Genomic DNA, 137,323 nt, shown 5'->3' with positions numbered 1-137,323 from the left:
CCCACAGTCCAAAGACAGGCTGTTCAGGTTCGTGTGTGTGTGTGTGTGTGTGTGTGTGTGTGTGTGTGTGTGTTCCCCTGATGTATAGATGAGTGACCCAGTGTAAGTAGTGTATCTAGCAGTGTAAGTCACCTTGGTGAATAAGGTGTGTGGGCTGATAACACTACATAGAGTTCATTGGCAGTTGCTTTGGAGAAAAGTCTGATAAATAAATGTAAAATGTATTGGGGAGGCATATGAGTGCAAACTGTTAATGTATGCAGATCTGGTGGCAGAGCCAAGAGACCGCGGATGGCGGGCTAAGGTGAGACCGGTAGAGGTAGGTGTGAGGGGGTTTGTGGCTAAATGAGCTACGTCATTGTTGGGAGAGTTTGATATTAGAGGCCATTCGTTGAAGGCGGCGGTGAAGGAGATGTGTGAAACAGCTGAGAAGGTAGGTCAGTGGTTATGGTTGAGGGTAGTTGGGGTTGCAGGGTGGAGGGAGGTGTGTAGTGGTGGAAAATTAGAGGCAGCTGGTGGTAGTTGCGAAGGTGTGGGATGCCAGACTGCGCCGTTAGACCTTCCGGAGGTGTCGTAGGACTAAGTCAACAAAACACAGATGAAGGGAGGTGCCCACCCGACAACCTCGATGAAATACCCATGTTGGTAGCCTGTGGTTGTGTTGGGAAGGGAGGGAACTTGAGCTCCTTGATCTCGAGTCATGGAGATGTATGTTGGCAACGATGGGTGATGTTCTCTCAGGCTTCATGGTGAGGTTGGTTGGACCGGGTCCTCGTGTAGAGCCGGTGTAGAATACGCATGGGCTGTAACATCTTGTCCCGTGTATCTTGAATGGATGAAATGGTGGCTGAATATTTATACTAGGAAAATGTTGATCTGAAACAAACACACTTTGATAATTGTGTGTTTATATGTAAGCCCCTGTTGTGACATACACTGATTTACCCTGGGTTGTACATCATTTTGGAGAGCAGTGTGTGCTAAATGAATGTGAATTGAGGAAGTCGAGTTGCATGTGGGTTGGTAGCTGGTTGTGACTCTGCAAAGTTGCACGTGTGTGATAGTAAATGTACATTTTGTTTGGTTTTCTGTGTTCACTGAAGTTCTTTAAGATTTTTTTTGGATCTTTTGTACAGCAAGTAGGATATAGTTAAAAAGATGCCCTTGTGAGGAAAAGGCTACACATGTATTGTAGCATATTTCACGTAGTTTATTTCGATGTCTCACTGTTGAAGTCTAAAGTGGTAGGTTTTGTAGGATGTTTTTGGAAAAGATTCTGCTGAATACAAACATACTTTTCCTTTAATGCATCTTTAGCTAAAGTACTGTAGTGGTGGGGCCCTTGTCATCATCCCTTGCAGCATATTGCACATGTATTGGTTTAATTTAAGGTTTTTTTTTTTTCCTTTTTATGTTACTGACTGAATTAAACTAGCATAGACTTTTAAAATAAAAATCCCAGATGAAATAATATTAAAGAAGGCTGCTAGTGGCAAAAGAAGGAAAATGAACAAATTCAGTCTCCGTGTGTTTTAAGCACGGTGACAAACACTTGACAATGCCTGCCGTCACTGGAAGTTTCACCATTTTGCATGACTAAAAAAACACTGTATAATACAATTTTAATGTGTATAAAATCTAAATCTCACACTTAAAATGAATAAATGATTGATTTGCACACCTGATTCTATGTACCTGCTTAGTTTAACTAATGCAACTTGAGGTTTATTTTTGCACTGGTTCCATTTTCCTGCAGCACGTGATTTTCTCTAAAGTAACATGGAATCGGTCTTTACACACCTATGGTGTCACATGAGAAACACTGATTCCCTTCAACGATTTCGTGGTAAAACTGATGGGACATGAGCTTCACATTCTTTGAAGCAGCACCCTGTGTGTGTGTCTTAGAGCATAATCTAATCACTGAAAAAACGAAGCAGTCGCTGCCCTTGTTCACGTTCTGTCACCAGTCCCCCCCCCCCCCTTTGTTTCTGCAGCAGTTAGAAGTGGCAGAGCATAAATCGGTAGTTTATATTTTTAGAAGCATCAAAGCACGGAGCACTTTCTATTTTTCCACAGTTTTATTCTGAAATCGATGGAAGCGGCAACATGACGTGGTCTCCACACTGCCTTCTGTCGCATCACTTATCGATGGAAGAAACCTTGTGGTTCATTACCGCTCCGCGGCCCCCGCCCACGGGACGTCGCCGAAGATCAAGTGATGCTGCAGAGAAATGCACACCGTCTAGGTGAACCCTCTGCAAGGGGGCCCTGGGAGGAATGGGGGTTGAACAGAGTTATGGGTCTATGAGAGGCAGCAACACCGGAACCCTACTGATGACAGTGTGAAATACAGGCTGGTCAGGGAAGTGGGGGGGGAGCTTTGCAAGCCGTACAGTCGCATAGCCCGCTCCTGAGGAGGAGGGGGCAGAGCAGGTATCTGGGGAATGGAGCATGCTGGGATGAAAGCCACAGACCCTTAGCCAAGCGACGCCTTCAGGGCAGCTGAGCTTTAATTACACTCCTCCACCGATTCCCCGTAGACTCCAGCGAGAGCCTCTCTATCAGTCTCTGTTCGTACATTAATACATTTGTGTTTTTACGAACACTCGACCAAAAGGATGCAAATATTTCATGCTCATGGCATCGTGAGTGGCGTGTATTTTTATCACAAAAGATATTTCTGTTGAATCTAGTGCTGCTCATTTGAATAGGAAACTTCTCCCTCTCCAGCATCTACTGTCTCTCTCCCTGTGTGTGTGTGTGTGAGAGATATCTGTATTTTTTTGCATGTCATTGTGTTGTAACACTCAGGCTCTGCTCATTCATGCAATGATTTCTGGGGTGCAGCCATGCACAGGAAGCCTTTTTCATATTTTATATAACCCATTACTTATTACTTATGTAACCGAGAAGGAATTGTGTATGTGAGAGAGGCACGTGGACACCAAGGGCAATGTGGAAGACGGTGGTCTTTGGTGCTTGACTCGCACGCTCGCTCACACTCACGCGCACACACACGCGGGCGCGCGCATGCGAGGACTCGCTGTGTGATGGCGTGGCATCGTAGCGATGCAATTCTGCAGAGCTTATTTCTGCCAGCCCTGTAGCGCCGCCGTCACCAGTCCGGAGGAAGACATGGAATACAGGATGGGGAACTGCATCCAAGTCGAACGCAACCAGGTGAGAGATGTTGCCGGCAGCACCACGGAGAGCGGCATCTACACACACGCACACACGCACGCACGCCCACACACTCCAGTAGAGCAATGCAGGCAGAGGGGAGGAAGGACATGGCGTAGGGTTGCTGCGCTCTTGTTGCCGTGGGAATGTAGTCGTCAGGCAGGCAGTGTGGGTGTAACTCCGTCGAAGGGTTGTGACGTGGGAGAGCGGGACTGTATGTGGACTGGAGCTGCTTCAGCCAGCTTGAGTGTTCAAGGGGGGGTGGCAGAGGCACACAGAGGACATGCTGGTGCTGGAGGATGGAGATGGAGCTGGGGAAGATTGGGGGGGGGGGAGGTGTAGAGGAGAGGCATACTGGGGATGTTTTGCAGATCTATAAGCTGCATTTCTTCACTCCTCAGTCTGTTGCTGTTCCCATGATTCATACCTGTACAGGCAGACTTGTGTGACACTGTTTCAAGGTTACATCGCATGGAATATCAATATTTATGCTTCTCAAATTCTGCTCAGGAGGAACATTTCACATGGGCCGACAGCAATTTTACCAAGGAATGTGAGGATTTGGAGCAGCAGTGTTAATTATTCTAAGAATGAACCTTTGTGATCCCCCCCCAAAAGCTTCGTTTCATAAAGCTTGGATTCGTGTCGCTGGAGATGGACCATCTGTTATGGTTGAAGGCGGCTGAAGTTTCGCTGCGGTTTGAAGGCAGCTGGATTTAACTCCTGTGTGTGTGACAGCGGCAAAAGCAGCTTCACGTGCATCACGAGATCTGAACGGTAGCGGTCGCCCAATGCGAGCTTTTATTTTAGCAGTTTGTGAATAAAGTGTGTTTTGTCTTTCGCTTAATTTTCACCCTGTTGTGCACAGAATGTTAGGGGTTCGGGTTAGTAGTTTGTGTTTGTGTGTGTAGGGATACTTATTGTTGTATAAAATAGCAAAATAAAATTTACGTTTACCAGTATTCATTTAGCTGATACTTCATAGAAAATACTATTGCTATTATACTCAAGAGAGACATGGTTGCAGACATGTGATTCTAAAGTACAGCTAGTTTTTCTTTCCACCATATAAACCAATGTTCATCACACCAGTAGCTGCATAAAACTTTATCCGAATATCAACGATTCTTGATCACCTACCTAGTAATTTTATTTTTTTTTTTAAAGATGCATATAAACATTTACATTACGTTACAGGAGTAGCTGTGTAAAGGGTTACCTGGGCATGATCTTAAAGTTATAGTGCATGAACATTTACACCTTGCAAGAACTTAAGAGATGATGGGCGAAGTGAGTCTAGAAGAGGTGAGTTTTAAAACCCTTTTTATATGTGGACGGGGAGGATTCAGCAGTTCTGAGTGAGGGGGGAGGTCGTTCCGCCACAACGGAGCCAGAACCGAGAACCTCCGTGCTTTACCTTTCGTTGTAGGACCACCAAGCGGGCAGATGTGGAAGAGCACTGGGGTACAGTGGATGATCTCACACACACACCAGCCGAACCGCTCGTCCCATACAGGGTCGCGGGGAGCCGGAGCCTAACCCGGCAACACAGGGCATAAGGCCAGAGGGGGAGGGGACGCACCTAGGACGGGACGCCAGTCCGTCACAAGGCACCCCAAGCAGGATTCGAACCCCATACCCACCGGAGAGCAGGACCTGGCCCAACCCCCTGCGCCACCGCACCCCCATGTGGATGATCAAGACAAATAAATTTTTATTTTTAATTTAAAATTTTAACCTTAAAATAATCTTAAATGAATAAATGACTGATTTACACACGTGATTCTATTTACCTACTTGGCTGAACTAATGCAACTTGGGGTTCGCTTATTTTACCACCTGCCCTTCTGTGTTTGTACCGCACACACAATTTCCTCTACACACTTATATCAGATGCGAGACTGATTCTCATTAAATAACCATTTTGTGGTAAAAGTACTGGACACAAGGGCCTCGCATAGTTTACGTACACAAAACGGACGCAGTGTCCTCAGTGCGCGTTGACTCTCGGCACAGCATCGCTGAGAGCCAACGGTTTCACCACTGAGCTCCCGACTTTACTTCAACGGCGCCGTTGGTGAGTGCGTGCCCTCGATTTCCGACATTGTTGGATTCGATGAACATCGAACAATTAACAGGTAACAGAATTTCTTTAAACCACCTCGCCAGAACTCGGAGGTACCTCCTTGAGAAGGGCTGTACTGGGTATCCGCTCCTTACATTTCCCCCGAAATACCCGATTTCACTTAGGCTTTCGGCGTGACCTGCATGTCCACATGTCCATCCTTGCCTTTGAAGCCCAGAACATTATTCCTCCTCCTTTCCCCTCCTATAGCCTCTTCAGGTTTACCATCTTTCACCCTCCAGTAAGACTCAAAGAAGAGGGAAGGTGGTGATCTGTGTCACCCAGCTGGCAAAGGCAGAGCGGGGGTTGATGGCTTTGGGGGTTAAGAGTTCTAGGGACTCAATGGGAGAAGATGCTGAGTGCTGCATCACCCTGGGGGGGGAGAGAAAGGGAGAGCGGGACATTGCACCGTCCTCCTGATCTGATCCGTGTTTGTTTACCATGTCACCGCAGGCCCCGTCTGTCCAGCTCTCGTTCCCCACAGATGATCTCACACACCGGGGCCAAGATTCCTGGCCCCGTTCTCTGCGGCACCGCCAAGCACGTTGTCTGCATCTCCAGCACCCCCCCTCAGTGACCCCCCTCCCTCCATGTTTCACTCTGTTTGAATATAGAAACCCCGCAGGCGGTCGTCGCAGTGCACAAGCGACCTGCCGCGCAGGAGTAAATCACAGTAACGGTAACCCTAATCCCAGTGTTTCACAGTCCGTACGGCAGCTGGCCGAAGAGAACCGCTGAAGCTCATTCTTGTGGTGAGTTTATGCCACTTTTCCTCTGTAGGATCACTTCGGCAGAGCAGTTGATTCGGTGCAAACTCGGCGATCGGAGTGGGATGGGGTCTCAAACGCCGTTCGGGCCCACCGTGTATCTGTGATGCTGCAAAAAAAGTGAATCTCTCGTAAACCCAATGTTTTAAATGCTGCGGCCGTCAGTAATCGCAGCTGGCAGCACCCAGAATACGAGAGGACGTCTGGAACTACTCGGTTGCTCCATCTTGTAGAGCGTGGTGGTCGTTGGCACTGCCATTCATGTTGCCTTCAGTTAGGCGAGTGAGAGTCCACTTTACTGGACGCAGTCAATTTTGTTGAAAGATGGATGTAAAGGACAAAAAAAAACAGAAAGGGGGACATGGCACAGTTAATTATAGCTAAGGTGTTGGTGGTCTTCTGGGAAGAGTAAAACCCCAGTATGAGCTCAGTGGGGGTTTCGTCATTATCTGGACAACGGGGAACTCTTGTCTCGGGTGCCGGAAAGCTTTGGCCGTCCACCGCATTGGAGCTGCGCTCCTAGACCAAGAAACTGGCAGTATTTTCAGTTTAACGTGGCCTTCTTTACATTGGGAGGGTGTGTTGTAAAGAGCAGATGAAAAAAATATCGTTGTGTGGGGTCGTCAGGGTGGAGAACGAGGGGGCTGCGTTTGCCAACGCGGACAAACCGACCGGGAGGGTCAGCGCTTTGTCTTTGTGCCTTGTCATATGATTTCTTTCTAGTTCCTGCTGTGTCCCTGAAAAACAAAGCATCAGAAACACCCAGCGTGTGCGTGCGTGTGCGTGTTCACCCACTTCAGCAGAAAAACCCTGCCAGCAATATTAATGTGGTTTAGGGAAAACGTTAAGTTTCTTTCTGCTTATAGATTTCCAGTCTTTGTGCTTTTATACATGTCCAGGAGAAAGCTTTGTTACAATAAGCAAATACCCATTAAGTAAAATTTTGCACCAAAAGTTTCCTTATGCAAAGTTGCTATGTGCTATTAATATATATTTATATTACTTTTTACTTTGTTTACTCTCCTAATGTAACAAATGTTATATATAAATTATTACTACGAAGGGATGGTGGATATTCTGTATATATTAGTAGTACATAATATATTTTTGAATAAATATATTTGGCTGTTTCAATACAGTTGAAGTATCTGTGAAAGTGACAGAATCATAAACACATTTGCTGAGGGTTGCTGAGGTTGGTGGTTCGAAGTTTTAAAGTTTGTTTCGTGTTCAGTGCGGACACACGGCAGGCAGAGGACAACCGAAATAAAGTCTGACTGCAAGCGCTGCTGAAATGACACAGCAGGGATGTCTATTTATAAACGGTTTCATATTTAGCCAAATGCTTTCTGTACGCTGTGAGAGAGTAAACACGGTACGTCTTGATCATCACTCCGGTAAATATGTCCCTTTACCCTGAACTGGACCTCTAGTAGTTCATCTATGTAACAATGACATTCATATTCCATCCTCTGACCTTGTCCTTTTTTCAGCTAGAGTTTCCCGTTTCTTAATATAGCACAATAAGAGAATATTTTTCACACTTCTTCTGATGTCTGCTGCCTCTCAGCACCTGGGTGGTGCGAGAGGATGTGGGTTCGATCCCCCGCTCAGTCGGTGTGGAGTTTGCATGTTCTCCCTGTGTCTGCGTGGGTTTCCTCCAGGTGCTCTGGTTTCCTCCCACATTCCGAAAACATGCTGTTCAGGTTCACCCATAGCGCGTGAGTGAGTTACACAGAGAGTGTGTTCCACTGATGTGTAGATGAGTGACCCAATGTAAGTCACCGCGGTTAATAAGGTGTGTGGGCTGGTAACACTACACAGAGTTCACTGGAAGTCACTTTGGACCAAAGTGTCTGATAAATAAATAAATGTCAAAAGTCTGAATGATTTAACCTACAACATTGCAGTTGAAATTGGGAAATCAGTTGCTATTCAGAAGTGAATTCTCCAGAACACAACAGTGAGTTCCCCAAAGTTGCGCCAGGGGGAGAAAATGAGCAGCTGGGGTCTTTTCAGCACCTCCATAATCTGCCTCCCTCGCTGAACCGTGGAGCCGACGGCACTCAGGTCTCCAACAGATGAGACCATCTGTCTCCTGCTTCGAGAGGATTATCCCGGAGGCTGAGGATCTGAGGGTGTGTCGGCCACCATCTCGGTTTCCGTATCACACGCGTCTACGTACAGCGTAACCCACACAAATAGAATCGGGTGCACTGGCGAAGAGCCTCTAAGTAATTCAGTAATCCCTACTCAGCACGTGATCTCTTCTTCAGATTCAAATCCATGTCCAAACCTGCCTTTTGATTTCGGCAACAGCTGTTTGCTGTTGATGAAGCATTTGGCTTAATATGACATGAGTTTTCTTTTTCCCTCCTTGAAACAACCTCATAGAGCCCTGGAGGGCCTCGTCCCCTACAGCTCAGGTTCACGTTTGCACTCAATAAGTTGCTCTGAACTAGCAAACTGCTGGGATCAGGGCCTCCCTTTTGCCGGTTAGAACCGCATTCTTGTATAGTTCTATGGCACCGTGTGAATGGGTTGTGAATGTCACACCTTCCAGAAGGCCGTAGCCCGTAGTGACCCTAGAGGTACAACCAGAACATCTAAATTGGGCATGAAATTGACCATCACAATCTAACAGACACTTTTCCTCAAAGCACCTTCCAATGAACTCTATGTAGTGTTACCAGCCCACGCACCTTATTCACCGCGGTGACTTATACTGCTAAATACACTACTTACAATGGGTCACTCATCAGTGGAACACACACTCTCTCTCCGTCACTCACACACTATGGGTGAAACTGATCAGCAAGTCTTCGGAGTGTGGGAGGAAACCAGAGCAGCCCAAGAACATGCAAACTCCACATAGACTGAGCAGAGATCAAACCCACATCCTCTCGCACCACCCAGGTGGTTTGAGATAGCAACGCTACTCGCTGTGCTACTGTGCCGCCCCACGTTGTTCTTTTCCAGGAGATTGGTACACTTTCCATTATTTCCTGCCAAGCCATCACATGAAGCAATGACAGCTTGTACCCTGGCATTGTCCTCTCAGCGGGAGGACATTCAGCAGCAGTTTAGTGTTGTTTGTTCCCTTTCATGAAGCTTTCGTCCAACAACGGAAAACTCGCTGTCCGTACTTATGTTTGAACATTTTCATGGATCAGTGTAGGTTTAGAACCTTGTTTAGTACCTCGGTAAGGCAAGAATGAGGGCTGGAACAACGGGAAGAGCACATCTGTTTTTGCTTCTTCCAACTCATAGTCACGGGATGAGCTGTTTTTTGCCAAACAGGCAGTGTTTCTAGAGCGTATTTCAACAGTACGCAGTCGTCCTTAGGTGCGTTGGTCGTGCATGAGTTGCAGTGACTGGCGTGAGTGTGGGCACAGATCACCCATGAGGAGGCGTGAGAGGAGCTCTGGAAAATGATGTACTCTTTCCCCTCTGCCTTTTTGGACATGGGCTGAAGCCAGAGGGGGGGTCAGACTGGATTCTGGGAAAAAGAACAAACATGCCCATACACATACTTGCCTTCGTTGTGGGCACTGTATATTGGTGAGTGAGAGTGCATGTGTCATTTTTTTTGTACATCTCTTTACATTTTAAATGACAGAGCCAAGGAACCACACTCCTTATTTCTCTTTCTCTCTAATGTTAAATCAGATGGATTACTTGAGCTGACTGCCTGCGAATGTCTGCACGGTGCTTGACTCGCCATTATCCTCTTACGTTAGTATGAGGGACTTTTAACTTGTGCCCATGCATGGCCAGCAGGGACAAACCACCTTTATGCACAGTCCGCAGAAGCACACAACTGTTCTTTATGTAGGAAGTCATAGCGGCACTGAAACATGCTGCTGTACCTTGTGACCTGAGGGTGCAGCAACGATACAGAGGGTTGTGGAATCCAAATGTAATCGGTGAGTCACTGCAAAGAGTGCGTAGGCCCAACATATCACTTCCAAGAAACAGCAATGGGCAAGAAAATGTCAAAAACACGTTTCATTTAGCAGACGCTTTTGTCCAAAACGACTTCCACTGAACTCTGTGTAGTGTTATCAGCCCACACACCTTATTCACTGCAGTGACTTACACTGCTAGATAAACTACTTACACTGGGTCACTCATCCATACATCAGTGGAACACACACTCTCTCTCTGTCACTCACACACTATGGGGGAACCTGAACAGCATCTCTTTGGAGTGTGGGAGGAAACTAGAGCACCCAGAGGAACCCTACAAACTCCACACAGACTGAGCAGGGATCGAACCCACGTCCTCCCGCACCACCCAGGTGCTGTGAGACAGCAGCGCTACTCATTGCACCACTATGCCACCCTGTTTTGTATTACTTTAATAATTTATATTTAAATGCTTGTGTAGCTCAAGCTTAGTAGGGTTAACAGCTTATAGGTAAAATGTTGGCGCAAACCAAACACAACAAGTTCCTTTGGAGAAAAGGAGTAAATTAAAATAATTTTGAAAAAAAAAACTGACCTCTTTTTTTTTTTTTTTTTTCCCCTTTCCTGAAAATGTCTAGGAAATTCTTATATTGCAAGTTCCTAATCCCAACACATGACACGCACATGTTGACTAAAAGCCCTTTCCCTCCTTCTTAGAAGTCAGAGAAATGTTGAAGTATCCAAGGTGGGAGATGCATTCATTGGGGGGCTTTTTTTTTTTTTTTTTTTAATTATAATGGTCTCAAATGAGTGACCATGGAACTGTGCTGGTTTCTTTCAGCTGTCTGACATGAGTGGGGGCAGTTTTGTGTACATGTGACTTCCCTGTGAAATCGGTGCGTGATGGGGAATGAGAACAGCTCCACGGCAGCTCCGGTAAGCGGGGTGTGTTTCAATGTGCCTCGGTGTCGCATGGTTATGGCATGAAGAGGCGGGTGACTGTTTACTCCAAACTGAAACTAACACCTCCCTCTAAACTGGTTCAACAGGGATATTGTCAACTTTCCTTGTGCGTTGATCAGTTTAATCTATTTATGTCAATACATTGTTTAATTACATGCACACATTTTTAGGACACACACACACACACGCACGCCAGTCTGACGCAAGGCACCCCAAGCGGGATTTGAACCCCAGACCCACCAGAGAGCAGGCACAGGCCAAGCCTGCTGCACCGCTGCACCCCCACTTTTAGTGTACTGTAATAGAAATAACTATGACAGTTCTGGGCAGATATTTACATTCATTTATCAGACACTCTTCTCCAAAGCAACTTCCAATGAACTCTATGTAGTGTTACTATCAGCCCACACACCTTATTCACTGCAGTGACTTACACTGCTAGATACACATCTTACACTGGGTCACCCATCCATACATCAATGGAAGACACTTTCTCTCACTCACATGGTGGGTAAACCTGTACAGCATGTCTTTAGACTGCAGGAGGAAACTAATACAGACAGAACACACAAACTCCACACAGACTGAGTGGGGATCAAACCCATATCCTCTCACATCACCCAAGCGCTGCGCAACAGCAGCACTACTCACTGCGCCACCGTGCCGCCCTAGATATAGTTCAGAACGAACCGGCCATCAGTACCGCATGGCACACATGTTCTAGTGAGGCTCTATGTTTTCTAAGACTATTGACCATGTGCGCAATTTTGTGAAAATACTTTCTTTTAAGGCTGGTTCACATAGGTCTTGTGTGTGTAGACAAAAGGAGGCCAGTCCTTGACCGAAATTAACCTTCTTCTAAACCAAATTCCATTACCAACCCGAGCTGAGCAAATCAAGCAGAAATAAAGATACGACGAGACAGGACATCGTAGTCACGCTGCTCTGCATATTACTCCCTAAAACAAGCAGACGCAAATGGAGAGAAACATGTTAGAAAAGCTATAAGTGCTGCCGAAGAAGCGGAATTTGGAGATTAATATAATCGGCTTAGCAAGACATTTGATTCTTTTCTGAGTCTGTCGGTAATTTCAGCAAATTTCTTTCATGGAGCGTATAAATTTTATCCTTATGAAAGCAGCAGAAATAACCGCCTGCGATGCAAGCGAATGGTAGTTCATAGTCATGACTCAGTCATCGTTCGAACCTCGGACACTTTTGCCCACTTTACCGGCGTGTGTTCTTCTTCAGCCAGCAGGGGGCACCTCTGGCGAGGTGGTGCTGCTGCTGCCACCTCAACAATGTGCAGAGCAAACGGTACCGGTGAGCAAGGTTTGCTCTGGGTGTTGTGTGTCGCATGTTCAGCACCAAAGTCACGTGTAGTGTGTGTTCCTGTGTGTGTGCAGTTAACAGCGTGCATCTTTCAGTGAGCAAGTGCGGAGAAGCGGGGAACAGCACGCGGGGCACAGGGACTGCTAGTAGCATTTGGGTAGAGCTGCTACATTTAGACCCAAAGATTGTAGGTTTGAATCCCACCTCCAGCTGTAGTACCCTTGAGCAAAGTACTTACCTGAAAAATTGTTCTAGTAAAAATTGCCCAGCTGTACGAATGGGTAAATAATTCTAATATAGTGACAGCTGCTAGCATAGTGCTTGGAAGTACTGCCTCTGGATCCAAAGGTTGCAGGTTTGCTCTCCAGCTCTAGTAGCCGTGAGCAAGGTACTTACCCTAAATTGCTCCAGTAAAAGTTACTGAGCTGTATAAATGAGTAAATAGCTTGACAGTGTAAGTCGCTTTGGAGGAAAGTGTCAGATAAATAAGTAAATGTTTGTCTCAGTGAGCTGCCATGCATTGTCAGGGGAGCAAACCTTGGAGGTCCTCTGCTGCACGTGTGTGTAATGGGGGGGGGGGGGGGGGGTTCATATGTGTATGCCATCATTTAAGCGCAGCGCATCAGAGGGACGGTCTGCCTCCGATAAGCAAATTAAGTTTATTAACTTAGCCGATGCTTTTCTCCAAAGACATTTATTTATAAGTCTAAGTGTCTTTAGAAAAAAAGCATCGGCTAAATTAATAAATTCATTAGGCCTGAAGGCTGCTGGTTCAAATCTCACCTGCGGTACCTTTGAGCAAGGTACTTACCCTAAAATATGCAGGGTGTTTTAGGGAAAATACCTCATTCAAGGGGACTACAGCTGGAGATGAGATTTGAACCAACAGCCTTCAGGCGCAAAGGCAGCACTTGTAACCACTGCGCAGCTCGCTATCCTTTCTTGTAGAGCACAGGAAAGAGCGGTGGAAAAATGTGCTTCGGGGGAGCACGTCATCTCCGAGCGACGTCCCATCGCCGTAAGCGTGTGAACAGACGGCCTGGTGGAGCCGTCGCCGTGGTCAATTAAGGCGCAAGTGGCTTAGTCACATCGGTCAAGCAGAAGAGGCTGGGATTTGGAGATTCTCCGCTTGCTTTAGGGAATTACAGCAGAAAAGCGCGTGTGCGCGTTTAGGTCAGGGCAGCAGCCGAAACCTCCCGCCGCGTAACCCGATCCCCTCCGCAGACAGTGCGAAGCTGACCTTTGACCCGATTCCCAGAATTCACCTGCAGCGGACGAGGTGGCACAGCCCTGTCTGCGGGAGCAGGAAGTGAGAGAGAGAAACATTGTGTGTGTGAGTGAGAGAAGAGTGTGGAAGGAGTTTTGCTGGAGGGAAAATCTCAACTTCCCCGTCTCTCTCTGTCCCACTCAGAGTGACTGTAGGCACTAGATTCCTACTTCCTCCCGTGATTTTTACTCTGTTGCTGGACTGAGAATCTCTCTCTCTCACTCACACACACACACACACACACACACACACACACAGAGCGCACGAACTGTTCCTTCACTGACCGCACAGCTGCTCTGCCTCAGACTGGAGCTTAGATTTGTCCCCTGTCACCGCTCCGCTGTCCCGCGACCGGCTGTCTCTCTCTCCGGACTGTAACCCGACTCCTCCTGTGCCGCACACCTCGCCTCCAACACTTGTCCCGGGGGGGGGGGGGAGTGTAATGGAAATGTAGCGGGAGGAGGGGGGAAAGGACTGGAGGGAGCCGAAGGGCGGGAGAAGGAAGGGCGCTGAGTCAGGAGCGGGAGGAGCGCCGGCCGACCGGGTCCCTGCCGAGCTGCGCTGCGCCGTTGCGTGTTTTCGCCGGTCGTGGAGATGAAAAAAACAGCAGCAGCCGCGTCGTCGCGTCGGGCCGCGCGCACTCACTGACTCTGTGTGAGGTGAGGCCCCGGAGCACCGTAACCGGCGTCCCGCCGCCCGGTAAGTCCAAACAAGTGCTGGTAGTGACTAACGTGTAGGAAGAACATCATCATCGTGATCATCATGTCCCGCGCTCTCGTGCTGTGGCGGCGGCGACAACATCCAGGGTGATCCACGTGCCGACGGCGCGAATCCGTCGTCGTCGTCAGGACTGCTGCTGCTGGACGCGCTCGGCGTGTCACTCACGGCTCCGGGTGCCGAGGCCCTGCTGGACGAGCACCTACTGGGAGTGTGCTAGAATAAACCTTCCCCGAGCTTAAGCTTTCTCCGGAGGTGCTCTCTCTGTGTGCGCGCGCTTTTCCGCTTGAGTGACCCTTGGGTCAGAAGACAGACCGGTCGGTCGGTCGGTCAGTCAGTCGCCGACGACCGGGGCCGATTGACTGTTGACGCGGAGTGATTTTTTTATAAAGCGGACGCGCTCACGTGCGCCCAAGTTCACCCCGGGGATCGCGCGCTCCTCACATTAGTTCCTCCGCCTTTGGACGCCGGTATGGAGTTTGACGGAAAAATGCGAGCAGCCGAGTTCGGGACGTCGGTGCGCTGAACCGAGACGTGGGAAGGACGTTGTGGGTCCGCGGCCCGCTGCCTTATAAACTAATAATAGAGCACAGGGCTTCGAACAACCGTTCAGTCGAACAGTTCTACTTGCGCGCGCGCGCGCGCACCCGCTGACTGTTCAGTCGCAGTTTGTGTAATTACTAATTGTACACGCACAAGTAGTGTATTTTAGCACCAATTTCTCTTGTTCCCCTAAAACAAACGGACACGCGTGTCAGGTGCTGTGGAGCTTCTCCACAACCTCTGACTGGAAAACGGGACGGTTGTGTGTGCAACACAGTAAAGTACCACCATGATTTAGGTTCAGCTGCAGCTCTGGCTGGGACAGATTCAGAAGAAGGTGCTGCGACTCAACGGTTGCCCTTTTTTTGACACTAATATTTTCTGTGTTTATAGCCTGGCAAGAGCGTCGCAAAGAAAGAGTGTTGGAGGGACGACCGAACACTAAAGGGCAGAGTGAAAAGGAAGAGTAAGGAGAGCAGTTTTACTGGGGTAGTGCGACGAGTAGCGCTGCAGTGAGTAGCGCTGCTGTCTTACGGCACCTGGGTGGTGCGGGAGGACGTGGGTTCGATCCCCGCTCAGTCCGTGTGGAGTCTGTAGGGTTCCTCCGGGTGCTCTGGTTTCCTCCCACACTCCAAAGACATGCTGTTCAGGTTCACCCATAGTGTGTGTGTTCCACTGATGTATGGATGAGTGAGCCGGTGTAAGATGTGTATCTAGCAGTGTAAGTCACCGCGGTGAATAAGGTGTGTGGCCTGATAGTAACACTACATAGAGTTCATTGGAAGTCACTTTGGACAAAAGTCTCTGATTAATAAATAAATGTAACGGCAGAGCTGTGTTTGAACTTTCGAACCTTTTTGGAGCACAAAGCAGGCCGCGCAACCTATCGACATTTATACATAATACTGTACACATAATGACGGGGAGGTTCGTACTGCCCCTAAATACATGGATATTCCTGCTAAACTACAGCCCTCCTCCTAAACTTTACAGAAGGTGTTTTTTATTCCCAAACCTTTTAAAACATTTACAAGTCAGATATCGCATTACGCTGTACTAACAATGTAATCAATGATAAAACACCAACAATAGAGGTTTACCAGTACAAGGCTGAACATTTTCTTTTTTCACTTATTTCACGTGAAATATTTTGTCCATGAAAGGGAATGATTTTAATAACACAAGTGTGTTAGGATTGGCTTTTTTGTGTGAAAGCGCTGTGTCTTCTGTTGTGTACTTGGGACGGCTGGTACCCTAGTGATTAGAGCTGTTGTCTTTGGACCCAAAGACCGGAGGTTCCGTTCCGTTCTGAACAAGGTACTGACCCTAAATTGCTCCGGTAAAATTACCCAGCTGTATAAATGGGTAAATAATTGTAACCTTAACACTGTAAGTTGCTTTGGAGAAAAGTATGTAATGTAATGCGCTTTAAACGGATCAACTGATTTGCTTCTGCGAGTTGCCTTTTGGCCAAGATTTTGGCTCTGTGTGTGTGTGTTTGTGTCTAAGTCTACATCCATTTTCTTCTAATGGGTGCACAGATAGCCAGGGTCACTTTGGTGCGGTGTGTGTGTGGAGTGTGCTGGGTGGTGTGTCTGCAACATGACCCTCAGCAGGTCAGACACCTGTGTGTTTCGGCGGATACGCAGTTTGTACCGTTTGTCAACTATCTGATGAGCGCGGGGTTATCCGAAGAGTGCCCGACATCGCTGTATCACTCGGCAACACGTGTCAACAAAGTGTTATTGTCACACCCTCTCTGATATTTACCGTAGAGTAAGGTTCGCTCAGAACAGCAACTCGTTCCTAGAATCTGTTATTTTCACCAACAGGAAGCTTATTGCATGTGAAATGTGATCAAGCAACACCCCTGCGGTGTATAAGATTTGGTAAAATTGTAAAGGTACGCAAGACATTTTACACTTTAACTCTTGCGATGAGAAGCCGCATAGCTGTTAAACAGCAGCGATATTACCTGGTGCCTGACTAAAGTGTATATATTGTACTAATCAAATAACTCATGCAGTGCGGTCAATTCTTTTCTGACAAAGTTGTCACCAAGCCAGGATAGAGGATTTTCCAAAGGAAATTAAAAAGAAAACCTTAGTAGCTCCTTGTAATAGACTTCTTATCAGCTCAAAAAAACCCAGGAGCTGCACAGAGCAAACTATTTGCAGAATTATTTCCCATAATTCTACGCCTGTTACTGACCCTTTAATTTCCATTTATTTATTTACAATTATTCATTTAGCTAACGTTTTTGTCCAAAGCGACTTACAGTGTTAAGGTTACAATTATTTACCCATTTATGCAGCTGGGTAAGTTTACTGGAGTGATTTGTGGGTATCACGGTGGTACAGTGAGTAGCACTGCTGTCTCACTGTGCCTGGGTGGTGTGAGAGGACATGGGTTCGATCCCTGCTCAGTGTGTGTGGAGTTTGCATGTTCTCCCTGTGTCTGCGTGGGTTTCCTGCAGGTGCTCTGGTTTCCTCCCACACTCCAAAGACATGCCGTTCAGGTTCACCCCATAGTGTGTGAGTGACAGAGAGAGAGTGTGTGTTCCACTGATGTATGGATGAGTGACTCAGTGTAAGTAGTGTATCTAGCAGTGTAAGTCACCGCAGTGAATAAGGTGTGTGGGCTAGTAACATTACATAGAGTTCAGTGGAAGTTGCTTTGGAGAAAACTGTCTGCTAAATAAATAAATGTAAATCAATTTTAAGTTTAGACTAAGTACCTTGCTCAGGGGTACTACAACTGCAGGTGGGGATTGAACCTGTGACCTTTGGATCCACTAGCAGTAGCTCTAACCACTATGCTACTAGTACAATTTGAGGTTTTGCACATTGTCATAATATCTTTACATAATATCTTATTGTCTTTATTGCCTAAATTAGTCTGTCTTGGCTGTGGATTAAAATTTTTTTAACCACGTTTGCTGCCTTCTTAGAAGCAAAAATTGTTTCAGGTTTATCCCAGAATATGAATTTCATATAGAAGTCGGACATTTTCATTCCACATATTGAACCAGATTCCCCTGGTAATGAGTTCATTTACAGCCATTCAGCTGTAACGTTTGTAATGAAAATGACCTAATGTGGACCGTAATCTAAACGAAAAATAATTCTAATGTACATTTCCTCCACTAGAATGTCTTTTCATGGATTAATTTTAGCCTGTGACCAGCAGGATGAATTAATTGCACTATGAATATGATGAATTACAAACTAATGTGTCTGCTGTACGAAATCTAAGGCTGTGTGCGTATCTGTACAGAAAGTGATGTATTATTTTTTCGGCCAGGTTGCAGCCCCCGCCGAGGCTGGAAGTGAGACCTCGAAGCTTGGGAGTGGGTACATCGAGGCTGGTCAAGCAGTCGTAGAGCCACGGGCAGAGCTTCCAGTGGACCACGCTGAGGCCGCTGACGAAGAGGAGAGGAGTGTGAGGCAGGAGGAAGAGAGCGACAGGGACGAGCTGCTTTTCCCCCATGATCTGCTGCCCAGCACTGACCTGAGCTCCGAGTTTCACATCTGGGAGACCTCCCTCGGGTAGGGGATCACTTCCGCCACACACATGCAGATTCGTAACGTTGCAGATGATACTTGACATTTACAATGTCACAACTCATGCATTAATGCAGTTTAATGCAATTCCTAACCAACCAAGCCCAAAATATAATTTCTCATGATAACCATAAAGTTTTGCTTTAATGTATGGATGAGTGACCCAGTGTAAGTAGTGTATCTGGCAGTGTAAGTCACCTTGGTGAATAAGGTGTGTGGACTCATAACACTACATAAAGTTCGTTGGAAGTTTCCTTGAACAAAAGTGTCTGCTAAATAAATTAATGTAAATCAATAAATGTGTTTTTTTTTGTTTTTTCTAAAATGCTGACACTTTTAAAATGAGGTCCTAATGGTTCAACCCATCTTCGCAATTATAAACGTTCGGGGTTTGTATTCTTGGGGACATTTTCGCCAAACGCGTTTCAGCATGGTTGCAGAGGTCCGCCGGAAAACGCACGCACGCACGCGCGTACGGCTACATGAACTCGTGCGTGTTGCCACTTGCTCCAGACGCAGACTGTTCTGCCCACCATCCCTGCTGACCGAGATATTGAAGAGGAAGCGTCAAGCACCTCTCCTGACATATTCAGTCAGAGTTACATACACAATTACTAGCATGTTGATACCTGCAGATGGAGGATTTCACGTTTGCCTGGGCGGGTTATTCTCACTTTATGCAAATGCTGTGCATTTACATGCTCTTCCAGCAAAACAACTCTGTTAAAAGAGGGCCTCTTTTTGCAGCATTACGCAGCAGAAGGGTTGAACGTTTATAGCGCGGTGAGGGACGTGTCGAAACAGATGTGTGCGTCAGATGGTCTGAGGCTTTTAAAGCTGAAACACAATGTTGCATAAATGCATTTAGACATTGATCTGCTTACCACAGACACACCTTAATAACATGTCCCATGAAACAGTGAAGTCCGTCTCAGATCTTGCAGGCCCCCAGTTTCCCCTTTAATACTATTACACAATCTTTGTTCTTTTTACAGTTCCTTTCAAACAAGCTTATGGTATATAAAAATGTTATACACTGGATAAAATACACTGAACATGGAGTAAAGATTGTTCTCGTATGCAGCCAATGCTGGTTGTCCTCATTTGACATGAAGATGTGGGAATGTGTGTTGTTTCTCTTCACATTTCTTCGGAATGTACATTCTGTTGTGTTGTTTGAACCAGCATCAAACCCAAATTAGATTTAACAGCGCAAAGAGATATCAACCACTGCATTCAGAACAAGCTTGTCTTTTCTGCTAAAGATAACATGGAACTCGGTTTTTGTGCGTTCGCTTTTGGACGGAAAGAAAGACATAGGCAGTTCCACTTGCTGCAACGACTGCAGAGAATGGGCTCCATTCATGTGGCCTCTTCTGAACTCCTCCATCTGTAAGGAGAGAAAGAGAACATCTGTGATACTCAGCGATCAGTGTTGGTAGAGAAAACCAGCCGTGTAACAAGTACGGCGGAGAAAATAATTGGTGGAGAGAAACGAAGGGAGGGGGATCCGGGCTGTAGATGTTAGAGTTCCTTCAAGGTTTAATGAAGACCTACAAATGAAGGCTGAACATGGGACAAGGCGATGAGGGCTAGGGCACTAAAACAAGGGTTACACCCGAACTGAATATTACCTGTTTCACCTGACTCAACAGATGAGAAAAGAGCTTCTGCTACACAAACTTGAGCTGAGTTCTTAGATGAGGGAAACAAGGAAACTCAGAAATAACATGATCAGAAAAAGAAACTGGGTTGTGATTTACAACGAAATAGAGGGGGGACGCCCATTCCAGTAAACTTGTTTCCTATCACATTCCCAGAATAAATTAACCAAAGTGCCCAGAATGGCCTTATATTTGAAACATAGCTGAAACGTTCCAGGAAACACCCCGTGAAGAAGTTCTCTTAAAGCAGCTGCTGTTGGTTGCAGAGGGGAAGAGAACCAACTGAATTTTCCTCCAGCAGAAGACAATGCACAATGTTTCATGTGTTTGTGTGTCCCTGTGTGTGACAGGGCTCAGGTGAGCTCAGGTGTGATGAAGAGTGAGCAGGTGCCCAAAGGGAACCCCCTGCTCGCTGGGCTGCAGGAGTACACGGAAATGAGCCGCACACTAGCAGACCTTGTGAAAAGGTATTGGAGACGAGGAGAGGAGGCCGCGAGAGTGTGGGGGTAAAGATGGTTAAAGACAAGATGCAGGTGCTTCCTCTCTGAACTTCTAAAAGGCGCTTTCCTTTTGGTAGCTGCAGAGAGAGAACGTGGGTCTATCTGTGGAAACCAACTCACGTAGTGTGAGCAGCACATTGTGCAGGGGTTAAGAAGATGCACTTGTAACCAGAAGGTTAGAGGTTCAAAGTCCTCGGTGCAGCCTGCTGAGCAGCCAGGTAATAATGATAGCGGAGGTTAGGTGGAGTTAAGTATTAGTCAATATGTACAATTTGAGCCCGAGTAGTCAAGTGCTGCACTGAGGGACCTCGGGGGGTTGTCTGTGAGACGTGGAGTCAGTGCTCATGTAGAGAGTCCCATCCTGTCGTGAACCATCTTTGGTGAGACGAATGGAGTCGGCCCCACTTCTCTCCCTGTTTACTGTGTGGTTTGGTGCCTGCGCTGCCCTGCCTTCCACTTTTATTACAACAAACGCTTTCTGCCTGTGGTGTTTTTGAGCGAATTCTCTTGTGGTTTTGGAATTAACCTGGACTGGTTTGTCACCCAGAAGGTGGCTTTGGTCTCTGTTGTGAAAACCTGTTTGCTGTGTCGCATGTCTTGGGATGTGTGTCGGGCCGACCTCACGGAGCACAGAACAAAGCCAGCGTGACCCGGTGGAACAGTGTTGCGGACACCCTGGTCTATATGCTGTACTCCGGTCAAACTCTTTACAGTACTTAATGTGGTTTGAGTGTCCGCAGAGCTGTGCCATTGACACGGTAAAGATTACGTTGTAATTGGAGCTTTCAACTGCATGCTCATTTTAAATATGGCAAACGGCAGCTTATTTGTTACGCTCCAGTCTGTAATCTCTTAGGGTTTTATTACAGAGGACTCTAGAACTCATAGGGACATTTTAGTCATAGCGAAATATTACGCCGCTTCGTTTTATGTTGATAGAAATGGTTCCTCTGTCGGGCAGAGGTCAGAAAAATATTTAGAGTCTGCAGTGAAATGAAAGTTTAGGTGCATCTCGAGCTGCCTGAATGTGGATTGAAGGTCGACGCATTCCTTGGATAAGTCAATTTTCATTGTATATTTCAGTCTCTCGGTGACTGTAGAAATATTTACTCAAGCGAAGTCCTTCACAGGATTGCGTAATAGGTGTGAGCAGAGTAAGGGGTGTGTAGAAGCAGGGTAGAAATGAAAGGACGCTGGAAGAAATCCGTGTGAGCTATATGCTCGTGTTAAATAAGTCGTGTGCATTTCTACCATTTAGGAACACAGAATCCCTCCCACTCAGACTCCTACTTTGTCAGACTGCACTTCATTCCAGAATTAGTGTGGACATCTGGAGTGTGGTACTGCTGAAACGTGGGCCCTTAAAACCTTTGTGGGTAAGAATATAAGCGTACTGGGATATGTTCAAAGCCAGCAGGTGAGTGTGTTTGCAGTCTGATGGACACACCTTGTTTATGAATAGGTGGCAGCAGCTGGTGCTTAGCCCCCCGCCCCCCCCCCAAAAAACACTGCACCGCTGCAGCACAGTCTCAGAGGCTCCACTAATTCCTGCAGCCTGTCCCAAAAAGCTGCTGTGGCTCTAGGCCCTTTGGCTGGTGCAACACGACATTGCATTACACACCCTCTCTTAAAACTGCTGTATTTATTTTTAAGTATTTTTGTTGCCTTCTTTATAAGGGAGTGCCACCCAAAGAGGTATGCGGGGAGTGTGAGTGAGCAAAGCCAAAGCAGTGCAGTGCTGTGATGAGCGCAGGCAGCCAATTACAGACTCCGTTGAAATGATTTTTGGTTTCCCTTCATTGTGGTTAAAGTGATTGATGGCTTTAAAACGAAAAAGACGGGCAAAAATGTGTTGTGTAAAAAGGCTTTCTTCGTTCGCGGATAATAGTCTAAATGAAAGTCAGTCCCTCTGAATAATGCCAGACTAATGGACAGACCTGATGGACGAGGCTGGTTATAACCGGTTTGAGGAACTGCTCCTGGAGCTCTGCATGCAGCTACCGTTTTGCACTTAGAGCATGAGCTAATGTCTCTTTACAGAGTCAGCGGGGGGTGTGTTTCCCAGGCCTCAGTGGCCATGTCATGTTTCCAGTACATTCCAAAATATTAAAACTACAGGAGCGTTACCTCTCGGCCCCTGAACGGTCTGTAATTGCTTGCGCGGTATGGAATGTGTGGGGGGAGAAAAAAGCTCTGTGTGGGTTTGTGCCCGCATGCGTGTGCACTTGAAGCAAGAGCGCCTGCCTGTGTGTGTGTGTGTGTGTGTGTGTGTGTGTGTGTGTGTGTGTGTGTGTGTGTGTGTGGATGTGTGTGGGTGTGTGTTGTAAAGCGTGCCGCACTCGTGCCTGAGGTGGAACGGAGGAGGACTCACTGCCCTGCCTTGCCATGTGTGGGCTGCAGTGTGGCTGGTCGTGCATGGGCTTGCCTGGAGTTTTTCTTTGCCCCCCCGGACTGTATTATATCGAATGCCATCTACTGATTTGTCAGCAGAGGTTCTAACTCTGTTTCAACACTCCTGTGTGGCAGCCCCGCTCCAGATGTTGGTGGATTTGATGGGAACCCAGCTCCTCCTTCATGTACAGACACTACTCCTAGAACTCCCCCACCACAGTCAACTCCCATGCTCCTCGGTAGGGGGCTTTCGGGAGCTTTCCTTGAATGCGAGCAGCAGATGGTCCACCTCTTGGAGCATCACCAAGTTCCTATGGCAACCGGAGACATGGACAGGTGTCTGACTATGCCATTGCCTGAAGACTCTGACAGGGAGTCGGGGGAGACTACCCGTGAAACCGCCATTCGCGAGGGCCACGGACAGTCAGAGCAACCTCTCCCTTCATTCACGGTCAAGGGGAACAGGGTAAAATCGAATGAGAGTTCAACAAAGCCAAGTGAAACAATGAGCAGCGGAGGAGTGATAGAGACCTACAGCTTCAGCTTCAGAGATTATATAATGGGAACCACTTGCGGTGAAGTGGACAAAGCGGATGAAAAGGCAAATAACAGCAGAGGAGCATCATGGGATTTCAAACCATTTTGTGAGGAGCCACTGAAAGACTCAAATGAAACACCAGCAGGAAGTCAGATGGCGGTGGCAGAAAAGGCACCGCTGGATTTATTGGATGTGACACAAAAAGATACAATACATACTACTCTGCCATCAGAGTCAATTATTGATTTGTCAGGTGAGATACAGAAATGCACAATCAACTGTAAGCAAACAAACTCTGTGGCAAAAGCAGACTTGCCGACACGAGAACAGACAGAATCTCAGTCAGAAGCAAATACAAAAGAAAATATTGTCTATCATAAGATCCCTTCTAATAAAACACAGGAGCAGAGACAGACTAAGGAAGATAAACTCTTAGAGACAAAAAACTCACAAATAAACACAGAGTCAGACACTGAACTGAGAGAAACAAACCTGGAAACAGATTGTGTGAAAGAGACACAGACAGACTTGACAAATGATGCAAAAATGGAGACTGGTGTGTTTAAAGAGGCAGCGAATGGCACTCGCACCGTTGCACAGACAGAGCTGGAAAGAGGGACCAAGGCAGACACCTTAACGTGGAGTGAAATGCAGACGATGGCAGAGCCACCGAAGGAGATACAAGCAAAGAGAGAGCTAACGAGAGGCTCACCAGAAGAGGAAGGTCTTGAATTCTGGATAGAGGGACCGACAGAAATAGACTCCACCATAGAGGCAAAGCAAGAGCCAGAGGCGGACCTTGGAAAGGAGAAAAATAAAGAGTTGCTGGAAGACGTACAACTTTCTTACGGAAGCACAGAAGCAGTCTTACCCATGGAATCAAAGCCAAACTCTGTAAAAGAAGCACAACCAGAAATTAAACCTAACTCCTTCGAAGGGATCCAGAGGGGACAGTTAAAAATACCGTTGATCTCATGCGCAGAAGAAAAGTCAATGACGTATGAGACTGTAGTTATACATACAGGCGCCGTGAGTGACGGTGACCAAGCAAGGAACAAAACAGTGAAGATGCAACTAGAGTTTGATGGCGACACAAGAGTTGGAGCAGAACTGCAGCTACAGGCTGCTGCAGATTCAGAGGTGAAAGCACAGAGAGCCTCTGACTCGATAGTGTTGAACCCAGAGTTAAGCACAGAGCCTGAGTTAGGGCTTCGCTCTGGACAAAGCACAGAGACAGACATAAAAACAAAGACAAACTCATGGGCAGGTGTAAGTGCTCCAGAGATGTCAGAGACAGATGCAAAGACACAGAGAGATGCACAGAAAGGGTTAAGTACACAGGACAACGTGGAGACAGCGTTAAACAGTCAAACAGATCAGCAGACAGAAGTAAGTTTTCAGAAAAGCGCAGAGACACACATGATCTCACAGACAACACTAAGCACACAGGAAGATACAGAGACAGGCATGGAGATGCAGGCCAACACAGCAAGAGATGCAGAATCGGGGCTAAATGCACAGACTAACCAAGAGGCAGGACTACATACACAAGGCAGCACAGAGAAGCATGATTCTCAAGAATGGTTAAGTACAATGAGAAGCATGGTGACAGACGTGCAGCAATTTCAGGAAGGGTTAGGCGCAGAAACAAATGCAGAGGCAAAGCCAAAAACAAAGTTGGACCAGCAGACAAAATTAGAAACACAAAAAAAGACACAAACAGACACACCGGAGGCGTTAAGTACGAAGAAATGCGCAGGGACTGTTCTAAAGGAAGTCGCCTTAGGAATAGGGGTAAGCACAAACGAAAGTATAGAGACACCTGTAAAGGAACAGGAAGGGTTAAATGCAAAAGAAGAAGATCCACCCAGGGACTGGTTATATTACCAGGAACAGCTGAGCCACCAAAGGCAGTCAAACATCTGTTCACCATCTTCACTCCCTGAGAACGGGCAGGATAATCTTACTGCCTCTGTGATTTCACCTGCCCCCGGTCCACCCCCTCCCCAGAGGCACAAGCAGCCGTCCACTCCCAGTGGGACAGATGGTCCCCGCAATCTGATATCTGGAGTTGCAACTCCATACCACAGTCACCCTTTTACGGGGGCTGGTAAAAATGACAAAAATGAATCAACGACATCTGTTGTGGTGATGGATCGAAGTGTGTCCGAGACCAACCTCCATCCCGACAGTTGCGGGGGAATAAATGCAGGCGTTCACATGGGACAGGAGAAAGTGCTCCCTCTGGGCTCTGGAAACGCAGGGGTGGATAGTGTCCTTGAAGTGGCTTCAGCGGCCGCTGCTGCGTTGCCACTGACAACACCCACGGAGCCTGAAACGATAAAAGGGAAGGGAGAGAAGGAGGGATGCGATTCGTCCGAGGGAACGGCCAAGGCAGCCAATTCACAAACGGTAGCAGGTACACGGGAATTAATTGTGCCTCGGAGCTCAGCGGCAGCAGAACCGACAGAAATCATTCTAGCTGTACACCAAGACCCTTTGTTAATCTCTGCAAAGAGCGACTGTTCATCTGCTTTGGCGGAGTCCGACAGCTACCCATCGGCAGGCAGCTACATCGAAATGCCACACAGCTCGGCGGAGAGGGAGGGGGCGAAGGGAGAGGGCGGGCTGCCGAAGAGCTCCCCAGAGAGCAACGTTCACTCGCTGGCTGAGGGGAGGGGGGTGGAGAGGGACTCGCTCTGTATAGAGGACCAGAGTGACGTCTCTCCTACCAAGCCACCAGGATGTAACAGTGAGGAAGAGAGCGGCAAAAGACTGGAAGCAGGAGGGAGTGAGAGAGAAGGGAGAGAGGGGAATGAGAAGAGAGGAGGGAGCACTGGTTTCGGAGTGCCAGCCCGGCCTGCCAGCAGGACACCGGCAACAGAGACCGCAACAGCGACAGAGTGGCTGCCAGAACACCTCGCCGGAGGACGTCACAACGCCAGACCACCCCCTGACGTCAACCAGTTGCTGCCAACATCGCAGCACAGACATGAGCTCATTGCCTCAGCTGAGGGTGATTCGGCTGAAAGGGACTTACAGGCTCACCCTCAGAACAAAGTGAACGAGTGCAATACAGCTTCTTTCCCACCGCCTTCCCCCCAGGCTGACTGGGGATACTGCACCGCTGACCTTGCGAAAGGGACACAAAGAGGGCAGTCTGTGCATCCTGAAACGAACGGAGAGCTAAAGAAATCTCTGGTTGCTGCTCTCCAGCTTCCGGAAGCAGCTGTCACCGGGGAGAAGGCTGTGGGGGTGCAGACAAGGAAGGACTGTAAGGATCTGGGAAAGGCCTCTCCGGACCCAGCCTCAAGACCCCCCGCTCCCGACCAGCCTTCAGGCACCCCTGTTGAGAGAGACAGCGTACAGGCTCAGCACTGCTGCAGCTCAGACGCTGAAAACAGACTGAAAATCAGCAGAAGTTCTCAGCAATCTACAGCTGCTGGTGAGGTCAAGCTGCCAGAGCTAAGAGAATTTTGCATGGAACCAGTGGTCAACCAACCTTGGGTAAAGCAGCAAACCATGAAGGACAATGCTGGGGGCTCCAGGGAGCCGAAAATAGAGGAAGAAATTCAACGAGGACGGAACTTGCCCAAGAGAGAGACTTCCTCAACAGCGCTGGGCACCTGTGCCTCCCTGCCTCCCCTGATGGTGCAGGAGAGCCTGTACCACCCAGTGGTGGAGAGCAGCTTCACCTTCCAGGAGTTCTTTAGCCTTAAGAACCCAGAGTTACCACCAGTGCCACCAACAGAAGCAGCTCCACCAGCTGCTGCCAGAGATCCTGAATTGAAGGACATGAAAGATGCAGTACAGGAGAGCAGCCAGGCAAATGCAGCAGTGATGGAACCAGTACTGCCATCGATAACAGGAGAGCCGTTAGTTGCACCTAAACTGACAGACCCTAAGCAGCAGGACAACAAAGCAGATGCAGCAGTGACTGATGATACTGTACCTGTGACGCTAACAGCATTTGATCAACCCATTGATGCCTGTGAACTCACACTGAAGGACCCTGTTCAACCCTGCAACGACGTACTTACAGTTTTTGCTGAAACTCTACCTCTGTCACTTAGAGTATCTGATGAGCCCATTGGTGCTAGCAAATCCAAAATAAAGGACCCAGAGGATATAAAGGACCATGTTCAGAAGAGCAACGATTTAGATGCAATGCAGACTGAGTCTCTACCTCTATCAGTAGCAGTATCTAGTCATCTTGTTGATGCCAATGAAGTCAATCTGAAGGGCACAAAAGATTCTGACCAGCAGAGTAACAAAGCCAATGCAGTGGTGGCTGAAACTGCACCTGTCTCAGTAGCAGTGTCTGATCAACCTGCTAATGCCAGTGCATCTAATTTGAGGGACCTTAAAGACCCTGTCCAAGAGAGCAAGAATCCAGATGCAGCCGTATCTCTGTCCCTAATAGCGGATGCCGGTGAACCTGAACCGAAGGATTTGAAGGACCCTTTTCAGCAATGTAATCAAGAGGATTTAGTCATAGAAACTCTTCCACTATCAGTTCCTGATCAGCTATGTGATACCAATGAATCTGAACTGAAGGGCTTGAAACGTTCTGTTGAGCAGACCAATACCAATGCTGTACTGGTTGAACTATCAATACTACCACCCTTGGTGCCTGATCCAGCATCTGTTTCCAGCAAACCTGAACTGAATGACTTCAAGCACAACATCCAACAGAGCAGCCAGGAAGAAGCAGTGGTGGCAGAACCTATCCAAGAGTTAAAAAGAGTGGTTGATCCAGCAGCCAGTTGCAGCATTCTTGGACTGGAGGACCATGAGCACTTTGTCCAGCAGAGAAGCCAAGCAGAAGGAGTTGAGCCTGAAGTTGATGAGGTGAGGGATGAAACTGAAAGGGATTCAGCTGTCATGGAGCACATAGATGCCAAGGAAGTAACACTGTTGTCTGATGAAAGAGCCACATTTGACCCTAAAAACAAAGTTGCCTCAGACACTTTGTCTAACGAAAAATGGAAGAAAAATAGTGACATTGGCCTCATGCCAACAGCTGACCAAATAGAGTCTGAGAAAGAGGCTATTCAGAGGCCAGAGGTCAAGGATACTGGAGATTCTAAGGAGGCAACAAAAACAGGTGGCTGGGATTTGAATAGAGAGACTGTGTCAGCTGCTAAAGAGGAGCACACCAGAATAATCAAAGGGGATTCACCAGGATTAGTGGACAAAGACCAGTCCGAGAAAATGAGCACGTCCATCTTACTGGCGCTGTGTGATGCTTCACCTAAGTCAGACTTGATTGAGCTAGAAAAAAATAAATCTTTTACAACATCGCCTGCCAGTCCTCAGATCGCTGATGATGATTTACACAGAGAAACTTCAACAGGAGCCAGCACTGAGCTGACCTCTCCGACCTTCAGAGATGAAAGTGCAGGTGCAAAACATTCTGGGGAACATGGAGTAATTATTTCTGAAAACCCACCAATCAAACTACACAACCTCGTTGATAACGTCAGGACTGCTTGTGATGTGACCACTGCTGATGTCCCTACTGATTCAAAGATGGAGGTTTCTGTTTTAATGCAGAGTGAATTCTGTATCGCATCCCCTGTTACGGCTAAAAGCGAAACCCCAGCTTCATCAAGTCTTACCACTCTAGGTCCGCTACTCTGTCCTCAGGACCTTCTGAGTGACTGTGAGCTAACATCATTACACATGGACACAGTGCACCAGGAGAAGACACATGAAGCTGTGGCTTGTTCTTCGAATGTGGAAAATGGAAAAGAGGAAATACCTCCTACATCTCCCCAGGAGGCCTCTAGTCTTCACCACACCAATCTATCTGCCTTTCTCTCTCCCTCGCATAATGGAACATCAAATGATGGTAGAAACAAAGGTGAGCATGCTGATTCATTCTCTACAGAGTCATACTTAGTCACTCCGCCTCTCGCAGACCAACCTGACAGAGCTACTGTCAGACGAGATCAGGTTAGACAGGAAGTCACCATCTCTGCTGCAGTATTGAGTGGCTCAGAGAGGGATGAATTGGGGAAGGAGAAGCAGGCAGAGCAGATTAACAGCACAAAGGCCTCAGTCCCACAAACATCTCAGGGTGGGATTTCTTCTAAAACTGAACCTGAACTTCCTGTGCCAAAGAAAGAGAAAGGGGGGGTTGAAGTAAAACTTTTCAGCACTAGTGTTGTTGAAAGCAAATCTGTGAGCAAACCTGTCTGTGAAGATGTGGGACTGGAAGTCACTGGGGTATTAGACAAGCGGTCAGACCCTAATCTTATACATTCATCTAAGAGCAACGCACTCACTATAAACCCTCTTTCCAGTGTGCTCACCACTGAACCTTTGAGTGTGGAGCCCATCACTGAACCAGATTTAACAACTGATTCCATCAGAACTGCACTGGATAAAAACACTGGTTCTCCTCAAACTAAACCTGAGCTGGAACCTAAAACCCCTGCAGCTACTATACCTCTGTCCTCTGGACCTGAAATTTTACCTCTTAACCCTATAACTCTCTCCAAAGCAGGACTTTTCTCTGCTCGGCTGGACCACATTCCTGACCCTCCTGTGTTGAAACCCTCTGAGACTAGCCAAGATGTAGAGGCTGATGTCCTCTCCACTCATCCTGAGTCCCTCAGTGCTGAAAAAGACTTGCTGATTGAAACCCATGGTGCTGGAGATGTTATGTGCAAACCCCTTTCAGCTCAGGCACAGAGTGCTGAGCTTCTTAATGCTCCTGACCTTAACGTAGGACATATCAGTACCAAAGGTGAGCCAGGTGGAGATGAGCCCCCTAAATCAGCCATTGATATTAAGCCAGAAGTCCCCTACAGCTCAGCTCCCAGTATACTTTTAGAGAAGAAAACAGAAAAAGACAGCCAGCTTGAAATTCAGGAGACGCAAAGAGAATTATGTGCTGAGGAGGAAAAAGAAGCAGCAGCAGCAGCACACACTCACAGAGAATTTGGAGAAATACACACACAGGAAAAATATGAAGACAGGTCTGATCCCAGATTAGCCCCTGCTGGTGTGGGGCTGTCTGACAGCATAGCAAGTCAAAATGAAGGATTAAGTGGGGACTTGCATATGTCTTTGGATCAGGACTGTTCCTCTGGAACGATTTGCATGGATTATTCTCAGAGTCAAAGCACAACTCTACCTCCATGTCTGCTGCAGCAGCTGGGATCTAGCAAACAGAGAGAGGGGACGTTCAACAATGACCCAGGGAAATGCAACCAAGGTGAAGAGCCAGGTGCTTCAACTTTACAAGAACGTGTGGACCCAAGACAGGACATAACAGTGGTGATCTCCAATTATAAACTCCAAGAGGGGAGTTCACAAGACAAAGCTGAACCTCTGCCAGATGTTAATACAATACCTGTAACAGTCTCTGGTCTGGTTCTAGGTGAAGTTGTTGGCAATGCTGAAGGGGCATGCAACAGGTACCCATCAGATATGCTCTCCTTCAGCTCTGGTGTTAGGGCACAGACACTGAATGGGGTAAGAGAAAGTATGGGGTCAGGTACCATTCCATCTGTTTCAGCCACAGACAAGTTAGCAGTGAATGAGATTGAGGAAAAGGGTCAAGGAACAGTAACAGAAGACTCTGAGGAAATAACTTTGACACTTGAAGGAAACGCAGCTCCCACTGTCCATATGTCTCCTCTGAGTTGCATCAAAGGTCAAGAATGCAGTATTTTTGAGTCCCAGGAAGAAGCCTGCACCTTGGAGGAGGCAATGGAGACTCCACTCGAAGATTTCATGGTCCCTTCTGGACAAGCTAGAGATTCACTGACCTTATCTGATCATTTAATTCTGAAAAATGCAAGTGTCACCCCATATGCTGATATTGATGGTGGAGATCAGGAATGCCTGAAACCCCACACAGACCTGAAGAAACAACCTGGGGCTACAGCTGCTGCCTTGCAGTTACCAGAGTGCTCCACATGGCCTCTGACCATGAGTGAGTTCTCTGTTGACTGTGGTCATCCTAGCAAAGATGAAGAGGTTATCTCCTCGCCTGTAGGAGTCAGCGGGCTGTATGTGGAAGGCGACCATGCAGACAATACCACCGAACCAGGGCAGAGCGCAGTGCAACCCCTATTCATGGAGGGACAGTTGCACACTCATAATGACAGTCTTGCAGAGAATAATGAAACAGTTCTGAACTCAACCAGGCAAGGGGTTCAAGAAGTAGAGATAAGTGATCCTGGTCCTTGGTCGTGTCACAGGGATCTTGGCAGCCCCACAAAGCTCCACAGCAAGGAAGGTGACAGCATGAAGAAAGAAGCAAAGCTTGTGTTGCCAGCCGAAGCTGGAAAGACCTTTTCCCTTGACAGCCATGAGCTCCAAGAATGCCCTGTCAGCAGTGAGGCACAGCAAGAGACATGCCATGCTTCTGGAGGAAAAGAGGTCCTGTCCTCAGCTCCTTGGGCAGAAGGAGGAAAGGGAGAACAGCTAGAGAACAGGTCACCTGATGGGACTTGGGAAGAGAGGGACTCCCCCGAGGCTCCATCTGGGCTGTCGGTTGGGGCTCCGCCCCCAGCTGAAACACTGACATCATCGAGGGAACAAGGTCCACCACCCACAAATGTCTCCCAGAAAGAGCCTGTCCCAGGGAGTCCTGGGTTTCCTGTCCACTGGCAGGGCTCTGGCTCTCTCACTGCAGACTGCAGCAGCGCTTGTCTCGCCCTACACTCCAAGGCAGGGTTAGTCCATGGAAGTGGGAGCTTTGAACGGGTCTTAGAGGCCAGCTCACTCCCTGAAACTGAAGGATCCAAAGGGAACCTAGAGGCAGCACCAGAGCAGGGAAGAGATGCATCTGGATACTCAGTCACTGAAGTGACCGATAATAGCAGACACGCGGACAGAATCCAGCAAACGGAAGTGACCTCTGAGGACACAGGCTGTCTGGTAGAGTCCCTGAGACATGCAGCAGCTTTAGCCCAAAATGAACTACCACATGAACACATTAAGGAATTCTCCCATCTCAGGTACTGTGAATGAGTGTGTGTGTGAGCGTGTAAGAAACTTTACAAGCTACTTTGTACTGCATATTTCAGAAGAACTGAAAATTTTCTTTTTTTGTTTTGTCTCAAGTACTGGAATATTAAATGGCCTGTCATAGTAATTGATAACTAGTTAAATATTCATGCACACCCTTTTAAATCTTTGAGTCAATTGAAAGAATGATTTGTTGTTGTTTTTTTTTTTTAAATATATTTTTGTTGTAAAATGAATTTCTCTAACTGCAGTTAGTATTTCAAAGAAACTGTCAGGAAATTGCATTTATAAACTTGAAGACAATAATAACGGGAAACACCGGGGGGAAAAAAGTATGTGTGTGTGTGTATATATATTATATATATTATATATATCTAATATATACATACATACACACACACACACTTATATATGGATACAAAACAGATTTCAACCTGTACGTTCTGAAATTAGAATAAATAGTCCAGGTCTTTTGTAACAGCAACAAAAATGTGAACAAGTACAAAGTTTAATTATCTTATTAATTCACAATGAGTAATACACAAATTTGAAAAGGGTTTTTTTATGTAATGAAATACTATGTAAGTGAAGTAATACTACACAGGAACAATGAAAGGAATGTAATGGTTAAGATTTAGAAGTAAACAAAGAAACTGATAAGAATAATGCAGCCTCTTATCACAAGGGACTGACATCAGCGCTGACATCAACTCATGTTCCACCAGCAAGAATGGACCTATTCACCAGCTCACAGCAGGGGGATGAGCGGGGACTGGTATCCCACATACAGTAGAAACACACACACACACACACACACACACACACAGACAGACAGACTCAGTGGACAGAGATCACAGCACTCACAAGCTTACACATGTAAATACACCCTTGCACACACATGGCTTTGGGTTGGTGTTGGACGTTTGTCTCTTGCTAATAAATTGAGTTCAGTCCAGTTTTGTTCATCGTCACTTAGTATTTTCTGCAGAATTTCCTCTGATATGAGCATGTCGGTGAAGACTGACGATATGGAGAATGTTGATGTAGAACAGCATGTGAGAGTATTGATTTGTTGGGCTGAGCATAATGCTGTCGCTCATGATAGTAGCAGATGTCACCCAAGTGCAGTATGTCTACCTGCCCTTTGGCTGGGGGGGGGGGGGGGGGTCATGCAGTCTGCTTGTCTGTCTGGGATGCTAGAAAGCTCCTGTTTTTCTCACGTTACAGCCCCATCCAGCTAGCGGCTTCACCCACAGCTGATCTAGAATTCAGTACACCCAGTGAAGAGAAAGCAACCCCCCTTGGAAAGGAGGAGGAACGACCAGTTTCCAGGTAACATTTAAATGTGTCTGTGTCCTAGTCCTGCTATGGCACTGATACAGTTTGATTTGTTTGGGTTTTCCTGTTTTTGATGTGCAAAACTGAGAAATTAACTTCCATTTCTTTCTTAAAAACCTATTGCTTACAAATAAAGCACATCTATTCTGCCCCATACAGTTTCAATTAGGGGAAGAAATGGTTTTAATTTCAAGAAGGAAATATTTGAAAGTATATCTGGTTGTTTCTGGTTGTAGAACATCTGTCAGAGCTTCTGTGCATATTCCAATACAAAAGAGTTGTTTTTATAGAGAGCAATTTGCACTGAGGTGTGAAAAATTACAGGTCAAGGCTTCATGGACATAGAAGAGCACTGCTGATGAAGGCTTTCCGGCTCCATTCCTGTCTTGGGCCTTCATATGTTACTCAGTGTCTATAAAATCTAAGTTGTAATACTGTACTGACTTCTTTCTCATATTTTATATGTATATATTTCATATAATATTTCATATTTGTGGGCAGTTGTAATGAATACAGTTGGTATGGAGCACACTGGAATGATAAATCTTTTTTTTTTTTTTTTTTTTTTAAGATTGCATTGCAAGGGTCATGGTTTGGTTGTTTGGAATGAATAAATGAATTAACAAAACTTAATTAAACCCAGATGGAAATTCCTCTGGGTTTCAGCAGCATGCAGTACATACACACATGCAGTATACACACACACAGTATGTGCAGTTGAGCTTGTAGTGTAGTGGATACAGCTGCTGCCTTTGGATCTGAAGGTTGCGGGTTTGATCTCTGGCTGTAGTGCCCTTGAGCAAGGTACTTACCCTTAAAGTTGCCTGGTTTTTATAATAAAAAAAAAAAAAAATACCCAGCTATTTAAATGGGCAAATAATTCTAAGGTTGTAACTCTAACATAAGTTGCTTTGGACAAAAGTGTCAGCTAAATACATGTAATGAATGTAAATGTATACATGGAGTGACAAAACTGAGACCAATAAATAATATTAATTCTTATATTACTTAAGCATATTTTCTATATGAGAGAGCAGGATGAAGTGAGATTGCGCGAGGTGCTCATTACCACCTAGTCTCTATCGTTGAGTTCACCACCCTGGTATCATGGAAGCCCTGCTTTTGTTTGTTTTTTTTTTTCCCCTTTCCTCTAAAATGTTCCCTTTCTATCCTCCTGGCTGTTACTTTCTCTTGTGTATAACTATCCATTCCTAGTTCCAGTTATTATCTCATTATTTTGTTACCTTCCACTGTAACTCACTCTTCTCTTAATCTTTCTCACTGTCTGGAGACACAGCACGTGCTTTCTAAGCGCTTGCTGTCTGCCAGTCATCCTAGCAGCCGCATCAACCCTCCGGGGGTGACAGAGTGGGGTTGGGTGACAGTGAAAGAGAAACAAGGAGAAAGCGGGATGGAATAACAGAGCGAGGAAGGCAGCATGGTGGAATAGCAAGTAGCACTGCTCTCTTACAGTCCCTGGGTGGTGCAAGAGAACGTGGGTTCGATCCCCACTCAGTCGTGTGGAGTTTTGCGTGTTCTTCCTGTGTCTGGATGGGTTTTAGTCTGGGTGCTCTGGTTTCCTCCCACAGTCCAAAGGCATGCTGTTCAGATTCCCCCATAGTGTGTGAGTGACAGAGAGAGTGTGTTCCACTAATGCATGGATGAGTTACCCATTCTAAGTAGTGTATCTAGCAGCGTAAGTCACTGCGGTGAATAAGATGTGTGAGCCGATAACAGTAATTAGAGTTCGTTGGAAATCGCTTTGGAGAAAAGCGTCTGCTAAATAAATAAATTTAAGTCCACCCAAGATCCAGTTTAACCTCTTGGAAAATGAGTGTTTTTATGTGACTCTGCAATCAGTTCTCCGCAGGCCACTTCCCTTTTACCTCCTCTCTGACGCCCCCATATGGCAGGTTGGATCGCTGAACCCTAAAGCTGGAGGAATGTTTCGTTCACATGGGATCAGAGGGGTGGGATGGGCCAGGGAAAGGGGTGGGGAAGTGTGTTTTCCAGCAAGTGCCTCTCATGGAGTTGTTGCGAACGGCCGGCCGGCTTGGCACAAAAAATGTAGCGCAGACACATGTAGAACACGTTGTGGTGTGTTGTGTTACATTAGAAAGTGCGCGCGGAGAGTGCGGCGAGTGGAGAGAGAGACAGGGGGAAGGGAGAAGTGTGTTTTGTCCCCGGTATTTTAAGTGCAGCGCGACGAGAGCGAGGGAGGACTCCTATCATCCCAGTCTCCAGAATTCTCCCTAGGCTCTTCGGGGGGAGGGGCGGGAGGGAGACGGCACAGCCACTGGGTGAGTGTCACCGCTTACCTCTGCTCTCCGCCATGTTCCATGTGCTTCCCAGCATTCATCGTTCATTCAGGCGCTGCATCCCCTCCTTCCTCGCGGCGGAACGGGGTTCCTTACGCTGCTGTGATGACCTGAGACGGAAAGAGGGACGAGAGGAGGGCAGGCGCATGAAAAAGGACAGAGATTTGTTGTTGCCACTTGTTTCTGTCGAAGTAGTGCCGGTCCTGACTGTCTGTGCCAGGTGTATTTCGGAACCCTGCCATCCGTATCCCCATTGGCTCCTCCTGTGCAGCCCGCCCCCTGCATCTGCGCACCGGTGAAAGTAAACAGGCAGGGCAGCTGCGCAAAGACAGCGAGACCAACAGCCCATTAACCTACATGAGAAAGTAGGCAAGAGCTTCTCTTCTGACATTTTTCTCTAAAGTGACTTACAATGTTAAGGTTACAGTTATTTACCCATTTATACAGCTGGGTAATTTTATGGTAAGTACCTTGCTCAAGGGTACTACAGCTAGAGGTGGGAATCAAACCTGCGACCTTCAGGTCCAAAGACAGCAGGTCTAACCACTACACTCCCAGCTGTCCCTTTTTTTGGTTGAATTCAGTTCACTTTTGACTGCCGTTCTGTGACTTGTCTGGGGAATGAAATCATGGCAGTCGGTTGTTGGGTTGCTGCAACGATGGTGTCAGTTTGAGCTTGGATTGAAGTTTTGGTGCCCGATGTGTTGAGAATCTGAATTGGAAGATGTCCTACACAATGTATAAGGTTACTTTCTTGCAAAAAGCCAATATAAGTTCTTCTCTTTCAGTTTGCAGGACATAAGTTATTACCAGTTACAGTAATTTATCTTGGGTTGAGAAGTGGACATGTTTCCGGAAACCTGTGCCTGTTCATCGGTGTCCATAAAATAAGAATTGATTCTCTTGGGCAGAATTTTTTCAGTAATTTTATACTATTTCTTTGGAATTATAAGCAACTGCGTGGCTCAGGCTTTTTTCGGTCGTTCCTTAGCAACACACCGGAAGTCTGCAGAAGTGCAGATAAAGGCCTAATCTTGCTCACTTGCTGCTCTTGTGGAACTCATCCAGTAGAGAACTTCGGTGGAAAAAGTCACGCCCTTAATGCACCCACGGCTATTTGTTTCTCAGTTTTCAGTTATGAGTGTCCATGAAGTGAACCAGGATTGTGAGCCAGTTATTCCGCAGTAAGTGGATTCTCATGGCAGGCTGAAAGAAGCTGTATTTTATTGCTTTTAGAGATGGTGTGAATGAAGGAGATAACCCATCATATTATACCATGTTTTAACACAAATTTTCACACCTTTTTTCTAAGCAGTTACTGAGTTGAAACATATGTATATATGTTTAACACAAAAGTGACACATACATATATACACATATATATATAAAGTGTGTGTGTGTGTCTGTCATTTTTATGTCCGCCATATATTTTTTAGTGTGTATTTCTCTTTACACTTTACTGGCTCAAAACATATATGGTGTATTTTATATATGGAATATAGGAAAGTATTTTTGCATTATTTTCAGGTTGAGATCTTGTACCATGACAGGAAAAAAAAAAAAAAGGTTAGCAGGACTGCATTGGTTTTGTAAGGTCTTGTCTAATTTGTGCTTGAATTGAAAATGATTTTCCTTTTTAATCTGTACTATATTGTTTAATAAGAGGATGAAGTCAGCATTGTTTGATGGTGAGCAGCAATCCCTGCAGCTTGGTGATCAAGAGCACTGGGAATGTAATTTGCAGTTTTTCCTGGGAGACTTCTGAGCTTTGAGCAGTTATTCCTCAGCAGTTATGTTGCCATGGTGAATGACGAAGGTGATGCATGATTACGGTATTTTCACGCTGAGTAGTTTGGGGGAAGGGACAATGGAAATCAGTCTTGTTTTCTTAATATTGCGGCTTCTTGTAACACCAGAGGATGTTTTGTTTTCTTAATCTGTTCAACATAACTTGCACAGATTAAATGCGTTGTGAACACATTAATGGTACATGGCAACAATGATTCGCTGTACGATATTTGCCAAACTGGAAGTAGAACCAAAAACAGCGATTTGATATGCAAATACACATTTTTATAAAGCCATACACACACACACACACATGCACAGAAGTAGAAGATGTTTATGAGTGTTTCATGTGTGCATGTGTGTGTGTGTGTGTGTGTGTGTGTGTGTGTGTGTGTGTGGTGTGTGCACGTATTTGAAAACCCATATGCCACACAAATACATACATTTAGAAACCTGATAATGTCCACATCCAACACTTGTGTTACCTGCTGTTATTAATCATGCACTGAGTGACCCGTGCATGTGATTCATTTGATGTGTAAGAGAAAAGGACGAGTGGTAGGTCCTTGTATGTGCCCATATGTGTCTTTGCATTAAAAATGGTGTGACTTGAGCTTCTGGTGGCCCATGTAAAGAGCACAATGATAGGCCAAGAGCCAAAGTCCTCTACCCCAGTCAGTTGCCTCGAGGGAGAAGTAGTGGAGTGACCCTAACATCATTGCCTTTCTGCTCTGCTCTGTATACAGTAAATAACCACATTGGGGCGGGGCGGCACAGCGAGTAGTGCTGCTGTCTCACAGCACCTGGGTGGTGCGAGAGGATGTGGGTTCGATCCCCACTCAGTCTGTGTGGAGTCTGCATGTTAACCCCGTGTCTGTGTGTGGGTTTCCTCCCGGTGCTCTGGTTTCCTCCCACACTCAACAGACATGCTGTTCAGCTTCGCCCGTAGTGTGTGAGTGTCAGAGAGAGTGTGTGTGTGTTCCACTGATGTATGGATGGTGACCCATTGTAAGTAGTGTATCTAGCAGTGTAAGTCACCTTGGTGAGTAAGGTGTGTGGGCTGATAACACCACATAGAGTCCGTTGGAAGTCGCTTTGGAGAAAAGTGTCTGCTAAATAAATAAGTGTAAGTGGTGGAGAAAGCAGACGGTGAACTTGTTGGGCTGTGTTTCTGTGTGTAACGGGACTTTGAGACTGGAAGAAGACAGGTTCAGGTTCCACCTTCCTCTGCATCCACAATCTCTTCGAGATGGTGTTTGTGTTATAGTTGTTATGTGGAAATAAGGCTTCTGGTTGCCCCTCCTTCTCCTCCTTTCCTCCCTGCATGTGTGAACCATGTGACACCAAGAGACTTCTTTGTACTCATGTTTTCCAAAGGAACAACAAGCTACTGGGAGAACGTCTCCATGGACGTGGAGCCTGCAGAACAACATACTGTTTAAAGGGTCTGTTTTTTTGGGTGCATTCTGGCAGTTTTCTGGATTTCTTGGTTTTCACAAAACTCTAAAATTGTTTTGTGACATCACATCAGAAAGAATTAACTTTTTCTTATTTGGCAGTTTTGGTACAGTAGAGTACGACTGTCTTTCTAATAATACTTTGATCATCTTGCTTTTCACTGAACCCTCAGGCTTTTTTAACATTTAATTTATTAGAAAGAAAACCATCTTTCGCAGTGAAAATGAGCTGCTCTGCGGCTTTGTTTGAGCTGCATGCCTTTTTGGGCGCTACCAGAGAGCCGATATCTGTGTTACACTATGTGCACTGTACAGCTGCTGAGGGTGTGTGAGGCACGGTGCTGAAGAGCAGGGTATTTTTAGAGTCAGAAGCAGCCTTAGGCTTGCAACAAGTTCCCAGCCCCCCCTGTTATGCCTGCTGGAATAAAAACAGGCCTGGTTAACAGTCAGCTGGGCCTGCACTGTACACACATTCTCTGCGTCTCACACACACACACACACACACACACACACACGCGCGCGCGCCCGCGCCCAAACGAAGACCCCTTGCAGTAGCTTGCTGCTGCTAGAAATTACCAGAGTAAATTACTATAATATAATGCTGAAATATGATAAAATATTGAATATATATACACACACACACACACACACACACACACACACACACACGATTACATACAAAAATTACTCGTTTTTCAAGTGCTCATAAAGCATGTAGTAGTCTTTGTAAACTTAATACATTACACACACACACACACACACACACACACACATTTTCAGAACCGCTTGTCCCTTACGGGGTCACGGAGCCTACCCGGCAACACAGGGCGTAAGGCCGGAGGGGGAAGGGGACGCACCCAGGACGGGACGCCAGTCCGTCACAAGGCACCCCAAGCGGGACTCGAACCCCAGACCCACCGGAGAGTAGGACTGCGGTCCAACCCACTGCGCCACCGCACCCCCACTTAATACATTATTTCAAGCAAAATATATTACATAAAAGAATTTTAAGTCAGTTACACAAGGCAACAGAATTTTTCAAAGTTTTTATTTTTGTTGAGTTTTGATGTTATTATGATTATTGTTTACTGATTACAAAAACACCACTATTTCTTCTAGAGTGTCAGTTTTAGCCACAGAATCTTGCTTTCACTATTATTATAGAGAATTTTCGCTCACGCATATAAGAAGCGCTACACTGAGAGATGTTAAACACCATTTATTAACAAATTACATACTGTAGATATTCGTAGATATTATACATTGGAATGTTCTAGAAAAGCATGGAAATATAGCAGCCATTGTAAGATACCAGAAGGCACCTGAACGCTCTAGAAATTACCGAAACATTCTAGAAAGCAACCTGTTACACTCCTGTATAATTAATAAATGTCAGTGTAAATGTAAAGGGCGGATCCAGAAAGATTATTTTGCACAAAATAACCCCGGTACCACGGCGTGCAAACCTGGTGTAACAACTAGATTAAATGAATTGAGAACTTTGAAATCAGCCACATTTGGCAGATATGCCCAGATTAGATTTTATTGCATTTAATTGTGGGCTCTGAGGAGAGGCTGAAGGAAATAATCACATTAGCAATATTATCTTAGAATTGAATTCTTATTCACAACAGTCAGCAATCGCATTGCGATCTAGAAAGCTTAGTGCTACACGAGAATAATATGTAACACACACACCCAATGAGCAAGAGAGCTTCTTTTCACATCAGTTTTCGGAACACATTGTCAGGATCATTGTCTGAGCGGAATATGACGCAGAGCCTTTTCGTCAGACATGCTTTGTGTGTTCTCTTAATTTACATTTATTCATTTAGCTGACACTTTTCTCCAAAGCAACTTACAATGTTAGTCTACCTACAATTATTTATCCATTTATACAGCTGGGCAATTTTTACTACAGCAATTTTAGGGTAAGTACCTTGCTCAAGGGTACTACAGCCAGAGCGGGATTCAAACCTGCAACCGCTGGGTGAAAAGGCAACAGTGCTAACCACTACACTACCAGCTAGAGAAATGTGAGACACACTTTGTGTATTGTGAGCTCATGGAGAAAGAAATGAATGAATGAATGAATGTCTGCCTGCTCCAGGTGTTTTCCTACATCTAAATTGAAATGTATTCATTTATCAGACACTTTTCTCCAAAGCGACGAACATCTCATAGAAAATGCAACGTGTTCATTACATTAGCAGGAAGAGACACTTAGATGCAGATATGTGATTCTTAAGTGCAGTTAGTTTCTGGAAACCTGGAAGGAGAAGGAGAAGGTGCGGTGTATAAAAGGCAAACTCCTTGCATCGGTGACATGTTTATGATCCTCCATGCAGGTGCTCTCTGATTGGCCAGTCTGAAGCGGGAGATCCCACCCCTGACTTGCCAGACCCCCTTGAGAAGCAGTCCCTTCAGCCACCCCTGCCTGCCTACCTTCTTCAGGACGGCGTCGATTTCCCCACCCCTCCTCCCACCCCCCCGGAGAGGTGCTCCAGCTCCCCTCCATCTAGCGGACCCCCGGAGCCACGGACCCCTTCGCCTGCTTTCCCCGCTCCTGATCTACCCCCTACTCTTTGTGTAGACGTCCCAGAAGCTCATCCCTCGCTACCCCCAACCAGGTACAGTCACATCCTCTACCCCTTCTGTTCAGATGTCCTTCCCTGTTTGCTCATTTTGCATTTTACAAACACTCATTGCTTTATACAAATAGATAATGAGGTAGTAAGAAGTACATTCTAATGTTGTGCTGTTCAGTTTGCACCGGTATAGGGGCATTCCTTTGAAGAAGTGAAAAAGGCCACCCAGAAGCTATGCGGGGTGACCTTACCATTTACATTTATTCATTTCACTTTTCTCTAAAGTAATTTACAATATTAAGGTTAAAATTATTTACGCATTTATACAGCTGGATAGTTTTACTGGAGCAATTTAGGGTAAGCACCTTGCTCAAGGGTACTACAGCTGGAGGTGGGATTTGAAACTCTGACCTTTTGGGTCCAAAGGCAGCAGTGCTAACCAGTACACTACCAGCTAAGCATGAGAGCAGGGAATCACCACAGCCATCCTTTGAACCCCGTGACTTTAAGGTCAGCTGGTCTGCTCTGCAGCAGTGATTTTAGACATTTGAGGGCACTGAAATGGAAAAGGACAGTTTGCTGCCCTTGCCAGAAGGTTTTTCTGAATGAAAGAGAGGTTAGAGTAGCTGCCTTCCACTGGATGGATGCGTGTTCAACTTCCTGCGCTCACTGTAGACCCCCTGTTTAGGTTGCCTACACTGAATACACACATACCTGCTGTCTGAAACCACTTGTCCTGAGCAGGGTTGTGGCAAGCCACAGGGTGCAAGGCTGGAGGGGGAGGGGACACACCCAGGACGGGATGCCAGTCTGCAACAAGGCACTCCAAGCAGGCCTTGAACCCCAGATCCACCAGAAAGCAGGACCCTGCCAAACCCGCTACACCACCGCACCCTCCTCTCTACACTGAATAGCCCCAGTAAATATTACTTGGCTGTAAAAAGGGATAGATGGGGGGTGGGTGACACAGCAGGTAAACCTAGTGCCTCCCAGCTCTTGAGCATCGCAGGGGGGTTGGGTTTGACTCCAGTTCAGGATTTGCAGCCTTTTCATGTTTATCCCTCTTTCCAAACTACCCAAGAGCCGTTGAAGGGATGTCAGCACTTTTAATCAGGCGGGGAAGGAAATATGCTTTCAAAGCGCAAATAAGAGCACAGTTATAATTCCTGCCCTCTGTGCTGTGTCAGTGTTTCACAGCGCCGTCTCTCTTGCAACCGTTTTGGCCGCAGGCAGCTGTGCAATCGCAGCGCGCAATGACGGCTATTAAGATTTGGGAACACTCAGCAGAGCCTCCCTGTCACCACAGAGCCATTGTGTGTGTTGTGAGGAGGAGATTTTAGCCTTTCTTATGTGGACCATCTGGTTTTTCGTCCATAATCTTGCTGTGGCAGCCCAGAGAGCTGGGGGTAGGAACGGCAGTGTCACATTTGAGGAGCAGACCTCTGCGCCCTGTCCATCTACAGTGTGTCTCCAGACACAGATCGCTAGGGTTTGGCTCCGGAATATTATATTTAGTTCCACAAAGGGCAGCAGAGTGTCAAGGTTTCTGCGTCAAGGGTGTGGAAATCCCTATTTGTGTGGGTGACACAGCGAGTGGCTGTGCTGTCTCACAGCATCTGGGTGGCGCGAGAGGACGTGGGTTCGAACCTTGCTCAGTCTGTGTAGAGTCTGCATGGCCTTCCTCTGGGTGCTCTGGTTTCCTCCCACAGTCCAAAGACATGCTGTTGATGTTCACCTGTAGTGTGAATGACAGAGTGTGTGTGTGTGTGTGTGTGTTCTACTGATGTATGGATGAGTGAACCATTGTAAGTAGTATATCGAGCAGTGTAAGTCACCACGGTGAATAAGGTGTGTCGGCTGGTAACACTACATAGAGTTCATTGGAAGTCGCTTTGAAGGCAATAAATAAAAATAAACAAAAAAGGCAGCTTAATCCAGGTGATTTAGATGACTGGCTCCACTGAAACATTTGGCAGCATAAATAGGTGAGATTATGTAATACTTCTTTAAATTCACACCCAGCAGCTCAACATGACAAATAACAGGAAACATGACACAACAAAGGGTAAAACTGATAGTTGTATTAAACATAAGAACTGATTGGGTAGCAGAATAACAATTCTTTACTGGTTCTATTAACTGAGTGAATGTATACTCTGTGCACTGTAAGTGCTCTTGGATAGAAGTGACAGGTATACCCAGATGATGGTGTGTATGGGTTAGTGCTGCTGCCTTTGGATCCTACAGTTGGGGGCCCGCAGGTTCGATCCCCACCTCCAGCTGTAGTACCCTTGAGCAAAGTACTTACCCTACAATTGTTCCGGTACAATTACCCAGCTCTCTATAATGGGTAAAATGGATAACCTTAACATTGTAAGTTGATTTGGAGAAAAGTGTCAGCTAAGTGGATAAATGTACGGATAACTGATAAAAAATTAGCTGGTATAGTTTTGAGAAATTCTCCAAAATACACAGAACCTTTTGAAGAGTGTGGTACTGGTTCGGGGAATCACTCGCTCTCGTTTCACGTGTGAATGTTTAGAATTTGTTTGGATGTCCCATAGAGGAATCTCAAATAAAATTCATACATGGCAACAGAGTCATTAGGTCTTAATGAGGTGGACGAGGTCATGTGTCCTGTTGGCAGTGTGAAGCGGCCGTGCTCACACTGGGATTTCTGCAGGGTGCATTTTCAGAATGAGACAGCAGATGGTGTTTGCGATCGTGTCAAAATCACAGCATTGTGTCTGCCTTCTATTGGAAGTGAAGCTTTGAAACGCAGAGTCCAGACGCGTTGTTTGTACCACATCGGCAACGACTCCTCCGCTGCCAGAAGGAATAGGAGCGTTTCCTGAGCATTTGACTTATATGAACAAGTCTAATTTATTTATAAGTCTTATTATACAGTATATTCTTGTACATAATAAGAACCCCTGCACTTCAACCTGCATCTCTCCAGCTTCCCGAACGAGTAAAAAGTATATGTCGCTTTGTGTAGGCTAAGGAATAAAATAGTAAAATAAAATAATTTTTAGTACTAAAGTATAAGCAGCAGGTTACATGTATTGTTTTGTAACTCCTGCTCGTACTGTGTACAGTTTGCAATGATATTAAAATTTTGCTCTATATGTCCTGTTGGCAGTAGAGCCTGGTCCGATATAGGGAGGAATACTGGAATTTGAAAGCATGTACTCTGTTTTACTGTGTCCCCTATTGCAGACTGATCCTTCTTTAACTCTCCATCTCCCAGCTGTGTACAGGATCTGGGTGGGTGCGTGCGCGCGTGTGTGTGCTAGTTTCCCTTTACTATGAACTGCATACAAGGAGTAACAGATGGAAAGAAATGAGGGGCAGGATCTTCAGAGTTTGGCGTGGCGGCTGACACTGCCTCACAAGACTTGCCAGCTGTGTGTGTCGATACGCCAGGAGCACAGAAGTCACCCCAAACACTGCCACGAGACTCTGTGCGTCTTCAGCTGGGATGGCTTATCATGTAGACACAGCATTAAACAAAGTGGCAGTTTAGTTCCCAGGTGTCACCGGGAAAGAAACGTGACATAATTAAAAGGGTGGAAATTTTAAACACACATTTTCTGTTTTAATATTACCATAACATGCTGTCATACTATACATGGAAATGTTTCCCAGCACATTTATTACATATTATTATCATTATTATTGTTGTTGTTGTTTTAACAACAACCTTTTTTTAAATTTTTGTGTAAGAACGGGTTAAGTTGCGGTTTTGCCGATCTTACGAATGCTGCTGTTAAATGTTTAAACAAGGAGGTTCGCATGAACTGCCTACTCTGGTTTTGAATACTTAGTGTTCTTTTTTGTTACTGAAATATACTTTTTGTTAATGCGGGACCAGTGAGTCACTGTAACAGAACAGTACAACTCTGCCAGGGAAAAGCGACATCGTTTTTGTGTGTGTGTGTGTGTGTGTGTGTGTGTGTGTCCGTCCCACTGCTACAGTGGCTGTGTACACCAGTGTTCATGGTTAGGATCAGGGGTGGAGTCTGTGATCCTTGGTGGATTGAACCCTACAGTTGGGGCCCACATTGGATTTACATATTAATGCATGTTCAGCTCCTCCACGTTAAGGGGGGGGGCACTCCACCCAAAAGATGTTCTGATTTGGTGTGGACCCACCTTGGACCTATTTAGTCCTATTTATTAAAAATGTCCTGAAATGTCTGCAGTGATTGTGGCCATTGCTGTTTAGTACAGGGGCAGCTGGGAGTGTAGTAGTTAGAGCTGCTGTCTTTGGACCCAAAGGTTGCAGGTTTGAATCCCATTTCAAGCTGTAGTACCCTTGAGCAAGGTACTTACCCTGAAAATTGCTCCAGTAAAATTACCCAGCTGTATAAATGGGTGAATAATTGTAGGTAGACTAACATCGTAACGTTGCTTTGGAGAAAAGCATCATATAAATGTAAGTGTAAACATTTTCTGTAAATCCCTTCCCAAGTTACTTCAGTGCCATAAATGACCTATATTTTGGCCCCAACACTATTAATTTTTTAAGAAATCTTTCCCCTCACCAGCTGTAGTTTTTTTTTTTTCCTGGTCCCTGCAGGTCTTAAAAATTTAATGTAACCTATGAGTCCTATCCAAAGTGGCAGGCGTGAGCTGTTGCGAGGGTCTGGTATGTGAAAGAACATTTTTTTTATGAAAACCGAGGCTTCCGCTGCAGATGGAGGGATGGTGCAGGTCGAGGCAGACCTGCTGCACGTGTTGGATGTTCTGAGAAAACAGCGATTGTCCCCCTCCCTGTGCCAGGTACCCACGCTTTCCGTTTTCACCCAGGCCCTAGTTTCGACAAGGACGCATCAGTGTATCTGAAAAGGACCAAGAAGAGTTAGTAGCAAACCTGTGTTGAATATATTTCGTACGGTCAGCATCTGCTCAGTATGCGTTGACTGTATTCTTTGTGTGGTGAAAACATTGTTTTTGTGTATGAGGACTGAATTTTACGTACATGGTGGGGGTGTGTGGTGGACATGAGTCAAAAAATAGAGGGTCAGTGTGTGGAAGGGAGGAAGTCGTCCTGCTGAACGTGCAGCTGTCCCACATTTGGGGTGGGGAGACGAGGGGACTGGGGGATGGTGGTTGGAGACAAAGACACAAAGACCAGGTCTGTATGCTCTAATCTCTGGCCCATTGTCACCCCCCACCCCTCCAATCCATATGCGCTCCCAGTCAACAAGAAGACATCGCCGCAACTGGTACTACTTTAGCAGTTTTCTCCCAAAGAGGCATAAACTGTTAAGCGCTGTCTAATTTTTGACTCCCTTCCTCCATTGCTCTGGCACACTCGGTATGACTCCCACCCAAGCTCTTTTCACTGCGTTTCGCAGGTGGGTCGATGAGGTTCGGGAGCGACCGCCGGTGGGCTCACATTGAGCTCCTTGGGATGTCAAAGGTTGAGGAGACGTTGTGTTCAGATGACCTTGTGCTACATATCACAAACCCAGTCACAGGGGGCTTCATTACTCTACTTCCTGCGGCTCTGGATACGTGTGTGTGCGTGTGTGTTTGTGTGTGCCTGTCCCCTTTTTCCCTTTGCAGTTCAGAGCTCATGATTCCTCTAGTCCCAGCTAAACAGGGAAGGCGCTCCAGCTCACTTTGCTAGTAAAATTTGTTTTTAAATAAAATACTGTGAGACGCCTGGTCCCCCGGACACTTTTTACAGTGTTGTACCGTGTGAACGTCCTCCTTTGCGCTCTCACACAACCTGATACTGAGAAACACAAAGGAGATGCAGCCCAAGAACGAAACCTGCTGCTGCTCTGCCCCGAAGTCCAGGAGGTTTTGGCAAAGCAGGGAGGGTGAGATATCGGCACTCTTTGTCTGGCTGTCTCACGTGGGAACAATAGGTTTATAATCCGCATATCTGAGCCCCCCTCCCCCACCCTATCTCCTTTGTGTCCCAGTTATGAGTAGAGAATACAATAAATGGACAACAGCTGAACCTGCCTTAAACCTCGCACTTTGTCTCCAAAGCTCCGAAGACACCTCGTCCATCTATTCTCTCGCACACACGCAAGCAATTCATGCTCTTCAAAATGCGTCAAAATTTCGGTGGGAACGTGTGTAAATTGGATCTCCAGAGCAGACTCCTCTGGGATTTGGGAGCCTGACACAATTAATTCGGAAATAGCTGCAAGGCAAGTCAAGTTAAAACACACGCGTCTTTGTTCTGTGAAGAGACCACACACTTGCAATGCGGTGACTGTGATCTTCTTGTAGAGTACAGGAAACGATGAATGAAGGTGTCAGAAAGAGAGGGAAAAGGTTGAGGACTCTGCTGTCCCAGCTCTTTATAGCATGTTTAGTTCTATTTATTTTATATCATTGTCCTATAGATTATTTTCCTCTTAATCGATGTCCTTCATAAAATTCTTTATAAAGTTTTATGTCTTTTAAAAATAGTTTTTATACTGAATGAATGAATGATTGATGAATGAATGAATGAATGAAATATTGTTTATGTGTTTCTATTTGTCTATGAACTGCGTATTTGTGCTTTTGTGTGTGTGTGTGTGTGACAGTGAGAGAGAGATTGAGGGAGAGGGGGCGGGGGGAGTGAGAGAGGTTGCACTCAGTAAGGAAGCTCACTTTCTCCTGGTCCATTGTTTACCTCGGCTTGCATCACGCCATCTGAGCGCTTGCTCTGCCTGCTGGAAGCTTCCATTGTGCGGGGAAGCGACACGCTGGCAGGATGTGCTCTGGAATGGAAGGGGCCGTCTTGGCGACAGGCTGCTGAGACGCCGGCGGAAGAGGTGCGCTGGAGAGCGAGAGGAGGGTGCGAAAAGCCCCGTGCGCCGCTTCACTATTGTTCCGGTGACCGATGCTGAAGGAGCAGAGGGAGGAAAAAGAGGAGCTCGTCTTTTTTAAACCTGACTGGTCCCTCGGGAGGAGAGCACCACCGCTACGTGGGGGAGCGTTGAGCAGGGAGGCGCCTGCGAGAGAGCTTCGTCCGCTTCCCCATCCTCTCCCTGTTCCGCACCGCTCCGCATCCCCCCCCCCCACATCACAGCATCTCGTCATCCCGTGTCTCAGCTGCGACCCCATTGCCTGTGCTGTCGCTTCGCCGCGGACGGGTGCCGCTCCAATCTCTTCTGAGCCTCCGATGTAGAGACCGACTGGGAAGACGATGCTCGTGGCCGCTGGGCGGAGGGAGATGGGCCGCTGCCGCTCCGGCCCGTGATGCGAGCGACTCCCCACCACTGCAGTGCAGCACGGCGGTGCGTCCGACCCACCCACCCAGCGCCCTGACACGGCGAGCGGAGCCTGCAGGAAGGGAGGGTCGGCAGAGGAGGAAGAGGAGGAGGAGGAGGAGGGGGAGGCCGACAAGGGCACGGACCGGGACCGGGGGGTGGGCGGCCAATTTAGCTGACGATGGGAGCCACGGAGTCTATGGAACAAGGACAGGCCCCCTGCCTGAGACAAGAGCACACTGAGACCATGTGAGTCCAGTGAGGGTCGTGCTGGGTCACGGGGAGCTGCGCGGGTTCGGCTTGGTCTGGTCTGGCGTTTTCCTGTGGCTCTGCGCACTTTCCGAGCCATCTTTGTCCATGTGTTTGTGTGAGTGCTTGCTCGGCGGCAGTACGCTCTGCCCCAGCTGTCTTCCCACAACGGGTCCCATCATGTAAGCATGGCTCATGTTGTTGTTGTTGTTGTTTTTCACCATGGTACGGAGCTTGGTAACACACTAGCCACTTCGCAATTGTGCCGATGCACTGGGTGCATGTGCGTGTATGTGCGTGCGTGTGTGTGCGTGTGTGTGTGTGTGTGTGTGTGTGTGTGTGTGTGTGTGTGTGTGTGTGAATTTGTTCACATACTCCGGGGGCTTTCTCAGCAGCCTTTCGGAAACGGCAACACGTGAATAATGTAGTTGGCACAGCCATGTGCCGGAATCCGTGTGTCCAAGAAGGGGCCATTAGTGGCGGCTTAGGGAATTGGGGGTTCTGCTTCTCGGAGTGTTTATTTATAGCTCGGTGGAGAGCAAGGCGATGTGAGTGACAGGGAAGGCACACTGAGGGGGCGGGGTTCAGTGTGTCGCTCGTGTGAGATCATCCTGGTGCCTCTGTGTGAGCGCTACAGCCAGGAACGTGTATGACTCTGTGTGTCCAGCGGAGACACAAGGAGACCCATGGCGATCATGTCCATGTGTGTTTGCACTCTGTTTATGCTGATCGCAGGGTTACTTAGTGTGCCGAAAGCTGGGATGTTAATTTGCAGGGTTGAAATGAGCTTCGCTCTGCATAAGAAGGCTGGACGCTGAACTAAGAGACCAGTCTGTCCTCCCTGTCACATTAACGTCCCTGCTGTCACTGTTAGTACCTGTTCTGTTCTAGATGGCACTCATTACAGCACATTGTTGCATCGAAGGAACGATGCTGTGCTGATTGTGTGGAGTTTGTATGTTCTCCCTGTGTCTGCATGGGTTTCCTCCGGGCGCTCTGGTTTCCTCCCACACTTCAAAGACATGCTGTTCAGGTTCCCCCATAGTGTGTGTTCCACTGATGTATGGATGAGTGACCCGGTGTAAGTAGTGTATCTAGCAGTGTAAGTCACTGCAGTGAATAAGGGGTGTGGACTGGTAACACTACATAGAGTTCATTGGAAGTCGCTTTGGACAAAAGTGTCTGATAAATAAATAAATGTACATGTAAATGTAACTGTTGTTAGCCATGCCCAGTTAACAGAATGCATGTACATTTACATTTATATTCATTTACTGGATACCTCTCCAAAGCGATGTAGAATCAGGGTAAATAAGTGTATTTTGACAAAGAGCTTTCGAGACAGAATAAAGACGTGATGATGATGCCACGATGTAAGTGGTTTTATGTACAAGGAGTAGCAGAGCAGCGCCGTGCAGATTTTCAGTCCTCTTTGTACATCTCTGTCCATTTCTGATGACACCAGCGATGGGAAAAGGTCACCGAGGTCAGGTGCTGTCTGAGAGACAGGCTGTCTCCGGCCTCTCCGTCCCTCGGATCACTTACGATAATTTGCCTAATGAAGTCGTCAGCATTGTCATGGAAAGCCGAAATGATCTGAGAAACAGGGTGTGAGCAAAAACACTTCAACGGTCATTACATTCAAATATTCAAATATTCAAACCGCCGGCATGTGTGTTTCTCACCATGTGCCAGCACACAGCTGTGCAAAAAAAGGCATAATTTTTAATACTTACACGTTTTTTCTTAAAGGTTTTTTCCGTAAAAAATTTTTAAAAACAGAGATTTTTTTAAAAAAAAGAAATTAAAACACATTAGTGAAATGTACTGCAAGCATTGTCTGTTTAATAAGAATATATTTAAGAAGAATAAATCAAACATTGTTTGGGCCTTAAATGCAGGAAAAAACAACCCTCAGTGTACACACAGTAACACTGAAAATATTAAATATTTAACACTCACTATTTTTGTTAACTTTTCCTTTAGAGGTTCTTTATTGACACCCTGTGAATTATTTATTGTGAATATTTAATCTTCATCCCTCTTCACTCAACCTCAGAATTTCACTGCAAGATTTTCTCACATTAAATTTGTGTTGGGCAACGTTTGACGGAGATTCTGGGATCGCTTAATGGAGTCATGATTTACAAACTGAGCGCTGAGCCGCGATTTACTCTGTGCGATGAAGCCAAAGTCTCAGTTTAAACAGGTAAAACACTGAATGCTGCGCTCATCACGCCACTCTGATAGTGTAAGAGATTAGTGGAAATCAAACAGACTTTGGTGGGGGGTTTCAAGGCTTCGGGCAGAGTTTGGGTCCCGTCCACACTTTGGACTGGAGTCACTTGGCGGGGTTGCAGAGGGGCAATGATCAACCCCCCCACCTCCCATTGGCCTTCTCCTTCTGTGGAAGAGGACACGGTCCCACAGCAAGACCACCCCCCCCGATCTGATGCAGTGGTCTGCTTTGAGGCTGGGGGACTTACGTGGGCATGAAAAGGCAGGGTGGGGAAACTCAAGGCGGAAACCTGTTCCAAACCTTCATTCTTGGAACAAGGAGAATATCGACTCACGCTTAGCACGGCACGCTCTCACACACACACACACACGCAGACATGCTGCTTGTTGCCTGTGACTTTTGAACATACAGCATGAGCATTAGAGGCATCGTGGCATTCGGTCTTGGGCAGCCACGGTACACAGTACATGCTACATGGTACACGGCACGGTACACAGTGAAGTGTAGCTCCTCACCTCGCCCTCCTCCTCCTCCTCCTCCTCCTCCCCCTTGCCTCTTAGCGGCTTGAGTGGCCACTAAGAAATGCTCTTGTGTCCCGTCACGGTGTGGATGTGTGTGTCGGTCTGCTAATGTTTTAGTCATTATCTTCCTTTGCAGAACAGACAAAAGCGCCACTGTGTGTCTGTCCCAGGCCACCCATGTCACCAGATCCCCAGAGCAGAGAGTCACAGAGCTGCTCCACTCACTGACGCTGACGAAGGTGTGTGTAACGTGGGCGTGCCCTCACCAACACACCGCTCACATTCAGGAGATTGTGCTCCCTTCACACCTTACTGTTTCCCATGAGCCGGTGTTTGCAGTCATGGATTTTAGTCGTGCGCGCACGTGTGTGTGTGTGTGTGTGTGTGTGTGTGTGTGTGTGTGTGTGTGTGTGTTTTAGTCTGCAGTGCAAGGATTTCAAGGTGAAACAGCTTTGCGAGACTTGGGGCTTGAAACTTGCTCAGCACAGGGACGTCAGATGGAGGTTCAAACCATCTGCTACCTGTTACTGGTCCTTCCATCCCCACTGAGGGACGGCAGTCATGTTTCGGGGACCGACAGAGCTCTCATTGTCTATAACTGACCTGAGTAGTGACCATCACACTCATTCAATTTCTGACTTTTTAACAGTTCCTTTGCTGGAAATATTAACTTGTATTTAGCTCACCTTTTTGTGTGGGGTGCATCACACTGTTGAATCATCAGCTTTACGGTGATTTACCCATTTATACAGGGTATTCTCGTTGTATCAGTTCAGAATAATTACCTTGATCAAGGGTATTACAGCAGGAGAGGGATTCATATAGAAAACCTATAAAGCACAATTCTAACTCTAAATAGTTCTACTTAAAATAGTTTCACACTATTTCATTTTCTACCTTGATTACGATAATGCATTTAGAACATCGAGGGCTTAAATCCAGTACCATGTAAACAATGATGTGTCTCACAGCTGTGGGTGAGAGTCTAAGATTTTATTTACCATAAAATACTTCTGCACAGGAGCTTTACCTGAAAACCATGTTACAGTATTTAACTAGTGCCAATATTTTACTGCATCCTATCGACCCATAAACCAAATTCACACACACACACACACACTCTCCTTTATCCTTTTATAACACTGCCTTCTCAGTCATTTAGCTCTGTGTGACGCTCGCTTTTGAGACTAGAAACCCTCTGAACGCTGATCACTTTTGAATGAGGGCACACCCTTCCAGCAGATGTGTTCAGAAAGGGTTCCACATGCAAAACTCAGACATCCAAGCAGATTAAACAATCTCCATTTGCTTGTTTGTCTATATTTACCATAGTAGAGAGGTCGTTTCTGCTTTTAGGCTTGACGATGGCTTAGATGCTTTCCCTCTAAGGCAGTCTGCCTGTGTGGGTTTCCACACTGTATCTCCAGGGCTTTATGGGCATGGAAGCCGGGAGGGAAAAGTCAGCTTTAGCTCGTTGAAACACTGGACAGCTCCAGATTCCTTCACTCCAACAATGCGCTCACACAACAAAGTGTCACTGATAGACAGACAGAGACAGACACACACACACACACACACACACACACACACACACACAGAACTGCTACTTGCCTTCCGTACGAGAGCGTCTCGTTACAATTTAATCCTTCCCAGAGGATTTACTTTCCATATCTATACAAATTGTGTTTATGGCAAACAGCTGATTCATGATTGACGGCATGGTTGAGTCCGATCTTTTCCAAGGCAGGCGGATGCCTGGTGCTGGGATTTGTGAATTTTTCGCATCTCCTCAACTCCCCAGACCCTTTGTGCTGTAAAGGAAGGGAAGGAGAGCGAGCGACTCGTACACAAACTGGGGCAGCAGGCAGGAAGGATGACGACAGGAATGTTGGTGGCTCAGAGGTTCCGGTGATCTGATGATTGTGTCTTACCTGCAAATCTCTTTGTTCTCCTTGCTTTTTCTCTTAGCAGACACTTTTCTCCAAGGCAGCTTCCAATGAACTCTATGTAGTGTTATGAGCCCACACACCTTATTCACCATGGTGACTTACACTGCTAGATACACTACTTACAATGGATCACTCATCCATACATAAGTGGAACACACACACTCTCTGTCACTTACTTACTATGGGTGAACTGAACAGCATGTCTTTGGAGTGTGGGAGGCAACCCACACAGACACGGGGAGAACACACACACGCCACGCAGACTGAGCAGGGATCGAACCCATGTCCTCTCACACCGCCCAAGCGCTGTGAGACAGAAGCTGCGATGTTGTAACACAAAAAAGGATCAGCTTTAGCCCTGGCACTCTCAAATCCTGAGCTGTGTTCAGGGTTTGGATGTTGCTCAGTCTGAGCCGAGTTTGCACGTTCTCTCCCTGTTTGTGTGCGTTTCCTCCTGGTGCTTCATTTTTCAGTTTAAAGACTTACACTTAAGGTAAATTGCTGACTCTCACTTGCCCATAGTGTGTGTGTGCGCCTGTATGTGTGGTACACTGATCTGCTGTATCTAGCGTTTGAAGTTACTTTCGCTAAAGGTGAGCTGAATACTAGTTATCAGATAGAGGACGTTGCTTCGAAGAGGAGTCCCTGTAGCAGAAAAATCTCAGAAATGGAACTCAAAAGAGTTTCATGTAAATATTTTGGAAACACAGGCTTCTTGGAAAACTGGGTGGACATGTCCCTTTGTCCACCTCCCTGGATTAAACCAGTCCTCTCTGCACCAAAATGTTTGCAAAGTGCACACATACCATAGAAATAAAGTAATTAAAAACGTAATACAACACAAGCCTTCATGCACGCTTATATATAATGCACAGACGTGCAAAAACGAGAAAAATCCACGTTTTTCTCTTGCCCATTATCTGCGTCTTCTTGTATTGTCTCTTTGTCTGTGGCTGCTCTCCCTTTGTCCACAGCTCTTCCCAGTCACTTCCTTTATGCCTGCTTATCTTTTTCGTTTCTCTCCGACCGCCTCTTTGCCACTTTTATTCCCCCTCTTTTGTGTCTCACTCCATCCTTTGTCCCTCTAATGCTTTTTCTCCTGCTGCCTCTGCATCATTCAGTTCCTTCTAAACGCCTTGTGGCACCATGGTTGATGTCTGTAATGTTGTCAACACGGTAACACAGGCCATTAAGTGTTATTAGCAATTGCTGCCTGCGCTCGCACACACACGGGCTCAGTCAGAAATACGACTCTTTACGAGGACAGTAAAATATCTGATGACAGTGACAATTTCTTGACTCTGTACCGACAAGTTGCCCACAGTCATCGCCTGTCAAATGTGATATGTGGACCGAAACGATGCATTTGTTCAATCCGTGCAAGAGCCATCTCTTTGCAAAGTGTCTGATTTGGTAAAATGTCTGTGTATTTGATCATGTGCCAGCTGCTACAGTGGGCAATTTCACTGCTATTGGGCATATGGTTGGAGTCATTTACAGTTGCCATGGAAACTATTTATTTTAAGTACCAGTTAAAAAAATCTCCTCTTAAGGTCAATGGATGTGCTTGACAATTTATAATTATCTTATTAATGTTGTAAATCATATAGAAAGCAAGAAGGTTACATATAATATAGAATCAAGCCTTCTCATACAGTATAAATATAAGTAGGTGTTTGTGCGCGTGTGTCTTTGTGTGTCTTTGTGTGTGTGTGTGTGTGTGTGTGTGCGTGTGTGTGCGTGTGTGCGCGTGTGTGCGCGTGCGTGTGTGCGCGTGTAGGACACAGCAGCAGGTGTCATTTTTGAGAATCTTACCCTGAAGTATAACCAGGTGACACTGTGTGTGGATGAACTGATGCTTTATGTGACAAACTGTTCCTGTCTGTTGTCTCCGTTTGCCGTTCTATGGTTCTGCCAACACAGGCAGTCTGTACTGCTTCATCAGCAAGAGCCCCTTTTCACTGTTTTTACTGGTCCGCTATCCCCAAATCTGTGTTCTGGCATCTTGACCGAAATGACAGCAGCAGCAGCAGCATTGAGCCACCGAATCTAATTATGCGGAATGTGCCGCCTTAATTAAAAAGCGGAAGGAGGTTGCGTCGGGGCATTTACTCGGCTTTTCCGTGCTGTCCGTCAGTGTCGTTTGTAATCCCCCGAGCCCTGCATTGCGGAGATACAGTAAGAAGTTTGAAAACACAATGTCTCTAGCACCTGCGATGTAGCGTTCTGTTATTCTCCCGAACATTTTTTTCGCAGCTGTAAATTGCAACAAAAAATTCAGATATTAAATTCGCACTCATGCACCCAGTGACGGGGTAATCTGGTAAAACACCATGTACCCCCCTGCTGCGGTAGCGGTGTTCCTACAAATGTTCAGGATGGTATCCTTAAACATTTGCCCCTTTTCAACTGCTGGCTACCCCGTGAGCTGCAAATGTTTATTGACGGGGGCAAATGAAAGGCTCAGCAGCATCACTCCGCATCACATGTGAGTGTAACAGCTCGCCAACGGCTCCACAGGAATCTCCACTCAGCAACCATTACTTCGGCACCACGATTCAATTTGGGTACCAGCCTGTCAGGGTGAGACGGTGGGATAGGGGCTGATCTTTCTCACCCCGGAGCTGATAACTAGTCCGTATGCTACCTAGGAAGCCCTGCTCCTCGTAGTTGCACACCGCATCGTAACCACACGCTTTTTTTTTCCCCTTTTTCGGCCTTGTGTCACCGACGAACTTGCCATGAAAGCCAATCAATTCACACCGAGTGCAGGAAATGGAGTTCGGTTCAACCAAGTTATCAAATATGCTTTTTCAGCAACATCCTCCTTAATTTACATTTATTTGACACTTTTCTCTGTGAACTCTGTGTAGTATTATGAGCCCACATACCTTATTCACCATGGTGACTTACACTGCTAGATACACCACTTACACTGGGTCACTCAACCATACATCAGTGGAACACACACTCTCTCTCTGTCACTCACACACTATGGGTGAACCTGAACAGCATGTCTGTGGAGTGTGAGAGGAAACCAGAGCACCCGGAGGAAACCCACGTAGACATGGGGAGAACAGGCAAACTCCACACAGCTTGAGTGGGGATCGAACACATGTCCTCTCGCGTCACCCACACGCTGTGAGACAGCAGCGCTACTCGCTGTGCCACCGTGCCACCCATCTTACGTGATCCTCCCTCTTTCCTCGGCCCACCCTTTTCTCTTTCTTTCTCTGCTTCCCTCCTACCATCCCCTGCTACCTCCGTCTCCATCTGTAAATCGTATTCCCCTCTCAAATTGGCACCTGACCTCACAGCACTCCCTGCTGTGAGTTTCGCCCCCAGCGCTTCAGGATCGTAAACAGACCTCATTATTTGCTTTGATTCCTTTTTCTCGCCTTCTCCATCTTCCACCCCCCACTTTATCTCTTCCTTGTTCCCATTGGAAGCTGTTTTATTTCTTATTGATTCCTGGCTGCAATGATTCTTGTTTGACCTTCAGTACCCCTTCCATCTTCTGTAGGTCAGTGGCTGCAAACGGAGGCTCATGCTACCGAATCCCTCATCATTTTGCCCCTGTGCCCACAGGCTGCATGTGAGAACGGCCACACGCCGCAGTCATCCTGGTGACACCGGCCGCCCTCCTTGGACACCTCCGACTGATAGGCGTGTTTCTCAGAATCACCCCACTGTTTCTCGGAAGGGGGGTCTCCCACCCCAGGTGCTGTGCAAATAGCTATCATCCCAGTCACGGGAGAAGGCGCTAAAGCCGCCTTCATCTTCACCTGTCTCCCGTGGGGCGTTTTGTTGTGTGGATGCCCCCCGCTCTGCCTCACCTAGGGATGTCGACATTAAAGGGATAAAATGTCACTGACGTGTCACCTGTCCTGGAACACGGTGGGGTTCAGCAGTGCTCTTTGCAGACTGTGGTTACTGCAAATTGCCTTGTATGTTAACCTGCAGGTGACATCATGGGTGGCGCTGTTTGGGGCAGCTGGTCGCTGGTTCGATCCCCACCTCCAGCTGTAGTACTCTTGAGCAAGGCACTTACCATAAATTGCTCTGGGAAAATTACCCAGCTGCATACACGGGTGAATAATTGTAACCTTAACACTCTAAGTTGCTTCGGAGAAAAGCTTCAACTAAATGAATAAATGTAACTTTTTGCAGACACTCACTGACACCGATCTGTGGCGTTATGATAGGTTCAGCACGCAGGGCTTGAATCCAGAGGCTGTTGCTGGGCAGCACCTTTAATGTGTGTGCTTGTGTGTATTTGTGGGTAAAATTGTTGGCATGTATGTCTGGTGTGTTTGTTGCGTGTGTGTTGTACGCCTTTGAGAAAGCAGGCGGTCGCGCCACACGCATGTCCAACCGTTGCTGGGGAACGGCGGTGCAAAGTGAGTTTGTGGAACAGGATTGGCTGGGCATGTTTCCTGCGATGTGACCGAGGTGCCGCTCGCCGATTCGCTCATTAAAATTCGGCTGCACAGAGGCGGAGGGAGGGAGAGAGTGGAGGACGAGCGAGGAATGGAGAGAGAGTGGGAGAAAGAGATGGTGAGGGACTCAATCGCTGTAGCTCCAACCACCAGACTGCCGTCCACCATCCTCCAGGCTGATCGTCGGTAACGCGCCGCCAACGTAGTCCTCGTACCGCAGGCCACAGGCCACATGCCGAGAGTCTGCATGGCCTTCTCTCCAGAGCCGTGAGGGAGAGCAAGCGAGAGACAGAAGGGAGAGAGACAGAGCCGCAGCTGGAGGGAAGAAGGCTGGGGGGGCTGACGACATGGCTGCGAGCGCGTGGCAGGCGCTGTCCCCCTTGCAGTGGGCCCGCTGGGGGTGGGACACACTACTCGGAACGGCTGGGGTCGGTGACGGCCGGGACCCTAGGCTGGGGCTCCTCCAGCGCCTCACCTGGGGGGCGAGGCATGACAACATGCTGCAGGCGGGGAGGGGCCATGCCCGAGAAAGGTGAGCAGTTCACGTGGACCGTCCAGCTCAGGGGTGTGTATGTGAGTGAAGGGTGTGTCTCTACTAGTGTAGCATGTGTATGTGAATCTGTGTGTGAGTGTGTGTGTGTGTGTGTGTGTGTGTGTGACTGTGGAGGCGCGGCGCCTACGCTGCTGCAGTGTTCTTGATGGCGTACGTGGTCGACAGTGACGGAAGATGCGGCCGCGTGGCTGCGGTACGACCGCTGGACCGTTCCACTGACCGCTCCACTGGGGACGCTGGGTTGCCAAGAGCAGAGGGCTCTTTTGTCTTCTATATTTAACAGCAGAATGTGGATTTTGCACTCCTGTTCAGCTCAGAATTCAGCAGCAGTGCCTGTTCAGTGACAGAGAATAAAACACAGACACACACTCACATGTACACATTCACAGCGCTTAAGTCTGAGGCCTTTCTTGGGGGCAATTCTTTATGCAACATTGCTGAAATGTTGTGAATGCTGCCAGGCTGTTTATATTCATAAATATATTTCTTTATTTACAGTGTAAATATATTGGTGGCACATCAAAGCATGGATAACATGTTGTTGTGATGGTGAAATCTTTTAGTATATCAGCTATTTGTCGCTGCAGTTGATGTGCAGTTTCCTGTCTTTTCTCCTTTTCTCTTTTTTTTTTCCCTCCTTTCACACATTATCTTTACCCCTCGCTGCAGCATCAGCACGTTCTTCCTGCCTCCACCAATCCACCTGGGACAGCCGCATCGGCCTTTCCTTATCTACTTTACTATATCTCCTCTAAGTGTTGCCATCAAGCACTGCTTCTTAGAGGGATTGGCTGAGTGTCACAGTATGAGGAATCAAAAAGGGGCACAAAGAAGAGATAGGACATGATGTGTCACACAGCAAAGTGTTTATCTACGCCCTTCCATGGGTTGTTATACAGGAGGGTTCACTGGATCATGTGACGTCCTCCTCGACCATTCCTACCGTGTCAGCACCAGCCATCGGCGTGAAAATCTTCCCCCGAATTGCGCTTCATTGCCATCGGTCTTGCTGCGTCTTTGTCCGTAGGGCGGCAGAGCTCTGATGTGCGTCCCAAGGGTTTGACTTCTTGGATGTGCTCGATGCTGAGTTTCTTTCCATTTTCTCCCTCTGTTCATCAGGAGCTCAGACTCAGATGGTGCGTTCGAGACCCCTGAATCGACCACACCGGTGAAGGCTGCGCCCCCTCCGCTGCCTCCCCCAGAGCCGGACGCACAGTCACTGCAGCTACCGTCCGAAGACACGGGTGAGACCTTGAAGCTGGGTAACAAATGCTGGAATGACAGCATGGTAACCCACAGCGAGCCTTCCTATTCCAGAGCAGGTTGCAGGACTCCTTACAATTTGCAGTCCTCGTATTAATGTGGAGCTCCTTTCCTGAGCCCCAGTATGGTGAAGAAGGCGCAAAGCCTGCATCAGAACCAGACTTTCCAACCCACAAGCAGAGCTTCATTCTTGGGAACTGGGAGAGAAGCAAGTAAAACTGTGCGTTTCACCTTGGATTGAGAATTGGTGACATCCAGTCTTCATTGCTGATATTGGTGTCCTTACTCTACCAGCCATTGTTTACTTCCTCCAATTGGCCTAAGCATCAGCAAGATTAAAATTCACTCCATCCAAAACTCTCCCAGAACTCAAGGCTGTATGAGGTTATCGTGCCTGCTGCTGCCCCAGTACCCACGATGACGCACTTTGGCGAAGGCGGCCTAGCTCCTCTCTAGCCCTCATCCCGGGTCTCATAAATTATGCTCTGTTTTCAGCCAGAGAAAGCATGCTTAAGCGTGGTAACAATTTCAGCGTTGTGTGTAGATGAGAAATAAGTCAGTTCAACAGATACAAGCAGGTTTTACTGAGGGACAGTCAGTGACTCTATAGCCCCCTCTGTAGGAGAGAAATACTACCGTTCCTGGGACTGCGAACATGATCTCTAGATAATACATTGGCATTTATTCGTTTATCAAATACTTTTCTCCAAAGTGACGTACATCTCATAGAAAATACAGTGTGTTCATTACAGTAGCAGAAAGAGACACTTAGATGCAGACCTGTCATTCTTAAGTACAGTTAGTTTCTTTTTACCATATGAACCAATGTTCATCACACGAGTAGCTGCATAAAAGTTTATCCGAATATCAACGATTCCTGATCACCTTCCTAGTAATAATTTTTTTTACGATACATATAAACATTTACGTTACATTATAGGAGTAGCTGAGTAAAGGTTTATCCAGCCATCATCTTAAAGTTATAGTGCATGAACATTTACACCTTACATGAGATGATGGGCGAAATGAGTCTGGGAGAGGTGAGTTTTAAGACCCTTTTTAAATGTGGACAGAGATTCAGCAGCACACAACGGAGCCAGAGCCGAGAACCTTTGTGCTTTTGCTTTTGGACCTTTTGTGCCTTTTTGGTGGGACCAGCGTCAGGACCGGGAAGAGGTGGAGGAGCGTAGCAGTCTGCTAGGGGTGTAGCAGATAATCACGTCTCAGTCTTTTTCCAGCTTTCTCTTCTGAAACCGACACGCCTTTCTTTGCAGCAGCCTATTTCTTTTCAAATCTTTGCTTATACCCCATTGTCTGTGTTCTCCTCTTTTTAGGTTTCTGTTCGGACTCTGCCTCAGTAACAGATGTTCCGCTGACCGAACCAGTCCCAGAATCACCATCCTTCTCTCCTCCCTGCCGCTCCAACTCTACCGTTTTTGACGAAGACAAGCCCATTGCCAGCAGCGGTACCTACAACCTTGACTTACTCGCCGCGGAGCCCTTCCCTGACACAGCATTAAGCCCCGGCTCCAAAGCAGACGACAGCGGTTGCAGACGCCGCTCTACTGACTCCCTGCCCCAGGGCCGCTGCCCCCTGACACGATCCCTCAGCCTCCAGGCAGGGGAGTTAGACGGGCCAGACGAGGGCTCCGTTGAGGGGGTCCCTGGAAAGCTGCCGGCTGAGGTATTCAGCATTGGCACAGAGAGCGCGCCGGGGACACTACGCAAGACGAGGAAGCCCCGGCCAGCATCGCTGAAAAAGAAGCCCCTCTCCAGGCAGAGCTCCAGCACTGAGGCTGAAAAGAAAGCTAAGCCCAGGCCAGAGAGCCCACCTCAAGCCAGGGAGGAAGAGGAGGAGCAGGAGGGTGCCTCTACTGTGACCAGCCCAGGGGGAACCTTGAGGAAGGACAAAACCAAGACTAAATTCGGAAGCCCAGCTTCTAGTCCCAAGGAAGCAGAGCAGCCAACCCCAGCATCCCCTGTTCACCCTCCTGCTCCTGTCTCACCCCCTGTCCCTGATGAGGAGTCCCCCATACCCCCGAAGGCGTCCTATAACTGGGACCCAGACAATTTTGAGGGAATAGACCCGTTCCGTACAGGAGGCAGCAAAGTGCCCAACTCCCCAGTGCTGTGTAGAAAAGGGACATCCTTCACATCAGCTGCAGATCCCCCTGACCCCCCTGAGGAACCAGCACCCCCTGCTCTCCCTTCACCCCCTGTGCCAGCTGCCGTGATCCCGCACGAGGAGCAGCCCCTCAACAAGCGTCAGTCTGTTCGGCTGGAGTTTGACTACTCTGAGGAAGGCGGAGAGGGGGGCCGAGAGACCACACCGCCACCCAAACGGCTGGGTAAGAAGCCTGGAGCAAAGATGCCCCTCCGCAAGCCCAAGCCGGGGGTCCGAAAACCCCCACCTCCAGACGAGCCGCTCGACAACGCCTCCACCGCAGTCCAGCCTTCCGAAAATAATGATGATATCCTGATTCCCAAAGCCACCTACGGCTTTGACCCCAGCAAGTGGGAGGACCCCAACTTCAACCCATTTTCCTCCAAAAGTGGGATCCCCAACTCACCACGGCTCCCACGGACGGGTTACAACTTTGATCCGGACTCATTTGATGACTCTATCGATCCCTTCAAGACCTCTAACAAGATGGGGAACTCGCCTCCAAAGTCATCCACCACCTCATTTGAGGTGTCTGCTGATGACAATGACAATGACAGCATCAGGGACCTAGAAGATCTAAACCAGAACAAACCAGCCAAAAAGAAGAAGACGCCGTTGAAGTCGTAAGTCTTAGCCTCTGTTGGTACATCCGTATGATATGTTCCTTTCGTATTTATCGCCCTCTTCTTCTCTTGTTCTCTGCAGTTCTATTATCCGTCATCCATATAGGCTATTGACCCTGAACCCCATCTCCATTCAACTTCAGAAATCCCGAGATTTACCGGAAATTGTTTCAAGCTCATCATCAAAAGCAGCCTAAAACTATTTCTTTCCCCTTTAGCTGACACTTTTCTCCAAAGCAACTTACAGTGTTGACGTTATAATTATTTACCCACTTGTACAGTTGGGTAATATTACTGGAGCAATGTAGGGTAAGTACTTTGCTCAAGGGTATTATAGCTGGAGGTGGGGAGCAAACCTACAACCTTTGGGTCCAAAGGCAGTAGCTCTAACCACTACACTACCAGCTGTCTTATTTCCCACGCTTATAAGGTCACTTGTAGAGCAGTGTCGCCGATTTGAGCAGCAACAGTGCACTGTATTGTGTCAATAATTCCAGCACTAGTACCTCATGATTTATGGGATATATTATTAATTATACACACGGTTGCCTACTTTTTGGACAACTGATGGAATAATATTTTACACACTGAATTTGCTGAATCGCTGGCTTTGATGTACATTGTGTGTTGGTGAGTACAATCTGTGAGTGTATGTTTGATTGCTCTTTTACCGGACAGTGTGCAGCTTACACCTGCTGATTTAGCGTGGATCTTTGTTTTTAATCTATATGTTTTTAAGAGAAAGTGTGTGGGTGGGTGTGTGTGTGTGGGTGTGTGTGTCTGTGTGGACTCATGTCCCTACTGCGGTGTGCCCTGTCTGTCTCTCTGTCACTTCTCTCTCTGTCTGTATGTTCTCATGTATCACAGGATGTTCGGCGATTCAACGTCTCTTTGTTGTCTGTTGTAAGTACAATGGCGGACCAACCGCTCAACTGGAGATCTAGCTTTTAAAAAAAAAATCATCTCAGCTTAACTTCAGACTTTTTTCCCCTCCACCACCAGATGGTTCCACTAAGCATGATCATGTAACTGTAAGGTTGCCTTGTGTTGCTGGTCCTCATCACAAGCTTTCCTCTAACCTCAAACTGACAAACAGACCACCCACCCCAACCCAGACCCATGCAACGGTTCTGTCCTACTATGGGGTGCGTGGGGTGTGTGGGGGGGGCATCCGCAGCTGTTAGCGTTGAACCCGTTCCCAAACTTGGCGAAGTGTCCTCTCAGTAGTGCAAACGGAGGACGAGATAGACGCTCAGCAAAGCAGGAGCAGATAAACATGAACCGTGCAGAATAGACTAAATAAGCCAATGCAATCAAACACCTTGCAGCTGCTATTCATAAACTTTCTGAAGAACGCTGCAGATGTCAGGGTCTCTCAGAGAAAAATAATTAAAAATCAAGCTCTGTGTAGATGCAAACTGAAAGGATAAAGATTAAAAGGAAATAAAAGAATTAAAGAACATAATGTGTTTTAATGAAGAATATATTCAGTAATATGACCAAAAATAACTTGATGTTCAGTGGATGAAATTTTAATTATACTGTAAATTAATGACTGACAATATTAAACATTTAGAGAGATTACATTATGTTAAATTACATTTGATGAACACTCACCTTTAAATGTGTTTTAGGAAGAGCAGTGGAGGAGGGGCTTCATCTCCCACTTGGGCAATAATTAGGGCTTTAAAGGGGTTTAAGATGATGCAGCCAGGCACGTATAAGCCTCTGTGGCTTTACTGCGATTAGTGTGTGATGTGCAGTGTTTTGGCAGTGCGTGGAGATCTGTTCAGTACATGGAACAGACATCTTATCTTGACCTGGCCAGGGTACTGAGGGTGGGCCAAACTGGCTGGGACCAGGGTGGGACCAGAGCTAGAACACAGTGGTAGTGAGTGGAGCTAAAATTGGGGGACAAATGTTAAGGTGGAGTTCATTTTGGGCGCAGCTGAGGTGTACAGGCAGTCCCCGGATCACAAACGAGTTCCGTTCATAAGTCTGTCTTTGTCGTATTTGTACGTAAGTTGGAGCAGTTTGGTACAGTGGGTATCTAACGTCAGTTTGTCAAATGTTTGTCTTAGTCTATAGTATATCATGTACCTTTCTATGCATTAAAACATTAAAGAAACACTTCCAGACACAGTAAGATATCTTTAACGATACAGTAGTAATAATAATAATAATAATACGATGTAATGATAACAATAATAGTAATAATAAAATTAATAAATGTTACTACAGTGTTTATAATAGAGAGAGAGAGAATGCGTGTGTACGTGGGCATAAAAAAACATTAAAGAAACTTTAATGTTCGCTTTTCCAATATTTGTTGGTGTTTGCTTTATTATTTCTACTTTTGCTTCAGTCGTGATCCTTTCCCTTTTCTTTGGTGCATGACATTTATGCTTTGGTGTGATGGTCATGAGGGTAAAAACAAAAGAATTAAAGCTAAATGCAGTAACACACACGAGACACTGTGAACAGCGACGTGGTCCTGCTGTAAAGAACGCAGTCTTTATCCTACCTTGGGCTCACGAGCCGACGAACCACTGTAGACACGTAATGTTTTGATGCTCGTTGCAAAGTAGTGCTGTTTGTTATTACAAACCATTGTACACAACTCTAATTTTAATATAATAGGTTTCATGGGAGGGTGGTTCATAACTACGGGTTGTACATAAGTGAGACGTTCATAACCCAGGGACTGCCTGTATTATAGGGGGTTTGAGCAGGGGAAAAGCAAGGCGGACCCCGAATTCACTTCATATATTCACAAAAATGGACTCCATTACTAATGGAAATAATATTCAACACTATCTGTTGACATGCCGTAAAAATTCTCACTCTTTCTGTATGAACATGTGCCTGTGACATATACCAACCCACCAGAGCCATTCCCCTCCCCCAGTAACTCATCGTAATTCATTGAGCCTTAGCACCACAGAGTAAGTCCTAATCCTTTTTCATGAAAAATGTGTGATACAACCTAAAGGTAAGTATCACGTTTAAATCGAGTAATCCAGTGAGTGCAGATGAATGATAGATGTACAGCACTTCCCTCCCCAAGAACTCTTCAGAAGAGTTATTAACCTTATGTGCCAGAACATGTGACATGTCCTTCGTAATAAAAAGGGAAATATGGCATCACGCTGTAACACATAAATAATCTTGGAGGCACTGCAGATACAAAGAATGTGAAACTGGATTGAACGCTTCTGTTAGTCAGCAGTCGAAAGTTCCCCGTAAAGTTCAAATAGCTGCCGCCAAGCTCTGCCTGGAGACCTCACATTATCACCGTGTCCAGCTATTGAACACTCCTCTGACTTCTCAGAAGACGGGTGCCAGGTAGTACAGCTCATTGTGGTACAGACATGCAGTAGCAACTGATCATCTGCTGCTTTGGTTAATGCCGAATTCCTTTTAATGGTAGAAGCACCCAATGCATATGCATCTCTTCCATGTTGGGATCGACGCTGGCGCTGACCTTACACACAGGCTCACGTCATGCTCAGTGCGGAGGCAACAGGGCGTATGTGCCGATTCACATTTCAACGAGACGCTGTGGTACTGACTGAGGGGGGTGAAAAGCTGTGAAAAACACTGCATCTCCTCAGCTTCCTTTGTTGCTATAGCGACAGTCTCCATCCTCATTTGAAGTTGCCGAGAGAAACCGCCTCAAAGCATCAGTGTAGGTTCAAGTTTATTGTGCTGACTATTTTGGATAATTAGGGTATGGTTTGGTATTCTGGACCAGCATTTATGGAAACTGCTGTTCAGAGCTCCTGCAAGGACTCTGTACACTAAGGAGGATTTGGATGGAAATTGATGGTCAGCATGGGGTGCTTTTTTAGCGACCCTTCATTGTCTCTGATTTGCCAAAATGAATAACTTAGTAATGCACTGCATCTGCTTGACCCCCAGAATATCCGCTGTGGCCTAAGATCAACTCCCACATGACTGATCAAACCAAGTCTAACACGGTAGCAGCAACAGGCCCATAACTAACTGCCTGCCGTCCCGACTCTATTGTAACTCCAACCAGACGAGCCGAGTTTGCGCTACACAATTCTTGCATGTCATTAATATTCTATATTTAAGAGTGTAAAATAAAGGCGTTTTCGGATACGCCGCTTCCAGGTTGCTGCTGTTGGCAACGAATGGGAGTGGAGGATTAACATATTGACAATGATGTCCTTTGGGGTTAGGCTACAGCGATCCTTCCTGACTTCATTTTTATGTTAGGGAGCAACATGTTTCCCGAGTTTTGGATCCAACTATTAAAGGAAGCTGAACACCACAGAGAAGCACTGAGAAGAAACAAAATGAAGTTCAGCATTACAAGACTGATAACACAAGTTGCTTTCAGAATATTTTTTCTGGTGTTAGTAGTAGATATATGAAATAAATACTGTGTAATGAAGTATCTTAAACCTTATACCATTTATTTCCTGGTATTGGTACTCTGCTAACCGTAGGAGTTTAAAAGACCTTATTTCATTACAATGTTATTGCACTAAATAACAGTGCAGTTACTCTCAATATCAGTTTGCTTCTTAGTAAATACCTTAGCAAACACCACTGAAAACTGAACCAGACCAACTTATATCAACCATATGAACCATATCAAAACCCAAACAGTATTTCTGGAAAGGTGCGCTTTTGTCTTATACTAGATTTTTTTTTTTTTAATTTAATTTAATGTGAGAAAAACGATGCAACACTTGTGTAGCACTTTGCCTCCCATGAGAAACTGCTAATTTTTTTTTAAGCTAAGCTGTCCATATATTAGCTGTACTCTGCCGGGTTTATAGTCCAGGTGTGGCTGATTCATGTTTGCGTGTTGCTGCCCCACGTCTGCTCAGTTCCTGTCTCCCTTCCATCTTTCTCAGTAATACATTCAGGGTGAAGAAGTCCCCAAAGAGGTCTTCAATGTCCGAGACGTCATCGCAGGTAAGCATCGTCTAGCCCTTCCTGCACCCCCCCCTTCCCCAGCTGTCAATATATCTCCCATGAGACCCCTATTACTGGCTTTCTGCTCAACTGTCATTCAGCTTCTTGACTTGTTCATCTACCCAAAGAATTTGTATATTACCTGTCTATCTGGTTACCTGTTGACCAGTTTACCTTCCGATGGGATCCCTAAGACCATGAGTTCAGCCGTCAACTGTCGTTAGCTGTCAGTCTTTCTTTCCCCCTGTCTATTATCTTATGGTGCTACTTCTGTGTCTGCTCTACCTGTTGAGCTTCCCACCTCTAAAATGTAGCATTTACTGTACATCCTTTCTGGTCTTCTATACTCCTGTTTCCACATGTTCTATGTGTTCTGCCAGGATCTGTAAAGAAAGATTACCACACTCCTCTTTCGGTGGAATTTATTTGCTGCTCGAATAGATATCCAGCTGTGTGTCTCTTCTGACGTGACCAAATGTTCTGTATTTCCACCCCGTATCACAGCAGTCGTGTCCTGTGTGTCACTTTTCACTGCCCTCCCACCCTCCTGTCCTCCAACTCATACTCAGGAGCAAACCCCCCTTTCCACTCCTGATACGCCCCCCGTTATGCCACAGGACGAACACGCCACCGACGAGGAGAAGCTTGCCTCCTCCAGCAATCAGAAGTGGGCTGCTCTGCAAGGTGTGGAGACAGAGCTGACCTCTCACCCCCAGGACTACCCCCAGCCCTCCGACCTTACGGCCTTTGTCAATGAGAACAGCCTGGGCTCACAGATGCACGGTGAGAGGTCCTGTGTGTGTGTGGGTGAGAATGTCGTATGCGTACATATCTCCTGTGGAGTAATGTAGGCTATTAGCCATCTTATTCTTTCTAAATTGTCATTAACCAGTATTTAGCTCACAGCTTTGCATGAGGTAATTTAAATTGTTACCTTCATTCAGCACTTTTCTCCAAAGCAACTTACACTATTAAGCTGCTTACAATTATTTACTCATTTATACAGCTGAGCATTTTTTAATGGAGTTATTTAGGGTAAGTACCTTGCTCAAGGGGACTACAGCTGGGAATCGAACCTGTGACCTACCTTTGGGTTCAAAGGTAACAGCTGTAACCACTAAGCTACCAGCTGTCCATGATGAACCTTTGCAAAGATGTACCTATTAATACAGTAGGGTATATATACAGAAGTAATTTTGGCGTTAAAAAAAAGGTTAGAGGACTGCAGCAGGATTGGGATTTGAACTGGAACCTTCTGGTTACAAGGGAAGAGCCATAATTTTTTTAAATAGATTTCTATCCAATTATTAAGTAAACATTGTGCAACTAATTCCCTGTTCAGCATCTAGTGTTTACTGATATTTAAGAAGCTTATTGACACTATAATGAAAGACATCCTAATATGCAAGTTTAAACCCACATAAGTTGAACTGGTACAAATGAATAAATTGTCATGACAGCAAGTGTCCTTCATATTTATCGTGGTTTTTAGATAATGTATGCGCCTAAATAAAGTAAATAACGTACAGTACGGAGAGGTACAACAGTACTTTAACGGTTCTTTAACCACTGATTTTAGAGCCCATTGAAGTTTTGTTCCCACAATGCATTGCTTCCCCACTCAATAGCCAAGAGGCCCAGTGCATCGTAATGACACTCTACTCACAGCCATCCTGTCGCCTTTTACTTTCGCCATATTTCCATTAGTCACGAGGCAGCCTGCTAATGAAGCAGCGGCTGAGCGGGAGGCTGAATGAAGGGAAAAGCATTGCGTGGATCACACGTACACTCATTACCGAACGTGTGTGTGCATCCGTTCCTGCACGTGTGTGTGACACTGACAAGGAGACACGAGGGAATATGCCCATTCGCTTTCTGTGTGTTCCATTAAACTCGTGCGCCGATTGAGGGGAAACGAGGCCAAGATGTGACAGAGTCGTCACGCACGCCAGCAGGTATGCGTTCACGTTGCGGTGGCTTCAGAGTAGGCTGGTAGGGGCCCTCTCATCTGGTCTCAAGTTTCCTGCCATTGATCAGCCTTTGACAACATCCCAGGAAGATCCACTCAATGATGCCAAAAATATCCTCACTGACATGAAGAGACTGTTTACTTTTTGTTGCCCTTTTCCAAACGATTCAAATAACCTTTGGTCTGTGTTTAGTGTGCAGTCAGTCCATCTTGTCACTTAAGAAGGAGTAAAGCAAAAGAAAAGTGTATATTGTATATGCAAGCATGCAATAGATAGGACAGTATAGTACAGTCATGCGCCGCTTAACAACATTTCTCTTAACAACTGATCGCATATTCAACACTGGTCCCATAACATTACTGTATAACGGAGCTGAAAAATTCTGATCAACTAGCGATGTCATAGCGCAACGAGTTACTCACGTGTTTGTGGTGGTGCTGCTGTAAACAAACCTACTGCACTGCCAGTCGTATAAAAGTACAGCACCTACAAAAAATACATAATACTTGATAATAAACACCTGTGTTACTAGTTTATGTATTTACTATATTGTATTTTTTATCGTTATTTTTACAGTGTACTCTTTCTACTTACACAGAGTGTAAGAGTACACTCTATGATCGAGGCTATACCATCTAGGTGTGTATAAGTACACTCGATGATGTTCGCACAACGACGAAATCGCCTAATGACGCATTTCTCAGATCGTATCCCTGTCGTAAGCGACGCATGTCTGTGTAGTATAGTACAGTATAGTCCGTCCGTACCGCTCACCCCATACAGGGCATGGGGAACCGGAGCCTAACCCAGCACACAGGGCGCAAGGCCGGAGGGGGAGGGGACACACCCAGGACGGGACGCCAGTCCATCGCAAGGCACCCCAAGTGGGACTCGAACCCCCAGACCCACCGAAAAGCAGGACCCGGACCAACCCACCGCACCCCCATTAGTACAGTATAGTACAGCCATTTATATCCTACATACTCTGCGTTACAGAAGTAGATAAAACAAAGTTTTCATCTCAGAGATGGAAGTTAACACACGGAGAAGGTGCATCTCACACCCATCCACGTCTGAGTGCTGTTTCACGAATACGAATGGAGGCCTGGGCAGAAACGTAACCTTTGTGCCCTACTGTGCTGTCTCTGTCACAGCTACACGTGGAGCCTTAGCGATTATCTCAAGTGCTTGGTGAAGGGAATGTGTCAAGGTTACAGCGATGCTCTTCTGAAGGGCACATTGCAGCTGGACAAGAAGCTCGTCTTTCCCGCGATGTGTGCCGGATGTTTGCGCGAACCGAAAACGCGTGCTGGATGCGTCATGTGTGCATAATGTCGTAATGTCATTTGTGGAACCATCGACCATGTGGCTGGGATTCCAGCTCATCTGATCGAGACGGTCTGTCAGCTGGACCCCCTGGGGCCACGTCTGGATGAACTAGGTCATGATGGGTGGGAGAAGTGACCACAACATGTAATCCTGTTCAAGTGTTCGGTACCCGCGCAGCCAACATAGGGCTTTCTCCTGGTACGGGTTCCGTACAGCCCGGTTACTTTTTCTTGAATGACTGAAGGCAAAGTTGAGTTTTCTAAAGACAGCAGACTTTAATCGATTTATCTCCTACCTTTCTAGTTCCTCTCCCAAACCTTGACGTTCGTTGTTCCTCTGCTTCTACCCACAGTGCAAGACTATGAGATTGAGTACATGGAGAAGATTGGATCTTCTTCCCCTGTGAGTATTTAAGAAGTTAACAGAACAACAGATATGCAGAACGGCTGAACCTGTGTAGAGGAAACCAGACAAAACATGAAATTGAAGAAAAACAGAATAAGTGGTAGAGTTTTCGTGCGCATGCAGTCCAGTTCTCCACTGGACCTAGTGTAATACTATATCTGATTGTGGTTGCACATCTGTGTGTGTTACTGGCAGCTGCTGCATGTTTGAAACGTCCGTCCAAGTGTCCAGTCCAGTGTGTTCCTGTGTAACCCAGATCTCTGTCCTCCAGCCGCTGTCTGTAAAGAAACCGTCTCTTTACCTCAAGTTGGACTCTGTGACAGACAGCCCTGCCAAGAGCTCCTGCACGCGGGATTCTGAGCCCAGCTCCCCCTGCACTGGGTACCGGCACATTCTTAGCTCACACGCAAGCACACACTTTACATTTGTAAGTAAGAACAGGAGTTGGTTTCAGACACACTCATTGAGTCGTGCTCAGTAGCAGCACACCCTGATTTCACACCCTTACACAACCTTACCCTGAGTAGCAGTACTGAGTCCTTGTTGCTGAGCAACAGGAGTGGTATGTTTTTAATTTATATTCTTAAGCACCCTCACAGACAGCTGCAGGACACTCCTATGCAGAAATAAACCAAAACCAGCATTTTTTTTATGTTTGTATAGTATGTCTGTTTTCACTGTATTCACATAAAGCAAGTAATCTCTGGAGTTTACTGAGTGGGGGATCAGTCCCTTTTCCATCATCTCGCTAGAGAAAGACATCAGATCATTGGCCTAAGCCACACATACAAGGGTTATTAAGAAAAACAGTAAATGCTCTTCTGCTAGCGCTCCTTCTGTGAGTATTACAAAAATTCCACAGTTCTTTCCCCACTAACCATCTCTCCTCCTCGGCCTTGTTTCTCTTTAGCAGTTTCGAGGAGATGGAGGCCCAGATCTCCGCTGGTGGGAAGTCACCGGTGCTGTCCTCCTCCCGTGGGGCCCCGGAGCTGGCAGGAACAGAGAAAAGCCGGAAACGGGAGAACGAGTCGCTGGGCCATGCCCCTGGCGCTGAGCGAGATGGAGTGGTGAGTCTCAGCCAGATGATATACATGCTCACAGCATCAGGAGCACACACCTACCAGTATACAAATGCACATGCTCTGCTACATAAATACATGCCCACTGATGCAGTGGATCACTCTCAGTGTTACAAGCTTGTCCCCCCCCATTAAGGTTTAAAAAGCCGCTTATTCATGATTAATTCTGAAGTTTTGTGGTGTATTGTAACAGTGTAGAACCCCTATTGGACATCGCTCTCACGTATTCAGTTTCATCATTACCTTACTCATGTCCGTACAAAGCATACATCTCCATAAATCACATCCATGCTTTACTGTTTTCCCCTAAATACAGTGTTGACATACACAGTATGCTGAAATACAGTCTGTCGGTAAGCGCAACGTGTGGGTCAAAGTGTGCCTTCAGCAGTCCGTCTGGAGCACGTCCATCCATCCCATTTCTTAGTCTTTGGATGTGACCATTAGAGGGCAGCAGTGTTTGTATTTTCGTTGCAGAACTTTCATCTTTATTTTTAATATTTGAGAGTTATGCTTATAGTTCACTTGCGAATTGTTACCCGTCACATGCTGTACAGTGTGCAGCAGTAAAGCAGAGCCCGTACTTGGCGGACTGGCCCCTCTGTGTTGTTCTGTAGTTTGCTTTGCTTGGCTAATCATGGCCCATTACCCTCCCTGCCCTGCTGTAGACCCCCTCCCAGGACCCCGAGGACCCCAACAACAGCCTGCTGTTAGACAGACTGGCGGAATCTGGGGGGCCACTTCACTACATGGAGCCTGACTTAGCTGAGACCAACCCCACCGCCTTTGCTCAGAAATTGCAGGTGTGTTGAGAGAAGCCCCACACGGCCACTTTGGTGGACACCTGGCCTTTGAACCCTGACCTCTGAACTCTGGGTCATTCTTCCCACTGTGTGGTTCACCGTTTGTAAAATAACTCGTCCATCATCGTTCCAGTCTTGTTCCAGTCCTTTGTGTCCACGTTTTAATCCCCATCTTTCTCCGTTTCTTCTTCATTTGTGTTCCTGTATATTTTCTCTGCCATCGTCACTTTCTCCCTGCAGACCGTCTGTCCTTTCTGTTTGTTTTTTTTCTGAAGTTGTGCAGCGTGCCTGCGTGTGTAGGTGCGATGGGTTGGATTTCGGGGCGCTGTCTGCGGAGAGTACAGCACTGAGAGATACCCGTAGTGAAATGAATTCCGAGCTGCGACTGTGACGAGTTACGGAAGTAGGGTGGCTTTCCAGTGGTGGCGTACCTTCTCTAATCCAGTCTCTTCCACCCCTCGCCATCGATGGGCAATACGCCCTCCACCAACCCTGCCTCACACCCCAGGAGGAGCTGGTGCTCGCTGCTCTGAGGATAGAGGCTCTGCAAGTAGCCCAAAAAATCTCCCAGAGTCCCTCTCTGCCCACTGTAGACCTGGAGGTACTGCGCTGAGCCAGCCTGCTCCTGCAGTGTGTGTGTGGCTCCAGCAGTGCTAGTGTGCACTTGCATGTGTGTGGCCGACGTACGCGTGAGCACCTGGGCCATGGCCAGCCTTGCCTTTCTTACTAAACCTTTGTTACCACACCATTGGCCTGAGTGTGCTCTCACAGACTTAGCGAGCATCATAGGTGCATTGGGACATTCGCCTCCAACCCGTGACTCTCCATGTGGCATTTCTAACCTGCCTTGTTCCCCACTAGCCTCAGCACGCCTGCGTATGACAAAGACTAGTGAGAGCAAACATTTCCGCCTTCAGGTCATTGTAGAAGCCCACATGTAGCTCCTGAGAGGGAGATAAACCTCAGGGTTTTTGGCGTGTTCATATCTGGCTGATTGTTTTAATCGACAATTAAGTGAGTGTGACACAGTCACTTTTTTGGTGGGTAAGCTGTTGCACCGAAGCTTGTTATTACATATTTACATTTATTTATTTAGCAGACACTTTTCTCCAGAGCGACTTCCAATGAACTCTGTGTGGTGTTATCAACCCACACACCTTACTTACCGAGGTGACTTACACTGCTAGATACACTACTTATACTGGGTCACTCATCCATACGTCAGTGGAACACACACTCTCTCTGTCACTCACACACTATGGGTGAACCTGAAAAGCATGTCTGTGGAGTGTGGGAGGAAACCAGAGCACCCCGAGAACAAGCAAACTCCACACAGACTGAGCGGAGATCGAACCCACGTCCTTTCGCACCACCTAGGCGCTGTGAGACAGCACTGCTACTCGCTGTGCCGCCGCTCTGTCCACTTCTCCACATTTGTTGTCTTCACTCATGTGGCATTTTGATGTCAGTCTTACGCTTTTATACTTTTGTTATTCTCTCTTCCGGAATGCTCCGCAGTCACGTCTAAAGAAGCCGAGCCACCGGAGACGGAACGGTTCACCAAAGGCCAGAGTAAGAGAGTAGAAAGTCCCTTAGTCCAGGCCTTTCCCATCCCTACTGTAGCACCGAGGGTCCAGTTTCACTCCCGAGGGAGAACATCCTGGAAATCTGTTAACACACATTCCTTCCTACATAACTTCTTTCCCTCGCTATTATCCATCCTGGCCCAGTAAAGTACAGTGTGTAAACTGTGTACTTACCATCAGCCGAGACACACACGAGAGAGGCAGCTTGTACTATATAGCCACCAGTGCTCAGATTGTGGCCTTTCCCTCTACGTCGTGTTCCTTTTTAAGTTCCCACATCCATTGGGAACCAGTGGAGTTGTGTGTTTCCTCAGTTACATTACAACATCACACTGTTCTGCTACACCAATGGCTGTGCCATCATCGCATGAAATTGTGAGGGCAGGACCAGAAGATCCAGCATGTTCTTCTTTGAACCCCAACACCCTCCCCCACCACCCCAGACAGTAAGCGGCGCACAGTGAGGATCAGTAGAGTCGACTAAGTACCAAGTCAACCAAGTATTGCTAATGTTAGTCCAGTAGCCCATTTGGGACAGATGGGAGTTGTCCAGTTCAGAGAGCTGTGTAAACATCCCAAAAGAAAAACAGCCGCTGACAGAGAGAATGACACAAATGCACCCAGGCAGACACCCATTTATTTATTTAGCAGATGCTTTTCTCCAGAGCGACCTCTAATGAACTCTGTGTAGTGTGATGAGCCCACACACCTTATTCACCGCGGTGACTTACACTGCTAGATACACTACTTACACTAGGTCACTCATTCATACATCAGTAACACCATGGGGGAACCTGAACAACATGTCTTTGGAGTGTGGGAGGAAACCAGAGCACCCTGAGGAAACCCACGCAGACACAGGGAGAACATGCAAACTCCACACAGACTGAGCGGGGATCGAACCCACGTCCTCTGGCACCATCCAGGTGCTGTGAGACAGCAGCGCTATTCGTTCTGCATGTGGAACCCCACCGCTTCCAGTTCCAGGGGCTGGGTGGGGGCGCGGTTTCAGGAATTTCATCTGTCACCCAGCCTACTTTGACCTTGTCTGACTTTGTTTGCGATGCAGCCCTTAATTTCTTACTAACCAAGAGTATGGATTTGGCACCACCACAAGCCTCATTCCCCTCCCCACTGCCTTCAGATGCAGCTCCTCTCTAACCGTAGAGCCTAGTCATGGATGATCCTCAGCCCCGTTCTGGCCTGGACCCAATCACAACCACACCACACCCTGACAATCAGCTGCTCCTGACACCCCAAATATGTTGTTGATGGCTTTTTTCAGCCAGTTGCAGCATCAATGCCAAGTGACTGCAGAGCCACAATAATGGCGTGAAGCCTGTTGGTAACAAATGGAAATTTGCTCGCTTGTGAAACCGAGTAACAGGCGAGCTGTTGATGTCTGTCAGGTTTGAAGTCGGCGCCTCCTGAAGCTGTGTTGCTTTGTGGTTTGGTTCAGGTTTCTTCGCACGTGTGATGGAGTATTGCAAACTGCTGCCAGAGAGGCGGGTGTCTAACAGCTGTGTACCTGTATCTCAGCATCAGAGGGAAGTGATGTCTCCTGCCGAAAGCACTGTGTCCAAGGGCTCCCTGTACTCGCGCACTGGCTACAGCGAAGGGGATGCCAGTCCTTACCTGCCCCGTGATCTGGACCACTCCCTGGGCATTGCACGTGAGGAGGTACCCGCCCGTCACAGCCAATCAGGCTTCTCTAAGCTTGTATAGTAATTGATACTAAAAGACTCATCGCCCAAAGGTGTCTTGAGTCTTAGAAAGTGGAATATTTTCAAAAGATTCCTTAAATTCTTTTCCTCTCTGTAACATAAGATCTCTGCATTCTGCATTTTGTTTCACATTATAATAAAAAAAAAATATTGTGGAAAGGTGATCAGGATTAGTCTATTCTGAGTTTTATGCAGCTACTCGTGTAATGAACATTGGTTCATATGGAGGAAAGAAACTAACTGCACTTTAGAATCATGGATCTGCATCCAAGTGTCTCTTTCTGCCAATGTAATGAACACATTGTCTTTTCTATGAGATGTTCATCACTTTGGAGAAGCGTCTGATAAATGAATACATGTCAATGTAATAAGTCTGACTCCTCTCAGATTGTTACCAAGGAGAAAGAAGTAGCAGAGTGGCAACGAAAGTACGAGGACAGCAGACAAGAAGTTGTTGAAATGCGGTGAGTTAATGTTATAAATTTTCTGAGTACTGCTTAGTCTCATAGTTTTATAAAGTTTTATATAAACAAAACAGCTGTACTGAATGTAGTCATTTGTGCAGTTGCTGAAGTTTAATAGTAATTTTAGTGCAGTCAAAACTTCTGTCACTAATGCTAATGTAATGAACACATGTATTTTCTATGAGATGTACGTTGCTTTGGGGAAAAGTGTCTGATAAATGAATATGTGTAAATGTAAGTAAGAAGCAAGGCTTCCTGCTGAGTTGTTATATGGCATTACATGTAACACGTATCTTCCAGAGCTTGACACAGCAGCATCACATAGTGGCCAGTTTTAGAACTTACTGACTATACTACTTACGTCAGTCATGTGCTTTTAAATTAGGGTCATCAAACAGTGTTAAAAATTCAGTTGAAAGTGGGTGTTATTGGGGAAATGTAAATTCTGCCTTTTTTAAGGAATGGGTTTTTACTTTTAATTTGGTGAATTAATTGAATTAATGCGTTTACTATGACAGCCCTGTTTTAAACGCTTTACTTTCAGAAGCTGTGGCTCAAGTATTGAGCCAGCCAGTCAGACAGCTGTTTTGAGTGCGAGCTGCTAAAGGTGGAGGAGATTTTGTGAGCCGAGGCTCGAACCCTTTGGGGGAAATCTCCTGGGAAACATGAGATTACAGAGCATGACAGGGGCTTGGCTCTATATATACAAGATGAGTGGCTCCATTCTAGCCAGCGTATAACATTATCTGTATTTTTCTGTAATGCTCTAACAAAGTAATCTTTTTTCATAGCTTATGTTTGTCAGAAGGTAAGGCTGTAATGGTGTAGGGCTGGCAGTGTTCTTTGTCCCATTAAGATATATGTTTGGAGAGGAATGGAAAGAGTTGCTACTCATCTCAGTTACGTCCCTTCTGACATGCAACTAAGAATATGTCTTTGACGTTGTGTTTTTTGATGGGGATCTGAACCACCACCCCACCGTGGTTTTGAAGAGCCAGGGCAATAGGCGTTGGTTCATGCCAGCTGGACACGGCTCTGTTAGTGTGGATAAGACAGGGCTTATTTCATTAGGCTGATTGGGTTCAGGATAAGGCAGGGATAAGAAACTCTTTAAAGCATTATTAGTTCATCCGCTTACGCCCGAGGCAACCTGCTTTCTGAACAGGGGCTCCTAGACTGGTGGAGTGAGGGATGATGCATTTTACTGATTGCTGTGGTGAGGAGTGATGATGAGCTGACCAGTGAGAAGGGGTTAATACCAGTAGATCCTCTCGGGATGACAAACAAAAAAGATAACAATTACAATTGCCTTTATAGAAATTATGTCCTAGAGTTTCCCCTTTTGTCTACCTTTTTTTCTCTGTGTTTCGGAATTTTTAAAACTGAAAACCGGAAATAACCTTAATTTATTAATCTTTTTATCGTAATCTTTTTTCTTTTTAAAATAGCTTAATAGCATTTAAGTGCAATAAGTCATGCAAAAGAGGTTTTCAAGCACAAAGCTCTCTGGTAGAGCATGGTAATCTAAGGGAAACTTGGAAGAAGCTCTACAGGAATCGGAAATGTCAAATCAAGTTGTTATAAAGGGCAATATAACTTCTCAGGTTAACCCGATCAAGAAAACACCGATTCGTACACAAGTGCTCAGGATACTTACACAACTCTTGAAAGTTTTAAGTGTTTCAAGGTAAAGTGTAGCCTCACAAAATGTGATTTTACTGTTTTGTTGAAGAGTGGTATCGACTGTGTGTTCCATCCTGAAGATCATTCAAGCCCTTTTGTCCAGCTGTTACTAAGCAGTTGTTAGAACTCGACTGTTATTTGATTTAGTTTTACCCAAAGCGATACAGTGGTCTTCATTGTTCCTCAAAAAGTGTGTGTCCTACCAAACTTGCCTGTCTGCGATTTTTTCGTTCCGCAGGAGGATCGTAGCAGAGTATGAAAAGACGATCGCTCAGATGATCGGTGAGTATTTCTTCTATTTGTTGCTCTGTTAGAAACACGACAGTTTTTTTTCCCCCCCAGATGCACTTTTTAGGCCGGATTTTTTTATTTATTTTTTTAAACAAAGGATTTCTCTTGAAATGAGCCTCTTCCCCATCTCCCTGTTTTCCCACTTCTGTCTCTCACTCTTTACTTTCTTCCCGTTTCTCCTGCAAGGTTTTCAGTCACCATAGTTTTGGTACTGAGCTGCTTACTGCTGAATTTTCTCATGGGGGAGAAAATAACTTTTTTCTCCCCCCTTGTTCCACGTGAGAATTCAGTATGTATAGACAGGAGAAATGAACATATAAAAATTTTAACTGCCGTTTTGACACAATTACAACCAGCTACAAAAGGAAAAAGCATCAGAGACACAGAATTATTCTTTTTGAAAAGGTTTTCACTTTTTGTGCATCACTGCATCATACGATTAGGAATAATGACCCACACACAGTCAATTCGCATCTTAGCTTAAACAACGTAGCTTTAGGCGACAAGAGGACGCCCACTTACGAGTGACGGCCAACATAAAAAACTTTGCTCCCTCTCACCTCACAGGAGTCAAGTAAACCTGCTTTTCTCGTACCGCTCTGCTGTATCGAAAGAATAAAATTCTTGCACACCTTCTTTTCCACCCATGACATTTTACTCCTCCTGTGTCTCACTTCCTTCCTCCACTTTCTCTGTCCTGCCCAACATCCGCTGTCTTGGGCTCCTCCGGATTATTTTGCAGCCATTGAGAAGTTTCCTTCCCCCTTTTGCCGCTTCTCCTCGTTCCTCACATGTTCCTGCGACACCCTCCTCGCTGCCCCCACTCAGCTTGACTTAACACAATCCCTTCTTTTCTGTTCTGCTCCCATCCTTGCTCCTAACACTTTGATATCCCCGTAAGGCATGCCTGGTAAGTAAAAAGGATTTTTTTTTGGGGGGTTTCTGTTGTATCCACACACTTCATCGAGAGAGAAAGACCTCTGTGTCGAGTCATGTGCCTTTTTTTTTTTTTTTTTTTTTAAGTCTCATAGTTTCTTTTTTGTCTGTGGTTGCACCTTTTGTTACATTTAGCTGATGCTTTTCTCCAAAGCAACTTACAGCATTAAGGTTACAATTATTTACCCATTTACACAGCTGGATAGTTTTACTGGAGCAATGTAGGGTAAGTACCTTGCTCAAGGGTACTAAAGCTGGAGGTGGGGATTAAACCTGCAACATTTGGGTCCAAAGGCAGCAACTCTAACCACTATGCTACCAGCTGGCTTTTGTTGTACTCAAAATGATGACATCATATGTACGTTTCCACCTTGAGCTCGAATTTTATTTAACCTCTGTACTGCCACAGGGAGGACATTGTTTGTACAGAAGGAAGGAACATTTAACAGTGACCATTCCTGATAGTGCTGCTAGTTCACTCCACGTTTCTACTCGTTAAATCAATAGTTAGGGCCTTATGTAAAACAAGTTCTTCACTCTAATGTTGGTCCTCTCATAAAGTTTGGAATACACAAAATTCTATGAACTCAGGTAGATGAACTTTCACTCAAGTGTAAGGAGCCATGGAGTATAAATCTGCACATGATCAATACTGGATAATTAGCAATTCTCAAAACAAAAATGTTGTGCACCATCAGTGATACTTGTCTTTACCTCCATTATGAGGTACTTGACATTGTTTACCCATCATTCAGAGTTTGTCTCGTCTGCATGTGTCCCAGGGGCTGTAAGATCGGAATGTGGGTAGCTGTCAAAGTGGCAGACTATGTTTAGTATTCATAATAATTTTTTCTAGCTCTTCTTCTGGATGTTGTTTGCCTGTCTACGTGGTGTTGTTCCATTACATATTATATCTATGAAGTGCACATAATTTAAACCATCATCTAATTATGTAGTGGCTTCATGAATATACAGCTTCAACAACTTTGAGGAATGTTTTGTTGAAACCTGATGTGCGTGTGTGCTTGTATGCATGTGAGAGCTATAGAGAAAGAGCTGTGAGATTGTGTGTGAGAGAAGAAACATGTGTGACTGTATATGCATGACTGAGCGTGAGTGTGTGTGTGATTCCGCCATTGGGTATGAGGGGAGTAGGGAGGGCATGGATTTTCATATCCTGTGTGTGTGCGTGTCCATCAGAGGATGAGCAGAGGGAGAAGTCGTTGTCCCACCACACCATCCAGCAGCTGATCGTGGAGAAGGACCAGGCCCTGGCAGACCTCAACTCCGTGGAGAAATCCTTGGCCGATCTCTTCCGCCGCTATGAGAAGATGAAGGACGTGCTGGAGGGTTTCCGCAAGGTGGGCACCTCACACTCAGTCAGGCGTAAGGCAGTCTGGTGGCTGAGGACAACTGTGGGACAGCACTGGTGGGGGACGGGTGGCCACTGGGGTATCTACAACAATTCCCCTAACCAACGAATAATAAATACAGACCTTTCAGCGGAAGGTCTCCTGCGAAAAGTGCAGCCGTGACTGCCAATAGTCTTCTTTCCAAGTGTGACTTCTGTGACACTAATTTTCAGTTAATTTGTGTAAGCCGGCGTGCTCCGTTTCCTCCTATGTAGAACGAGGAGGTCCTGAAGAAGTGTGCGCAGGAGTACCTGTCCCGGATCCGCAAGGAGGAGCAGCGGTACCAAGCTCTGAAGATCCATGCCGAGGAGAAGCTGGACAAGTGAGCGCGCACATTTACATGAACATGTGCTACTCCACCTTCAGACCCTTAGAGGGTAACTGTAATGCCATCAGGATACAGTGCTGCTTGAAAGTATGTGAAGCCCTTGTGTCCCTTAGTTTTACCATAAAATGGTTATTTAATGAGATGCAGTTTTTCTCGTGTGATGTAACGGATGTGTCATGACCAATCCCATATGTTGGTTTAAAGGAAATCGTGTGCAGTAGAAAAACGGAGGTAAGGCAGGTGAAAAAATAAGCGAACCCCAAGTTGCATTGGTTAAGCCGAGTAGGTAAGTAAAATCAATGTGTAAATAACACTTATTTATTAATTTTATAGCTTTATTTTAAGGGGGGTGTGGCAGCACAGCGGGTTCGGGCGGTGCCCATTGTGTGGTGGGTCCGGGATTCGAGTCCCGCTTGGGGTGCCCTGCGATGGACTGGCATCCCGTCCAGGGTGTGTCCCCTCCCCCTTCAGCTTTGCGCCCTGTGCTTCCGGGATAGGCTCCAGCTCGCCGTGACCCCGCTCGGGACAAGCGGTTGTTGACATTGATTGATCGGTTGCTTTGTTTATTTTAATATTTTAACAAGAATAATTAGCATCCCTATAGGGTTCACATACTTTCAAGCAGCACTGTATATGTGTTGAGTTGACATCAGTGCTGCCACGATGGGGGTTTTGTTAATGTCAGAGGTGCTGTGAAGCAGTTAGGGAGTAGGAGTTGTAGCTGTGACCCAACCCCTGTTTATCTTGCAGGGCTAATGCCGACATTGCGCAGGTGCGAGCCAAGGCCAAGCAGGAGCAGGCAGCCTACCAGGCCAGCCTGCGCAAGGAGCAGATGAAGGTGGAGTCTCTGGAGCGTACGCTGGAGCAGAAGGTTAGGCACAAGCATGCAAAACACACACACACACACACACACACAAACAGCGGTCTATAACACAAACATGGAAATCCATTAACATACACATACATTTTCATTCCGGGGAGGAATGAAATAAAGTGCGTCTCTGTTGCTGTCATTCCGCAGAACAAAGAGATAGAGGAACTGACCAAGATCTGTGATGAACTCATATCCAAGATGGGGAAGAGCTAGAGGAGCTGCACTGCCACACTCTGCCTCCCCCGTGTCTCCCCCAAGGGGCCACTGGGAGAAGAGGGGAGACGGAGCAGGAGACAGAGAAACGGGTGGAGAAACCCCACCACTGCCTCCTAACACTGCCTGTCTGTAGAGCCTGTGGATGGAAGGACAGATGGCAGAGTCGTTCACCACGTTTCACCAGTCCCTCACACTACTGTATTTCCTTTGTGGCCAGATCGGTACCTCCTGTGTTGGAGCTTCTAGATAATGGGAGGTCCGTAGCTATTTTGTGCTTTGTGCTGTTTTAATATACATAAATATATCAAGTTTCCTGTATCAGGGGTCTTGTGAAAGAGCAGAAAATGAACTCTCAATGTCAGCGGAGAGAACACGGGAGACGGAAAGCGAACGGCGATGAGGTCGATCATCCGACATTGTTTCACCATAAAAAAAAAAAAACACGTGGAAACCAGTATAAATCAAAAATGTTAATCAAGGAAAGAAGCAGTTTCCCTGTTCAGATTGTCTGAAAACGCAAGTAGTCTAAAGAATCGGATCAAATATTAATGATGAAAGTAATAATATTACTAATGATAACATTAATTGCATGTAATTTTCATTCTTTTTGTAAATACATGGGCTGTTGAAAACGAGACACGTGTGCGGTTTTTTGATACTATAATCTATCTGTTCAATCTGCTACATCATGTAACTTTGTAGATATTTTGTGTGTTCATTTCATTGCTTCCTTGAAAAAGAGGCAAACGACAGGAGGTTAATTTTATTTTACCCGAACGATAAAAACTGAGATTACAGTTCTAAGGAGTTCGTTAATTTAATCTGGGTGGGGTTTGTCTCAGTCCTGCTATGGTTGATGTATCACAAGGTGAGCACACACACGCAGTGGGGTGCATCACACACACGTACAGCATCTGCTCTAAAAGTGCAATAAAGGATGGCAATAAACAGATTGTGGAAGTGGAGTTCTTGCAGAAGCACCAACGCTACATGCGGGGCACCTTTCACAGCTACTGTTGTCATTACATTTTATACACAAACACACTTCTCTTGTGGACACAGCGCAGCACCAAAGACAGGCTTCTCATACACATTTAGCATCTTTGCCATGTGATGGGCTGCCGTCTCATCCGGCGCGTAATCTGCCGCACACCCTATGCTTCTGAAATAGGCTCTGGACCGCCGTGACCCTTCATTAAGACCAGCAGTTCTTCAAAAATAAATTAATAAATTGATGTGGAATTATTACACACCCCAGACACTCGCAGTCCTCACCACATTTATAGTGAGATGCACGCGACTAAAATCGGTCACGCACTCTGACTGCAGTCAAATGTGTAAACGGACAGCTTGACAGCAGAGAGCGGGGAGTGAGACGCTCTAAGAGCCAGATGATATTTAATATGTGTGGTCGTTCAAAATGTGCCAGTATTGAGAGCACACTGATGTCCCATCGTGTCTGAAGAACATCTGCTCTTCTTCTCAGCGTTTTCCTTCTGCGTTCACTTCGCCCGCTGCCCTGCGGTCCGGTCACCAGACACCGCAGCGGTCACCCCGGCGCGGTCCGGTCCGGTGTCCAGGGAGAGCTGTCGGCCAAACCGTCCTCTTCTGCCCCAGTTTCGTTTGGAATGACAGGGAGGTCATGCGTTTTCCTGCAGGCGCGTTTTTCGTTCTCCATCTTTGCGAGCGGAAGTCAGAGCGAACTTCTCAACAGACCCTCATCTGCCCAGGCTGAGGTCTGTATCACCGTAAAACAAATTTAAATCGGTTTAATTTCGCTCCGAGCCGCAGCACTGGGCCCTCATCTAGCTTCGTATCAAACCCATATCTACCGTGACGTTTGCATGTATACGTTTATCGGACGCTTTTCTCCAAAGTGACAAACATCTCACAGAAAGTACAATGTGCTCATTACATTAGCAGGAAGAGTCACATATTTACATATTTCATATACACGTATTTCACATAACGGTCACGTTCCGTTACACAATAACGCTGCTGTCCGAGCGTGGCGAAGATGTCTCTGCTAATCCCTCTCGTGTGTCTTCTCTGACTGCTGTCCTCCAGACGCTGGGGATCAGCTGAGGTTCCAGTGTCGTTCGGTGAACCGTCGCCGTGTGCCCTCCTCAGTGGGGGGATGTCGGCGCGCTTCTGCGAACCGGACGCTCCGGTTCAACCTGTCGGCGGCCGCCTCCTCCGCTTCACGGTCGCACACCTTGACCTCCATCCCACCCTGGGGCCGCATCGCGAGGCCGCCGAGGCTGCGCCGCTAGGGGACGCGAGGGACGGGGCCCGGTTCCGTGGCAGCGATGGTCTCGGCCAGAACCGAAGGCCAGAGGGAGGGAGGGATTCGCGGGAGAACGAGATCGTTCACGAGCGCTCCTCGCCATTTGGTGTGCGGCCGCAAGGAGCGCCGGGAGGGAGGCTTCGCGTTCGCACGTGCCCGTGCCGCCCGAAGGCAGACCGCGTGCGAGGGGCGGGGCGCCCGTCGCCGCCGAGCCGTCCTTTTCCGTCCGCGAGCGCAGCGGCGTTCGGAGGGAGGCCTCCGGTCCCGCTCGCCAACCGCTAATCTCCTTGTCGATGCACGCAGGGGTATTAGCCCCTCATAGAGTGGATTAACATCAGGGCTTGAGCAGCAAACAACCTGCTTTTCATTGTGCGGTCGAGCGGCCGAGAGCAAAAGCGACGCCGAAGCGACGCCATGCGACCCGCGAGCTGCTGCCTGCTGCTGTGCGTCCTCCTCGCCGCCCGCAGTAAGACCTCCGCTCCCGGCGTCCGGCTCTCTTCGCGTCTCACTCTTTTGTTTCTCCGTCATGTTTCCTTCATTTCCATCCCCGGCATCCTCTTGTGCTTCTTTCCCCCGCTTTCATTTGTTTTAGATGTTTGCAACACGTAGATGATACGTTGTATGTTCTGTTGATACTGCAGTTCGTACTACAATGCGGTATATCTACAGGTGGTCCCCGATTTACGACGGGGTTACGTTAGTGGAAAATATCGTAAGTCGAAAATGCATTTAATACACCTGATACGCACCTCGGCATTACACGCCGGGAGATGCGGATCGCTGCCGCTGCCCAGCGTTGCGAGAGAGTATCGCGCTGCATATCGCTTGTCTGTGGGCGAAAAAATTCTAAATTCAAAGTACGGTTTCTACTGAGCGTCTATCGCCAGCTCACCGTCGTAAAGTCGAAAAAATCCTAAATCGAACCATCGTAAATCAGGGACCACCTGTGTGTGTGTATGTGTGTGTGTGTGTGTGTGTGTGTATATATATATATATATATATATATATATAATTTTTTTTTCTCATACTTTTTTGTGATATATGTGTAGAAACCACTAAATCATGCCTTGTTTGTTCAAAACTTTTCGCTTTTTTATTTCTCTCTCTTTCTGCCTTCTTTCTGAAGTTTTATTTCTCTGAACCAATGGAGACTGAGGATGTTTTGTTGTTATAGGAACTGATTTGTCTAAATTCTGAATATTTACCGCCAACGTTGACTGAACGGCTTCATTTAAAACACAGATAAACGCTTGCTTCGCGCCTTAATTATTTTGCATTGTGGGTTTTGTGGCGCACGGTATAGATGCGCGACGGTTCGATTTCCGATTTTTTCGACTTTACGACGGTGAGCCGGCGATAGACATTCGGTAGAAACCCTACTTGGAATCTAGATTCTTTCCCAGACAAGAGACACGCGGAACGATACTCTCTCGCGATGCTGGGCAGCGGCAGCGATCCGCATCTCCCGGTTCGTCGCGCGGAGGCGTGTATTAAATGCGTTTTCGACTTGCGACGGGTTTCGCGGAACGTAACCCCGTCGTAAATGGGGGACCGCCTGTACTTAGGACGTCTCCTCTTTTTAAAATGAGATTAATAAGGAGACGCATCAAGGACTCACTGAAATAGGTTAATTGGGGCTCTCGACTGTGTTCTTCCCCATTTGCCGCCGTGTGTTATCGTCGCTTCTCAACGGGTGTCTCATCTTGCTGCGTAAGCCGGTAAGGAGCTAATGACAACGCGGGGTCCTGGGGCGGAGTGTAGGGTCTGGGGTGGTATCGCCGAAGGCCCCCTCGTACTCGGTGGAAGTATCACTCACACACACACACACACACACACACACACTTACGGTATCCGCAGCCCTGGGGACGCTTGGATATTTATTCAAAGAGTCTAAAGGAAGCTACAATAATGAGACGGACGGCGATCGCACTTCCCGGGTGAGGGACCCTTGGAGAGACACACTCCAATAAAAGAGTTTTCTCACTACGGTCAACATCTTTACATCAGGCTTTACGTCAGGGCTCAGACGATCTGCAGTTCTGCTTCGTTTGTAGCCGACCTTTATCCGACCGGCTTAATAAAATGGACAGGAAAAAGACATGAGGGATGACGGCTACGTTTCAGATCCAAATGCCGGCGGAACCATTTACCTTTTTGCTCCGCGTCGCTCTCCATTCTTCAGCGCCGACGTTTATTTGATCACGTTAAAAGGCAGAACGTGAAAAAAGATCTCCCGGCCAAGGGGACAAGAGCATGTCGCCGAGGATGCCTTCGGGTTTAGGGCTCGTACCTCGGAGAAGCGCCTTTAAAAGCGGTGTTCTGGAGATGGTTTCACAGAGACATCTGATCGAACCGTTTCGCGAAAACATCTGAAGGAGCGTTTCAAAAGCTCCTTTGAGTCGGCGGACAGCGTTTGCAGAGATCGGTTGGCATAACGGACGTACCGGCGGGACCCGCGGTTCACATCTTCCTCTCTCTTCCCTCCAATTTGGTGACGTGAGTGTTAGTTTGCTGCTCTGCTAATAGTTCTATTCATATAGTGAATTATAGTGTTCAAGCCATTTATTCAGCAGGGTAATTTACTGTACCGTGTCTTGATCTTGAGCAGTACAGCATGAGCAGAGACTCACTCAACCGTACTCAACTTCTGCTGAACCTACTGGCCCATGGCAGCGCTCTGGGTCAAGGGCATCTAGTGCCAAAGCCACTAGAAACAGGTAAACACTTATATTTACATGTACATTTATTCATTTAGCGGACACTTTTCTCCAAAGCGACAAACATCTCATGGAAAATACCACGTGTTCATTACATTAGCGGGAAGAGACACCATATGAGTCTGGAAGAGGTGAGTTTTAAGAGCTTTTTTAAATGCGGACATGGATTCAGCAGTTCCGAGCGAGAGGGGGAGGTCGCTCCACCGCAACGGAGCCTGAACCGAAAACCTTCGTGCTTTACTTTTCGTTGTGGGACCACCAAGCGGGCAGATGTGGAAGAACGTTGCGCTCCAGTTGGGGTGTAGCGGATCATCAGGTCTTGTAGATATCTGGGAGCAGTTCTACTGATGCTCTTGTAGGCCATAACCTGGGTCTTAAATTTGTTTCACTTCTCTTGTTTTTGGGGAAATGCAAGAGACCTTCTGCGAAAGACAGTCAATGCAGCTGATGAACCACTCGGTTGTGGAGCAGGACCGCACGCGGTCTTGCCGTGCCACCAAAGGTCCTGGAAATGCGTGAGCTGCAGGGGAAGAGCGGCGCTCGCCGGCCCCGCGAGCTGAACGTGGCCACTGGCTATTGGTGTTAATCAAACTCAGATGCCCTCCCACATGTCGCTGACCCTAATTACCCAGGATGGGCGCAGATGTGACGGAACATGCCGACGGCGACCGTAGACCAGAGTGTCGTCGTGCAGAAATGCCAAAGACACGACCTCGCAGACCTGCATTAACCCCATTCTTCACTCACGTCACTAAAGGTGATGGCTTCATCGATTCTTTCCCTCTCCCACCCGACAGTGTTTTGGCCCAGTGCCTTGACCCTTGCTGTGTCCGCTCTGCTCATTCTGGACCGGGATGTGTCCCGCAGCGCTGCGCAGAACCGCATAAATCTGCGTTCGTCACTGGCTCCAGGGGTTGCTTCACATGTTCATCTGCAACGCGGCTCCGCGGCAAGCGCTTCGTCCTCACGGATCTAGGGCCGTGGCTCCGACTTCGGCCCCCGTGCCGTCTCCGTGGACTCGACGCGCTCCTCCTCTTACGCCGATTTCGTCGGACGTTCAGAAGAGCTGCCGCCGCCACGAGCCGGTGCCTCGATGCGCCCGAGCACGCGAGGGAATCTGCTCCTGGACGCGTGCGAGGACGTAGCCCACTTTCCTCTCTGCGCTTCCTGAAACCGCTTGTGGACCATGGTGCTCCTAGCATGACGAGGAGCTGGTGAAGATGGACAGATGTTTCAGAGCAGAGCGGTGTACTTTACCGCTCGTGCGTACTGTCTCTGCGCAGTTCCGTTTACTCTGCTTACGTGGGCTCTTGCAATTATCGTTATTTCCTATTTCGGTGGCTAAGGTGGTTACGATAATTTACCTGTTGACAGAAGCGTATTCTTAGCGCAGTAATTCAAGGGAAGTACTTTGCTCAAGGGGTGTGGTGGCGCGATGGGTTGGACCGGGTCCTGCTCTCCGGTGGGTATGGGGTTCGAATCCCGCTCGAGGTGCCTTGCGATGGACCGGCGTCCCGTCCTGGGTGTGTCCCCTCCCCCTCCGGCCTTGCGCCCTCTGTTGCCGGGTTAGGCTCCGGTTCGCTGTGACCCCACTCGGGACAAGTGGTTTCAGACTGTGTGTGTGTGTACTTTACTCAAGGGTATGACAACAGAAATGGGATTCGAACTGGAGAGAGGAGGCTGCGACGCCAAAGCCGGACCCTCTACACCGCCCTAAGTCAGGGTCACAGATTCATACTAACTCGTGGTGCTCTGCTCTGCTCTGCTCCGCTCCAGGTGAGGCACTGAGATGTTACACCTGCATGGGTTCCAGCGATGAGGACTGTAACCGGCAGGGCTCCAAGTCGTGTCCCAGCTACTCGGACGCCTGCGCCGTCGTCCGAGGCCACGGCAGTGAGTCTCCGAGATGCTCTCGTGGCTCTGCCCGCTCATCCCCGGGGGTTTGTCCTCGGGCTTCCCGTCGCGCACCGCGGACGAGACCGAGGCTCCGAACGCGGATCGTCGACCGCCACGGCGCTGCCGGTCGACGCCGTTTTCCTTTCCGCGAGTCGCATTCGTCCCGTTGCGAGACGTGGCCGAGAGCATCCGGAGCCTAAACGCACCCTCGCCGCTTCCTCTTTTATTAACGTCGTCCTGCCATCTATTTGTCCGGTTTTTTACTTCTAATATTAGAGCAGCGACGCGTATCAGGTGTTTCGGTGTAAATTGCCACCTCGTTTCAGAGTGACGGAAAGTTAAATGTGAGAAACCGCCAGAAGTGGTGCCGCCGCCTCCAGGAAAGACCGGAGTGAAGCGTTTAAACGCCCCCCGGCGGCGTGAGCGTCGGCCTTCGCGTCACGCCGTTTCCGAGAAGGCCCACGGTTTCTTTCTCGTCGCGTTGCCGCCACGTTATATTTCCGGAACGTTGCTCGCAGCACCGCAGAAAACGTGAGCGTCGGCGCGACACGTATTGCGGCGGCTTGTTTTGGTGGACAGTTTGCTCCCGTCTAATCGGATTAATGGGAAATTTGAGACGGGGGCAGATGGCGGAGATTTCCGACACGTGATGCGGCGTCTGCGTGCGACAGACACTCGTATTGATATTGATATAGTTGCCCATGAAGGCACATTACATTTATTAACATTTACATTCATTTATTTAGCGGATACTTTTGTCCAAAGCGACTTCCAACGAACTCCATGTAGTGTTATGAGCCCGCGCACCTTATTCACCGCGGTGACTTACACTGCTAGATACACCACTTAACACCAGGTCACTCGTCCATTCATCAGTGGAATATTAATCTCTCCTTCTTCCCATCAGATGGCGTGATGAAGTCCTGCTCCTACAAATCGTTCTGCAGCCAAGCCAACAGTCAGGGTTACAGGGCACCTGGGGTCAAAGTGCACTGCTGCTACTCCGATGACTGCAACGTGACAAGCGGAGCCTCGGGGCGCAGGGGTGGAACCTGCTTCCTGCTCCTTCTTCCGCCCTTGTTCTCGTCTCTGCTCTCCGTCTAATGTCCGCTCGCCTGCTTTTTCTGATCTAACCACGCCCGACACTCCGTGTAATTTCTCACGTACGTCTCGTCTGTATCTAGTGCGCATATATCTACGCCGCATCGACCGTTCATCTATATCTGGTCTCCGTCAGATGTCTGACCGTGTGCTACGCATTTACGGTCTGCAGGACACGCGACATTTTTACATCCATCCATCCATCCATCCATCCATCCATCCATCCATCCATCCATACACGTCCGCTGGCCTCCGGGACACGCTTTCCCCCCGTTCTCGAAACGTGATCCGAGCCTCCGACCATATTTCCCGCTTTCCTCGACGGTGCCTCTCAACGGCCCATGTAACTGCCCCGAACACCCGGCATCTTTCTTACCCAGTCTCGCCCTCACCGGCGTACCTTAACCTCTAGCACGATGTTACCACGGTACATCCTGGTATAAAAGAACTCATAGAGGAAACTCAGCAGTACTGGGAACTCATTCTGTCTCACTTCTTCCATTTGCACACCTCCATCTAATAAATACCGGCCCTTCTCCTACACACACACACAAATGTAAGATCGTTGTGATATTTTTCTACAACTATAATTTAATTAGAAAATGTAATAACGTGCACCCCGCAGAAGTCCAGGAAAGATTATTCGGACCAGCGCCGAAGAGTCAGAAAACTGAAATAATACATAATTAAGGATAAGAATTAAAGTTGTATATGTATTTGTTTCCTAGCGGTGACATTGAACCACAGACCTTCCTCCGCATGGTACCTGATGACAAAGGCCTTTGGCCCAAGCGCGTCCGGGGTTCGGTTCGACCCGAAATGAACAAGTAGCATCAGCGCCGTTAGTGCTGCCATAGCCGTACTTTACTTTAAAACCGCAGTTTACCACACGTGGATAAACACACCTTTACCGTGTTTCCAAGGAAGGTGTGGAGTTGTTAGGACTGTGGAACTCCTTAACTCTGATGTAAATATGAACGATTAAATTTTTTCTGTTTCTTCTCTACGTGCGTCGTGCCGCGAACCTTTTGTGCGAAAGTGAAAGGTCTGCATCGAGCGCCGTTTCTCAAATTCTGAGCACTTTTCGAATCACAATCGCAATCCAATTTATTTGGCCAACTTTGCACACACGTGCGACGAATTCTGCTTCGGTTTCCAATGGCTCCGAGTGTAGAGCGGACAAGAAAAACCCATAAACACAGACACATAAACGTACACACATAGAGGGATTCATTTTTTGGGGGGGAATAAATAATGAGGGATCAAACGAATCATGAAGGAGGGAATAAGTAAAATTTAAACGATGATAACAGTTTTCATTCTCATCGGTGTGGTGAAGAGATTTTCATCATTTTATACATCATTTATGAATCATCTCCATGTGCCTATAATGCTGGTCAGAGCACGGTTTTTAGACACTGACACGCAAGACATGTTTGCGCGACAGAGAACGCACGCGTTAAGACCCTTGGATGCTGCTTTCGCAGTTTCTTAATGAAATGATCATTTTTCCTTTTTTTTTTTTTTGCTGTGAACGTGCTTGTTTTGATCGGTACCGTCGAAACTACGTTTTTACCTGCGTGGAGTAAAACTTCGCAGGGTGTCCTGAAGGCCTCAACTTAGTCGACACCTAATATCACAAAGAAACGGTGAAATAGACGGTCAGTAAGGGTATGAAACGTAGGCTGCGGAGCGCATGGACCGGTACCTCGGAGAGCAGTTCTGTTAAGGTATTTTTTACAACGTAAAGGAAGCGCAAGGAAGGTGAATGGAGGTAGAAGAAATGTACGCAGGTTGGTGGGCTCCTAGTCCTGATCGCATTACACACACACACACACACACACACACACACACACACACTGTCTGAACCGCTGGTCCCACACGGGATCGCAGGGAGCCGGAGCCTAACCCGGCGATGCAGGGCATAAGGCCGGAGGGGGAGGGGACGCACCCAGGACGGGACGCCAGTCCGTCGCAAGGCACCCCAAGCGGGACTCGAACCCCATACCCACTGGAGAGCAGGACCCGGTCCAACCCACCGCACCCCCCCCCCCCGATCGCATCGCCAGTTATCTTAACTGTCATTTTGCCGCTTGGCTCAGTGTTTCCCCAAAGTCTCAGCCAGCACACCTGGTTCAGCACATCGAGTAACAGCAAACCCTGGAGTCGTGCTGGTGCTCCTTCACCAGCACGGAGCAAATATATGGAGTTCCTGGCTTCCCCACTAAGGCCATTGGGGCGGGATTTGCTTAGTTTACGCCTTTGTTGGCAGAGAACAAGAGCCAGGGCTGAGAGAGGGTGGATTTTGGAGATTTTCGCGGCTTTACATTTAAGTGTTCAGCAGACATAGACATAGAAATAACTATGACAGTTCCGGGCAGATATTTACATTGATTTATTTATTTATCAGACGCTCTTCTCCAAAGCGACTTCCACTGGACTCTATGTAGTGTTACTATCAGCCCACACACCTTATTCACCGCGGTGACTTACACTGCTTGATACACCACTTACACCGGGTCACTCATCCACACATCAGTGGAACACACACACACACGCTCTCTCTCTCTCTGTCACTCAGACCCTCTGGGTGAACCTGAACAGCATGTCTGTGGAGTGTGGGAGGAAACCAGAGCACCCAGAACATGCAAACTCCGCACAGACTGAGCAGGGATCGAACCCACATCCTCTCGCACCACCCAGGCACTGTGAGGCGGTACCGCTCCCCGCCGTGCCACCTGTGTGGTACAGTCATTTTATTTTAGAACCAACAACAGAGGCCTCACCTTCTGCCCCTCGCACTGTCCCACCTGCTGCTTCTGCATTGCCTTCACTGCTGCTCTCTATGGTTCTGTTGTTCATGACACCTAACGCGTAAACGATGCCCACAATGAATGTTGATGCTGCATAAATCACCGAGTGGAGCTGTGCTGCCCACTTTGCTGGTGGTGCCCCTGCTCTGTGGTCTCAGTCCTCCTGAGGGCTGCTGATGTGCTCCATGGCCACTAGGGGGCAGTTGACCCTTACTCTTCTCACATGCTCAGATTTCTCCAGGAGGGGGGGTGGTCCCAAAGATAACTGACCTCTAATAAATGGTCGACCTCTAAATACCGACGTCCTTTCTCCAAGTGAGCGAAGGGCTCTTGGTTTTTCCCACCCGTTGACATGGGGGCCGCAGAAAAGTTATCTCCATTAATTCATGCGTCGTTAGTACGGTTTCTTCGTATGTTTATTTGCCTCACCATCCATGATGCCACCTGCTGTGGTTTTTATGATTGTGTGACTGTCTATTTGATGTTGTGGGAGTGCGGGGGGTGTCACTGCAATGCGACACACCGACACTGGGAGGCGGTCTTGGCAACCTTAAGTGTCCAGTGCTGCACTGACGAGAAATGTGATCCGTGGCTTCAATTTCAATTGCAAATAAAAAGACAATAAATATCTGTCAAAACCTCAGCAATCAACTCACGAGGACACCCCACCCCCCATGGGATTCCGCCCTGCAAAAGCGAGGAAATACATAAAAGATGCATCCATCCCTTGGCATCTTCGCAGCTCCTATAATTGGCAATTAGCTGGAGAACATTTAGTTGCCAAAGAGACGACCGCTGGAAGTCACAGTTGTTTTGTGTCAAATAAGGACACGAGAAGGATATGTCTCGCAGGAAGAGGACGTGGGTTCGATCCCCGCTCAGTCTGCGTGGAGTTTGCGCGTTCTCGCCGTGTCTGCCTGGGTTTCCTCTGGGTGCTCTGGTTTCCTCCCACCCTCATAACGCTACATAGAGTTCATTGGAAGTCACTTTGGAGAAGAGCGTCTGATAAATGAATAAACGTAAATGTAAATGAGAAAATGTGTGCCAGTTTCGGCACATACCTTCGGGGGAATGTGCGTACAGTACTTCCTTTCAGTGTGTGAGAAACGGCAGTGGAGATGCGTGTGGATGGGAGAAGAAAGGAGCTGATGACGCCTCCAGCAATATTTTGTTCAACTCGCACTGTCGCACATGAGAACGGAACTGTTTATACAGGAGAATCTTACGTTTACTCACGGTCATAAGTCAGCGCCTCGCTCATGGGTGCTGCTCATTTCTTATTCTAAGAGGGGTGTGCTGCAGTGTACGGCGTGGCTGGTAAAAGTGCAGTAAAGTGTAGTCATCAGCCCCGTTGGCGTTCGAACGGGGCACGGCTGGTAGTGCAGGGGTTAGGACGGCCGCCTTTGTACTTGAAGGGCGTGGGGTCGATTCCCTCCTCTAGCTATAGTACCCTTGAGCAAGGTACTTACCCTGAACTGCTCTGGTAAAATTACCCAGCTGTATCAATGGGTGAATAGTTGTAACCTTAACGCTGTAAGTTGCTTTGGAGAAAAGTGCCAAAAGACCCGGGTTCGAATTCTGCTTCTGATGTAGCACAAGGTGCTTGTCGTGAGTTTCTCCAGCAAAGGTGACCCACCTGTATAAGAGAGCCGGTTACCAGCGCGCTCGATACACGTGTTTCCGCCTCCTTTGAAGAAGAGTGTCGCCGAAACGGATCGGTTCTCGCCGTTGTTCGACACGCGCTGCGAAACGTTCGCTGAGCAGACCCGTACGTGCTCGTCGGAGATGAGCGGGGAAAAGCGAGCGCATCCCGCTGAGAGCGGAGTCACAGCGCCGAGTTCCGGAGAGCGGAGCGAAGAGGAGTTATTTGTACTGCACTTTGAGAAATAGAGCGAAATAAAAATAAAGCACTCGAGAAAGAACAGAAGTATGACCAGTGCGCATTTCCTCAGCTGTCATGGGAAGGAACTTGGGAAAGATCTATTTAAAGTGCTTCGAGCCAAGCGTGTCCCTCATGTGTTCGTCCCGGTAGCTTTGCGTTTCTCGTGCTTCGTCATCTGTCTCTCGCACCCCTTCCCGTCTCCTTCTGCCTCCCCGCTCGTGTTCTCAGCCTCTCCGTCTCCCGCCGCGTCTTACCTCTGCTGCCCTACCTGCGCGTCTCTTCGCCTCTCTTTCCATATCCCTTCTTCAACCTCCCCACGTGGCCCCCGCTCCCCTGGAGAGCTTCAGCAGCTCTCTCCTTTGACAGAGACGTGCGAGACCGTGAACGGGCTGCCCCACGGAGGGATGTAGCCTGACCCCAAACTGTGAAGCTCAGAGGTCGTCCGGATAACGCCCCCCCCGTGGTCCGGCACCGGATCCCAGCGCCGAGCTCCCACCCTCCCGGCGGACAGGCCGCGCCATTGGCCCGAGAATGGGCCCGTGTCACTCCCGATCAGCTTTATTGAGAAGTTTTTCTTTCCCTTTAATGAGGATCCAGAGGGCTGAGAAGCTCCACTTCGGAGCGGAGGGTGTACGTTTTCGGAGGTGCGGGGCGGGGGGGGGGGGTTTACTCTGTAGCTTCAAAGCGAAAGGTGCTTCAACACTATTGTGCGTCATGGGAGTTGGAGGGGATCTTTCCAGAGCTTGTGAAGTTTCTCTAAAGCCCGGTGCTTGAAGTTTTCCTGTTGACACGCAGCGATCCCGTAACGCCGCGGTACGGCGCTGGCTCAGGGACAGTTGTCCACATGGCTTCCTCACGTGAGGTTTCGATGTTTTCGGCGATCGGGCCCCCAAATAATAAATGTTGCGTTTTTTCTGTCGCACCGATCCCTCACAAATTGCTCTTGGTTACGCGCTCGCCAGCATTTCAGTGTCATACTTTGGCCTTAAATAAAGCAATAAATGTCCATGAAAAGCTGTAAAGTCCGCATAAGGGAAATGATCTGTCTCTCACAGTGGATCTATCAGAAACCACAGTTCCTCTTCTGTTTTTGACACATATTAGCCTTTTCATTGCATTTATTTATTTATCAGACACTTTTGTCCAAAGTGACTTCCAATGAACTCTGTGTAGCGTTATCTGCCCACAGACCTTATTCACTGCGGTGACTTACACTGCTAGATACACATCTTACGCTGGGTCATGCATCCATACATCAGTGGAACACACACACTCTCTCTGTTACTCACACACTACAGGTGAAACTGATCAGCTAGTCTTTGGAGTGTGGGCGGAAACCAGAGCACCCAGAGGAAACCCACGCAGAACATGCAAACTCCACACAGCGTGAGGGGGGATCAAACCCACATCCTCTCGCACCATCCAGGGGCTGCGAGACAGCAGAGCTACTCGCTGTGCCGCCATACCGCCCTTGCAGGGTCGGCCTCTACTTGCATCTCTGTCCGATACGGTATTACCCTGCCGGTGTCACCTTGTTCACTCCCAGCTCTTACTGTGTCACCTTTACATTGTCGTTTCCTCTTTCCCTTCCTGCTTTGTCTCTGCTCTCGTTTTTACACTTGATTTCACGAGAGTTCCTCCTCTCTCTCCGACAGCCTCCACGTCTCTCCTATTTACAGTGTTTCCCTACAGCTCCCTCGTTGCCTTTCTCCGAGTGTTGCGTTGTAGTGCCGTTGGTCTTCTGTACCCTCTCTCTGGCCCTTGCTACCACAGTATTTTTGCTGTTGTTTTCACTTCATGGCCTCTTGCAGGGCCCTGGAGTCCAGGCCATTTAGTTATATTTCAAAGTGGCTGAGGTTGGTGGGCTGAGAGCCACTCATTACACACAAACCTCCTGCCCCCCCCCCCCCCCCCTTCCCAGCCCGGGACCCGGAGTCGGGAGGTAGATCACTTTAATTCTGCTTCACGGATCTTTTTCAAAAGAGCTGAGACTAGGAGACCCCAGAACTGGTGACCGACAAGTGAACCCAGTTGGCTGGTCCGGTCCTCCCCACTTGCGAATGTCACCATGACCCTGTCCGCCCGTCCGCTTCCTCGTCGCTATTGTTCATTCGTTGAAGAGAGACACGTTTCGCGTTTTTTTTTCCCCGCAAATACAGCGGGTGGATGAATCCAAACCTTCTTTCCTCCACTGCGACGGGTCTCAACCCGTCACTCACAGCCTTCCCGCTGCCCCCGTTACGCGACCGAGCTCTTCCGTGCGCGGTCGCCGTTTCTCAGAGGGTCGCAACCCATCCGCGACACACTGAATGCGTTCTTTCAGAGCTCGTCACACACTCCCAGATTCACACATGTAGCCACTGGCTGTTTACATCGGAGGGACACAAGTTCAAGTCCCATTTGGGACAGTTATCACTTATCCCTATATATTTTCAAAAAGCCTCACTTCTGCAAAGCCGCATATTTACGACAGCAGCCGGAATAATGCGGACCGTGGATTAGAAATACGCGTGTGGACATTTGGAAAGAGAAACGCTCAGACGAAGTCGTCCTGTGGCGTCAACTCAACTTTCAGCTCCTCGTCTTAATATAGTGTCAGGTCACCTTGAGAAAGCCAACGCACAGGTGCTCCAGGGTCTAATAAACCTTTTGGGCAGCATCTAATATACACTGTGTGCGAGGGACTTGGATTTTCTATGAACGAAGCATTTGCCTTCATTAGACTACGTTAAAGTGTTGAAAGTTTCCCAGTTTAAAAGCCTTCCATCCAAGCAAGAGTCTTACGTGACCCTACAGGATACAAAAGCCAGCAAGACAGAACAGGACCCGACTGGATCAGAGCATCTCTTTAGCAGCGATCGACTGTCTAGATTCCGTAAGACGCAGCGCCCGGGTGGTGCGAGAGGACGTGGGTTCGATCCCCGCTCAGTCTGCGTGGAGTTTGCTTGCTCTCCCTGCGTCTGCGTGGGTTTCCTCCAGGTGCTCTGGTTTCCTCCCACACTCCAAAGACATGCTGTTCAGGTTCACCCACAGTGTGTGAGTGACAGAGAGAGAGTGTGTGTTCCATTGATGTGTGGATGAGTGACCCGGTCTAAGTAGTGTATCTAGCAGTGTAAGTCACCGTGGTGAATAAGGTGTGTGGGCTCATAACACTACATAGAGTTCATTGGAAGTCGCTTTGGACAAAAGTGTCTGCTGAGTGAATAATGTAGGTCAACAGAACTACTGTGGAACCCGGGGAGAGACCAGACAAAGATTAGAACAACTGAGATTGAAATGAAACGGTGAAGGAGAGAAAAGAGAAAAAGGAAAGCAGGGAGAGGATGAGAGAAAGGCAAGAAAGTGATGCACCGGTCAGGAAGAGGAGAGACCCACACCTCACCAGCCAGGCAGAAACAAGGAGAGATAAGCAAGAGAAAGAGGGGCACAAAGGGTCGCCCAAGGAGATCAGTGTCGCACAGATCAGACCGGAGACCCGGGCGTGAACCCAACTGCGGGATCATTCATTATAAAGATACTTGGGACGAGGCAAGACTCTTAGTCGGGGACAAGCGCGGTTCAACCCGAGGTGCAAACGTGGTCCGAGAGGAGAATCCGAAGACGCGAAGCGAGGTTCGATGCCGTGGGAGACAGGAACGGGGGCAAGGTACGCGGAGGAGGCCCGGTAAGGCGCCGCGGACGCGGGAGGGACGGTTGTCCCTAAGAGACTCCGCCACAGGGACGGCGCTGGGGATGGTTTTTATAAACGAGCGCTCCGATTGCGGACAGGCGCCTAATCGGCGTCAGGTGCTGCCGGTTGAGGTGCCTGCGCGGCGACGACAACGAGAAGGTAAGAAAGCGCACAGAAATATCGCTTGGAGTCCGTGAGGAAGGGGGAAGAAGAAAGCAGCGGGAAAACGGCGCAACTACGCGGGACGCACGAAGACACAAAGACGAAACGCGTCGGACGGCGAGCGAGTCCGGATCGGTTACGCACGTGTGCGAGACGCTCATCTCTCATCCTCAGAGCAGAACTGCTAAAGACCTACGAATGGCGAGGCTCAACACAGATAGAGTCGGAGAAGGGCAAAAATACCCATAAATCTGTTCGGCCCCGTAGCTGCCGGAAGCCGGTATCGCTGTCGGTATTGTACCCATGCACACGGTGAGCTGCAGGGTGATTGATGCAAGATTATACCATCATTCGCAACCGAGACTCTGCAGCAGAACAGAGTTGATCAACAGTTTACCCAAAAGCTATGATGAGTGTGATGATAAATACGATGAGAATGGAACAGATAATCGTGATTATAATGAGAGCAATCGTAATCCCGCCGTTGTTCCCGCAAATGAACCGACTGTTTTAATATGCGTCCAGCAATCATCCGAGACAAGAGTATCGAAGGACAATCATTGTATCCGCCGTTTTCATTCAGACTCGCGTGCATTTTTCCAATCGGAGAACAAAGAACATTTTCCTGCGATACAAGTTTATCGCAATTTTTGATGCCGTGTTTCCGTTTTTCCGACTCGAAATAATAATTCCCTCCACACACACACACACACACACACACACACACACACACACACACACACACACACACACACATTTTCAGAACCGCTTGTCCCATATGGGGTCACGGGGAACCGGAGCCTACCCGGTAACACAGGGCGTAAGGCCAGAGGGAGAGGGGACACACCCAGGACGGGATGCCAGTCCATCGCAAGGCACCCCAAGCGGGACTCGAACCCCAGACCCACCAGAGAGCAGGACTGTGGTTCAACCCACTGCGCCACCGCACCCCCACTAATTCCCTCCATCGAGCGGTTAAAATGATCCGAGCGGAAATAAATCGACCGCTTCTCTTCGGAGCCGCTTTCGAGCGCGTCGGACGGCGCTCGGAGCCGAACCGCAGACCAAGCAACGAAGACTCGGGTGATTCCCAAGGAGAAGAAATGGAACGGGTAGAATCAGCAGAATTCACCCAGTCCACCTAAAATACAGCTTCAAATGCAAAAAAACGCTTGAACGTAAACACAGCTGTAGAGCCGATGGTTCAAACCGGACGTACGTGTGATATGAAAGTGGATTTCCGTGTTTCTCGCTCGTGCCATATTCCAAAAATCACGTTAGAGCAGAGACACGGAGTTGTCGGTCTGCATTGCTTATTTATTTATTTTTTGGTGACGGCGGTGGATACGTCGACATCTGCCCGAAACCATGGCAACGGAAGCATTAACGTCGCGCCTCCGAGACGTCGTCTAGGACGAGGCGGCGACGCCGGTTTCGCCGTCACTCAAACATCACGGCCCCCGTTTCCTCTCGTTCTCTTTGCGCGGTTATCGTTCGCAGCAGGCCTACGTGCTGAGTTTGGTAGCGATGTTCCGCAAGGAGCGAACCGATTCTTGTCACGCCTTTTATTATACTCGCGTGTACTGGTGTGTACTGGCTCGTTCAAGTACCACACTTTGGTGCCCACGGTGTCAAATACAGAGATGCTCCCCGACTTACGATGGCTCGACTTACGATTTCTCGACTTTACGACGGTGAGCTGGCGATAGACGTTGGGCGCAAACCGTACGTTGAATTTCGATTCTTTTCCCGGGCAACCGATGTGCGGTGCGATACTCTCTCGTGATGCTGGGCAGCGACGGCGATCGGCATCTCCCGGTCTGTCACGCAGAGGTGTGTATTTGGTGTATTAAATGCATTTTCGACGTACGATATTTTCGACTTCCGGTGGGTTTCGCAGATTACAACCCCTTCGTAAATCAGGGACCGCCTGTAAAGTATTTTCTCGCAGAAGAAATAAAAAGTATGACACAGTAAACACAATAAGCAGTGTCAAACCTCCTTTAAGCATTTCAGAAGGATCATATTACAGCCTGATAAATAAATAAGATGGTGCCGGGAACCGTAAGGGCGCAGAACTCAATGCGTTGATTCGCGCGACAGACTTTTGAAGAAAAGCGCGTTGCGAAATTATTCATGTGGGGAAATCCAAAACATAACTGGAGGAAATGAGGGGAAGGAAGGGAGATGCTGATGAAGCTCAAAACACAAATTCCCAGGAAAGGTCCTTTGAAAACACCTGACGTAAAGGGCGAGAATCGGAAAAGTAAAGCGAGAAAAATTTTTTATTGGTACTAGTTCTGGCCTCGGGTTCGGCAGTGCGTGCTTTTTTTTTCTTTATTTGAATAAGTTCTTAAATAATTCCATGTAATTATGCTGTTAATTGAGCACCGGCCTCAGACTCGCATCTCTTGACCCTCCGTCCTCTGGGTGTTAGTCGTTGCGAGACACATGTTTCTCTAATGAAAGACTAAAATAGCAGCCTTTCCTCAGATTTCCACATCGTGTGTCGGAAATGTACGGCGCGAGATCACTCGTGTAATTAATTGTTGTCGTAGGGCCTTGAACCTCCTGTTAATGGAGAACTTAATTACTCTTAATTACCTCGACGTTATCGGAACGGAGAGCGCCTTCGAGGGAGCGTTTTAACCGAAAGCGTCGCACGACTCCGAGATGTTTCGCTCGACAAACGCGGCGCACGTCGAACGAGGCCCGGCGCACACACGTCGGGAGCGCGGCGCGTGGGCCGCGAGCGCCTCGGTGTCGAAAGGCGACGCGACGGGGGGTCGCCACGCGCTCATTCGACGCGGTACCAGTGTGAGCGTTCGGGCTTCTCGGGAAAAATCAGAAAAACAAGCTAAAGCGAATCTGCACGTTCTTCTCTCGTTGTCTTTACGCTTGGTGGCGTAGTAAATTTCACACCTTGACAACGAGTGACAGTGTAAAACATCACGGAATACATTTATTAGCACATCCCAGCACAATAACACGAGCTGTTTGCATTTTATTATATACTGTTAGTTTTTGTATTTTGCCAGAGAAATTAGAGATGTTTCATTGTTTTAGAATTCCACTATTTCCATCCATGACATTTACCTTTATTTATCAGACCCATTTTCTCCAGAGCGACTTCCAATGAACTCTATGTAGTGTTATGAGCCCACACACCGTATTCACCGCGGTGACTTACACTGCTAGATACACTACTTACAATGGGTCACCCATCCATACATCGGTGGAACACACACACACACACACACACACACACACACACACACACACACACACACACACACACTCTCTCTCTGTCACTCACACACTGCGAGTGAACCTGATCAGCAAGTCTTTGGAGTGTGGGCGGAAACCAGAGCGCCCAGAGGAAACCCACGCAGAACATGCAAACTCTACACAGACTGAGCAGGGATCAAACCCACATCCTCTCGCACCATCCAGGGACTGCGAGACAGCAGCGCTACTGGCTGTGCCACCATGCCACCATGCCACTCACCGTCACCCTGCCGCTCATCATCTTCAGTCAGCACGGGGTGCTTCTGTAACGGCCGGCCGGCTTCCTCAGCCCTTATAAGGGGGAATCGATGCCCAACAAGAAGAAACTGTGAGCAATTTATAACTTAAATAAGTGAAATACATTTTGAAACAGAGGTGGGAAAGCAGTTCAGGGTACATGTGGAATTCCAGCCCGGGTACCACGGCGGTGGCTTTAACAGTTACGCCACCCGCTGGCCCTTGATACATTTCCTCGTACAGCAGACGAGTGAAAATGGCAGGTTATGCTGCCTGTCGGTGTTCGGCATTAAAAGCCTCGTATTTCTCAAGGCTGAGTCCGGCCTCCCGAACTTCAAGGGCACCGGAATAAGTTTGTGCGAAGCGGATTTACGGGCCTCTCGGCTTCGTTCGTCCAGGAAGAAAACGGCTCGCTCAGCATTCCGTTGCGTCAAAGGTCACGTTCCCGCTCAAAGGACGACTAAACGCGGCGGCTCTCTGTAAACGACGACGTATTCTGTGCGTGACAGTAACGGCGCGCGCCCAAAATGAATTTCTTCAGCTGCTCCGCGTGCGTGTTGGGCTAATGATGCTCTGCCCGCACGTAACCTGCATCTTCAGCAGAAGGCTCGGCTTTGGGATGTTATTTCAGTAACGCGGCTAATGAACGGCGAACGAAAGATGAAACGCTAGCGGGCCCCCCGCCGCGGACACCTGTTCCGAGGGCCGACGGTCCAGATCTGCCGGGATGCCTTTCGGCTCCACGGCCTCGGTGACGCGGCGTCATCTGGCGCAATCCTGCGGTCGCCATGGAGCCGCCGAGTCCGCCTCGCAAAGCAAATGAAGAGAAAACGCGGAGCGAGGGAGCCTTGGCTTTAAACGAAGTGCGTAACATTTAGGATGCGTTTTCGTGGCAAGAGGCCTTCGAAGTGAACGGTATGAGGCCGCGGCGTAACCGATTAACAAACGATCGCGTTCGGAGCGACGTGCCGGCCATCGGCTTACAGTTTGACGACCTGCTCGTTTCTTTAGTTTTGTAAACGGATATTGTGTACGAGGAGTGATGTTCTACGGCGGCGGCGGCGGTGCAGCGGGTTTAGCCAGGGCCTGCTCTCCAGTGGGTCTGGGGTTCGAGTCCCGCAGGGGGTGTCTTGCGATGGACTGGCGTCCCGTCCTGGGCGCGTCCCCTCCGGCTCCAGCCTTGCGCCCCGTGTTGCCGGGTTAGGCTCCGGTTGGCCGCGACCCTGCTCGGGATAAGTGCTTTCAGACAGCGTGTTTGAATGAGTGACGTTCTACCCCCAGAGCATGGCTGCTCGCCCTCGAGCAACTTTTACCGAAGCGATTCCCGTTAAATGTGTCGTCGTTGTCCTTTAGCGCTTCGCCACCTGCTGGTTTCATCATGGACTTCTCAGCTCGGGGTTCATATTTCTTCTCGACCAAACCGACGCGATCCGAAATTTGACGGAGACCCCCGCGCGTCCCTGAAAGCCCGGTTCGCTGTTCGTCTGCGCCGAGATGGTCGCGGCGATCCTGCTCTGACTGGCGATCGCCGGCTGCCTTTTGCTCTTTGTAACCGCGTTTGTTCCGGGTGAAACTGCACCAGAAACAGAAATCGGTCCATTGCGATCGGGGGAGTGTGAACAAAAAGTTCGAAGTCTCCGTGCGAGAAATGACACCGTACCGGCGTGTCACGCGTGGATATTCAGAGCGCCGGCTACGGGTTATTTGCCATGAAACAAATGCGCTGTTTTCCCTGCGAAAGAATTTTCTATATACGCTTTGTGTTTCCATAAGCAAAACCTTCATTTTATCTGATTCGACTCACAGGTAACGCACTAAACGTCCAAGACGGGTATCTGTGTTATGAGCAGTGTATCATTGTTAGACACTGATACGCACGAGAGCATAGACAGTAAAATTATATTTCATATAGCCATTAATTCTCAGTTCTGCAAGCTCAAGCATAGTTTCATCTTGCACCTTCGACGATTTTGTCTCAATTTGTACGATACGGAATTTTCAGTTTGGGGAAGTCTGGGACGGTCCGTAGTCAAGTGTCTTCTTTCTTTCCTTTGTCTGATGAATTTGTGCGTTCGAACGCTCTGTGTCACTGCGTGAGCAGAGCTCTATAAAAATACATTGAATTGAACTGAACCGGGGGGTGCGGTGGCGCAGTGGGTTGGACCGCAGTCCTGCTGTCCGGTGGGTTTGGGGTTCGAGTCCCACTTGGGGTGCCTTGCGACGGACTGGCGTCCCGTCCTGGGTGTGTCCCCTCCCCCTCCGGCCTTACGCCCTGTGTTACCGGGTAGGCTCCGGTTCCCCGTGACCCCGTATGGGACAAGCGGTTCTGAAAATGTGTGTGTGTGTGTGTGAACTGAACCGCAACGATGGTGGCGGGTCTGGGGTTCGAGTCCCGCTTGGGGTGCCTTGCGATGGACTGGCGTCCCGTCCAGGGTGTGTCCCCTCTCCCTCCAGCCCTGTGTTGCCGGATTAGGCTCCGGTTCACCGTGATCCCCGTTCGGGACAAACGGTTGTTGTAGATATTTTGTGTGTGTGTGTGTGTGTGTGTGTGTGTGTGCAAGTGGGCAAATTATCGTAAGTCACTTTTGAGGGCAGAGACAGTTAAATGTAAGAGCGAAAGGGAAGGAAACAAGAGCACCCTGGAAGGAAAGGTTGAGAGGCCAGTTACAAGGGCCTTTGTGCCGAGCAGCAATCTGCACACGAAGCGAAAACACACACGGTGTGTGTCGTAACACCACAATGCACACGCGTGGCAACGCGCCGCACCTCAACCGTTTGCAAAAAGACACGTTGAGAAAAAGTGGAAGTTTTCCGCAAAGTGGACAGAGAGGCGGAACGTACCAGAGTACGGAAGGGGTACTGGGGGGGTGTCGGGGGGGGGGGCTCGGAGCCAAGACCAAATCACATCAGTAACCAAAGTGCCCCAGAAGCGAGGCCAAGCTCAGTCAGCCGTGCCGTGCAAGCGGGATAATTAGTTTTGGAAGCAAATATCAACTGATATAATTGAGCTTTCCCTCCTAATGAAGAGCGTCTGTGATGTCACTGTCAGGGCGCTCATCGAGGAGGGGATGCTGGGGGGGGGGAGCGGGATGGGCAGAGCAAAAAGTTTTACCGCCCGTTTACGGCGCTTTGTTTGTCCGGAAGCGGCGGAGGAGGAATTTCGAGTTCTTTGTGTGGCCCGTCAACGCGTTTCTTCTGGGCTTCAGGGTCTGGACTCCGGCTGGTGGGAAAAGAAAGAGCAAGAAGAGGGAGGATTAAAAGAGGGAGAAAGCGAGTGTGGGTCGGAGCGGGAAGCGGAGGGGAAGATAACGGGGTAAACCTTGGGCGGGGGGAGGGGCCCTTGCTGCGGGTTCAGCGTGAAGGGAAACCAGGTTGCGCCGCAGTTTTTGGCCGAGACGTGGAGGGTCGAGTTTAGGGGGCTTCGCTGAGGGTGGGGGTGGGAGTGGGGGGGGGCGATAATAGGAAAGCAAATTGGTTTTGACAAGTGAGAAGAGGCGGAAGTAATGCAGTCCTTTTAACGGGGAAGGGGCCAAACCCAGGAATGCCATGAGATAATAACAAGAAGCACCGCGGGAGGAGGTTGCGCTTGGCCTGCTGCTGGGTCTCGGGTCCCCAGGGCCTGGCGGTGGCTCCAGAAGCCCCCCCCCCCCCCATCTTTCATTTGCTGCCACAACTTAGCCCTGCAGTGGTGGGGCGCTGAGAACCGCCGAGGACAATGTGACACCAGTCATACACTCGTTTCGTGCGCGAAGAGACCGGGCTGGCGAACGTCGGGAACGTCCTAGGGCTGAGACGCTGTCGATGGGGAGCGAGGGGTTTACGTGTCAGACTTCTGACTGGAATAGCAAACACACGTTGCCGTGCCCGGTGGTCGCATCACAGAACTGTGCTTTGAGCCCATTCGCCATTGGACCACTGCTCGCAAATAATTCGCCAGCGAGCGACTCGTTTGTTGAAAAAGAGCGAAAGGAGGAGAGGATGGGATTTTATCCCATTTGTACATATGGTGCCATTGTCCTTTTCCTAAATATCTGACATGCGGAGATGCTGTTTCAGTGACTTACAAAGCTGGGTGCTCTGGTTTCCACCCAGTGCCTGGGTGGTGCGAGAGGAAGTGGGTTCGATCCCCGCTCGGTCTGTGTGGAGTTTGCACGTTCTCCCCGTGTCTGCGTGGGTTTCCTCTGGGTGCTCTGGTTTCCTCCCACACTCCAAAGACATGCTGTTCAGGTTCACCCAGAGTGTGTGAGTGACAGAGAGAGAGTGTGTGTGTTCCACTGGTGTATGGATGAGTGATCCAGTGTAAGTAGTGTATCTAGCAGTGTAAGTCACCGCGGTGAATAAGGTGTGTGGCCTGATAGTAACACTACATAGAGTTCCTTGGAAGTCGCTTTGGAGAAAAGCATCTGCTACATAAATAAATGTAAAATACTCTTCACTCCTAACTTATACCTCGAGAACACTTTTTTGATGAGCTGTTTCAATTGAAACTCAAAGAATGTAGTTGGACATACAAAACAACTACTACAGCTTTACTGGACTAATTTTCATGCCAGTCATTAACACCTTCCACGGGTTCATTTGGATTTGCTGAGAAATAAAAGAGCTAAAATGCAGAAGTTCTTGCCTTAAGACAAAGTGTACAGTGCATCACTGAAGTTCACCTTTTTAGAGACCGTTATCGAATTTCACACCCCGATCTGAGGTCCCATTCCGAACTCCAGCTAAATGGCGAGTAAATAAAAATGGAGAGATGATGGTGCCAGTGTGTGTGTTGGGGCGCAAACACACCTAGACGAATGGATGCAGACCGAAGCCTGGAGCGAAGCAGCTCAGCTTCTTAATAAGTCTGCGGTGGAACCACATTAGCGGAATTTGGATGTTAAATCTCAACGGACGACAAATTGCTTTCTCTACGTGGAACAACGCTGCGGAGAAGAGGAGCTTCGCGCTATAACGGCTTTGCTGGAGTTTTCGGCCGAGCGAACGAGATGCATAACGTACGGAGGCTAATTTCGCGTCAGGAGTCGACGGAGTCCGGCTCTCTTCGTCGCCATCCGACACGTCGGCTCAGGCTAGATCCTTCACACGGAACACAATTACGAGCCTTAAATATGATCCAGGCAATGTAATTTGGTGAGGAAGCTCCCTTTTCTGCAGGCTTGAGTAGAATAGAGGAGGGAAGGAAATATGAACAGTCAGGGATGATCGGTGCCAGGCCAAAATGTAAGAAGTGTTGCCGGCACTTGCCCTCGGGACTCGCTCGCAGGGTAAGAAGTACTCACTTCACATCTGCCACTATTTAAAGTCTGCAGCAGCATCTGCTTCCGCACACTGGGATTATGTAACACCGTGGCAATATTTACACCGCTCCGTCGAGAAAAGGCCCAAATATGCAATACAAGTTGCACGCACGGACTTTTTCTTAATCGCGCTAATCTTGGCTGCACGTTCGCTGAAAAGCTGTTCTTAAGTTCCACGGACACTTGCCGAGCCTATTGACGGAATACCACGGTTCTGCAGGGATCTCGGCATTTTATCCGAGAGCCACCAGGTTTTTATCAGGTGTAACAGATGAGCAACTATTTGGCTGACAAGGGTTAGGTATTTGTATATAGAAATAATGATTTATTCAATTTTTAATGATTTGAGTGTGTATTTTCTGATTTGAGTCTAACTTTATGAGTCATTCAAGGGTTTTTAAAAGAGGGTCGCATCAAAAGGTCACCCTTGAAAACGAGTTTTGACCGCGATTTGATTTTGGGAAAAATGTATTAAAGCAGCTGCAGTGAAAATGAGATGGGACTGTGTAGTTAGTATTGAGGAGGCTACTTTGTTTTCCACTGACTTCTATTGCCCTACATTAGTGCATGCTGTTACTTTAGTCAAATCAGCATCGGCGCATTGCAGAAACAGCAGTAAGAGTCAAAAAAGAACAGTGCAGAAATAGCAGTGGAATCAGAAAGCGGTCAAGTGTGAGGTTTAAAAAAAAAAGAAAAGAAGAAGAAAATATTTAGTGCCAGCCTCCTTCTGTCAGCTCCTGCTTCTTTTTCTCCTTTTTCGAGATTTCTCAGCTCTTAATCCTGGCGTCTCCACTCAGGGCGGTCACAGATTTTGACAGCATGCTATAATGACCTAAGCTACTCCCAGTGGGGTGTGGGGTGGCTTGTGGGGGTCGTCTCCGGCAGCCTGGGGGAGGTGTTTGGCTGTCATGGAGAGCGGTGGTTAAGCCGCCCCACCTCTGAATCCTGCCCCCCAAAAAAATCCTTAAGACTCTGATGTCAGGTCACCTGTAGTTTGATCACTCGGCCACTAGGGGCAGTGCAGATCCGCACGCCGAGAAAGCGCCGCACAATATGAGCGATCAGCCAGGCCGTGCAATTCTAATCTTTCTTATTTTTAGGTTTTACCTTTTTAAATTCCATGCTTTCTTAGGGAGCCGATGACAATTACCATCACTGAGGTAAAGAAAAAAAAATTAATAAAATTGCACATCCAGCATACAAGTTTCAACGCGCTTCGTACTGTAAGGAGTTTCATACTTGATCTTATCAGAAATATGCTTTTTCAGATCTCTAGAAAAGACTGCAGTCGTTGTAATTGATTGCAAATGCTTAGATGTGTTTTTCCTCTTTTCCCTTTCAAACGCAAATACTTACTTGCACTTACTGATACTGTACAACCAGTGATGTTAACTCTTATATACTTTCATTGTGTATTATCTCCTGCTTCCTTTTACATGCAGGTTTTTTGCACGTGGTCAAGGTGACCTTCTGTGTGCCGACTGCCTGATCAGAAGGTGTGTTTTCGGACGAACTACAAATCGCTACTGAAAACACTGACCTCTTCAAGCTGTCACAACGAGCCACTACCCGTCCAGCCACCGCTCACCTCGGGGTTGGAGGTGGGACATGCCTCCTTGCCCTTTAACAAGGTACTTTGCTTTCATTGCCGCAATAAAAAACACACCAGAACAAAAGGTTGAGGAATACGTCAAACGTAATAAGTCAGGAGCCGTGTCAAGGTTTTCAGCGCGCATGATTGGAATTTAATGTTAGAAAACGCTCCCGGGTCTCCCCGGCGGCACATTGCTAAATTGCTGCGTCTCTTACGGGCGGACCTAAGGTTCGAGCCGTGCTACGTTAGGCCTCCGTCGCGAAGAGGTCCGAGAAATACAAGCCGGCCCGTGTCGCTTTGGGTAGGTGAGATGGCTTGAGGTTCCTGCTTGTTGATCACGGGGTCTCCTACGCTTGGGTGAACACCTACAAGACCGTGGATAGAATCAGCTCTGCGGCGCTCTCTTCCTTGAGTATTGCTGTAGCCCATCGTGAAAACAGCGAGCGCTCATCAGAGGGACTATTTGCCTGTATTTGCCTCTTCTACACTCAAGTGTTTGTTCTGCCCTAAGGAGAAGAGATAAGTAATTGAACAACATAAAGAAAAGACCAAAAAGTGTTGGAAAAAAAAAATACAGATAACAATGTTTACTGATGTTTTAGCGTTGCTTTCTAATGAATTGCTTGGTAACTGGAGTGCCTCCTCTGACAATTTTGTTTGCAGCTAATTTTGTGAGAAAAGAATGAAAAAAAAAATCCCAGCATCATCTTGTCTTCGCATGCGGTCAGACTGCCACGGTCTCTCCAGCACCGAGCTTGTCGTACTCTGACGGTGGCGCCCAGAAATGGACGAATACAATGTTTCGGGAGTAATCGGCTTTCGTTTCGGGAAGAATGCTTTCTGCAGGCAGTTCCACGCATATAACACACGAACGCATTCGGTGTGCGGTGTGCTCGAGCGAGTTGCTCGACATCTTCCCCGGACCTGGGCTACGCGCTTTCGGTTCTGCGGCTTCGGTGATTTTTAAAACCATTATCCCTAGATCTCCCTAAATTCATTACAGTAACACATTATCAACAACATAACACCCATCCTCCTTGTGACCCTTAGATGTTAACATACTCCTTGTTCTCTCCAAGTACTCCATCCTTTTTATAGCAAAGCCACAGGCTCCTACATCTCCTACATGATTATTTTGTGCTGTAACCATACCCTCACCATTGTAACAGCTGCTGTCATCATCACAACATCATCCTTGATGTTGGAGTGCCACACTGCCATCATCGCTTAACACCCTCATCACCCAAAGCCATTATCGTCCTCAGAGCATCCGTCTATACTAATTATAACAATCCATTGTCATCATCAAAGCTCAGTCCCAAGAGAACCCTGTATCAGAGCATCCAATAAAGGCACCTCATCTTCATCCTTAGAGTCCCTCCTTTTAGATAGTGAAGATCCCAAGCACAAACACCACCCCCAACCCCCCGCAGCAACAGACCCCGAAGGGAAGAAAACAGGAAGGGAACTTAATTAAACCGAGACCCAACGAGACTTGCACTTTTAGGAGGCGGGGGGGTGGAATGGGGCGTGTGAGTGAAGGTGAAGACTGTCAGATGTGGGGTCAAGGCAGCTGGCAAATAGAGCAAACTCTGAAATGCTGCTGTGTTTATTCAATATACATTTAATCTTTGTGTGTGGGATACCTCAAGGCCAATAGATAAGCCATTAATTGAAATGAAATTCAAATAAATCATTAGGGGGTTTATAATTAAAACAATTATCGATTTAATAAAACAGTTTCGTTCACAATATAGCAAATGTGCGCGTAAAAAAAAAAAATGTGCGAGAAAAGCGGCACCTTTGAAATTACTTTGGTGAAAATTATTTTTAATTAATTTATTCCATAAACTGGGAACATTATTGCATTTTCAAAGTGTCCGGACTAAATTACGTGCACATGATCTATGTAACAAGTGTAGAGAAATAAACATAATCTTTCAATGTGGACCACTATTGCGTTAATATTTTTCAATTCACCTTTGTGAAGTCGTATGTTCTGTTACTTGGCAACACCAGAATCACAGCCAATGAGGAAATGGGGGACTGTGACACAGCCAATGAGGAGACGGGTGACTATGACACAGCCAATGAGGAGCCGGGTGACTATGACACAGCCAATGAGGAGACGGGTGACTATGACACTGTTTAATGAGGAGGAAGTCCTTAGCTGCAGCCAATGAGGAGCAAGTATCCAGCTGCAGCTAATTTGGCCACTCCCTCAATGAACGAGGAGGCCAGTTCCCATAGCGGAGCCACCCAAGGCCTTGAGCACTTTCGTCCTTCAAGTTGCACAGAAGATATGAAATACTACCTGGTTGATGCCACAAGTGAATGGAGACATCAAGAGAAAATGCACAAAACAGAGAAACATTGCCAAAAAATCCCAAATTATCAGCATTTTAGCTTAAAAGTTGCTCCGTTGAGGTGAGCGCCAAATTGCCACAAATGAAAGCAGGTAGTTCCACCGCAACGTGCAACGTAGTTCTGCTTCCGTAACGCAAATTATTTCAGCATAACGTGGAAATGGTGTTGGCGATACACCGCAGGTCGCGGAGGAGCGCTGTCCGCGATGCCCGTTCGCCCCACGTTCCTCATCTCGGCTCACTTTAAGCACGTGCTCTGTGTTGGAAGCGCTTGTTGCGTGGTTCTCCCTCGTCTTTCTGCATTTAAATATTTCTTTTTTTTTTTGGTAATGTTAGTTTTTATTCCAAAAAATGAGCAAGCAAAGTGAGAAGAAAGAGCCACGGACACGTGCCGCTGATAAAGTTTCCGCTCGTAGGTGAAAAATAAGTTTAACGTTCGAAGACTGTTACGACCAGTGTGACGTGATGAGCGCTCGCAGTGGATAGAAGATAATGGTTATGATGCAGAGCGCAACAGGATTGCGTTTTGTGGCATAAGGTCCTATCTGGAGCCATATGAGCGGCTTCTACAAGAAAAAAGGAGGATGGCGAAACAGCCAAAAATGCATATCTCTTTTTAAGGCCGTGCAAAACAAACAAGCACAACGTCTGGACAATGAGCCCCAACCAAAGCCTGCACCTGCTTCTCCACCTGCAACTTCACATGATGCCGATGGCCCTCTACTCATTCTCTTCATTGTTTGTCAGCCTCGATCTTTCCTCACACTCACTTCCACCTGCCTAATTTCACCTATTTTTAGGTCAATTGTGGCCTACAAAAGCATCAGTAGAACTGCTCCCAGATATCTACAAGACTTGATGATACGCTACACCCCAACCGGACCGCTACGCTCTTCCACATCTGCCCCCTTGGCGGTCCCACACATTTAAGGTAAAGCATGAAGGTTCTTGGTTCTGGCTCCGTTGTGGTGGTACGAGCTCCCCCTCTCACTCAGAACTGCTGAATCCATGTCCGCATTTAAAAAGTGTCTTAAAACTCACCTCTTCCAGACTCACTTTGCCCATCATCTCTTAAGTTCACGTAAGGTGTAAATGTTAACGCGTTAACTGTAAGACGATGCCCAGATAAACCTTTACACAGCCACTACTCGTGTAATGTATGTAAATGTTTGTGTATTTCAAAAAAAAAAAAATAGTAGGAAGGTGATGAGGAATCGTGGATATTCTGGTAAAGTTTTATGCAGCTACTCGTGTGATGAACGTCGGTTCATATGGTGGAAAGAAACAAACTAACTGCACTTAAGAATCACACGTCTGCATCAAAGTGTCTCTTTCTGCTGATGTAATGAACACGTTGTAGTTTCTATGAGATGTACGTCCCTTTGAAGAAAAGCATTTGCTAAATGAATACATACATGTATAATTATGTACATGTAACTAGAGTCATAGTATTTATTTTATTTGTAATTTACCGTTTTTTTTTCTGTGCTATTATTTTTATTATGATTGTTAGTGTTCTCGTTACAAAGTCGTATAGATTTTGAGAGGTCTGCTCCCAACCCCATTTCTCCTGCAAGCCCTATTATTTTTAAAGTGCGATGTTGCACAACGCAAGTGTTTTCAGGGACGCACATTTCGCGTTGTAGCAGAACTGTCTGCACATTGAAGTTGGGTGGCATGGTGGCACAGTGAGAAGCGCTGCTGTCTCACAGTGCCTGTGTGGTGCAAGAGGATGTGGGTTCAATCTCCACTCAGTCTGTGTGGAGTTTGCATGTTCTCCCTGTGTCTGTGTGGGTTTCCTCCAGGTGCTCTGGTTTCCTCCCACAGACCAAAGACATGCTGTTCAGGTTCACCCATAGTGTGTGAGTGACAGAGAGAGAGTGTGTGTTCCACTGATGTATGGATGAGAGACCCAGTGTAAGTAGTGTATCTAGCAGTGTAAGTTACCATGGTGAATAAGGTGTGTGGGCTGATAACACTACATAGAGTTCATTGGAAGGTGCTTTGGGAAAAGTATCTGCTAAATAAATGAATGTAAGTCACTGCTGATTACAGCTTTTTCACATGGCCCAAAAGCCGCCACCAACATAACCAGTTTAGTGCAGAACGTTGTTCTGCTGCACTGTGACCGTGTCGCTGCATGTGACTGAGCGTGGTACAGGCAGAGGGACCTCCCAGACACGGGCAAAGCTCAGCGTCATCCTTGCAGACAAGAGAAGCTGTGAACAGAACAGAACGGCGCCCTGGAGCGTGCCAGTGAGTGGGTTAGCGAGTGGCACAGCGAGCGCCAGTGAGTGTGTGTGCCAACAGCCGCCAATTCCTAAATGCCAGTGTTTCACTTTGTTGTCAGTAGTAATACCAGCACACACGGTATCGGTAGCATCGTTCGTTTCGGTTCGTTTTCCTCGTGCTTTGGCAACGTAAATGCCAGCTTTTCATGCCAGAAAAGAACTGAAAAGAGAACAGAAGAAAAGAGTGTGAGGAAGATGCAGTGGTGATGCAGGGAGTCTGTGAGTCAGATCCCTACAAACTGCACAGCTTTAGACTTCGTCGCCACGTTGTCACCAAGCCCAGAAAATCCGCCGTTTTGGGGCACGGTGCCGTTGGCCGTGGCTACCAGCCGTGACGGTTGGAGGACACGCGTAGAGCATACACAGCACGCCGCAAATGCACTGCTCCCAAAACACATTAACACCTTTCGACGTGCCTGTTTCTCAGGCTCCGCTCGCAGGGTCTGAAACTTTGCACAAGTTGGAACATCCTGATTAGCTCCTCGAGCGAAAAAGCCCCGTCGATCACATGCTCAGAGATGCACACGGACACGCACCCTGGCTCCGCGTGAAGTGCGTGTTGCTGCCATTGTCTCAGGGGGTTACAGAAGCCATCGGCAAAGCTTCCAGCCAAGTGGAAGAGTTGGAGAAGATGATATGAACATGCTTATGGGTTGTGCATTGAAAGACAAAAGGGGCAGCTGGAACAGTGATGGTGTGGACACGACCTTATAGCCTTAAGGTCACTGGTTTGCATTCCTGAAGAGCTGCGTAAGTGTAACGAATATATGTTACTCAGCTGAAATGTTCAACTACGCTGCCTTGCTTTTCTGGAAGAAAACAAAAAATTGTTTCTGCTCTGTGAGATATCAGAGATAAATTCTTAAGTGTGAGTACTGGTATGTGGGTCTGGATGAGTGAGACAGGAAAAGAGACTGAGTGTGTATGTGTGTGTGTGTGTCTGTGCCTGTGTCCGCGTGCACGTGTGTACGCAAGGCATTGGTCGCCTTGGTCTTTGCAACGATGGGCTGAGATTGGAGGTCGAGTCCCTGCTTCCCTGCCGCTGCCCCGGGCTGCAGCTGACATTACAGGCAGCCGCCCATGATGTGGAACGGCCGCTGTAATTTGGAACGGCCACCGAAACATCCCTGGCCACCGCGGTCCTGCAGACAGAAGAGATGGGGGTGTCGGGGGTTGGCCGATTTACCAGCTGCCGTACGGTGAGCTCGGTGGACTCCCCTGGCGCTAACGGGTGACCCCATCGGGCCGGTGCGTTGGCGCTGGATGAGAGTGCAGCAGGTGCCTTCCAGCCAGCTGAGGGACACCGCAGAGGAGACGGGGAAGGGGACAGTTTGGCTTGTCACCATGGAGTTCAAGGAGGTCTGAGTCTGACGTGTCACTTCATTCCGGTTAATTTGTGAAATACAAAACCTAAACACAGGGTCAAGAAGCAATGGCAGCCATGATGGCTGGAAGACAGTAATGAGATACACCTAAAGACGTGCAGACATGTCTCTGAAGGCCAGCAATACCTGCAGCATGTTGGGTGGCATGGTGGCACAGCAAGTCGCACTGCTGTTTTACAGCTCCTCGGTGGTGCGAGAGGACGTGGGTTCAATCCCTGCTTAGTCTGTGTAGAGTTTGCATGTTTCCTTTAGGTGCTCTGGTTTCCTCCCGCAGTCCAAAGACATGCTGTTCAGGTTCACCCATAGTGTGAGTGACAGAGAGTGTGTGTGTGTGTTCCACTGATGTATGGATGAGTGACCCAGTGTAAGTAGTATATCTAGTAGTGTAAGTCACCGCGGTGAATAAGGTGTGTGGGCTGATAACACTACACAGAGTTCGTTGGAAGTCACTCTGGAGAAAAGTGTCTGCTAAATAAACCAAAGTAATAGAGAGGAAGGTAATCTGAACTTCTCCAAAAAAAATCACTTTGTCATCCTTGCTGTGCCTTAGTTTTTATTCTTTTGTACTTGTCCCGGTTCCCTCGGTCCCCCCACCCCCCACCCCTCGACGGAGTCCACTTCAACACATCCAGACTTGCCTTTTCACATTGCTTAGCGAGGCAGCACTGACCGCAAATACTGAGGGGTCACGCTAGAACCTCCCACCCTGTTTCATTATCGCTTCCCTGTCACCACGGGGGCTTTCATCCGACCGAGGTGGGAGGAGAGGTGGGAGGAGAGTACCTGGAGTGTCACACAACAGCTGCAAAACTACCCAAAGCCCACCATGGGGCTGCGACACCGAGCCCAGCCTCGCGGGTGTATGTGTGGCGTATGTTGGGATGGCAGGCCTCGGGGGTTTGTGGGTGCGAGGAGAACTTATTGTGAATGCCTCCTGGTCAGAGAGCCTGACAAACCCACTCATCACCTCTCCCCCATCCCACTCAAGCAGTCCAGTGGGACAGCTGACCGCAACCGCACCACCTTCGCATCGCGCCAATCGCGCCCCCCTACCCCCACCCCCGGGTGCAATTCTCACCCCGCAGAGCTGCGAGACGCCGCCACGGTGATGGAGGCCTCACCCCATCTCCTCGCACCTCGCGCCGCCCTGCCGCGATCCCCCATCTGCCCCTAACCCCCCACACCAGAGGGCAGAGTGGGAGAGAAGCTAATTATAAACCCCGTTCTCAGGCAATGTGGCTCTCTGACGTGCAACTTGGCTCCATTCATCCAGGGGTGAAACTATGACAGAGGAGAAAGTGAACATGTTTTCCCAGGTGGGGGGGTGCTAGTGAGACAGGTGAAAATGAGGGACCCCCACTTTCCCCAGATGCCTCCTGAAGGCTGTCTACCCAGGACCGCAAAGGTGCAAGGAAAATGAATCGATATGAATCAGAAAGGAAACTTGTACCTCCACACAAAAACACAAGCGAGGGAGAGGGCGACACGAGTAACTAAAGTAAAAAAAAAAAAAAAAAAAGAAACAAAACACCCCTTAAACCAGAACTGACATATGTGTAAACAGACTGAGGCATACATACATGTCAGTGTAAACCACTCGTGAATAAAATATAATTCATATATATAATGATATTCCTGTGGATATACAGGTGGTCCCCGATTTACGACGGGGTTACGTTCCGCGAAACCCATCGGAAGTCGAAAATATCGTAAGTCGAAAATGCATTTAATACACCTAATGCACACCTCTGCGTAACAGACTGGGTGATGCGGATCGCTGTCGCTGCCCAGCATCGCGAGGCGGTATCGCACCGCATATCGCTTGCCCAGGAAAAAAAATCGAAATTCAAAATTCGAGGTACTGTTTCTGCTGAATGTCTATCGCCAGCTCGCCGTGGTAAAGTCGAAAAAATCGCAAGTCGAACCATGGTAATTCAGGGATCGCCTGTATATATCATTCATATATTTAGTTATATTTGTACATATATAGAACTATATTTATAGAATATAATTTATACATGTGAATGTAAACCACAAAAGCCATTTAAAGCGTTTTGTGGAATCGCATCCTCTGACACATCCGCTGACTTGGACACTTTGAGTCTGCAAAATACACAAGCAATCAAACAAATAATGGCAAACGTACAAGAAATAATAGAAAAATAATGAAACGTAAGCATTCGGACGCAAACTTTTCCCTTTTCCAGCCTCCTCGCTGCCTTCTGTCAGGAGGCTTTGTGCTGGCGGCGATTAGCGGCGTGGAGACGACGGGAGCCGGGAAAGGGGACGGGAGAGACGGGGTGACGTGGACGTGTCAAACCGCCGTGGCGAAGATAACGGCGGCAGCCCTGTCATTAGCAAATGCTGCTATCAGAGGCAGCCGGAGGGCCTCCCGACTGCGCCGTCACACACCAAAGGGCCCCTTTTCATTCCCACCTCTTTCATTTAACTCCCCCCCCCCAGCCATTACCACCAGCCTTTTCCTTTCTTCCTTGTCTTTCAGGTGGGGTATCATTAATCGTCCCGAGCCACAGACTTCATTTCCAGTGACTGACGGCCCGTACGCATCGCTCTTTAGCATTAACATATCCAAACTCAGACACTTTTAGTGGCGGCTACCGTGCCTCAATTAGCATGCGCCAGCCATGGAGGAAGGAATGGATAATCATGGGTTGGGGGGTACAATGACACCTTTAACAGTCAGTAAGTGGAGAACATGAAAGTGCGACGTCCCACGGGCTCCGCGGCTCGCCGGAAAACGGGGACTGGCCGCGACGGCTCCCCGACATGCACTGCGACGATGTTAATGTACCCCCTCAGCCTCCGCATGTATCTAGGCTTTGTTTCGATGCACTCGCTCGAAGGGATCTTTCCCCCTTTCCCCGACTCTCCATTCCTGGTTTCCGCTGCTTTCACCGCAGTACGAGCAGCGATTTCACTCCCCGCTCCGGCAGGGAGGCAACAAGAGCAGCGTCGGCACCCGTAAACGCCGCCTAGGGTTTCAGTAGGAAACCTAAAAAGGGAGAGATGCTGGGAAACAAAGATGACCTAAAGCAATAAATATAAATATATTACTTTTTCCGGAAAAGCCGTTTCAACAAGCAAATACCATTTATCTCACCAAGCCACTATTATTGATCCCCAACCTGGATGTCAGTGACAACATACTTTTAGTTTTCAAACTTAATGAACGTCGACATGAAAAGCCTTCGTCCTCTATGAAGAAAAGAGCAAAGCCAACTGAAAGAGCGAAAAGAACATTATGTAAAGGGAAATCTTCTTTGGTGATATAATCCATGGAAAAAGAGTAGTGGGAAGTGGGTCGACGTAAGTAGAAATCTCATTAAATGTGGGCGGCACGGTGGCACAGCGAGTAGCGCTGCTGCGTTACAGCGCTTGTAGTGGTGCGAGGAGGCGTGGGTTTGATCCCCATTCAGCCTGTGTGGAGTTTGCGTGTTCTCCCCGTGACTGTATAGGTTTCCTCCGGGTGCTCTGGTTTCCTCCCACACTCCGAAGACATGCTGGTCAGGTTCACCCGCAGTGTGTGAGTGACAGAAAGAGTGTGCGTGTGTGTTCCACTGATGTATGGATGAGTGACCCACTGTAAGTAGTGTATCTAGCAGTGTAAGTCACTGCGGTGAATAAGGTGTGTGGGCTCATAACCACATAGAGGTTGTTGGAAGTCACTCTGGAGAAAAGCTTCCGCTAAATACACACATTGGCTGACACTGCTGTCGGCTAAATAAATAAATGTGAATGCAGAAATTTCATTAAATATGTCACATAAACATACAGCTGTTTAGACAAATATCACAGGCAGAAAACAGAGGTGTTGGCCGGTGGCAGCTGGACACATTGAGGACGAAAGGCAGGAAAATGCTGCTGGCAGACGAATGTGCGCAGCACCTTCGCGGCATCACACCGGTCACTTTCTCGCAGGTTTTGCTTTGGTGTGTATAAATTATTTCAGTTGCTCACACAGTTGCATTGATCTCGACGAAGACCTTGGGGGTACAGCCAACCTTTCGCGATGTGATCATTCAATTACCGAACACGACGTGCCCGGCGACCGTGGCCGTTTCTTCCTCGCTCGCCACTCGCACGTGCCTCGCAAATGATTATTTTTCTTTACCTGAGGGAGAGGGAACACGGGAATAATTTGATCCGTTTCGGTGACCGTAATGGAACGCTAGCGGTTTTGTCTTTGAACCCTACCTCAGCAGAGCCGCACGGATGATGCGTCAGCGGTGGCTGTGGAGCGTCCAGATGCGGAGGTCGCCGCACATGGACGGCAGATGTATGGCTGGGTTCTGACATTGAACAGGCTCACAGTTGGGCTGCCCCCCCCCCCCCCAACCCCGACTCCTGCTCCTCTCGCTTCTTTTTAATGAGCCCTATCAAGAATGACCACTTATTTAATCATGTCGTCCGCTTTTCATTCCTTTACCTGTCTTCTTGTCTGCGTGCACACTGCTCCTTGGGGTTTGCAGAACAAAGGTGCAGGAGGTGGTGGTAGTGGGGGGGGGGGGTCACCTACCAGTAATATGGCCATGCCAGTAATTTAACCTCCTCCTGCTCACACCCCCTTTGTCCCTGTGTCTCTTCTCCACTCGATCTCTGTTTTCTAAACACACGCACATCCTGGGCTGTTGTGACGCTCAGTGTCCCGTTCGCTTTCAGCCCACAGGCTGCAACAAAGCCTGGTAGAGACATGACCGGGGGGATCGTTTAAGTGATGGACAGCAACGGGCCGCAGGGGTAACGGACTCCTGACCGGCCTTGTTTGTGTTCCGGGTCTCCGTGGTGCTGCGGTCAACCCCTATTTGTCCCCTCTTTGTCTACAATTTAACCCTGGCGGTCACACACACACACACACACACACACACACACACACACACACACTGTGCATCTGTACTAGCATCCTGCGCCAGAATCTCACTTACAGTCTGGTGTCACACTCTGCTGGAATTTGTTGCTGCTTTTTAGTAAAATTGGCTCTGGTGTATGATTCACTGGGGATAACAAGGAAAAATTGTGCTTGTTGAGTCAAGTGTCACTGCCCTCAGCAAAGGTACCCAGCCGGCATTATGTCAATAAATACCTTTCTGTACAAATGACTGAAATGAAGGGTGCTGTGAATAAGAACATGAGGGAAGCAAATGAATACCTGAAATTTTTAAAGTGTGCTCTGTTTTGAGTTTGATCATCTGTATCCTGACTACAGGTGGCACAGTGGCACAGCGAGTAGTGCCTGGGTGCTGCGAGAGGACATGGGTTCGATCCCTGCTCAGTCCGTGTGCAGTTTTCATGTTCTCCCTGTGTCTGTATGGGTTTCCTCAGGGTGCTCTGGTTTCCTCCCACACTCCAAAGACATGCTGTTGAGGTTCCCCCGTAGTGTGTGAGTGACAGAGAGAGTGTGTGTGTGTTCCACTGATGTATGGATGAGTGACACAGCGTAAGTAGTGTATCTAGCAGTGTAAGTCACCGCGGTGAATAAGGTGTGTGGGCTCATAACACTACATAGAGTTCATTGGAAGTCGCTTTGGACAAAAGTGTCTGATAAATGTAATGTATGTTGTGTAATTAGTCACCCTCCATTTTTTTGCCCATTGAATTATTTCCAGTACAGACTGCAGTTCTAACAACATAAGTTTTCTCTTTTATAATCTAGCATCAAAAAACACTAAAAGACTCATCTCAATATACTAAACTTGGGCAGAAATCCTCAAACCGCTTGCAAACACTGCATCACCTGCTCCTTTGATGCTAAGCAGACATTTTCATCCAAAACAACAGACACTTTGACTTGTTTACACAGCTCACTATTATAGCAGGGTAATTCGAGTTAGAAGTCTGTGCATTAACCCATTATGAGGCCCACTGCCCTAAAACGCTATACTATTTGTTCAACTATGCTAAAGCACCAGCACAAAATCAAAAGATCTTAAACAAGATATTCATGATGTAAACCTTGAAGTTGTCATTTAGAAATTACATGTGCCGAGAAGACAATACCATTTTGATCCAGGCCAGGTACTGCAGAGCACATCATTTTTATTAGACGGTTGTTCAGTTTTGATAGAATATGCAGAGCAAGTGCAAGGCGTTTCGGAAGGATCAGATATTTCTGATGGTTTTTAGAATTGGAATGTGACAGCTGATTTCTGAGCCCCGTGCTTCTGCTCCTTCTCGCCGGCTGCCTCCTCCAGACACCTCTCCGCCTCAGTCCAGGATGACCGAAGGGTTAAGTTCCTTCAAATAGCCACCAGATTTTTGCTCCCTGCTTAAGGACCGATATGTCTAACCTCAAAAAAAAAAAATCTATTTTTTCTTTTTCCCTTTTTTTATTTTAAACTTGACAAATGATACCTGCTCAATCTGTCAGAAGTTTTACTAATTGAGCGCTATTTAAATCATTAGCTGGGGAAGCAGGCTTCCAGTCCCTGTGGTTCTGTGTGAGTCACCCACTATGCCCCCCCATCCCCCCACCTCCCGCCCGCCCGCCCTGCCGCAGCTACCCCCACCTCCACCGTGCCGCACACCCCCGCTACTGGGGAGGAAGAGAGGAGTCATCAGTTAGAGGAGCTGAAATCAAAAGCCCCTCTAGGGCTTAGCTTCTTCTGTCACTGTGGTTTCTTGTGCTCTGCGGTTCCACGTACAGTAACACGATGGGGGCGTTTTTAGGGCAGGCGGTGACAAAAAACTACCCCTTTACTTTCCTCACAGTTTTAATTGTCTCGAGAGTTAAGAACAAGCTCCGATGACAGTAACAAGATCCAACATGTGTCAGTATCCAAGTGTCAAGGACAAGATCCATCCGCACGTCCACATAGACGGAGCTGCGACCAGGTTAAAAATCACAGCCTTGGCGCAAACAGGCAGCTGTACTTCACCGAGCCAACACGCTTCCTAAGTGCAAGACATAAAATATAATGAAAAATGGTACTTCTCAGATCAATCCACTGCACAAAGGGGCATCGTAGTGTGTCTGATTTTACTGGGTGCTCTGAGTTTCCGGGTTTCGCGTCCAGCGAGTCGCTTTGGTCGGAAGTGGTTCTTTATGACATCGTAAACCTGTGATGTGAAAGATGTGGAAGAAAACACTAAAACCCAAACATTCTGCCACATAAAGTTATATGGTATTCTTGTAAAAAAAAAAAACAATCAGTGATAAAGTACAAAAAGTTATTTTCCAGTACAAAGCTTTTGGTGCATTTCTCATGAATATGCTCTATATTTTCATGTGTGAAGCATACTTCTATAGTGCTCTTCCTCTTCCACAACTCTTCCCATATCGCGTTTTTTTACCCCTTCTATCTGTTTTACCATCTTTCTAATTTTCTCTGAATTTCCCCCTCTCTCGCTGATACGGTAGCCTTCCCTTCATCTCTCTCCCTCTATCTCTTCGCCACACACTCGCCGTCTGTCTCTCTTTCTCCCTCTGATATGATACCCGTCCCTTCATCTCTCTTTCTTTCTTCCTTTCTTCTCTCTTCTCCACACCCTTGGGCTGTGCGGCTCCTGGTCAGCCAGCTTGCGAGGGGCGTGCGGCGGAGAATCGGCTCTGATGTGGCTCTGAGCAGGAGAGGATTTAACGCAGCCTTGTCGCTGTGAGCTATAAACATGAAGTTCCCCATCAAATACTAACAGCCAAGTCACGCACGTACCTCGACCCACTACTTTTGTAGATCTCTATTCCGGTTTTGTCCAAAAGTGTCTTACATTAATGAAAAACAACCCATGCCAAGAGTAAAATTACATGTTTGCTATTAACATCTTGAAGATTGCATTTGAATGCATATACTGGAGTATGAATCTGTAGAGGCATTATGCATTAGGTTCACTTAAATAGTATGAAAATATTGTTGCATTTCTCAGAAATAGCCTTTTTTTTCCCCCGAAATTGTTTCTTTAATGGTTTGTACTTGAAATAGTTTACCTTATGATGAACAGGCCTAGAGGGATTGCTAACAATTATATGAAGGTTTATGCAAAATAAAAATTTTAAAGAAATAGATGTTATTCACATATTGGGCTGAATTTTGTTCCGAAGTTGATGGCGCACATCTCTGTGAGTTATTAAGTCTGAAGTGACCTTTTCATCTTTTCAGACTATATGAAATGTCCTGGATTTCCTTCTAGACACACACAGAATTAAAATCTGCAGAACAGTAAACAACAGACATCTGCTTTGTCTGTACAGTTGCTATGGTTATAGAGACATCAGTCATCAGTCACACCGGAATGACCTGAAGACCCGTCGCACTCCTTAATGTTGATTTTAATATTCACAATAATGCCCCTTTATTGGTTTACTAATCCCGAACAGTCGTGTCTCTCGCCGCTCTGGTAAACTAATCATGCCCATTCTTTCTCAATTAATTAGGTTTATTAGATTTAGTCCTTTTTTAAAGCCAGGTCTGAAATGAGGGAAAATGTTAAATGCCAAAGGTGATCAGACTAAATCGGACCAGCTGTAGTCACTAAAATGTAAGAGTTCAATGGAAAACTCTTTTAAAATCTTAGTTTTGTGGATTAAAAGGATAATAATTATGCCGATACAAATGTAAAAAAAAGAAAAAGAAAAAGGTCTCGTCATCATAAAGTCCCAATTATGCTGGTTGTACCAGAGTTCAATCTCACACTATGGTCTTCCCTCAGCAGCCATCCTTCCCGCTATTCATCCAAACACCTAGTTTTGCTGCATAAGATCATTTGAGTACAAGTAATAGGTTTCTTGTCTCTGAAAAAATGCATTTGTGGAACGTTGATCTACTTTGAGTCTCGTGATTGATCGAAGTCATGTTTTAGCACAGTTTTTGATCTCGTCTGAGGTGGGCTGTTGTTAAAGCAAAGAAAAAAGTCATTACCAGCTACTAGTTTTATCACCCCTGCTACTGTAGCTTATGTGAATCCCATTTGCACTAACTGCATTATGTATGTTGTAGCAATGAATAATGATGGCACAGAAGGTGAAAAAGAAGAATCAATACGTACTTCCTTATTTTTAATACGCTCAACTCAATAGGTTGTGTGTGTGTGTGTGTGTGTGTGTGTGTGTGTGTGTGTGTGTGTGTGTGTGTGTCTGTCCTCTTTCTGAAAAATGGAGGAGAATCTCATGGATCTGAGCAAGGCTTCATGTTAATGTTTGTGTGTCTTCTTTCAAGGTATGGAGGACCTCTGTCCTACCAAAATGATAAAATGAAGCACTCTCAGCCTCTCTCTCTCTCTCTCTCTCTCTCTCTCACACACACACACACACACACACTCACACACACACACACACACTTATACACTTGATCCATGAAGAGGTGCACTACAGCCAGTCATGGAGAAAAAGCGGTGTCTGCCATTTTAACTGTATTGTTTTTGTAGTTTTGATTTTATTATTGGAAAACTTTTCGAAGGTTCAGGGATTGGCGATCAAATCAGCGCAACCCTTTGATTGTATAAATGATAGCTGCTTCTCTTCTCAGCAATTTGAGAAATAAATTACAACAGCCGTCTTCTGTTGTCTGAGCACTCTATTCATTCATTGTTTTTCTCTTTGTAAATTTCCAAGAACTAGCAGACTGAAAGACAATTAAATGCATTAGAAATTGATTAAAAACTCATCAAAGAACCTTACATAGAATTACACCAAATTTTCTTCATATAGCTGTATTTTAAGGCTCCCAGAAGAAGGCGCTGGAGGGAAAAGTGGAAAAGGATGGAAAATTTATGATATTTACCACTTTTTCTACAGGCTAGTAGTATGAAGCATACAGATTTAGTGTTCCACCACAACTCTGAAGACAATAAATATCATGTTGCAATTATGTATGTGTGAAAATGGTCAGTCTGACTGTTAAAACCAGCCTGGTTATTTCCTGACCTTGCAGGATCGTAACATTCAGGATACACGGGACAAGATGTTACAGCCCATGTCTATATTACACCGTCTCTACCCAAGGACCCGGTCCATCCAACATCACCATGAAGCCTCAGAGAACATGACCCATCACTGCCAACATACATCTCCATGACTAGAGATCAAGAAGCTTAACGTCCGTCTCTTCCCAACACAACCCAACCCAACCACAGGGTACCAACATGGGTATTTCATTGAGGTTGTCAAGTGGGCACCTCCCTTCGTCGGTGTTTCATTGAATTGGGGGCACGACACCTCCGGAAGGTCTAACAGCGCGGTCTGGCGTCCCAAACCCACCTCCCTCCACACACACGTTAGATGCCCTTCACCCTCGACAAATACCACAACTCCACACACTCAGCAACCCCAGTTAAACCACGGCTCCATACATACTTGCAAACGCACCACCTTCACAAACTCAAACCATCACGGACTGCCTCCATACCTGCCAGCAAAAATTGCAAGTGCACCACTCAAAAATCTGAAAAAAAAATCAGTAAAAATCTGACATGTAAAATGTAACACGTTTTCATAGTGTTTTCATAGAGATTTACTGGACACATAATATATCTGTATTGCATATAATGTCTTGGCCTGTATTGGCCTGCTGTACAAAGTTCCCCAAACACCAGAATGCACTTTGCGACCTGTGTTTACACACCATCCCATCATAGGTCAGGCGGCTGGACGACATGGAAGGAAATCCCTGGGGTTCATATCACTCGCAGAATGTAATAAATATAAAATTGCCTGCAGTTTTATTTACTTTACATAAGAGTGTCTCTGTGCCTGAAGCTATTATCTGGGTAAGAAGGTGGATCACCTTGGAACGCCGTATAATGAGAATTTAATTGAAAAGAATGCAAAAAAGTGTACGAAGAAGCCTCCAGTCATTCAGTTTGCCAGAAACGTTTTACGGGAAACAATGTCACGATTAAAAACTTTCCTGCCGCCATTGTTTCTTTAATTGCACATTACACTTTCCTTCCCCAACAGATCTGATTGTCAGTTCACCAACTCAGACAGGAAACAGAAATAATTAAAAGTGATTTAATTGTGAGGTGTCAGTTGAGCAATCTGCATTTTGATTTATCTCGGTGCCGCTCATTATCTCTTTATTTAATTTAAAACCACTGTCTCCACCTACTGCCGCTGTCACGTGTTCAGAGGAGTCAGACAGTCGATTTACATTTCAGCCGCTGCCCTGCACAGCGACAATCACCAACAACAGGATTTTCTAAATGAGGAATGGATGCCTTACCAAAAAATGTAATTATAATCATACAGATAAGGCATTGGAATTGCTGTCGCTTTTTGTACTTGAGTATTGATTCACTTGTTTTGAAATTACAGCTCTTATCAAAACATTTCAAATTGCTACCTGCAGAACATCCTCGCCAAAGACGCACAGTCGACTTGAGAAAACAGGAAATGTGACATTCACTGCCCCTTCTCAATGGTACCACCGGTAACTGCCCAGGAGATAGAGATGCCAAAAATGTACTTAATGAATTCCTGCCTCTGGTTTTAGTGGAGCCTTCAGTCTCCATGGGTGTGTGTGTGTGTGTGTGTGTGTGTGTGTGTGTGTGGTGGCTGCAGGGTGTCTCCAGGCTTGTCATCGTCAGTGAGACACAGGACTCAGAGAAAGATTCCTTGGCTATTAAAAGACAGTAATGCTGGCAGTGGAAGGTGGGATGTGTCTGTGTCGGGGGGCGGTATTGGAGGATGTGTATTTGCAAAAGTCACCATGGTGTGAACAAAACAGGTCTCACAACGACAACTTTGTAGCAAAGTAAGTTCTAATCCATGTGTCCAAGGGTGTCAGCTCTCATTTTTAATTGTTTTAACTGAACAGTTTGTGAAATGCGGTGGATCTGGGCGTGCGGTGGCCCCCGGGGAGGATTCTGGGAGAGGTATTTGCGGCCTGGTGTGAAGGAGAAAGGAGAGCACGTCGCTTGCGATTACTGATGAGGGCTGTAATGAGATGAGACCCGTCAGCTGTAGACAATAGGGAATTTAGTCTCTTCCTTACGCTTCGGGGGCACGCGGCTGTGTTGGGGCTCTCGGCGAGCCGTGAAAAACGCGTGGCGAGGCCGCGCACGGGGCCAAAATGCGCGGTTGGCCGAAGCGTGCTGCAGAACACGTACTTGTAAGAGTGTGTCCGGATATGGCTGCATAAGAGACGGAAACGCGTTACTGATATTTTGCATGAGCGGCCAACGATTTCACTGAGAGCAGCTTCTACACGTTACCGCTGCAGTTCGGGTTAAGTACCGCTCTCGAGGGTAATGTACCGCATCGTCCGGTGACCTTAGTCAACACGCGACCTGCTGCGCATGCGGGTTATTGCAGCGTACTGCGGGTGCGCGTAAAGACGCATAAAGATGTGATGCGACGTGACCTTTCAATACTTTTCTCATGAAGTTTGCTTTCTTAATCGCTGGAATATATTAATTATTATTAATTAGGTGATGCAACGATCCTACATCTAATGCTAATTGTCTAGAAAGTCTAAATGCAATCGCGAGAACACCTCATTAGAATCTGTAAAATATTTCCTCGCACTCCTGCTAAGATTACGGCCGACTTTGACAAAAATACGGCACCACCGGAGAACCGGCTGTTATTTTTTTCCTGACAGTTTTTTTTCCTAATTACTTGTTATTAGGAAATTTATATTTATCCTCTTTAACGGTTACTCATAGGACCAGGATTATGTGGCTTATATGCAGCATGTGATGTCAAGAACCATCTTTTGCAGAGTGTTGCAAAAAAATCGGTCGACTCTAAACATGTAAATTGCATTGCCTAGTAGAAGATGCATTTTGCAAAACTCTAAACGTGAAAATGCGTGCGCAATGTATGATGTAACTGGAATCTTAAGCGTCTGATGTAATCCGGTCAGTATTCGGGAAAAATAAGAATAATTCCTTGACAAGGAACGCATCCAGATATCCGTTCTGAACTATAGGCTTTTACTGCAAGAAGTTTCCCTCGATCGCACTCCACGCAGATACTCATGTGCTGCTGCTGTGTGTTCTGGCCATGCGCAACACCTCCTCATCTAAGTAGTTAGCTCACCGATTCAACAAAGGCTGCTCGTTCATTAGTTGTATCGGGTGGTTTCGTGCCAGCAGGAGAACCTAGAGGAGATGTCTCCACAAGGGCTACGATTGAAGATCCTGACTTGGAGCGAGACGTTAAGCAAATGTTTAACACCAGCACCTTCACCTCAGTTTCCAGAAGCTGGCATCTATGAAACGGAAACCCTGGGGTCCTTCGGGACTCCGAGTTTTGTTTTTCCTGTCATCTGCAGCCTTCTGGTCAACACAGGCTGAGAGAACTTCCTATCTCCTAGATGTTTCAACTGACTGGTGATCAAACAGTCACCAGTACCGCCGGTTTCTTCTTCAACTCATAGCCTGTGAGTCTTTATGGTTTGTAGAGCGCCCAGGGGGCCAGGCTTGACAGATGTTCTACGAGATCAGAGCCCCCCCCATCCATAAGACCCGTGCTCCACGGCTGCTCCAAGATCAGACTGCGGCTCCCGGAGGTTCAGGTGAACGAGGGCAGAAACTCCTCTGAAAATGGGGAACAATGGCACCGGGGACTCCGGGCTTCTTCACCAAGAGAATAATTCAGGGAAGAGTGGGATGTTCATCTTATTGTTGATAACTACTCTCCCCAACCCATCAAACATCTTCATTTTTTTCCAATCAGAACCCCCCCAGATGGACAGAATAATTACCTTGTTCATATTAACTAAACCCCCACTACCCCCCATTCTCTGTGTGCGCCTCAGAGATAAAGGATAAAGGATTGTTTCGTTAATCTTTTTATAGCCTTTCTCCCCGTGCCCCAGTCAATTCAGCGACCCGTCAGCGATTTCGGATTACGTTAATGTGAAAATCTCCCTGTCTGCCTTAATTACTACTTTACGGTGGGATGCCCTAAATTACAGCCGTGATGAACGGGGTCTGCCGAGATGGGGCCTCCACCACCTGGTGATGGATAGATCTGCATACGTGAGTGTGTGTGTGTGTGTGTGTTTGTCTGTTTGTGCACATATGTGTGCGTGTAACTAAATGCATGGAAATTCAAGTTTGCAGCTGAAATTGGGTTTTTTTTCATTTCAATAAATCATGCATGTTGATTAAAAGTTCACTTTAGCTGATATTTGCAACCCACAGTTTTGTTCAGTTGATATTGTAGGTGATGAACACATTTACATACATTTCTATTTATTTCTTTCGCAGACGCTTTTCTCCAAAGCGACTCCCAATGAACTCTATGTAGTGTTATGAGCCCACACACCTTATTCACCGCGGTGACTTACACTGCTAGATACACTACTTACACTGGGTCATTCATCCATACATCAGTGGAACACACACACACACACTCTCTCTCTGTCACTCACACACTATGGGGGAACCTGAACAGCATGTCTTTGGAGTGTGGGAGGAAACCAGAGCACCAGGAGGAAATCCACACAGACACAGGGAGAACATGCAAACACGTTCACATTGTGTAAGAGTTAACTGTGCTTTTTGTTTACCTGGAAGTTCTGTGTTATTTCTCACAAGGATAACATGGAATTTGGCCACATGGACCTAGAGTCAAACTGGTCACAGTCTATTTTCCAATTTGCTCTTTTTCCAGCTGTAAGTAACTTTTCATTTTCTCTCAAGTATGTAATAATTGTCTCGCTTCTGCAGTTTTGGGCAACCAGAATTGTTGCTCTGTGCAGCTTAGTTTGACGATATCAGCGTCTCACAGCGCCTGGATGGTGCAAGAGGAAGAGGGTTCGGTTCCCGCTTGGTCTGTGTGGAATTTACATGTTCTTCCTATGTCTATGTCGGTTTCCTCTGGATGCTCTGGTTTCCTCCCACAGTGCTGTTCAGGTTCACCCATAGTGTGCGAGACAGAGAGAGTATGTGCGTTCCACTGATGTATGGATGAGTGACCCAATGTAAGTAGTGTATCTAGCAGTGTAAGTCACTGTGGTGAATAAGGTGTGTGGGCTGATAGTTACACTACATAGAGTTCATTGGAAGTCACTTTGGACAAAAGTGTCTGCTAAATAAATAAATGTAAATGTAGCTGACCTAAAGTGACAGATGCCAGCACTCCCACAGTTTGACTTTTAGGATTCTCACAGACCCGACGCCCTGTGCAACTGGCACACGGGATCTGATCTCGTTACAAATTACATACACACAAAAGCAATGAATTTCAATCACCTTTCCTGTCCGCTTTCTGAGATTGGCTGTGCGTCAAACTGCCTCTTTGCCCGTTCAGACCTTTCAGAGAACGCGAACATTCCCGAGAAGGGACATCATTCATAAAGCTTTTATTCATCAATCATTAAATAAATATATTATGGAACAGATGAATGTGGTTTTATGTACTTCTGCATTATAGCCTTATGGTACAGGAGAAAGGGTCTTGGCCCCGATCCCTAGGATGGGGTGTCGGTGCCTCTGTGATGGAGAGAAGGAGAAAGATGTGCAATAGAGAAAGTGAGAGAGTGGGAGGTGACAGGAAGCACAGAGGGAGAGAGAGAGGGAGAGATGATCCCTTGCCTACAGTCCCAAGATGTTTGCACAGGCAGGTTCGAGCTGCAGGTAATTATCACCGTGATCAGCAGCCGCGGGGTTTTTGCGGTCACAGACCGATGAGGTGAGAGAATAGAGCACCGCCACTGCAAAGCACATATGTCTCTGCATGCCCACACACACATTGCCTTTCTATCTTGCTTGTGAATACACAGGGCTGAGAAAGGCAAGACACACAAACACACGCACAGCAACAAACAATTACCTGCAATCTGAACCTTCTTCCAGTCCTCGGCACTCGACTCTCAACCTGTCCGGTATTTCGGTCGTTCCAGCTGGGAACAGATGACAGACGCGCACACACCTCGCTCAGCCTACCGCACATCCTGTGAGGCTTATTAGCTTTGATTAGCTCCAATGACTGCAGGACAAACGATCGAATATTGAAGGGCCGCGACATTAATGTGAACTAAATTAAAGAGCTGACTTGCGGCTGTTCTCAGTCAACGTGACAGGGAGCGATGCCGCCCTCCCTTCCTCCCGCTCGTTCCTCTGCCCCCCACCCACCTTAATGCCTCCCGGTCTCTGCATGTGTCGTGATGGCCATCTCCTCAGGATGTCACGCTCATCCTTTAGCCTTCGTTCTGCTCCTCTCCTCCTCCTCCTCCTCCTCCATCGCTCACGCCATCCTGTCTTTCACTTTCTTATTAGCGCTTCTGTCTCATCCTTCTTCCCGCTTACCCCTTTTTCTTGTCCTTTTGCCCAATGTGTGTTTGCAATAATATCTTGCTCATTCCGGTATAATTAAGCTTCTCATTCCGATTTCCGATTCTAGAAAAGTTGGGGTGAGGAGAATCGTGCCGGTGCCACATTGTGTACATACTGGCACTGTTGCAAAAGTTCAGGAGTCTGGGAGGCAAATGTTAATTAATTTAAATCTGCACGTTTCTCTGCGCGCGCGTACGTAAACGTGTTTCCCTGTGTTCGTGCATATGTGTTTCTGTGGGTGCATCTGTCTGCGTGAGGGGGTGTTGCAGAAGGGCCCCGGATGATGAACTGCAGCTCGAAAGCCAAAATGCACTGGTACCAAACGGTGATGGGAGAGTAAGTGATGAAGGCCTTCAGCGATGGCAGTTATAAATCTTGATATCACTCGGAAAACAGAGCGATATCCTTCAGCCCCCCGAGAAATGCATGTGTGTATGTATATGAGCGTGTGCAGGCTTGTAAACGTGTGTGTGTGTGTGCGTGCGTGTGTGTGTGTGCGTGCCTGTGGATGTACAGCATTACCAGAGATATTTTATTCAATGTTAAATCCTTCACTATTGAAGGTGAAAGTAAAACTCAAATATGTGAGTGGCACTGGGTGGTGCGAGAGGATGTGGGTTTGATCCCCGCTCAGTCTGTGTGGAGTTTGCATGTTCTGCATTGGTTTCTTCTGGGCGCTCTGGTTTCCTCCCACAGTTCAAAGACATACTCTTCAGGTTCACCCATACTGTGTGAGTGAGTGATGGAGAGAGAGAGAGTGTGTGTGTGTGTGTGTGTGTGTGTGTGTGTGTGTGTGTGTGTGTTCCACTGATGCATGGATGACTGACCCAGTGTAAGTAGTGTATCTAGCAGTGTAAGTCACCGCGGTGAATAAGGTGTGTGGGCTGATGACACAACGTAGAGTAAATTGGATGTCGCCTTGGAGAAAAGCATCTGCTAAGTAAATAAATGTAATATCTTGTTTCTCATGTTTCTGGGTAATTCCAGAGGTGGATTCAAGGTAGTTGCTTCCCCATTCTTTGCCACGGCCCAAAAAGTGCAATTAAAGCTGACACAACTGCATGAAGCCGTTTGGGAACCGCTAATGGATTTCCCGTGTTCAGAAGTCAGTCCGTAATGACTGACCGTTCTCTGAGATGCAGGAATCAAAGCCCAGAGGAAATGGGGCTCAGGGCTTTTAATGAGCAGCAACCAGATCAATCTGCATCTTCAGAGTGTGTACGATAACATTTCTTGATTAGGATTAACGCATGAGGTTCACCTTGTGTGTAAGAAGACCTTTTAAAAACGCGTCCGTTATTTCCAGCTTGGGAAAACCACTCCTTGTCGATCGCGTCACTTTTGAGATCATCCTGTGCTTCAGTCTGATATGAGCATGCTTGCCATCCCGTGCAAGACTATTCTTTTTGACGCTTCGCTTGATAGATCACCGTATCTCCCACCTCGTCCGACATGAGAACACTTGTCTCAAAGATACCGGGTACTCCCAGCCCTGTACGACCTCATGTTGTCGATGCCCCCCGCTCGTCACAGCCCAGGGGATGCCTCGTCGATGCCGCTCTGCTCAAGATTATCTGACAGATCGATTGCCTATCACTTCTCTGACCATCTCGCCGGCATCGCTTGAGGATTCCATAGAAAAGGCCTCAGAAACCCACTCGGATGGATTAGTCAATCGAATAACGTGCGAGACTTGAACCGTGTGCTGAAGGGTCTATCTCCATGGCAAGTCACAGGGATTTCTTCATGCAGCCTTGTAACTTAGACAATGGTCATTTCATGACCCGGAAGCATAAACGCCAAATTATGCGTTTAGCCGGATGCACAATGTCTTTCCATTTGAGCTTAAAGTCCTCCGGAGGGCTGAAACTCGCTGCCAAGTGAGAATTTAGAGTCCCCCTGGTTGGAACGAAGGAGAAGTAGAGGTGGGGTGATGGTGGGTTCACAGAAAGCAGAGGGAGTCGGGGGAGTTAGTGGGTTTTTATAGATACAATTTGCATGAGCGATGGCTGGCCATGACCTGGTCTTTGGTCTGATGCTTCCCTCCCATAATTTAATTTTTTTTTACAAAATTCTGCTTATCAGTTACTTACCGGCGTGTGGAGTTTGCATGAACCTATATTCACGCCGGATACACAGAGGGAGACATTTCATTAGGAGGTGCAGTTCAGTTTCAAAAGCTATAGAAGGGTGACGTGGTGGCAGAGCAAGTAGCGCTGCTGTCTCACAGTACCTGGGTGGTGCGAGAGGATGTGGGTTTGATCCCCACTCAGTCTGTGTGGAGTTTGCATGTTCTCCCCATGTCTGTGTGGGTTTCTGCTGGGTGCTCTGGTTTCCTCTCACAGTCCAAAAACATGCTGTTCAGGTTCACCCACAGCGTGTGTGTGCGTGCGTGCGTGCGTGCGTGCGTGTGTGTGTGTTCCACTGATGTACGGATGAGTGCCTAGTGTAAGTTACCATGGTGAATAAGGTGTGTGGGCTGATAACAGTAGAGAGTTCATTGAAAGTTGCTTTGGAGAAAAGTGTCTGCTAAACAAATAAATAAATGTAGAAGAATCTGTGCAAACAATCCTGTTTAGAAGTTTGTGTGATTGATTAACAAATAGCCCTAGAAAAAATGGATGCTCATGACAGTATACAACTGACAATAAAATTCAAAAAAAAAAAAAAATCTAACTGAAATTTGCTTATATCTGATAAAGTGACCAACTTTTGCCATTTTAACACCTGCTCAGGTGCATCGATGAGAACTGAATGTTAAACTGTTGAATTTTATAGTAAGCAGCATACAGAAATTCCCCCCAAACATCACTTACTTCGCAGATACTTTGCAGTCAGCCTCACTAATTATTGCCGGATATTTGTTTTGCAGCAGTTTCTCTTTTTTTTCGCACTGGTGAATAATAGACTCGCTTCACGTTTTGATTACTTCTAAATGCGACACTTAAAGGAAAAGACTTCATTAAAAACTTTTGATTAGAGGAGAGCGGCAAGTACAATCTGCTCCTGGCTCGAACCGCACCGACGGGAGGAGGGTCATAAAAGCGGATGGAGATGAACCTGTTTTTACAAAGCCGGGCATCGTGGGTCGGGGGCTGTCATTAAGACTGACGGCGATGTCTTTGTCATCTCCTTCCCAGGGTCCCGTGGCCTCGGGGGGGGCGGCGGCGGGGGGACGGTGTCGATTCCTACGCTGGAACGAGCTTGAAACCGCTGATGACCGGAAGGGCACTTTGGGGATCTGCAGTTGACGGGGTATTATGGCATTTGGAGAGGGGTAATTAGGAGCGCCTGTGGGCTTCTGTGTTGGCATTTACCTGCTGGCTCATAACGCACATTCAGGAACGCACCTCGAATTCCTCCCCCAGAAAGGCCTCCTGGGGTTTGAAAAAGGAACAGAACGCAGCTGATCGTTCAGAGGACGGAGAACGTCGGACGTCGCAAAGAGCCGATGAGTTTTCCGCCGCGTATTTTGGTGCCGTTTGGCTGCGCTCTGCCTTTTTCTCACCGTGGGACGGGCTGCTCCTGGGAATTACATGTTATTCAGCTGTGACAACTTGATTCTGTAAGCTAATAGCTTATTAACGGAAAAGTGCATGTCGACAGATGCGTTCGGCAATTTTTCAAAGTCTCAAACTTTGATGAACAGCCCGCCTTTGAAACCGTGGAAACATTGAGCGCTGCGGGAGTGTGGTTATCTGCACAAGATGCTTTACTCTTATTATGTCATGTTTTTTGTTGTTTGGTCGATTCTGTATGAGATAACAAAAGTGTATTCCTTAATATGCGCAGCACAAGGTTGAACGGTGTCACCGAAGGAGAAGGGGAATTCAGCACCGAAGGTATAAATGGAAGTACGATGCCTGCTGTGAGGTTTATTATAATCTCCGTTCATCAGCGTTCTCGTATTGTGTGCCTGTTTACGACGTGCATGTTTTTCATTGAATGAGGACGGCTCCCGGTCGTAAACAAGCTGTCGGCCCGCTCGCACCCGGTGCCCCCGAAGGAGCCGGAATGAGAGAAATGGACTTCATGGGGCGTGACCTCGGCACCGGAGAGAGACAGCGGGACGGCGAGGGAGTGGTGATGCGCCATCTGTAGATGAAACAAAAAGGAGGAAGAAAAAAGTCAAAATGAGTAACAGTCATCTCACAGCCTCCTCAAAGTCATTGATACGCTCCTCAAGATTGAGACATGGACGATAGCGCGGTCGTAACGTTCAATCTACCAGGACGTCAAACGGGGGCCCGTAATATAGTTGAACACTTCGGAGAAAAGGGAACCCTTCAAAATGCGCAGTGTTGTGCGAGGAGGATTATTCCTGCTGGAGAACAATGTCACGTTTATGGTCCGAGAAGATACCGCGCACTCTGTTTGCCCGTTGCGGTCTTTGATCCAAACTCAAAGGCGAAGGCCTTAGCTCAGAACTAACATTTACACGTACATGTATTCATGTATCAGACGCTTTTCTCCAAGGTGACAAACATCTCATAGGAAACACAATGTGTTCATTACATTAGCAGGAAGAGACACTTAGATGCAGATTCTTAAGTGCAGTTAGTTTGTTTCTTTCCACCATATGAACCAACGTTCATCACACCAGTAGCTGCATAAGACTTGATCACCTTCCTAGTAATTTTTTCTTTTTTTGGAGATACATATAAGCATTTGCGTTACATTACAGGATGTGAAATGATAAGATATACATTTCTTCTGCTGTCACATTTTTGTATTCTGTAAAGCAAATATTTATGACACGTTAGATGGACTACGGGCAGGTGTGGTGGCGCAGCGGGTTTGGCTGTGCGGTGCATCTGGGGTTCGAGTCCCTCTTGGGGTGCCTCGCGAGGGACTGGCGTCCCGTCCTGGGTGCGTCCCCTCCC

The 137,323-nt window shown here is 47.4% G+C and overlaps 1 protein-coding gene and 1 long non-coding RNA gene across 12 annotated transcripts in view; one reads left to right on the top strand and one right to left on the bottom strand.

Moving 5' to 3' along the window:
- Positions 1-26,873: 26,873 nt before the first annotated feature.
- Positions 26,874-83,669, top strand: tacc2 (transforming, acidic coiled-coil containing protein 2). 10 transcript variants are annotated; one of them, XM_018738090.1, is made up of 21 exons: positions 26,874-32,440; positions 33,678-33,782; positions 41,700-41,981; positions 60,235-60,359; positions 61,713-63,165; positions 64,033-64,068; positions 68,055-68,115; positions 68,733-68,898; positions 71,767-71,816; positions 72,091-72,200; positions 72,730-72,886; positions 73,567-73,701; positions 74,210-74,302; positions 76,827-76,967; positions 77,399-77,475; positions 79,397-79,440; positions 80,351-80,359; positions 81,586-81,746; positions 82,013-82,119; positions 82,876-82,996; positions 83,147-83,669. In XM_018738090.1, exons 1-21 carry the CDS (start codon positions 26,943-26,945, stop codon positions 83,210-83,212), a joined length of 8,997 nt encoding a protein of 2,998 aa, XP_018593606.1. In that variant the 5' UTR covers positions 26,874-26,942; the 3' UTR covers positions 83,213-83,669. The 10 variants fall into 10 exon arrangements, with proteins under 10 accessions (XP_018593606.1, XP_018593602.1, XP_029109783.1 ...); XM_018738086.1 differs by having other exon boundaries at positions 68,685-68,898; positions 72,733-72,886; XM_029253950.1 differs by lacking the exon at positions 74,210-74,302 and adding an exon at positions 75,220-75,273 and having other exon boundaries at positions 68,685-68,898.
- Positions 83,670-136,307: 52,638 nt separating this feature from the next.
- LOC108925810 (uncharacterized) overlaps positions 136,308-137,323 on the bottom strand; it is a 15,974-nt gene continuing 14,958 nt past the window's right edge. For both annotated transcript variants that reach the window (XR_001965432.1, XR_001965431.1), the window contains exon 3: positions 136,308-136,535. This is a non-coding gene — a long non-coding RNA (uncharacterized LOC108925810). The remainder of the gene's footprint in view (positions 136,536-137,323) is intronic.

This window comes from Scleropages formosus, chromosome 8 (assembly GCF_900964775.1).
Source record: "Scleropages formosus chromosome 8, fSclFor1.1, whole genome shotgun sequence".
NCBI lineage: Eukaryota > Metazoa > Chordata > Actinopteri > Osteoglossiformes > Osteoglossidae > Scleropages > Scleropages formosus.
This window is presented reverse-complemented; position numbering and strand designations above follow the sequence as displayed.

What these genes read in the sequence shown, in the direction of transcription:
- tacc2 (XM_018738085.1), top strand. Translation starts at nt 26,943, where the DNA reads ATGGAACCAGTGGTCAACCAACCTTGGGTAAAGCAGCAAACCATGAAG. An exon ending in AAGGAATTCTCCCATCTCAG is followed by an intron (nt 32,441 to 33,677) that starts GTACTGTGAATG and finishes CTCACGTTACAG; the next exon opens with CCCCATCCAGCTAGCGGCTT. An exon ending in TGGGCATTGCACGTGAGGAG is followed by an intron (nt 76,968 to 77,398) that starts GTACCCGCCCGT and finishes GACTCCTCTCAG; the next exon opens with ATTGTTACCAAGGAGAAAGA.